Genomic DNA, 103,980 nt, shown 5'->3' with positions numbered 1-103,980 from the left:
AAGCAACATATCCTTAGACTCAAATTTTGAAGTCAAGATACCTTTAAAATATATATGTTGGTTTAATTTAGTAGCCTTTATAATTAAATGTCTTTCTGCAGTTAGCTCATTAAAAATAAAAAAATTCAAAGAAAACACAATATACATAATCCAGGCTCTCTGTGTATTTTCCATCTTTACATGGCTATTTCTTTTATATTACTTTTATTGTCTCTTTAAAGATTTTATTTTTTAAAACTTTATTTCTTTTTTTAAAGATTTATTTATTTATTATGCATACAATGTTCTGTCTGCATGTATTTCTGCAGGCCAGAAGAGGGCACCAGATCTCATTACAGATGGCTGTGAGCCACCATGTGGTTGCTGGGAATTGAACTCAGGACCTCTGGAAGAGCAGTCAGTGCTCTTAACCTCTGAGCTATCTCTCCAGCCCTATTTATTTCTTTATATAACTGCCTATACTTATTTTCCTCTCTCTTCCAAGCCTATGTACATTTTTACATACATTGTAAACCATTTAGAGGTTTATTCCATCTGAATCTGTCTTATTGTGTATCTGTAATCCTTTTCTGACCAGGATAGATTTGAAACTGCTAAGCTGGGCAGCAGCTTTGGCTGTTGACTCTACCCTATTTGGTTTCCCAACATGGCGGGAGTATTTTTACTGCTATCTCTGAGAGCTATGCTCACCTCCAACTCTGGGAAGTAGTGGTTCTATGCCTCCATCAAGCAGCGTGTAGCCCAGCCCAGAAACCTGGCTTGGAGACACCTCTCTGTACGGTGGAAATCTGCCATGCTGTGCTCATGCTCAAATGCCACAGTGTCTCTGTGCCGCTGCCTGCATGAGAGACACAAACTAGGAAGCTGCTCTTGGCTCCATTTTAGAACCCTTTTTTTAAAGCCTTCTCTGGTTTTAAGTGGAAATTCTTGCCCCATATTGGAACACCAGATGTAGCTGGAAGTTTTCCTGTGTCCCACCCGGTCCTGCAGCCGCTCAATCCCAAGTAAACACACAGAAGCTTATATTAATTACAAACTGTATGGCCTATGGCTCAGGCTCATTATTAGCTAGCTCTTATAACTTAATTCAACCCATTTCTATTAATCTATGTTTTGCCACATGGCTTCATGGCATTACCTGTTCTCTCACATCTTGCTTCCCCTGATGGTGGCTCGCAGCTTCTGACTCTACCCTTCTTTATCTCCGTCTTCAGTTTGAATGTACTGCCTAACCTTATTCTGCCTCACCATTGGCCAAAGAGCTTTGTTTATCAACCAATGGAAGCAACACATATTCACAGCATATAGAAAGACATCCCATAGCATGTAGGTGCTAACTCTCTGGAGTCAGGCCAGGTGTAGCCCAGCAGGAGTGCTGCCACAGGTATTCCTCTCCTACATCCCACATAGCAGAGAGGCAGATACCATGTCATGTCACTTAATGAGAGTTGGATAAGGCATAGACTTCCTTGGGGGTGAGTTTTGATGGATGTGTGACTTCCTAGTGGGGACCTAAACAAATGTCTGCTTAGCATCTGAAGACTTGCTCTAATTCGATGTTCTTCCATGAGCATGCATCACTGCAATAGAGCCTATCGATGGACTGCAATAGAGCCTGTAGATGGGCTGCAATAGAGCCTGTAGATGGACTGCAATAGAGCCTGTAGATGACTGCAATAGAGCCCATCGATGGACTGCAATAGAGCCTGTAGATGGACTGCAATAGAGCCTATCGATGGGCTGCAATAGAGCCTATCGATGGGCTGCAATAGAGCCTATCGATGGGCTGCAATAGAGCCTATCGATGGACTACAATAGAGCCTATCGATGGACTGCAATAGAGCCTATCGATGGACTGCAATAGAGCCTATCGATGGACTCCAATAGAGCCTGTACATGGACTGCAATAGAGCCTGTACATGGACTGCAATAGAGCCTATCAATGGACTGCAATAGAGCCTATCGATGGACTGCAATAGAGCCTGTAGATGGACTGCAATAGAGCCTGTACATGGACTGCAATAGAGCCTGTACATGGACTGTGATAGAGCCTGTAGATGGGCCATGGGCCCTGCCTATCATTGTACTTCATGGACCTCCTGTTTCCAGCCTACCTACAATCCCTAGAAAATCTGTAGGCATCTCAGACTTAATGAGTCCAAGACAGAATTCACTTTCTCCCCTGAACCTGTTCCTGTTGTTTCTTGTCTCTGGGAAGGACATCACCAGCCATGTGTTGCTTAGGCCACCTTTTCGCAATCTCACCTCAGATATCCCCTCCTCACTAAGCCATACTCTTCCACCTCTCAGGTCAAGAGCATTCACATTTGTTCTTTACTGCTGTTCTCTATAGTCACTCTGACATTACCAAAGAACCCTTTTCTGCCCCTGGGCAAGGGGAATTTATGTACCTTCATCAGCCCTTTTGACACCCATTCCTGACATTTGTGGCAGTCACAGGCTGCAGAATATAAACCCACTAGCTCAGAAGGGTTAACCTCTTATGCCCCCACTGAGAAGGCCCTAGAGACAGGTTCTAGCACTGGCTACTGATGGATGAGGATGCAAGAGGGAAGAAAGGGGAGCAGAGGAGCAGTCTGCCCACTCAGCTTGCAGTGTTTTGTAGCATGAGTCTGCAGAGGATGGGCTGAGTGATATCCCACATCTGGACAGACTGCACTTTGCCCATTCACCTACTGAAGGAGAACATTTTTTTTTTCAATTCTTTTGAGTAAATAACCATTGTGAGGTCATACAGAAATACTTTTTTAGTTTTATGAGAAATTGCCACAGTGTCTTCTATTGCAGCTGTATCATTTTGTATTTCTGCCAGCAATGAGTGTTCCTGTTGACCCACATCCTCACTCCATGTAGTATACTAGCATTTTGGACTTTGGCATTGTGGTAAGTGTATGGTGGTATCTCACTGTTGCATTTTTGCTTGTTTTTGTTTTGTTTGAAATGTTACCACTGTGTAGCCAAAAATAGCTTCCACTTGTAATGCTCCCGCCTCTCTCTCCTGTGGGATTACAGACATGTGCCACCACATTCAACTTCTCTATTAAAAAATTATTATATTATTATGTACATGATGTATGGGGGGGCATGTGCTATGTGCATGTGGAGGTCAGTGGACACAACTTTGTGGAGTTAGTTCTCTCCACCTTCATATGAGTTCCAGAAATAGAACTCAGGTTGTCAGGCTTGTACAACATCTGCTTTTACAGACTGAGCCATCTCACCGCCCTCCCCTGTTGTTTTAATTTTAATTTGTAGTTGCATAATGGCATATGATACAGGACACATTTTTAAAAGATTTGCTTTTATTTTCATATGTATGAGTGTTTTACCCACATGTATGTATGTGCAGCACATCCCTGCCTGGTGTTTGCAGTTCCAGAAGACATCAGATTCCCTGAACTGGAGATAAAGATGGTTGTGAAGCAGGGCTGTGGTGGTTTTATACCTTCAATCCCAGCACTCAGGAGGCAGAGGCAGGCAGATCTCTATGAACTCAAGGCCAATCTGGTCTACAGAGCAAGATCTAGGACAGCCAAGGCTGCATAGGGAAACCTTGTCTCAAAAAACAAAAAATAAACAAAAAAAAGATATTTGTGAGTTGCCATATAGGTGCTGTGAACTAAACTCAGGTCCTTTGCAAAATCAGGAAGTCCTTAAAAGTTCTTTTTTTATGTGCCTATATATATCCTCTTCAGAAAAGTATCAGGTCTTATGCCTATTTTTTTTTAAAAGATTTACTTATTTTAATTTGTTAATTATGAGCCTTTATATTTATGAGTGCCACCACTAGCATGTCAGGTGCTCACAAAATTACAGACAAAATTAGCTGCCATGTGGGCCCTGGGAATTAAACCTGGATCTTCTGGAAGAGCAGCCAGTGCTCTTACCCACTGAGTCATCTTCCCAGCTCCTCTTTTACCCATTTTTAACTAGGTCCATTTTGTTAATTATGACTTCTGTTCTATTTTTCTTTTCTTTTTTTTTTCCGGCAGTGCAAGGGAATAAAACTCAGGGTCTCTCTCACACATGCTGAGATTGATGGTAGGGGCAGATATTAGCCTTTTATTGGACCTTTTCATCAGATTTTTTTCAAGTCTCTCTCCCAGATTATTAACAACAATAATTGTTAACAATAATAACAAACAAATAGTAATAATAATTTTAAAAGAGCTTTTTTTAAAAAAACTTTTGCCAGGCCTGGTGGCCAACACCTTTAATCCCAGCACTTGGGAGGCAGAAGCAGGTGGATCTCTCTGAGTTCCAAACCAGTGCTACACAGTGAGATGCTCTCTCAAACCAACCAACCAATCAACCAACAAAAACTGCACTTATACTTTGGAGTTTAAAAACATTGTGGTTTGGAAGTAGAGCTCATTGGTAGAGTACTTGTCTGGCATGCACAAGTGCCTACTTCAGTCCCCAGCACTGGAGGAAAAAAAAAAGAAATCTGCTTACAGTACATCGGACATGCATATTTTTTACTGTATTTTTTCTAAATCAGTGTCTGTTGCTGCCATAGTTCCTTTTTTATTGCTGTGACAAAACACCATAGCCAAGGCAACTTATAAAGGAAAACATTTAATTTGGGCCTCATGGTTGCAGAGGGTTAGAGTCCATGACTATCATGGTGGAGAATATGGCAGCAACTAGGCAGGCATGGTGCTGGAGCAGTAGCTGAGAGCTTACATCTTTATCCACAAGTAGGTTGTAAAGAGAGCTAATGCAGAATGGCATGGGCTTTTGAAACCTCCAAGCCCACTCCCAGTGACACACCTCCAGTGAGGCCATACTTTTTAATCCTTTCCAAACAGTTCCTCCTATTCAAATCTATGAGCCCATGGGAGCCATTCTCACTCAGACCACAACAGTGATTTACCTTTTAATTTTTCTCAATGGTTTTCACTTGGTAGAACTGTTTAGTAAGGACCAAGAGATGTAGCTTTGTTGGAGGAATGTGTCCCTGGAGGGTGGGCTTTGGGGTTTCAAAAGATTCCCAATGCCCTCTGCCTTGTGATTGTGATCAAGATATGATCTCTCGGGCTGGAGAGATGGCTCAGAGGTTAAGAGCACTGACTGTTCTTCCAGAGGTCCTCAGTTCAATTCCCAGCACCCACATGGTGCCTCACAACCATCTGTAATGAGATCTGGTGCCCTCTTCTGGCCTACAGGCATACATGCAGACAGAACACTGTATACATAATAAAGGCCGGGCGGTGGTGGCGCACGCCTTTAATCCCAGCACTCGGGAGGCAGAGCCAGGCGGATCTCTGTGAGTTCGAGGCCAGCCTGGTCTCCAAAGCGAGTTCCAGGAAAGGCGCAAAGCTACACAGAGAAACCCTGTCTCGAAAAAAACCAAAAAAAAAAAAAAAAAAAAAAAAAAGATATGATCTCTCAGCTATTTCTGCACTACGTCATCATGGACTCTAACCATCTGAAACCATAAGCTAAATTAAACTCTTTTATAAATTACTTTTCTTATGGTGTTTTATTACAGCAATAGGAATAGGAAAGTAATTAAGATATAGTTCACATATGCATTTATAACTTGTACTAAAGTTATATTAATGATCTAATAATTTTGTATATACATTTTTTTCCTTAATCCAATTCTAGAATTCAGTCACACCAGTTCTTGGCCTTCTTGGCCTCTTCAGTCTAGCCTGGCCTCCGGGGACTTCTCTGAAGTGAACAGGTAGTCATTGACCATCTCTCATGAGTCTGTATGGGGGTCATTGTGATGAAGTTGAGCTCAATCTTTGTAATCAAACAGGGGGCTTTGTCCTCCCAATCCCTCATCACAGGGCTTGTGACATCCGTTTGTCTGCCTCTCGTGATGCACACTTTGACTGCTCTGTTTAAGTAGCATCCAAGCAGTCACTGTAGTGGTTTCTGAAGACCCTGAAGTCAGCACTTATTCCTGAGCTGTGATCATCACAGGAATGAAAAATAAGGAGGCCATGGAGGGATTATAGCTGATCACTGATCTTTATCAGCATTTGCTGTGTTGGGATATGGATGAAATGGGGTATCCAGGACATATCTTTTCAGCTTAGGTCTCTGAGAGAATGGATATCCTTTGCTGCTAGAATATCAGAATGGGAAGGCTGCTAGAGGAGTAAGAGGAGAGGAGTTTGGGCTAGGTACCTGTGAGACACTCAGGAAGAGAAGCTGAGGAGGCTCTTGGATCTCAGTGCCTAGTCCCAGGAGTCTAGGCTTAGAGGCCAAGTGTGATTGGCATGGGAACAGTCTGGAAGATTCTCTGGCTTTAGTACAGCTGAGAAAGGCCAGAGAACTGGATCCCTGGTGTGTAGGTGATGCCTGACCAAGTTGTCCTAGAGGCGATATGTTTTACTCCTCATTCCCCTGGAGACATCTATTCGATCCCAAAAGCAGAGGTGCAAAGGCTGAGAAAGAACAGTAAATCCCACGCTGGCTATGACTTACTCTTGATTTCTAGGGCAGATTGCTGTGAGGGGTGTGTGTGTGTGTGTGTGTGTGTGTGTGTGTGTGTGTGTGTGTGTGTGTTTATTTTTATAGTAAAAAATGCATTGCTGAACACTTTTTCTTCTTTAGTAAAGTGTCCAGAACTGAGAGACCCCTTTTCAATGGCTTCCCAGTATTCCCTGCATGAGAGGTAGGACCGCTGTTGAGATGATGAGTCCACTGTAGTGCTGTGTCTGGGGACCTGGAACTGTGTGGTGATTGACCGGAAGACTGTCATGAGTAAGCCCAACCGCCACTGTCTTGTTACTGTTCCTTGGTATGGTGCCCCTGTGATTCTAGATGTGGCTACCTAGTTATTTTCCTTCTCGGACCCAGGTGGATCTGGGCTTAGCGTGGTCTTGCTGATCCAGAATGGAGACTCAATCAGGAGGTTCTGGTCTGTGTTTTCCTCACATGAAGGTGAACATTGTCTCTATATTTGGAATAATTTCTATTTCCTGTTCTGTTTGTATAGCAAATATTGGTTCATATACTTTGCCTATTTTTCTCATAGATTGTGAAGTTTTTTATTAATTTATAATATTTATAGTTTAAAATATATATTATATTAAAGAAATTAGACTTTTATCTGTGGTAATAGTTATAATTTTTCTTTTTCAGTTTATTTGGCTTTTGCTTTATTGATACTGAGGGTTTTTTCATATACAAAATTGTTTCAGTTTTGTCTGATGAATTTATTAATGGTGTGCTGGTAGATGTTTAACAACTGGTTCTCTGAAAAGGAAAAGAATTTCATTGTGACCTTTGTGGCCTTTCAAGCCACTGATTGAGTCTCTCAACCTAAGTTGGGAGGAACCAGCTTCAACATTTCTGCTGGGGTAGGGGTGAGTCATGAAACTTGTCTCACTTCTAGGATAAGATTACTAACTGTGAACATATTCTACCTGAGGTTCTTTTAGGTTGTTGTGATTTTGTGTTAAAATCTTTCAATCACCTGCTGTAAGATATTGGTAGAGGCTAGTTCTGTTCTGTCATTTCTGCTTCAGGATAACTAGCTGCTAATAAGTAACCTGAGAGCAAGCCATCTTTTTCAGAGTGTGGATGCTGCCTCACACCACATATTAGACTTCTGCATGCATATTCTGATCAGTTTGTGGACCCTGACACAGAGATCTGCTTGTCCATCTGTAAGAAATATTAAATACGAATCTTTTCTACCAAATATAAAAGGAATTAAAATCTTTTAATCTTCCCAACCGTGTAAAACTTTCTTGCAAATGTTTTAATTCTTCCACCTAGTTAAACTTTTGTTTACACAAAGATCCCCCAGCTGCATTCCAAGAATTTGATGACCTGGAGCAGTAACAGTTCCTTACCCCCCACCACCCACCCATTATTTTCTGTGCACCAATTCTTTTCAGACTAGCCAATCGAATAAGACTAAGGTCAGACCCCTAGCCAATGAGAAAAGACACAGTCACCACCTGAATTAGAACTAAAAACAAATGTATTTCCTGTCACTGTGTGTTTCCTCTTCTCAATACACCTTCTTTCTTTCTTTCTTTTTTTTTCTTTTTTTTGTTTCTTCCAGACCGATCTCTCTGTGTAGTTCCTAGAAACTCTGGAACTCAGGGATCTGCTTGCCTCTGTTCTATTAAAGCCGTGTGCCACCACACCCAGCCCCTAACTTATTTCTAACACATCTGTGCTCATCACAACTTCACAGTTGGGAGCAGTGAGGGTTGAGTTTCTTTTTGCTAGCTGGGGGTTAGCAGCTTCAGCCCCTCCCCCACAAGCCCCACCCCTCACAGAGGAGGAGCTATCATTCAGTATTCCAACCCTCCACTCCTGTTGTGAATGACCCAAACCACAAGGAGGAAGCTGAGTCTTTTCTAATATTTGGTCATTTCTGCTGGGTACTCATATCTACCCTTTGCAGCCTGTGAGGCCAGGATTCCCGTGCCATAGTATCCTAGTTCAGGGGGCTACTCAGCCTTTAGGGTGACCAAAGTGCTTTGAGACTGGTGGCAGCATTCCCCCACTGAGCTCAGGACGTCAGGCAACTTAAATGAGAATGCTCCTTGCACCCAGCTCTTCCTGCTCTTTGGTTTGGGGCCAGAAGTTTTCTAATTCTCTGAGTTCTGGCATAATCCCAACATCTCTGTGTATCATAAGGGGTTGACTATAATCATTAGAGCCTCTAGGAACAGGTCCTGCCCCAGCACATAGTTCTCAGTTTCTTGCCTGTTCTGGCCCTGCTCCCAGGGTCCCTAGCCCTTGGCCATAGCACACAGAGTAAGTTTGTCAGGACTGTATAGGCAAGGGCACTCCCATTCCTGATAGGCATCTTTTGACCCTAAAGCCGTCTCCCCAGGGGCTCATCTCACCCTCCCCTACACAAGAGGCTACAGACATCCAACTGTGAGTAGGGGGAGGAACAGGGAAAGGGCCAGGTCAAATTCTGCAGTATTGACCCCAGGGAAACTGTGGGGGTGGGGAGTGGGGGGAAATCTTACTAGGTCCAGGGAGCTCCGCCAGGTCTGGGAGGAAGGCTATCACTTGAGGGCGGGGCGGGGGCGGGGCAGGGGGGGCAGTGAGGTAATTTCCGTGCTCTGTCGTCAGAGGTCTGAGTCGCCCCAGGGGCAGAATCGAAACTGATCGCTGCTCCAAGTCGATGCTGGTGCACTGGGTAAGTATGGGGTGGTGGCTGGGGACTGGAGGGGCTACCCGGAAAGGTGTGAGGATCATCCCCTTGCCTGCAAATGGGCAGGACCAGCTGCCCCAGACAGACTCCAGTAGCGGACAGCCCTAGGGCCCCCTCCTCTTACTTCTTCAGCTGCCGGGTATGGGGTTCTAGCTCTGACGATTTAGAAACCTCCACAGGAGTACAGAGAGGGGGACCACGGGTTTTGCCTCTTACTCATTCTTTCCTTTTAAAATACACTCTTTACCTTAACATTTCCCTAGAAAGTTCTTTTTAGAGTGTTAGGGTGTAGGTCAGTAGTAGAGTATTTGCCTGGCATGTGTAAGAAGCCTGGATTTCATCCTCAACACTGAAAAAGGAAAAAAAGGAAAATTCCCCTTAGACCTGACCTAGGTGTTTGCTGGGAGCTAGCTGCTCCCTCTCCCATCACTGCTGGGGTGGCACTAACTCAGACTCTGGGCTCTGGACATTACCTTTCCTCCTGGCATCTCTGTGAGAACTCTGAGGAGGACTATCCAACTTGGGTAGAGCAGGACAAGGCTGTGCCCTTCCCTCCTGAAGCTCCCGTTACCAAGTCTAGTAGGCTATGGTAGTCCCAGGAACTGACTAACAGCTCTCAAGAAAGGGGGTACTATTTTTAGAGAGCCAGGAGATATGAAACTTGAGGGGTGAAGGAGCCCCATAAGTACCAGACGGAGGATTCTTTAGCCTCCCAGCTGTGTTCTTCTACTAGCTGCCCCTTGAGTTCCTTATGGTAAGACTTGGAGGCCTTTCAGGAGGAGAGGTTGAGCTGGGGTTCAGGTGGAACTCCCCAACAAGGTTGGACAGAAGTTTCTGTCCTTCACCTGGCAGAGGATATGTGGGTCCTTCTTGGCCTTGGGCTAACTTGCTTCTCTTATCCTATCATCTCTTTTGCTCAGAAGCCTTATCCACAACCCTGAAGAACCTGGCCTTCATCTGAGATGGCATCTTTGGGGTGCAATCTGTGGTCTGCCAGCACGTTGGCCACCAAAGGGCCATCCTTGGCAGGACTCTATGCTCAGGTAGACCTTCACCTGGGCTGTTCCCACTGCACCCAGTGCCTCAACGAGAGCACCTACATCCTTCATGAAGTGGAGCATGACTGTCCCCGGGAGATCTTGCTGGTCCGATACAAGCAAGGTGCCAATGGCAAGGTCTGGCGTAAGGTAGGCCGCCGGCCTAGCTTCCCAAGACCTATGCGTTATGAAGTCTGTCGCTACTATAGCCCAGGATTGGGCTGTAGGCGCCACCAGAACAGGTGCACCTTTGCCAGCAGCTCGGAGGAGGCACTGGTCTGGACATTTGAGCGCAAGCACAACCTTCCCCGCCTGAAACTGAAAGCCGCTGTGCAGGGCACCAGAGCCCCGGATAGGCCGCAAACCCCAGCTGACACCATCCGAGCAGAGTTTGGTGGCCATTTCCAACTGCTCTGTGCCCTCTGCTTCAAGTGCCGTCCCTCATGCCTCCGCCCTGTGGATCCCAGGGGCCACTGCCCTAAGCACCAAACCTGTCCCACACTCCTCATCCACGTTATAACTGAGGGCCGAAAGCGGCAATTTGTGGAGGTGCGGCCACAACCACAAAAAAAACATCCTTTAAACTACTGCATGTTTGTGGGCCGTGGAGCACCATGCCGCCATGGGGCCTCACGCTGTGAGTATGCACACAGTGCTGTGGAGATGGCTGTGTGGAAGGCTGAGCAGCTGGATGGGCTCCAGAGAGGAGATCTGCTCACATGTCCTCTCCTTGGAGAGGACAAATGGAAGGCCAGCCGTGGTCAGCCCCCTGAGGTCCAACTGTACTGCCATGCCTGCTTGGTCACCTGTAATTCTCAGGAGGCATTTGAGAACCACTGTTCCTCCCTGGAGCATGCACAGATGGTAGCCTTTGACCAGGCTGTGCCCTGGAAGCACCGTGCTCCACCAATGGGGCTCTCCAAATTTGAGCTCTGCCCTAGGTAAGGGGAATTATGTGGGAGCCTAGGGTAGGAGAAGAACCCCCACCTCAGGTTAGCACCAGGGATTGTGAGGCCCACTAGGCCTGAGACCTGCCTATCATCTGCTGTGCCCTCTACATGTCAGGCTAGTATTGCAGTGGCCTCTGAAGATGGTTCCTTGTGCCAGCCCTTGCCCTGGTATAGAGCAAATGAAACCCCTATATGCCACCCCCACCCCAGAATTCATTCCTGCTCCCCATACAGGCCAGTGTTGGGCTGAGAGGGTTAGGTCCTGAGGCTGTACCTCCATGAGGTCCTGCTGACCTCCTCATCTCTCCAGGCCTGACCTCTGTGAGTATGGAGATGTCTGCATCAAGGCACACTCAAAACAGGAGTTGGAGGAGTGGGTTCAGCGGGCACAGGCCATGGAGCTGCGAGAACAGGCTGCCTGGCAGGATGGGCTGGTGTCTTACCAGGCACGACTGCTAGCTGAGTACCAGTGCAGCAGCAAAGAGGTGTTGGTGGTAAGTAGAGGCTTATGAAAATGAGGGGTGGGTCCAGGGCTGCCCTGCTGAAAGCCAGGCCTCTTTGTGCAGATGGCTGAGACTGTCGATGGAGTGTCTGTCACTTGCCACCAGCCACTCGTGCATCAGGCCCAGGAGAAGAAGACCCAACACAATTGGATGTTCACCGTCCACTCTGAGGTGAAGGTTCAACAGCTCAGATCTTATGGGTAGACCCTGCCTTGGGTGATGGGATTCCCAAGGTGTTAAGGACTACAGGTGGGCAGATATAGAAAGCCTGTGATTTGGAGCTGATGCTGCCAGTGGCTGTACTTCTGTATCTATGTGACCTAGGAAAAACCCTGTAGCCTCTCTGCCTCAGTTTCCTCCTACAGTGATAGTTGATCATGGCATCCTCACCCTATGGGGTCACTCAATGGAGTAAATTAATTAATATAAGAAACAAGTGTGCCAGTGTCTGGCACCTGGAGACTGAATGTGACTTGTAATTACAGGACCCTGAAAATCCCAGCTGCTCATCTCTTTTTTAATGTCTGCTGGGCCTTAGTCAAGGTCCATGAGCAGAGACAGAAACCAGGGCAGACTGAACAATCTGAGGGTCCCACACTCAGAAAGGGGCAAGCTGCCTTTCTCAGGAGGGTTGGGTTGACAGGGTTGAAGGAGTCACCATGGGCCCTGAAAGAGTCTGAGGGCTCATTCAACACTTCATGGCCTATCTCCTTCTCCAGGACCCCTTGCTACATGTGGCTCTACTCAAGCAAGAGCCTGGAGCAGCCTTCTCACTGGTGGCCCCCAGTCTCCCACCAGACCAGCTCTATGCACAGGGAAAGCACTTCTGTGTGCCCAACTCCCCAGCCCAATTCCAGGTAGGGGTGCATGTACAGGCTGCCTCCTTTGGCAGCTTTGAGCAATGGGTGGTCTTTGACTTCGGTCACAGGCCAGTGCTGCTCCAGAAGCTGAAGTTGCAGCTGGGCCAAGCACACAGCCTGGAGCTTGGTAGGAAGCCAGCACCCAGACACCCCCAGGAGCTGGACTGCTGGCACACAGGCAACCGCCATGTGGTGCTTGAGGTAGATTGGACACCTGAGCAGGAAGCCCTGATGGCCAAGTACAAGGTACCCTCCCTGGCCCTGGAGTTCAGTCACAGTGGTCTGGTCTGGGGCCCCATCTCTCGTACAAACTACCGGCAGAGGATGCACAAGTTTCTCTATGAGGAGGAAGCAGCTCAGCAGCAGCTGGTAGCCAAGTAAGTGGGGCAGTGGGCTGGCAGGAGTGACCCAGGTCTGGAGTTGGAGTTTTTGACTATGGCATAGAGAGCTGACCTATAACTTTCCACCAGGCTGGCCATGAAGGGCCAGGTATCCCTGAAGACGGCACTGCAGACACCAGCACTTGGCATGCTCTTTGCACCACCAGGAGCCCTCTATGCCGAGGTTCCCTTCCCCTCTTCTCTGTTGCCGGACACTGACCAAGGCTTCCTGCTGGGCCGAGCAGTCAGCACAGCCCTTGTGGCTCCTGTGCCTGCACCTGACAAAACAGTGTACCAAGTACGGCTGGAAACACGAGCCAGCTCAGAGCATGCACTATGGCTGCTGTTGCCAGCACGGTGCTGTATGGCTTTGGGGCTGCAACCACAAGACAGCCCCATCTTAGAGGTGCAATTCCAGATTGACCCTCTGACCTTCCGGTTCTGGCATCAGGCAGTAGATGCACTGCCTGAAGAGCGCCTGGTGGTTCCTGACCTGCCCACCTGCTCCCTGCCACACCCTTGGCCCATCCCACTCTCATTTCGTGGCAATCACAAACAGAAGCTGGCTGTGGGGCTCATTGCAGGCAGAAGACCTGAGGGCACAAAGCCCATTCCACCACTACTCATCTATGGCCCCTTTGGCACTGGCAAGACCTATACACTGGCCATGGCTGCCCTTGAGGTTGTCCAGCAGCCCCACACCAAGGTGCTCATCTGTACACATACCAACAGGTGAGCCCAGAGCTGCTTTCAGGTTGCTTACCACTGCCCTGACTCCCAGAGTGTCTAGCTTTCTGATTCTTATGAAGATGCTGCTGGTGGCTGGTTGCATCTTTCAAAGCCAACTGGGGTGCCCTGAATCAATGGATATACTGTGTGGGTAAGGAGATAGATGTGAGTGCCTTTCCACAACCCTGGACCAAGGAGGGAGTTGTAGTGGTGTTGTTTTAGCCTACCCCATGTTTCCTGGGCAAGGCTATTTATTTATTTATTATTCTTTTTTTTAAAAAAGATTTATTTATTTATTATGTATACAGCATGTATGACTGCAGGCCAGGAGAGGGCACCAGTTCTCATTACAGATGGCTGTGAGCCACCATGTGGTTGCTGGGAATTGAACTCAGGACCTCTGGAAGAGCAGTCAGTGCGCTTAACCTCTGAGCCATCTCTCCAGCTCCTTATTATTCATTTTACATGCCAACCACAGATCCCCCTCTCATCCTTCCTCCCACTCCCCCCCCCCTTTCACTTATTTAATAGAAACGGGCTATTCAACCAAGAAGTTCCTCTTTGACTAATGTGGTTTTTTAAGTTCCCTATTACCACATATTATTACAGGCGTAGAGTCCTTTTTTAGCCCAGAGAAGGGGGTAGAAGGAGGAGCCCAGAACAATGGCCATGTGGCCTGAGCCAATTCTTGGCTGAGCTGGAGATCTGAGAGGCAAGGCTGTTGTTTACCAGGAAGATCCTAAGCAGCACCTCCTTGGCCTCTCAACTCTCAGGCTCTACTCCTCAGGACTGGGCACCAGTTCTTGTTGCCAAAGCTTGCAGCACCCAGGAGCTGTGTTCAGGATCAGTGCCAGCCCCCAGCCACCTTGAGCTGTCTCAGGCCACAGCTGGCTCTCCCCTTGGCCTCAACTCAGAGACCACCTTCTCTAAGCTATCCCCGACCACACAGGCTCTGACCTTCCCCGTGTCTTTGCTTTTTGTTCCCTTTGAGGGCATTTGAGTCCCTAGGTAAGGCCCTGTTTGTCTGCCTTATGAGTGTTTCTGGCATCCAGGCAAGGCTGGATACATGTTTCAGCCAGCAGCCTGAGTCCTGAAGCAGCATCTCACAGTGCCTCACTCCTCCTACAGTGCTGCAGATATCTATATCCGGGAGTATTTCCACGGCTATGTCAACAGTGGCCATCCAGAGGCAGCTCCACTCAGAGTGATGTATACAGATCGCCCTCCAAGACAGACCGACTCAACCACATTGCAGTACTGCTGCTTAACTGAGGACCGCCAGGCCTTTCGCCCACCCACAGGAGCAGAATTGGTACATCACCGATTGGTGGTTACCACCACTTCCCAGGCTCGGGAGCTCCAGGTGCCAGCCGGCTTCTTCTCCCACATTTTCATTGATGAGGCAGCCCAAATGCTGGAGTGTGAGGCTCTCATCCCACTGGCCTATGCCTTGTCATTAACCCGTGTAGTACTGGCAGGGGACCACATGCAGGTCACACCTAGGCTCTTCAGTGTGCCCAGAGCCAAGGCAGCTGGGCACACACTGCTGTACCGCCTTTTCCTGTACTACCAGCAGGAGGTACACAAGATCGCTCAGCAGAGCCGCATTATCTTCCATGAGAACTACCGTTCAACTGCAGCCATCATCAACTTCGTCTCCCATCATTTCTATGTAGCCAAGGGCAACCCCATCCAGGCCAGTGGCAAAGTCCCATGTCACCCCCAAAACTACCCTCTCATGTTCTGCCATGTGGCAGGCAGCCCTGAGCAGGACATGTCCATGACATCCTGGCTTAACTCAGCTGAGGTCACCCAGGTAGTGGAGAAGGTGCAAGAGATCTACAACACCTGGCCTCACTGCTGGGGACCCCGGGAGCAGAGACACATCTGTGCTGTCTCCCATGGTGCTCAGGTGAGCTGTCTCCTCTGGCTTCCACAGCTTTACTTTCTTTATCTGTGAAGGGCTGCTTTGTTCCTTTTCCAGTCTGATCCATGTGGCCATGCTGGGGTAAGGGTGTTTAGGGATTGGCAAGAGGACCTGTTCCTTAACTGGGTGACAGGCTCTCAGAATCCTGGACTTATCTGCAGGTCAGCGCGTTGAGGCAGGAGCTAAGAAGGAGGAACCTGGGTGAGGTGTCTGTGGGCAGCTTTGAGATTCTGCCAGGTAGGTGACAGAAGTTCAGGCCAGGGGCTGGCCTAACAGGGAGGCAGCTTCCAGCCCATTCCTCAGACTTGCATATGTAGGGTGGGACTGGGTTATCCAGTCTGCTGGTCTTACCTGGCCATCTGATCCATGTGTCCTACAGGGCGTGAGTTCCGGGTGGTGATATTGAGTTCTGTCCACAACCGCAATAGTCTGCTCAGCCCTGGGGCACCAACCTCAGAATTCTTCACTGAGCCTCGTGTGCTGAACACAGTCATGACCCGTGCCCAGTCTCAGCTGGTGGCTGTGGGAGATGCCGTAGCTCTCTGTTCCTCTGGAGCCTGCAGAAAGCTCTGGAAAAGCTTCATCCGTGAGTGCATCGAGCATCACAGCATCTTCCCTGAGGACCTGTCACTGGGGCAGATCGAGCAGGGTGTGGCCCAGAGGCAGCACTGGACTTCTTTGACACTCAGAGCTGGGTGCCCAGATGAAAACCACACCATTCTGGCACAGGACCTGCAAAGGCCCGTAGCTGAAGGGACCACAGTCACAGCACAGACGAAGGCAGTGGCAGCAGAGGACACCACAAGGGGAGACTCAGCCTCTAGAGATGCAGCAGCAGGAGTGTCCACCCTGGAGGCTGGGACGTCTGAAGAACCTGAGGATTCTGAGTCTGACTTCTGGCCCTCTGACTGGGAGCTCAACGCCGATGATGCCATCCTGAAGGAACTCCTCGATGAAAGCCGGCAAGTGACTGTGACTGTGCGGGAGGATGGGCTTCTGGACACCATGGTTTGGCCTGCATCCCCACAGCAAGCCCGACAGTATACAAACCTGCCCTCGGCTATGCTGCGTAAGCTCCTGCGCTCCAACCCCAAGCAGTACCGCCGCTGCAGCTTCCTACAGGAGACCTTTGAGAGAGCATTGGCCACACCGCTGGATGACATGGCCTCTAGCCCTATCCAGGTCAGGGGTCGCCTGAACTGTGGGATGGCCTTCACAGGGGATGAGGTGCTAGTACAGGTCCTGGACCCAGCTGCTGATGACAGGGGCGTTTCAGGAAGCCTGCAGGGTCGTGTGATGGGTGTGCTGAAGAGAAGGAGACACGAACTGGCCTTTGTATGTCGAATGGATGAGTGGGACCCCCGAATCATGATCCCCATCAATGGTTCTGTGACCAAGATTTTTGTGGCAGAGATGAAGGACCCACAGCAAGTTCCCATCCACCGCCTTGTTCAAGGCCAAGTGCAGCGTGTAGGGCATGAGAGTCTCATGCCTGAGGACCGGAGCACCCGGCTTTTCCGGGTCCGTATTGTCCTTTGGCGGGAACGTTTCTACTACCCACTAGGCATTGTCCTGGAGGTGCTGCCCAAGGCCATCACCTGGGAGCAGGGCCTTCATATTCTTGCCCTAGAGCATGGCCTAAAGGCCCACACACCAGACCCAGCCTCTGTTGCCAAGGCTTTGCAGAGATACCACTCAGAGCTAAACATGGCCACTGGTCCCCGAGAGGACTGCCGCCACTTCTTGACCTTCACTGTGGACCCCCAGGGTGCCTGCAATCTTGATGATGCTCTCAGTGTCCGGGACCTAGGCCTAGTGTATGAGGTGGCTGTGCACATTGCTGATGTGGCCAGCTTGGTGCCCAAGGATGGAGCACTGGACACGGAAGCCCGCCAGCAGGGCTCTGTGTTCTATGCCCCAAGCAGAGAGCCAGTACTCATGCTGCCAGCCAGCTTGTGCCAGGATGCGCTCAGCCTTCTGCCAGGCCAGGATCGCCTTACCATCTCTCTCTTCCTCACCATGGAGAAGGGCAGTGGCCAGATCAAGAGTCTGCGATTTGCACCCTCCATAGTCTGCTCTGACCGCCAGCTGTCCTATGAGGAAGCTGAAGAACTGATCAAGGGGCACCCTGGGGCTGGCCTGGAGCTGCCAGCCCACCTGGACTCTGTGGAAGCCTGTGTCGTGGCTGCCTGCTACTTCTCCTGGATGTTGCGTCGTCAGCGCCTGCCGGCTGCCTGCTACTATGAGCCACCAGATGAGGACAGTGTGCTGGGCTTTCGCACAGCCCACATCATGGTCCAAGAGTACATGATCCAGTTTAACAGCCATGTGGCTGAGTTTCTTGTGGGCAATAAACATACGCAGACACTGACACCACTGAGGTGGCAGCCCACACCCAGCAGGCACCAGCTTGACAGCGTCCTTAAGAAGCACAGAGGACTGGTGTCCCTGTCGCTGCCCCTGTGCCACCACTTGAACACCAACTACACCCCCAGCAAGCAGCTGTATGTCCTGACTTCCCTCTGGAAACAGGTGCAGCTCGCAGCTGGTACTCAGGACTACAGCCAGATGGTGGACCTTATTGCTGCAGATGACATGCACCCTTCACTGGCTCCTGCATGCCTGGACTTCCGAAAGGCTCTAGGCCGCTCTGTTTTTGGCCGCTCCAGCCAGGGTGAGCAGCGACCTGCTGGCCACTACTCACTGCAAGTGGATTGGTACACATGGGCCACCTCACCCATCCGTAGGTATCTAGACGTGGTGCTGCAGCGGCTGATCCTGATGGCACTGGGCCACAGGGACTTTACATATTCTACCAGGGACATCGATGGGCTCTGCCAGGACTTTAGTCGCCAGTATGCATGTGCCCAGAGCTACCAACGGCGGGCTTACAGCCTGTACCTGGCCATCCAGCTCAAGGCCCAGCCTCAAGACAAGCTGGGCTTTGTGGTGGATGTCGAGATGGGTGCCCGCTGCTTCAAGTTGCTTTTCCCTGTCAACCGAGAAACCCTGCCTGACCCCTACCCTGTCCACTACCACTCCCTGCAGCTGGCTGAGCACCCCCTGGAGCTAGTGAGCCAGACAGGCCTGCGGCTTGTATGGCGGCGCCGTATCTACTCAGTGCAGGTGTCCAAGCCACGTTTACCACTGCTGGGCACATGTTTTGATCCACACACCCAGACTATAGATGCAGCCCTGTGGACTCGGCTACTGGTGCTGGTGAAGGAGCAGCGCTGGCCTGAGGCAGCTGTCCTCATCAAGGAGCAAGATAAGAAGCTCCCTCATCGAAGGGAGCAGGTACAGATAAAACAGAGTCGCTGTGGACACTTTGTAGAGGTGGCTTGTGAGCTGAGCAGAGGAGATACTCTGCAAGTACAGCTTGGTGCCAGCCTGCAGCGGGGCTTTCTGGCACCAACCTTGCAGCTGTGGACTGTGGTACCTGGCTTTAGCCTCTGTCTGGAGCACATGGAACGGCCAGGTGACTGCTTTTCAGGCCATGTGCACCAGGCTCTGCAGGACCACTACCAAAAAGTAAGCGAGTACTCAGGTGTGTGGGAGCCACTCTGTGCCCTGGAGTCACTTACCAGTGCGGTTACAGAAAATGACTCCATTGTGCTGCAGAACGTGCACATTTCTTGGGATACAGATAGGACATCCGAGGGGCAGCTGCAGGGCACCTTCCAGCTGGACGCTGATTTTCTCCGGGAGAAATGTATCAATATCCACTTCGACTGCTGCTACCTCTGCATTCGGCTTGAGGGGCTCCCTCTCCCGCCAGCCAGCCCACTCCCTAGGCCCAGCTGCCTTGGCCCCTTCCTGAGCATTGACCCTGATACATATACCTGGGTGGCCCATGGGCTGGCTGGTGACTGGGACCAGGAGAGTGTGGAAGATCGGCAGGATGTTCCCAGGCAGGTACATTTCTTCATCCACCACATGGCCATGGAGAAAGTTCCAGAAGAGGTGCTGAAACCTAGTGCTCGGTTCACTGTGGAAGTGATATCTAAGCAGCTTCCTGATCTGTGAGTGTTTTCTATCACCTGAGGCCAGGGAGAAGGTCCCTGGGCTGAGGTCCAGCGCCAGGACCTCCTTGGGCTTCCCTCTCCTGGGAGGACATGGCTCCCTCCCTAGGAGAATCCTGTTCACTTTCTGGTATCCCTTCTCATCCCAGCCGCAAGGAAGAAGCTGTGCGTGGACTGAAAAAGGCATCCCCACTGGTCATCAGCATTGCCTTGGGCCGGCCCATCCCCGAGCCCCGTCACCGGCCTCACCAACACTCTTTCTGCAGGGGTAGGTCTGCTCTTTAGCTTTCCACCTCTTCCCAATGCATGGTGCTGAAATGATCCTTGCCTTCTGCTCCACCCCCACCCCAGCACCTACCAGGCGGTTCTTGGAGCGGCAGCACGCCAGCCGGTTCTTGGAGCGGCAGCACGCCAGCCGGTTCTTGGAGCGGCAGAACTACAACATCCCTGGTGGACGTCATAAGTTGAACCCTAGCCAGAACAGAGCCATCAGGAGTGCTCTGGAGAAGCAATTCACAGTCATCCAGGGCCCACCAGGTGGGGTTCATTTGCAGGAGCCAGGGGCTGCCCTGGGCAGGCAGGTGTGGCCATAGGGACTCACACTGTCCTCTGTCCACAGGCACCGGGAAGACCATTGTGGGCCTCCACATTGTATACTGGTTTCATAGGTCAAACCAGGAGCAGGTGCCAACTGGCAGCAGCATTAATGGAGAGGAACAGCAGAGGGGCCCATGTGTCTTATATTGTGGCCCCTCCAACAAGTCCGTGGATGTCCTGGGAGGTGTGTTACAGATAAAGTGTGGGACTGTCAGAGGGTTCTGGGCATTAAGGTACAGTCTCTCACACCTGCCCTTGCCCTAGGACTGCTCCTGAGTAGGAAGACAGAGTTGAGACCCCTGCGTGTGTATGGGGAGCAGGCAGAGGCCACTGAGTTCCCAGTTCCAGGAGTGAGTAGCAGGAGTCTATGCAGCAATACCTCTCAGGAAGGGAGGCCAAATCAGAGCCTCAGGTACAACACATCGGTCAGTGCTGGGATTGAGGCAAGGGGACCTCCACTGGGCAGGGTTTCACCAAGGTTCTGCCTTCTAGGAGCATTACCCTTCACCACCGGATCCGCCAGGCCCCCAATCCACATGCAGCAGAGATCAGAAAATTTGATGCCCAACTTCGGGAAGGAAAAATACTCTCAAAGGAAGATCTTGTGGTGTAAGTGGTGGGCTCAGAGGTGGAGCTGCTGATTGGCAAGCTCACTGGATGACAGGTGTTACCTCACACAGGTACAAGAGAGTCTTGGGGAAAGCACGCAAATATGAGCTTGACCGGCACTCAGTCATTCTGTGCACATGCTCCTGTGCGGCATCAGGAAGCCTGAAAACTCTGAAGGTTCGACAGATCCTTATTGACGAGGCAGGCATGGCCACTGAGCCAGAAACCCTTATTCCCTTGGTGTCCTTCTTACAGATTGAGAAGGTGAGGTTGGAATGGAGCTAGAACTGCTGCCTGGGTTCCTGGGGGCAGCTTATGCTGGGGTGCTAAGGGTGGAATAGTGAGCATTGCTATTGGTTGAAGATGGCCAAGAAGCTGGGATGCCTCTGGCTACAAGGATTTCAAGATCATATCTAGCTGTGCTTCCAGGTGGTTCTGCTTGGAGACCACAAGCAGTTGCAGCCTGTGGTCAAGAATGAACAGCTGCGAAATCTGGGGATGGACAGGTCTCTCTTTGAGAGGTACCACAGGGATGCCATCATGCTGGACACACAGTACCGTATGCATAAGGATATCTGCTCCTTTCCCTCCATGGAGTTCTATGGGAGGAAGCTGAAGACCTGGTCTGACCTGAAGCGTCCACCCAGCATCCTGGGCCATGCTGGCAAGGAGAGCTGCTCTGTCATCTTTGGCTATGTGCAGGGCAGTGAGCAGAGGCTGCTGGTGTCCACCGAGGATGGCAATGAGAACTCCAGGGCCAATCCAGAGGAAGTAACAGAGGTGGTAAGTGTCAGAGCAACTCTTCTGGGTGCCTGGGTGGGTCAGGGAAAGCTTCAGTGGTCAGGAAGGCTGGGATCAAGTGAGGCCCCTGTGCTCAGGATGGAAGGCCTGGATTCCAGCCCCATCTGCCCTCTCCTCTATTTAGGTCCGCATCACCAAGCAGCTGACCCTGGACCGGACGGTGGATCCCAAGGACATTGCCATCCTTACACCCTACAATGCACAGGCTGCGGCAATCAGCAAGGGCCTCAGGCAAAGAGGGGTCACTGGAGTGACTGTGACTTCTATAACCAAGAGCCAGGGTGAGCCTGGCTCTAAGGAGGCCATATTTGTGTGGGGGTCAGAAGGGGGTTCGGTGGGCATAGAGCTGTGAATTCATCTACCATTCCCTCCCCGCCTCCCAGGGAGCGAGTGGCGCTATGTGCTAGTGAGCACAGTCAGAACATGCCCCAAGAGTGATGTGGACCAGCGGCCAACCAAGAGCTGGCTCAAGAAGTTTCTGGGCTTTGTTGTGGATCCCCACCAAGTAAACGTGGCCATCACCCGGGCCCAGGAGGGGCTGTGCCTCATTGGTGAGGGGTTGCGTTTCTGGGGAAGGCTAGGGCAAGGCAGTGTCAAGCATGCTTAGGGCAGAGCTAAGAGCCACCTTGATTCTCCTTGCAGGGGACCATGTCCTGCTACGCTGCTGCCCACTCTGGCACCGTCTCCTAGACTTCTGTGAGGCCCAGCACAGCCTTGTGCCTGCTGAGAAGGTGCGGGTCCAGAGAAAGTCTGCTTTATCTTCCTGAAGCGCTCTCACCTGCCCAGCCTTGGATGTGCCAGCAGCTGAGGGTATGTCCCTCATTGTTCTCTGCCAAGGCCCCGGGTATACAGTGGATTGCCGTAGCTCACAGTCCCGGCTGAACATTAGTCAACCACCTCTGCTATCTTCTTGGGAAAAGCCCTGGTATTGGCTGTAGTCTTGTAGCAGTGATAGTCTTATGGGCGGTGGCCTCTTCCTGAGCCGGAAGCAGGCTTAATAATGATGACCTTCCTGTTTGTGCCTGGACTTGAGTAGAGGGGAAAGAGCTGGAGGTGGGCCCCTTTGCTCCTGACTGTGTTGCTTTTCCTGGTGCATTTGGTGACTAGAACACCTCTTAGTGGCCACAAAGGATCCCAAGATATATCTTTGCTGTTACTGGGAGCCTAAACAGGAATGAGACTCCTCTGAGGCTGTACTTTGACACTGAAATCCATCTGTGGTTGCACTGGGCACCATGTGTTCATTTGTCATATTTTCTAGTCTTAATGACCTAAAGCTAGCATTTCTTACTGGTCCACTCAGAGTGGGCAAGGAAGCCTTCCTGGAAGAAACTTTTTCTCTTACTACTCACTGCCTTATGTCCTGAAGGGCTGACTGCTAGGATAGGAGCAGAGGGCAGAGCCAAGCCAAATGATCACAACCCTGCCTCCTGGGATGTGAAGTAGCAGCCCTGTGGTTAGGCAGCTGAGAATGAGGTACCCCAGTACCACTGGGACTATGCTTCTTCACCAAGCTTTCATGCCTATATCTAGGGCTTTAAGACAACCTAAATCTAAATCTTTTTCTGCAGAACTGAACAGGTGAAATCTCTCCCTTCATGTGTCCCTCTTATACTCCCACCTCCTGGAAGTTCCAAGCTGGAGCCAGCTCCCTCTCAGTGTGACTTCCCTCTCCTGAGGTCAGAGATGCTACAAGTGAGCTGTACAGCAGGAGAGGTGAGGCTCCTAAGGCCTGGCTGCAGAACCTCCTATGAGAATAACGTCTGGTGTCTTCTACAAATTAAATTTCTACATTCCATCTTTTAATCTTTTCTCATATATATATATACTGTATACTTTTATATAACTGGATAATTTTATTATAAAATTTGCTCTGAAAGTTCTCATGGGTGTTTTGTTGTATGGACAAGAGTAAACAGGACTGGCCTTCATCTTGCAGCCATTGAAGTGGTCAGAGGAGTTGAATACAGAACCTAGGAGATGAGTACAGAACTTGGGAGAATGGGGAGAGAAGGGAGTGGTATCCTGTCTTGTGACTGAGAAAACTGCACAGTCATAGGAAGCTAGTAGGTAATTTAGCAGAGATGGGCTGAAACTGGAGAGCTAAGTCTGCTGCTGTAGGTTTAGCGGACTCTTCTTAGTCCCCAGGCTGAAGCAGGTCCAAAGTCCTGATGACTGTGACCCCAATGACCACTTATCCAGTCTGAAGTTGTCCTCTAGCACTTTGGGCCCCACCACTCCCTCCAAGTCAGCTTGTGACCTGCATTCATTTTGCCTTTGGCTTGTAGCCAAACAAGCTTATCCTAGCACAGCTGATACGAGAATGATAGGGCCAGGAAAAGATGGTGGGAATTCCTAGAGACACTGTGAGGAAAAGAGGTCCCCATAGACTGTCTGTTGCTAGAGTTAGGGAGGAACAGCAGAGGGCACCAGCTCCACCTGCCCCCTCATCCACCTCCGTCGGCAGTTGAGTTTGGCAGGGATGTAATGTCCTGGCTGGGATCCTGCGGGCAGCTGATGGCAGAGTGCTAGGGGTGTTGTAGTTGGAGATGAGCAAGAGGTTGCTCTAGCTCAAAGAGCAGTTCAAGAGCAGCCATAAATAAGTAGTGGAGTTTAGGTGTGGATATGTACTAAAATAAGCAAGACATTCCTAGATGCAGAAGGATCTCCCCCACCTAGAGTCAGGGAGGGCTTCTTAAAGGGGCCTTGAACTTGGTGGGAAGCAGTGAGGAATGGTTTTAAGTGGGTTGTTGGAGCTCAAGAAGAGAAGAAAACCCAGATCCCATCAGGAATAAAGATGCAAGTATGGTGGAGGTGAAGCAATGAGCCTTGGGAAGGCATCGACACTAGCAGGCAGTGCACAGGCTGGGGATGAGCTCTGTGAACCAGCTCCCCAGCACCCAGTGCTTGTAGTAGCTCCACTGTGTCTCCACCTCTAGGTTACATCTCTCTGTACCTAATGGGGCACAAGGCCATAGTTGGGTACAGGAGTCTTCTGGTCCTAGTTAGTCAGCATGCCAGGCTACTAGACCTACATATGCTTCCCTTAGCCAGCCCTCATTCTAGGCCTCCCCTCTCTGGTAGAATTACCATGACCAATACCCAGTCTCCACCCATAACACACAGACCATTGTGGGTCCATCCTACATCTCTAGGATGACCCTATCCTGTGAGACACCCATAAGCAATTGACACTTTGACCACATGATGCCACAAAGAATGACTATTCTCATTCGTCCATCAGTGAATGGAGGTACCTGGCTTGCTACACAGGCTGAGCCTCAATAGGCAGAGCACTTCCCCAGTGGGAGAAATGGGGATCATTATTACTCCCCACCCCAATCCCACTTAGAAGACGACTCCTCTGCCAGTGGGGGAGGATTCCCTGTCTTTGACCACCTCTTCTGCCAGGCCTGGTAGTCTCAGAATGACTATCACCTATGGTATGTGTGGTGGAGAGGTGTGCTGTGTCAGCTCTTATTCCTTTTATCAGCTCTGCTGCTTTGCCCAGGGTACAAGGTGTTATCATTCTGGACCCAAAGGTCACCAAGCCTGCATCTACCTCTGTGTGTGTGCGCACACACGTTGATCTGGATGGAAGACATTAATGTCAAGGTGCCCTGGACAGCAGTGAGGAGTGTGGTCACCTATATGGGCTGAATACCATCAACTGGCTAGCAAGGAGAATAAGTGCTGGGGGGTGGTCACACCTTAGAAGCTAGGCACCATTGAATGTCTTAGAAAAGTTCCCAGACAGGCTTCCTTCCTGGGACCCTCACACACTTGGAGTGCCCATGAACTTCAGCTTACTTGGAAAGAATGTAAGACCTTTATTTTAAAAGTAAGACAGCATTTGGTCCTGGGCATCCCTGCTCCAAGGCGTCTGGGATGCTAACACCAAGGCTATGATGGCCCTCAGTGGTGTCCAGACAGGACCAAAACATCATCTTCCTCAGGGATCTCAAGCTAGGAGGCAGGTAAAGAAATCTGGTTATGGCTGTGAGGGTGAGGGATGTATAAGGTGCTGAGGTTGAGAGAGCTGAGTTCCCTAGGGACAGTTCTCATTATTGGAGGTGGCAGCCAGGTACTAGCAGCCAGCACTTCCTGCTCCAGTGGACAGTGGTCCTGAAATGTCCAGCCTGGGGCTCTCCTGGAAAAGACAGAAGGCACAGGGGTTCTGGGGTTTGTGGGATGCTGGGCCATCAGGGAAACACTATGCGGTTGCTGTTGTCTTAAGGCCTAAGTAGGTAGGGTTGTGTCTTTAATTTGGTGTGTGTATACTCCTCTTTATTAGTGGATAAATATTAGAAAATCATCTCTCAGAAGGTGTGGTCAAGGGCAGGCTGGGCTTGCCCAGCCGACTGGGGACAGGCCCTTCAGGGGGTCCTGGAGTGGTCTGCAAGGTGAGGCTGTCCCGCCAGGGCTCATACACCAGGGTGTAGCTTTCTGCCCTCTTGATAGTGAACTTGTAGGTACGGTTGGGCAACAGGTTGTGGACATCAAAGGTGCAGGCAGCCACAGGGACTATGCCACACTGTGTACACTCCTGTTGTGTCCGAGGCTCCAGCAGCTTGAAGCGCAGCTCATACTGCTCTGGTGCTGCTGATTGGATGGTAACAAACCAGCGCAGGCTGACCCAGTCCTGATGGGCTACTGACTCCTTCCGGTCGAACATAACTGGCATCTTCGTGCTTAGCATAAGCCGGATGTGTGGAATTTTGGTGGCTCCAATGTCAGATACCAGGCGGTGCTTGACATGCAGGTGCCCTGGTACCATCATGGCCAGGAAGTTGTCCATGACAGCCGACAGGTCTGCCAACTGTTGCTCCACAAGCCCCCAGTCAGCCAGGAAGGGCCGTGGGTCAGGGGCCTCAAGCAGGGCATCCAGTGCTGCTCGGCCATGGTCTAGCTGCTCCAGCAGGTCCCCAAGCAGCAGGAGCTGGATCTTGGTCTGGGCTGTGCCCACCTTCTTCATGCGCTGAAACTTCCAGGGGTCAATGAGCTGGAACATGGTATTAGGCAGCACCAGTGGGTTCTGGTCACCTAAGGCCAGGTGCTTAGGGAGGATCTCAATGTAGTAGGAACACTTTTTGAGCAGCTGCATGCGGGCATGGTGGCGCTTGAGCAACTGGGGGCTCAGGTCTGTGGTCAGAAACTCACGCAGCACATTGCGTCGCTCCATATAGGTCCTCCAAGCCTCTGGCTCCAGCAGCTGCTGGTCCTCTGCTTCCTCCACCTCCTCTGAGTCCAGGAAGGAATGTGGACTGTCCAGCTTAATTTTGTCCAGGGCCAGGCCTGTCACCTGGAAGTTCATTGTCTAGGAGCTGAGGGTAAGGACTAGGCATCAGCTGTGATAATCAGACTGGCTCTGTCCCCAACCTAGGCCTTCTGTCTCACATCAGCCTCTGCCCCTTAACGGCCTTTGCTCTCTCCTGGACCACAGCCTTCTAAGCAGAGACCCCTGGAGGGGAAGAATAGTGGTCTGGGTAGTAGACAAAAGTAGATGATGGCCAGAAAAGTTCTATCAAGGGGCCAATGGTCTTTTGTGGCGATGAGCTAACAAGGGTGAGAGAGTGGGTTATAGGGTCAGAGTGGCCTAGAGCGAAGCTCTGGAATATTAACCAGTTGTGAAACAGGTCATAAGCCTCAGGTTCCTCAGCTACCATGGATAATGGATGGTGCCTATGGGGCTGTGGAGAGGCTTAGGGTGACCCTTGGGGCACTGATGAATTGCCCTTGCATCCTAATACTCTCCAGAGACCTGGTACACCTCAGCACTGCTACAGTGCTTGGGGACAAGGCTAACCAAAGACAGGACTCTACATCATCCTCACGTGGAGAGGGGCTTTGTTTGCCCAAGAACAGAGCAGACCCATCCTACCTTCCCACAGACAGGGAGTCTGAGACTAAAGCTTGGTAGGTTGGTCTTCCTCCGTGGTTGCTTTTGATTTTGACATAGCATCTCACTCTGTTGCCCAGGCTGCCATCCAACTCCTATGCTCAAGCCATCTTCTCATCATACCCTCTTGAGACTTCAGGGGTGTATATTATTGTATCCAGTTCATCCCAAAGTTGGAATCACTGACCCCAGAGCCTGCCCTCCTCTCCTTGTCCCCCATACCTGGTCCTCAAATCTGGCTGTCTGTGGAGAGGCTGATGTGCCACAAAGCCCAGCAGCCAGAGCTCCCTGGAGAAGGGACCAACGTCCTGCCAGCTGTCCTTGGCACTGGGCCAGTGGCTTCACTTGGAGATTTCAGGTTGTGGAAACTGAGGTTGGATGAATGAGAAACAGAACTAAGAGACTGGATGACTAGCTCAAGGTCCGCCACACAGATCCCTACTAGTAAGGTTGATTAAAGTTGGCTTCGCTTCCCAAAGACTGATTCAAAGTGACTTGTGTGAGTCAGGAGGGCTAAAACAGGTATCAGGGACACCAGAAAATGGTTCCTGGCTGAGTGCAAGCTGAGACCAGGGCCCCAAGACTCCGGGCCAACACAGTTCCTTGCAGCTAGAAAGTTCTGTGGAACTCTCCAAAACTATTTTTCCCATCTAAGTTATTCCATTCCCCCTGTGAAGACTACCCACCCAGAGCCCCTGGGCACACCTCCCAAAACCATCTACCTACCACTTCTCTTCCGGATCACCTCAGTGAGCCCCAGCCCCCTCTGCAAGTGCCTGGCGCCCGCCTCCTCTGCGGAGCCCAGCGGGAGCCGCAGGGTGCACTGTCTGTCTGGTCAGCGCTGCCCCTGCCTCAGGCCCACCTGTTGCCATGGGAACCACTGGCCCTTGTGACGCTGTGCACCAGCCCAGGTGCAGGGAACTTTGATTCAAGGGCTGAGCTCAGATACGCGGCAGCAGCGATTTATGTATAGGGCCCCACGGACTCGAAACAAGCTCTACCTTAGCCTGTTCCACGGGCTAGTGAAACTGTTCAGCAGCTTCGTGCCTCCCAGCCATCCAGGAGTCACTATGGTGGCTGGGTCAACAGCCTGGCTTGAAGTGGGGTTCCCTGCATCGCAGGAAGCTGGTGTTTTTAAGCAGGGACAGCTTTGGCTTCTGGGGCCCAAGAAGCCCGCAGGAGCCAATGGAGTGCAGGGAAGGGGCGCCTGCTTGACATTCCAAACCAAGCTATAGCCTGCGGGTGAAGGGTGCTGGCTTTCCCAGACCTTTGGAAGCTCATGTTCTGTGCCCTCTAGTCTACATAAATGGGGTTTCCATAGCTCCAGGGATCCTCAAAGGAATCCCCAAGTATAAGTCACCCTCATACTCCAAACTGGGCTCTGGACCCCTGGATTTACTACCCAGATCCCTCCTTCCTCTTTAAGAGCCAGCCGGGGGTTACTCCTAGCAAGGGTCTCAGGGGCTCAGACACCTGAAAGGGGCTGACTCATTTCCATGCACTGGCTGTCCTTCCACAGAACTCCCAGCCCTCCTGGTTGCATCTGACAAGCCAGGGAGTAGCTTTCCTACCTGTCAACCTACATTGGCCATAGGCCTTGGAGGTCCTGTAGGAGGGTGAAGTGATGGGTGCTGGTTCTGTGCTCATCTAGGCTAGCCATGGTGACTCGTTTTGGGAGTCCCAGGGACAAGAACTAGATTTTTTTGGTGAAAGGGATGCCATCTGAAGGTCCAGAATGGAAACTGGTCCATGAGAGGTAAGAGAATGAAAAACCACAGGAAGAATACCAGCTCTCCAGCTCTTCCTCAGGAAGGAGGTGGGTAAGGCTCACTATCCTGTTCTTCTTGGGGGTTGGGCTTGTTTTGGGCTTATGAAAGCTCCTCAGTCCCACTATATCTCTCTTTTTTTTCACTCCTAATTTTTTAGATTTATTTTATTATATATATGAACATTTTATCTGCATGTATGTATGTGCACCATGTGCATGCTTGGTGCCCACAGAGGTTAGGAGAGGGCATTGGTTTCCCTGGAACTGGAGTTAGGGATGATTTTTAATCCACCGTGTAGATGCTGGTAACTGAACCAGGCAGTTTTTGATAGTAACAAAGTTCTCTTAACTTCTGAGCCATCTCTCCAGCCTCTCATTTTTTATTAAAAATTTCATTTTGAGGTGTGCAGAGCCACATGCATGCTTTGCTGTGTTTTGTTTGTTTGCTTTTCATGGGGTGTTACCCTGTAGCCCTCACTGGTTTGAAAACTCTGTAGACCAGGCTGGGCTCAAATTCACAGAGATCCACCTTCCTCTTTCTCCCAAACTCTGGGATTAAAGGCATGCACCATCACACCTGGCTCACAGCAGTTGTAAAGAATGATGATCCTACAATCCCATTTATCCTTCATCCACTTTTAGATGCAAATTCTTGAAAAGTTGAAGCACCAGATCATACCAAGGACACAGGGTAGGTCTGTGGCTACAGAGATACCCCATGGAGTCCAGCAGGGCCAGCCCTTCTCCAAGTCATCCCTTGTCTTACTTTTTATTGCTGTGACAAGATACCACAACCAAGGCAACTTATAGAAGAGTTTATTGGGACTTACAATTTCAGAGGGTGAATCCGTGATCATTATGGTAGGGAGCATGGCAGCAGGTAGCAGGCAGCAGACAGGCATGGTACTGGATCAGTAGCTGAGAGTTTGCATTCTTTTTTTTTTTTGGTTTTTCGAAACAGGGTTTCTCTGTGTAGTTTTGCGCCTTTCCTGGAACTCACTTTGTAGACCAGGCTGGCCTCGAACTCACAGAGATCCGCCTGCCTCTGCCTCCCGAGTGCTGGGATTAAAGGCGTGCGCCGCCGCCGCCGCCGCCGCCGCCGCCGCCGCCGCCGCCGCCGCCGCCGCCGCCGCCGCCGCCGCCGCCGCCGCCGCCGCCACCACCACCACCCGGCGAGAGTTTGCATTCTTATCTGCAAGATAGAGGCAGAGAAAGCTAACTGGGGATGATATGGGCTTTTGAAACCTCAGAGCCCACCCACCTCCCCATGATACACCTCCTCCTACAAGGCAAACCTAATCCTTCCCAAATAATCCAACTAACTAGGGACCAACTGTCAAATATGTGAGCCTGTGGGGGCCATTCTCATTTGAACCACCACATTCCACTTCCTGACCACCATAGGCTTGTGGTCATATCATAATGCAAAATGCATTTAGTACAGCTTCAAAAATCCTCATAGTCTTTTTAGACTCTCAGCACAGTTTAAAAGTCAGCCAAAGGACTCAAGGCAGTCTCTTAATTGTAAGCCCCTATTAAATTAAAACCAAAAAGCAAATTACATGCTTGCAACATACAATGGCACAGAATATACAATTCTGTCTGTTCTAGATGGATGGGATTCTTTCTTTTCTTTCTTTCCTTCCTTCTGTCTTTCTTTTTTTCTTTTTCGAGCTGGATCCTACAAATTCTCTCCCTGCTCTGATCTTGGGGAGGGACTGAACTCTCCTCGTCTATAGGAGGAGGAAGAAGACTCCTCTACCTTGAAGCTTTTCTGACAACAGTTCTCAGTCTCCTGTCTCTCGGCATTTCCTTGAGTTGATAAAAGGTCTGGGGACCAGGACTGGAGAACAGGTCATTGGACAGAGCAGAGTCCTCTATTCTTGGCCATCAGTCTGTCTTTGGGCTCCAGCTACACATAGAATGTGCTAAGTCCCTGAGACCAGGACCCAGTGATTTTAGGGGCAAGGGAGTGTTCAGGAGGAATCTACACTCAGTGCCCTGAGCCTGACCTCACCATGATCAATGCAGAGGGGATCTCCCTGAGCCTTCATAGCCTGAAGAAAGGAAGCTTAATTTCTTACTAGGAAGGTACCTCATTCATGTTGAAGATTCAGGTGTGAAAATCTCCATTTATACCCAGCAGTCAGGTGTGAGCATCAAGGCCCCTTCTGGCACTCCCTGAATTTTATATTTGTAATTACCTTTTCTGGACACCCACCAGGCTGTATCTCTATGACACGGAGCTTGCGCCTTAGGGTTCCTGTCCCTTCCTGGCTGCTCAAGCTGGGGATTGGGATTCTGCTATCTAGGATGCTGGAAGGCCAAAGCCAGTGAGCTCATAGGTATCTCTAGTACATCAAAACTTGCAAATTGCCCCAGGTGCTTCAGAAAAAAGTCTCTGCTTCTCTAGAGTAGATGGGGGAAGGAACCTGTTTGATATGTTGGAAGTATAAGCAGTGGAGGAAGGATCTGCAGCAATTACATATGGAAGCTTAAAAGTAACCACTCAGGAGCTAAAGTGTTGTGCTTGGGAGAGAGAAGCCAGCAAGGAGGCAGAGAGCCTGTGGGTAAGACCTCCTCCTCAGACTGAAACAGGCACATGTTCAAGAACTAAGCTTTCTGGGGCGTGGTCCCCACTTCCTGACTTGGTGAAAAATTGGGTGGCAGGCAGCTTGCTTCATTCTTCAGAAAGAGAATTCAGGGTTAGGTGAGAGCCTGTCTGAGGCTTCTCCACTTTCCTTACATGCTGACCATGTCCCCAAGCCAAAGTCCTAGATATCTAAGTCTCTTCCTCTCTGCGGTGTTATTAAGTATCTCCTGGCTATGAAGTGGTTCAGAAATCATACTCTATCCACACCTCCTATGTACCTGGCCCCTCACTGATCCCCCTACGATTGCTACCAGCATTTTAAAATACAGGAATCAGGATGCCAAGAGCTTACTGTGTGTTGAGCATATGCTCCAGAGGCCGTTGGACAGGCTGCCCATACCTACTGCCATCCGGCCCTGAATGGGGCGGTGGGGCGGTAATGTTAAAGAATTAGCTAACATTTAAAAAGCCAAATAGTATTTCAAGGACATATGGCCACTGGTGATGAGCTGCTCCCTCTGTAGACCCCACTCCCTAGGGCAGCTGCTGGTTGCACATGTCAGGCTAGCAGAGCAGAGCAGGCCCCTGTGTACCTGGGAGTGGGGAGTTAAAGGGCAGCTTGTACCAGTAAGCCCTCCTCTCCCCGCCCCTTCCCATAGGCTCCGCCCAACTCCGTCTAGCCTAGGAATCTCAAGCCCAGCTGCCTTTAACCCTAGCGGAGATCCTACTCACCAGACCACACAGCTGTGGAAGGATAGGAGGAGCAGCCTGTGTGGCCCTGGGCCGGATGTCACCCTCCGCTGACACGTGCTGTGTGCCTGATTGAGGAGCCCTCCGTAATGACCTCCGGGGTTAGGGTTAGGGTCTGTGTCACCTGTCACTTCCCTATCCCGTGCCAAATAGGGATGTGGGCAGGAAGCACGGGGTAGCTTGGCTGTCCCACCAGCCTTTCTGGTTTCTCCCTCGTACCGTGGGCTCCTTGGTGCATGGCTGTAGTGCTCAGCCTTCTCAGCGGCAGCACTGAGGGAGATTACTGACCCAAGTCGGCTCCATGCGCCTTCGTCCACAACCAGGCCCCCTAGGCATGGAGCCCTTCTTCCGGAAGCGGCTCACTTTCTTGTCCTTTTTCTGGGATAAGATCTGGCCAGCGGGTGAGTCGGAGGAAGACATCCCCCGGATCCAGGGACTCGACGACAACCCAGTGCTGGAGCAGCCTGCTGCCGTTGAGCCTTGCAGCTTTCCCGCCCCACGCGCGCGACTCTTCCGCGCGCTCTACGACTTCACTGCTCGGTGTGCAGAGGAACTGAGCGTCAGCCGCGGAGACAGACTCTACGCCCTCAAGGAGGAGGGCGACTACATCTTTGCCCAAAGGCTCTCTGGGCCGCCCAGTACGGGACTGGTTCCAGTCACCTACCTTGCCAAGGCCACCCCTGAGACGCCCTCAGACCAACCGTAAGTATCTGGGCTTGGGAGGTAGGACTGAAGGCTGCCATGCCCAGTGGAGTATGTCAGGGTTTTGAGAGTAGGAAATACCTGCTTACAGTCAGTGAGGGCTTATTGAGTGCCTGCTGGCACTGGGCTGAGCAGACAAGTGTGGCATAGCAGTACAAACAGGAAGAACTGCACTGTTGAGGGGAACCCAGTAGTGAGCAAGTCCAGGGAACCAATTGCTGGATAGACCAGGTACTCAGCATAGTCACTTCAGGACCTTGCCTCCATATAGAGGTTGTAATAGAAAGCAGTGAGTGGTTGCTGTTTCCAGGCGAGGAGCTGGGGTCTGAGATGCCTTTCCAGGTGATATAGTGTTGTACTGCTTGGAAGTGTGGGGGCCACACCTGAGCCTCCAGGTGGCTCTGCAGGGTCCCCAGTACTTCCAGGCACTCCAAACCGGGCCAGGGCCAATCTTATCTATTCATATTCACCCAACCACCTCAAACGGAGTCTAAATATGAGACAGACATAGCCCTGATTTGTTTCAGTGAGTGGGTGTGGGGGGACAGCCTGCTCTTTGCCCACAAGGCTGGGCAGTCACTGGCAGAGAGTGGCTGGTTTTGGTGTCCAACTCTTGCATACCAGCAAGGATGCAGCAGGGTCATGGCAGGAATCCATTGAAAGCTCAAGAGCTTGTCTAGGAAACTGTCTCTGGTCTTGCACTCAACTGGTCTTGGCCCGAGTCATCCACATACCAACCTCAGGCATTAGAAGTGCTCAAATCCATCTCTACCCTCCTGAGGACCCCTCAGCAGTCACAGCCTCCCATCAGGTTTTATGTGGTAGGAGAGATTGAGCCATAGAAAGGGATCCAGGCACTTGCCCCATGCCTGCTTGCTGGCCCCCAGCAGAGCGTAGACTAGGTCAAGTAGCTGTTTTGGTGGAGGGGTCCCTCAGGCACCCAGGTGTGGGAGACAGAACTTGTGAACAGTTCCTGAAGGCTGCTGGCATGACAGGCAGGGCTGGGTTCCTGGAGGTGGGGCTGCTCGTGGGAGAGCTAATGATTGCCTGGACCTGGAGATCAAAGTGCTGACCACACTTACAGTGTCATTAGTCCCAGACATCTGGCCCTGTAATCCAGGGAGAGACCCTTGAGGCATGTCCTCCAGACTTCAGGCTGTCACAGAAGCCCAGATATATCCCATAGTGGTTTGTATCCCATCATGGCTTCAAGGAAAGGCTGGGGCTATGTTGGAGAAACTCACACTTCTGGTCTTCCACAGTCTTGTTGTCCTGAGAAGGGACCTCACCCCAGGGGCTCTTCACCTGCCAGAAGATCTCAGTTTCCTGCCCACAGATCCTATAAGTAGAGACACAGGAAGCTTCAAGGGTCTAGACTTCCAGCTTCTGAAACAAGTTTGTGGACTTTCTTGAGCATGCTGCCCAGCCCAGGCTCCATCTGTATCCTTGACAGCCCCTCACATCCATTCAGCCTGCCAATACAAACTCCTGCTTCTCAGGCTTGGCCTCTATCTCCTTATTTGCTAATATCTTTCTGTCTCAGCTGTGCTCACCCCTCCTGCTCCAGCCCAGGCCCACACCCTGGCCACACCAGTTCTTCTCCCACATGTCCCTAGGAGAGGGACTGGCCCGTCTGCTCTTTTGTGGACTAACTTGAGTCGCACCGATTGTCCCCTACAACCTTGCCTCCATCTGAGGAACGGAAGGACTAAGCTCACTTGCATTGCTGTGGTCTTCAACCCACTGGGTTTCTAGAAGTTCTCAGAAATGGAAAAGCTTGGATAGGAAATTGAGCCAGCTATGGGACCTGGTTTGGACCTTGGGGACCAGAGGTGCTTACAATGGAGTAGATCTGGGAGTGACTTTATCTTTCTGAGGTTGTTTCTGGCTCCGAAGAAGGAAGGGAGTGGCTAGGCATGGTGGTATGTGTTTTTAATCCCAGCACTTGGAGGCTAAGGCAGGTGGATCTTTGAGGCCAGCCTTGTCTACATAGTGAGTCCCAAGCCAACCAAGACTATACAATGAGATCCTGTCTTTTTGTTTTTGTTTTTGTTTTTGTTTTTCGAGACAGGGTTTCTCTGTGTAGCTTTGTGCCTTTCCTGGAACTCACTTTGGAGACCAGGCTGGCCTCGAACTCACAGAGATCCGCCTGCCTCTGCCTCCCGAGTGCTGGGATTAAAGGTGTGTGCCACCACCGCCCGGCTAGATCCTGTCTTTAAAAAAAGAAAAGAAAAGAAAGAAGTGAATAGAGCCATACCTGATGCGACTTAGCTGTCAGACGCTGGCCCACCTAGGCATGGCTCTTCAGAGGGCACAAGGTACTTAGAGTAAGCCCCCCCAAACTTTTATTGTCTGCCTCTGCTAACATCCTGCCCACCCTGCCTTAGTCTCCTTCTTCTGGGACCCCCAGATCCCATGTAGCCAATCTCTCAGATGAGCCATGCCCATACAGATAACACCCCTGGTTCTTTCCCTGGTCATACTAGCAGTTCTGTGGGTGTTTCTGGGGCAGCTCCCTGGGGACCTTGGTTCCCAGTGGACCCCCACAGGGACTCAACAAATTTTCAAGTTTGGGGTTTTGGTCTTTGTCCAGGGCTGTTTGTTTTTGGCGAGGCCTGGTGATCCATAATCTGAGCAGAGCATGAGTGCTATATTAGAGTAACAGAACCAGTAGCCCAGGTTAGTGGACAGTCATACCAGTGCGAAGGAGATTCCAGTCACCTGATGGTGATGACCAGGCTCTGGGCACATTTTCTCCCTGAGAGACAGCAGGACAGCTGAGGCCTCATACCTTGCCAGGGTCACATGGCTGGGTCTGAAAGATGACTGTTGTGTCCTGGATTTACAGTTGGTACTTCAGTGGGATCAGCAGGACTCAGGCCCAGCAGTTGCTCTTGTCTCCTGCCAATGCACCAGGGGCCTTCCTCATCCGGCCCAGCGAAAGCAGCGTCAGGGGATATTCTCTGTCAGGTACTCAGACAACCCCTCAAGACTTCATATCTGGGTGGGGTATCTTGCTCAGCTCTACCAGGCCAGACCTTCTTGACCTTAGAGTGGTTGATCCCTTTACTGGTAGCCCTTCATATAGACATGCTAGTCATCAAGTTCCCTCCCTCCCTTCCTCCCTCCCTCCTTATCTCCCTCCCTCCCACTCTTCTTCCCTTCCTTCCTTCCTTCCTTCCTTCCTTCCTTCCTTCCTTCCTTCCCTCCCTTTCTCTTTCTCCCTACTTCCTCCATTCACCACCTAGTGGACTTAGTATTTCATTCAACAAGTACCTATTTAACACTCTGTCCCCAGGGCTCCCTTAGCTGTCCTGTGGCCTGTAGCTGCTCATGTTCCCTCTTGTACAGAGTATTGTCCACCTCAGTGACCCCATGGCCAATCTGAGTGAAGCCACTTGGGACACTGGGGTATGGGTATCTGAGGCAGGTGTAGCCAAGGCATTATTTTCCATCTCTGTCTCCAGTTCGGGCCCAAACCAAAGTCTGCCACTACCGCATCTGCATGGCACCTGATGGCAGCCTCTACCTGCAGGAGGGCCGGTTCTTCCCCAGCCTGGATGCATTGCTCGATTACTACAAGACCAACTGGAAGCTGATACAGAACCCTCTGTTGCAGCCCTGCATACCCCAGGTGGACCTGAGATATTCCCCATATCTGGGGAACACCGAGGACCCTGTCTTAGAGTTTCTTGGCAAACCTCTGGCCTAGACCTGGTCAGAGAATATCCAGTATCCAATGGCTTCTTTACTCTGATGGAGTTGGCCACTTTACCAGTTTTATCTCCTCCGAGGCTGTTGGAAGACTGGAGACCCCTGAGGAATACAGGATTCTCAATTCTGTAGGGCACCAGGAGGAGTCAAGGCTGGCGTGGGAAGGTTGCTCCAAGTCCTGAGGGCAGAAGCTGAGAGAGGAGATACTGTTTCCCCCAGTATCTGGTATTACTGAGTCCAGGGCAGCAATCTGGTTCCTCTGGTTCTGTAATGACAGCCTAGCCAGGGCTTGTAATGAGTATTTGTAGACGGATGTCCGGCTCTGGTAAAGGGGCCACATAAGTCCCCAAAGCAATTAGCTTCCTGCCCTGGGCTTGGCCTCCTGGAGGTCAGCTGTGGTCTTTCCTCTGTCCCTGCCTGGGCCCGGAGTAAGGGTGTGCTGGGGAGGGAGAGGCTGAGGCCTGGTGTTGGAGCTCTTCCTGAGACTCACAGGGGTCTAGGTTCAACTAGTAGCTCAGCCTTCCTGCCCACTCTGCTAGGGGAGTCTCAGGCAGCACACTGAGTGTCCCTTCCCACAGATGCCCCTGGCTCAGGACGAGTGGGAACGGCCACGCTCAGAATTTGTCCTTCGGAGAAAGCTGGGTGAAGGCTTCTTCGGGGAGGTGTGGGAAGGCCTGTGGCTGGGCTCTATGCCTGTGGCGGTGAAGGTTATCAAATCAGGTGAGGCCTTGCACCCAGGCTTGGGCAGCACTGCCCTCTGACCCTGGAGTCTGGGGCAGTGGTGGCCATGCACAGTCCTGGAGCAGCATTCTTTCCACAGCTGACATGAAACTGGCAGACCTCACCAAGGAGATTGAGGCGCTGAAGAGCTTGAGGCACGAGCGACTGATTCGGCTGCATGCCATATGCTCCCTGGGTGAACCTGTGTACATCGTTACTGAACTCATGGGCAAGGGCAACTTGCAGGTCTACCTGGGCAGTGAGTACCCTCCACTTGGGCAGTGTATACCCTCCCTGACATCACCCTGTAGCAGCCACATCTGCCAACCCTCATGATAACGTTCATGCTCTGGGTCCACAAAGAAGAATCCTTAGGCCTTTGGAAGGGATACATGTGGCCCAGGTTGCAGACACCTGGTCCTACTGGGCCTCTGATCAGGAGAGGTATTGAGGCCAAGGGTCTGGGCCAGGCCTAGATTTAGCTGAAGGATAGTCAAAGCCTGGTGGTTCTGAGGATGGGGCTGCAGTTTGTGTCACCAACCTCTGATATATTGCCTTGGACCCAGTCCAGGCTGGGTACTCTCTCCCTTGGGGGGTCCAGGCAGGTGCGGAGAAACAGCTTGCACTGAGGCCTGTGGTGAGTGCAAGACTTCCTTTTTCATTTTATGCATTGCCTACTAGGCCTTAGTAGGTGGTGCTGCTCTCACTACCTCAGAGATGGGGGAACCAAGGCTCAGAGGAAGCACATGCACATGCTTGCCAGCCATCATCCTGTGCCCTCAGGAGTACTGCCACCCGGCCTCTCTCTCTGCAGGCCCTGAGGGAAAGGCCCTGAACCTGCCTCATCTACTGGGGTTTGCCTGCCAAGTAGCTGAGGGCATGAGCTACCTGGAGGAACGGCGTGTTGTCCACCGGGACTTGGCTGCTAGGAACGTGCTGGTGGGTGATGACCTCACCTGCAAAGTAGCTGATTTCGGCCTGGCTAGGCTGCTCAAGGTCAGTGGGGCTCTAGCTCCTAACCCCATGCAGAGAGGAAGGCATTACTCTGAATTCCCCACCATTACCCCTCATCCCCAGGATGATGTCTACTCCCCAAGCAGTGGCTCCAAGATCCCTGTCAAGTGGACGGCACCTGAGGCAGCTAATTACCGTGTCTTCTCCCAAAAGTCAGATGTCTGGTCCTTTGGCATCCTGTTATATGAGGTCTTCACTTATGGCCAGTGTCCCTACGAAGGTGAGCCATCTGAGAGGAAACCATGACTCATCAGAGAAAGTTTAGTCTGATGGAGGTAGCCTGGGGTCCACCCTGAGGGAAGAGATATACACTGCCCTGGGAGTCACTGACCCCTAAAGGGACCAGGATAGGGGCTGGAGTACAAGCACAGACTGGTCACGTAGAGGCCTGGGTTGGGAGGATCTCCTTGGTGACACCCAGGCAGAATCAAGGCAGCTGCTGCCTGGCCCCTCTTGCTGGCCTCTTACCAGGAATGACCAACCATGAGACACTACAGCAAATCAGTCGTGGGTACCGGTTGCCACGCCCAGCCGCCTGCCCAGCAGAGGTCTATGTGCTTATGGTGGAGTGCTGGAAGGGCAGCCCCGAGGAGCGTCCCACCTTTGCCGCACTGAGGGAGAAGATGAATGCCATACACAGGCGGCTCCATCTGAGCCTCACGTGACCAGGTCTCCAGTCCCACAGGCAGCGGTTATGGCAACTGCTTCCAAAGGGTGTCTCCCAAGGAAACACCTGTCGCCAACACACGGGAGATGCTGCACAACTGGGAATGCCAGCAGCCTCAGAGAACCCCACACTGAGGGCCCCTTCACTGACATAGGCTGGTACTTACATGTGCACAACACCACATGGACACGTGCAGACTGGGTCTAGTCATGAGCACTTACATAGACGTGAAGGCTATGTCCTCCTCCTGGCACAGTTTGAATCCCTGGTGTCTCCAAAGAGTTGATAAAGTACAGAAGAGGAGCTGTAAGGAAGTGTACCAGCAGAGCCAGCAATTTCCTCTCTGCCTTCCCCTCACTCTGGGCTTCCTCAGCTCCCTCCTAGGATCAAGGATAAGAAGCCCAATTTCTCTCAAGTCTTACTGTGGATTTGGTTAAGTATCCAGTGCTAGGGCTCCCAAGCACATCTCACCAGTACACGCTGTGTACTCACAGGGGACGGTAGCATCCTCTGCCCACACCCACTGCCCCCACAGGTACTGGCGAACTCTAGGCACACAGAGTCAGCTTCAATAAACATGCTCCAATGGATTCACATACCAGTTCCCAGAATCGAGTGCTGGAGGCTCTAAAAGATGGGAGGAAGAGTTGAACCACACCCCAGAGCCAGAGCTGCATTACAAAGTGGTCCCCCATGACATTAATGGTGGAGACTGCTGGAGTTCCCCGGCCTGGGGATGAAGCCAGAAAGTTCTTCAGTTTCAGAAAGGGTGCATTGGTTGTTTGGTGGTCAGCACTCCCAGGCCTTTCCCAGATGCAGAAGGATGGAGTTTCAAGACTGTTTCTTTGGAAGGGCAGGGGTTAGGAGGCAGAATTTTCTGGTTGGCAGGATTAGTCAGATATAGGTAGGATGCTGACAACCAGACAACCTACTTTCTGGGCAAAGCCCCCGTGGGTCGCTTTTGTGTTTGAGTGTGACACCTCGAGAAGTTGGGCCCTGGATCATTCAACACTTTAGGGCACTAGGAGCAGTATACTGGGGATTAGGTGGCCTTTGCTCAGGGATCCAAGGTCATTTCACTCTCTTAGCAGCTGTATCCAGAAAGCTGTGGGCTCTCCCCAACTCCTCTACTTGTTGATTTAATTTAATTTTCCTCTCCCCACTGTCTAATATGAGTCTGACCTCACGTACGAAGTGACCCCTTAGGTACAGGAAAGAGTTTGGGGCTTAGCCAGTCATGGGCTTTCTTATGGGGAGGCTGGATGGAGGCAGTGAGGCGTTGTCACTACGGGACCCAATCAACCTGGCCTCAGTTCAGAACAGAATGGTCCTAGAAGCTGTGGAGGCCAGGCCAACAGAGTGTGCTAACATTGGTCTTTGTCGGTGGAAGGGGCAGTGGGATTGGACTGAGCCATGGCCCTGCATCTGCCTCAGCCTGCAGCTCTGACCTCTTGAGGGGAAGAATCTGGACCTGACAGTTGGCTGCTGTGGACTCCCTGCTTTGCTAGCACACAGAACAGCAGTATGAGCAAGGGCCTACGTGGCACAAGATGGTAGCATTCTGATGTTAAAGGGCTACCATGAGTCAAACGAGGAGACACTGGAGATAGATGGCACAGCCTAGGGAGAAAGATGGTGCTGGGACTGTGGCCAAGCCATGGAAGCAGGTTTGGCTGGGTCCTGACGCATTCCTGTGTGCTTACTCAGCCAAAGATGAGTAGGTTTGGCCCTCCTGGGAGAGGCCATGGACTTTTGAGCTACCTGATGTATCTTCCATAGAGCTGCCCACAGGTCTCATCTAGGGACATGTGGCTGTCTGGGACACAGCTTGGACTCAGCGGCTCAAGACTCGAGGGCTCTGGAGCAGACAGGGGAGGCAACCATGGAGTTCTTGAGGCTGAATTCTGCCATCCTTATTCCTTTCCTCTTCCTGTGATGCCCTTTTCCCACACCTTGTTGGGAACTGAGTTGGGCTGGGTAGGTGTGAAGCTACTAAATAATGCATGTTGCTGTTCTTAATCCTAATAGGAAGCAGGTGAGTAGTGCTATATCTCTTCAGTGAAAGAAAATTCAAGGCCTGGCACAGTTCTCACTGATAGAACATTTGTTTACATGCATGTGGACCAGGATTTGATTCTCAGCATGAATCAGCAGGAGCACCACCACACTTCCCTGCCTAAAAAAAAAAAGAAAAAATAGCAGGGCGGTGGTGGCTCACACCTTTAATCCCAGCACTCGGGAGGCAGAGGTGGGCGGATATCTGTGAGTTCGAGGTCAGCCTGGTCTACAGAGTGAGTTCCAGGACAGGCTCCAAAACTACACAGAGGAACCCTGTCTTGAAAATACAAAAAAGAAAAAAAAAAAAAAAGAAAAAAAATATTCAAATAGGTAGTCTTATACAGTGTTGTTTCCCAGGCCACTCATCCTTACAGACTTGTCAGTCCCCCTTCCCACCCCTCTTTTTGGCTATCCTTCAGACCCCTGTGTAGGAGCACCCCATAGTGGACAGCCAGAGTGAGGAAGTGGTTGGGACCGCTCTGGAGAGAGGGAATCTTTGGAGTTTTCAAGGTTTAATGGGAGGAGGGGCAAGCAGGGAGACTGGAACAGTCACAAGCTGCAAGGAGTTGAGGTAGCGTGGGAGGTGGGTTGAAAGGGTCCCCCGGGTGGGGGGACCACAGAGCAGAAGGGAAGCCTGGGAAAGACGGTGGTGGGGCTGCAGAGGCCCTGGTGGTGTGGACACTTCCTAGTTATTACCTTTTGTGGCTGCCCTCTTGTGTCCTTATCTGGGAAGACAGGGCAGTGCCTGCTTCTTGAGCTGAGGTCTATGGACTACAGGCATGTCGGAAGATACCAGGAAGCTCTCTAAACCAGCTCATAACCCACATGGATGTTTATGCTTTCATACCCTGTGGCTCTCGTTGTCTCCTCAGCTGCCAGGTTGTGGTCTAGCATGCTGTCCTGGGTGGTTTCTTCAGGATAGATGGGCATCTGAGTGTCCTCACGTCAAGGAACCGGAGTTTTGTAGCAGAAGCTCAGGCTGGGGAATGTCCTCTCGGTTCACAGGTCTCACCCAGGCCCCTCCTACTCTAGTCTCGAACGCAGGTCCTGCCTGATTCTCTTGATGCCATGCCTAGATCTAGTTCTGTCAGTGTCTGGGGGGTGGACACCTGCCCAGGGAGGCGGCTGTTAGGACTGTCAAGTCCTGCATAACTCTCAGTATTTGTGAGTGTGTGCAGGAGGGAAGCCTCCATTGGCAGAAGGCACTGGCCAGTCTAGGAGAGTTTTTTATGTAGAAAAAGTAGCACCTGGCTCTCTACTCTGTTCCTTGTGTGTTCTAGCAACCTGCCCACCATCCTTGAAACTTCCCTCCACTGCTCCCCTCTCCATCCTTGGGCTCCAAGACTCACACCGCAGGGGCTGAGGGTTCAGCTGAAACCTGTATGCTCGCCATCTAGTGGGATGTTCCATGTAACTGTGACTGGGTCTTGTCAAGGGGTGGTTTAGATGGCAGACTTCCACTGAAGATGAGTGTGAGCATTCGCATGATTTGATTCTGAGGACAAAAGAATGTAAAGGGCCAGAAGGGCCTTTGGGGTGGAGACAGGATAGTACAATGGGTACTGGGTGCGGCTGCTCTCCTTTCAGGAGGAAGTAGGTGTGACTAGCTTACCGGGAAAAGCCCTGCCTACTCCTCCCAGCAGCAAGTGTCCATACACAGCTCACAGTTGGCTCTGCCCTTGAGCCTGTCATGTCGTCGTGGGACAAGGTGCACCTGGGCCCTAAGTACATGGGCCTCTGGGACTTCAAGGCACGAACAGATGAGGAGCTGAGCTTTCAGGCGGGAGACCTCCTGCATGTTACCAGGAAGGAGGAACAGTGGTGGTGGGCCACCTTGCTGGATGCGGCAGGCAAGGCCTTGGCTGAGGGCTATGTGCCCCACAATTACCTGGCTAAGAAGGAAACTGTGGAGTCTGAGCCGTGAGTGGCCCTGGAGAGCTGGCACAGGGGAAGGGATGGACCTTGGGCTGGACTGGGGCAGCCAGAGGGTGTAAGATCCTAGCTAGACATTCAGTTGGTCATACTCTGATCCTTAACATCCTGGTACGCAGGGTTGCTGATAGGGCCATGCCTCTGCGTGACACTGGGGAATGGGGCCTCTCCTTTGGAACCCACCCATGACTACTTCCCAGTCATAAGTACTGTTTTGTTAGGACCCAGATAGGACAGGACAGAAGGGCCCAGTGTGGATTTTTAGGATGGTGTGAGAGACAAGATCTGTGTGGGAATTCAAAGCTGTTGGGAGTTTGTTCACTTTCCAAACAGCCAGAACCAGATGTGCGACCTAGTTCAGGGAGACAGAAGGCTGCTGGGGCACACCTGTCTATATCACCTGTTGGGGGTACATGTGCAAACACAGTGGTGTATTTTCGTGCCTCCTCAAGCACCTTAATCCACTGTCCTGGTCACCCACATACCTGAGCCCTTAGAGGCTTTGAGGAACTACAATAGTGCTTGGTGTGGGCATGTCCACAACCACCCAAGGACCCAAGCTATATAGGGTGCTCTGGGCTAAGGCTGGGAAAGGATTTCTTACCCAGCAGGAGGGATTTCTTGTTTTGCTCCTCAGACCCTCTCTCCCTACTCATCTCACAGTGAGCACCTAGTGTGTGTAGCTGGAAGGTTTCTCCATCCAGCCTGGCCCCTGGTCCCTCAGCTGCTTATAAAATAATCATTCAGAGGCTTAATATTAATTACAAACTGTGTGGCCTCTTGCTAGCTAGCTCTTATAACTTAACCCATTTCTATTTACCTAAAGTTGCCAGGAGCCATGGCTTACCGGTACTTTCTCCTGGTGGCAGCTGGCGTCTCTCCCACCTCCGCCTTTTCTTTCCTGTCTCGCTCCTTGGATTTCCCACCTGCCTCTAAGCTGCCTTGCCATAGGCCAAAGCAGCTTATTTATTAAGCAATGGGAACAACATATATTCACAGCATACAGAAAGATATCCCCCAGCAATTGTGCTCAATGGAAGATCGTGAGCACACAAGGAGACAAGAAACAAGAGTAATAAATGATACCTAGGACAGTTCCAGAGATAGGGGTTCATAATGGGAACAAGGTAGGCATGGGTGGTGTACATAAAAGGCTGAGAAGAGTCAGGTGGTGGCACGTTTTTAGCACTCAGGAGGTAAAGGCAGATGGATCTCTAAATTCAAGGGCAGCCTGGTCTACACAGAGAGGTCCTGTCAGAGATAGACAGAGACAGAGAGGCAGAGATAGAGAATCAGACAGAGGGAGAGAGGGAGGGAGGGAGGGAGGGAGAAAGAGAGAAAGAAAGAAAGAGAGAGAGAGAGAGAGTCACATGGCCAATATAGCAAGAGCAAAGGCCCTGAGGTCCTGAAAATCTAACCCATGAAGTCAGAGGAGGAGCAAAGCAGAGGAGACGAAGTGGTCAGGGTTAGTGGGAGAGATTCTTTAGCTTTGCAGGACTTGAGGAGGTGGGCTTCAAGGGCTTGAGCTGAATGTTAGGCTCCTATGTGGAGCCCATGTTCCAACCTTAAGGGAGTTGGAGACTCCATGGGCAGAGATCATCTATGTAATTCCACAGACTTTCACCTGTAGTTCAGTTCAGGCATGTCTGTCCTTCCTGTTGGAAACCAGTAAGTACAAATGCTTTGGAATGGAGAGTATGTGCATGTGTGCCACTGTGTCTGTGCAAGTACGTAAGGGTGTGCTTATCAGTACATGTGCATGCTTGTGTAAGTATGCAAATGTGAGTGCATGGATGGGCATGTGTGTCTGTGCACATAAGTGCGCATGCGCTAATGGCTATGTGATTATGTGAACATGTGTATGAAAGTATAAGTCAGGAAGAAGCACTGAGGAGCTGCTGTTGAGATCCCTCTCCCACCTACTTCTGGTGGGAGGGCTGATGTCTGTAGCTCTGGTCCCACAACCTGCTGAGACATCCACATGATGGGACTGCAGGCCTTTGCGGGGTGTGGGGGAGGGCTGATCCACAGGTGGTCATCATTTACCAGATAGTAGGCAGTGCTTGCCCATCCCACTTCTGGGCCACTAGGACTTTTCCTGGTGTCCAGAACCAGCCATTTAGGACTTTCAGGGTCCATGATAGGCTGAGAGGCCTCTGCAGGGTTGGGAGCAGCATGAGAGGCAGCTTGGTTGGGGTAGGGAGTGTGAGATAGGAGTCAGGGGTAGCTAGGACTCCAGATAGACAGGGAAGGGTTGGATAGTTGAGAGACAGGCTGGATGTGGGGCTGGGGTAATATACTGAGGCTGACTTTCTCCCCTGCAGGTGGTTCTTTGGTGACATCTCCCGCGTAGAGGCCACGCACAGGCTGCAGGCTGAGGACAGCTCAAAGGGTACCTTCCTGGTCAGAGTCAGCCACAAGGCAGGAGCAGACTATGTTCTCTCTGGTACTTCTTCTCAGACCTCCCGTCACCTATGCTAGCTCTGTGGCTTTCCTGACCACATGGTGATCTGCCTTTCTTCCAATTGTGAAGTCTGGGACATCTTCCTTTTCCACTGGAAGCCCTGACCCCTCCCTGTGGTCCAGACACTCTTCAGGTTGGGTTGTTTCCCTGTGCTTTCTGGCATGTCCTATGTGTGTCATGGAAGCCAAGGCTCCACAGGTGTCCCACTGTACACACGGCCCAATAACCTAGGAAACAGAACAGTCATGGCTTATGACAGGAGTGCCATGGTGGAAGCAGGGGCAGGCAGCGGGGGACATGCAAGGTGGGATGCCTGCTTACGCCTCCTTCCGCCGGCCACCCACCCCAGTGCGGGACACTCAGGCCGTGCGACATTACAGGATCTGGACAGACGATGTGGGCCGGCTGCATCTGAATGAGGCGGTGTCCTTCCCCAGCCTGACTGAGCTTGTGGACTACCACAAGATCCAGAGCCTGTCCCATGGCCTGCAACTGACTATGCCCTGCTGGAAGGTAGGCCACTGGCTCCTCTGTGACATAGTTGCTCGGGGTCAGACAGGTGGAGTATCGTGTCGGGGCAGGAGGGGCTCAGAAGATGGTATTCCTCTTGGCTGTCACTCTTATTATACTGGCTCACCAGAGCTTAGTTGTTCTCCTGCTAAGTCCTGACACCTGGTAGGCCTGGTGACAAGGGTCACTGGCCAATTGCCTGAGAGGGCTTATTGACCTTGGTGGATGAAGACAGCTGCATTTTTATGCAGGACACTGCGATACTACTATGCTGGATGTAGCTCTAAATTTAAAGATGAATAGGGCTCCTTCTGTCAGGTTCAGAGCAAACCCTTCCTGAAGACAAGCTGAGTGTCTCCCAACTCCTACCACCACCATCGCCCTTTCTGTCTCTCCAGCACAAAACTGAGCCCTTGCCCCACTGGGATGACTGGGAGAGGCCAAGGGAGGAGTTCACACTCTGTAAGAAGCTGGGGGCCGGCTACTTTGGGGAGGTCTACGAAGGGCTCTGGAAAGGCCAGGTCCGTGTGGCTGTGAAGGTGATCTCTAGAGGTGAGCAGGCCCAGGCCCAACTCAACTTGGTCACATACTACTTTCCCACTAGTCCTGCCAGTGGGCACTTCTGGTCTCTCCCCGCTGGGGGTATCCCAACATATTACTGGGCACCTACAGGATCATGGTGGGAGTAATTTCTTTCACTTGTACCCATTTTTATTGAAACAAGTCACTGGAAATTTGAGCTTTACCTAGAATCCCAGCCTCACCCTCAGGTTTATACCTGATACCTCAAGGATCAGGTAAGCCAAGACCTTGAAAACATCTAGCTGGCAAATGTGACTTTGGCAGTTGTGACCCAGTAGGGCATAGGAGGGCAGATGGACACATCAGGCTTGGGGCACCGAGGCCTTGCTTGTGGAGGGTTTAGTGTCTAGGTTGGGGGCTAGCCTTTGTCTTCCTAGGCTGACCACATTTCCTGAGCTGCTTCAGGCCTGGGCCTCCAACCTGGGCACAGGCCAAGGGCTGTATCCACTGAGACTGATGTCTCTCAGATAACCTCCTGCACCAGCACACCTTCCAGTCTGAGATCCAGGCCATGAAGAGGCTGCGGCACAAGCGCATCCTGGCACTGTACGCTGTGGCATCTGCAGGGGACCCCGTCTACATCATCACGGAGCTCATGCCCAAGGGGAGCCTGCTGCAGCTATTACGGGGTAAGTGGCAAGCTCCACACTCCTCTCCCTGAGGTGAAAGTGTTGGAGGCAGCAGGCGACACACACAAAAGAGCCAACAGATATGCAGATCCTAGTTGTCCATGCCTGACCCACACAAAACAGCCAGGAGTTCCCAGATGAGCTTGTTGCTTTCTTGTTTAAGAAGTTACTTATTTTTTTTTTAAAGTGGTGGTTGGTGGGGTGGGAGCTGGAGAGATGGCTCAACAGTTAAGGTCACTTATTGTTCTTGTAAAGGACCGGGGTTCAGTTCCCAGCACCCACATGGTGGCTCACAACCATCCATAACTCTAATTCAAGGGGATCTGACATTCTCTTCTGGCCTCTGTAGGCACCAGGCATGCATGTGGTACACAGACATATATGCAGGCAAAATAATCAGACACATAAAATAACTAATGTAAAGCTAATCATAGAAGCATGCATCTGTTATCCCAAGGCTCCAACAATGAGATGGGAGGAAATGGAGAATCCTTATCTGGCTCTGCAGCAAACAACAAAAACACTCCTTGACATGTCAATAGTGAAGACTAACACCCAAGGTTGTCCTCTGACCTCCACACACATGTACACATACACATTATGCATACACAGCAAAGAAAAAAAAGCAAATGACTTAAAATATGACAAATCTACCAATTGCTGATCATAAAATTTGAAAAGGTACAGATAAGTACAGAGAAGAGCACCCATCCACAATTCCTATACCCATAGTTAACTGAGGTCACTTTACTATAGGTTCTATGTAGCTTGCTAGTGACCTGCTTCAGCCTACCAGCTTCTCTCTCTTCCTGAGACCTGATGTTCAGTCATGCCTATACATACTTATATCCAAACACATGTAAAACACTGACATACACAAATACAGACATTCACACATGGCACAGACACACCCTCACACATGTAGGCACAACTCATCTCACCCACAAGAGGACACAACTGTCTGTTTTCTTCAACACAAAACCAGACCATCTCCACCAGCTGAGATGCTGTGCAAAGATGCCACCAGCTTCATACAACAGGGAAAGGGAATGTGGCAGTGTAGGACAGTCAAGCCTGGGGGTATATGTATTAACATATCACTAGCTTTTAGAAGAGTAAAGTTGTATAGTCTACGTGCTTCATAAGCAGTTTCTGCAGGAAGTAGGCTTCAGAGATGAAATGCACGCCCCCTGTAGGTGGAGCACTTACTGGATGTACAACCTCTAGAGAGTTTACTATACCAAGAATATCTTGCAGCAACATCTCTGCCCTTAGATTGCTTTATAATTTCCAGAAGGGGTGTGGGACAAAGAGTATGTGTGTGCTGTTTGTCTCTAGGTACTGCAGAAGGTCTAGGACTGTCCACTTTCCAAATAAGCCAGACCAGCTGCCCTTTGCTAGAGTCTTCATAGTCTCAGCAAATGAGGATTGAGTTCTGGCCAACTGACTCTGGCCTCTGATCACCCTGCAGACTCTGATGAGAAAGTCCTGCCTATGTCGGAGCTGGTGGACTTTGCATCACAGGTTGCTGAGGGCATGTGCTACCTGGAATCTCAGAATTACATCCACCGTGACCTGGCTGCTAGAAATGTTCTCGTTGCAGAGAACAATCTCTGCAAAGTGGGGGACTTTGGGCTGGCCAGGCTTGTCAAGGTAGGACCCTCAGAGGTAGAAGCCAGAAGCAGGATATGGGGTTTTATCTCCCAAGCCTTGAGCTGAACCCAGCCATGGGCAAGATGAGCTCTTGATAGGGTGGCGTTATCAGGCAAGGAATGGCTTCATTCATCCGGCCACAGCCTTGTTTATGCCCACATTGGGCCAGCTCTGGGTACCTTGTACACAGCCATGTACAGTGAGCTTTTCCTGTCCTCACACATTGCAGCTCCCCCCTTGTCATGCCCCCTCCCTGCCAGAATCCCGGTGAATTGGCACTTTTGATACACAGGGCCTAGCCATGATTCTAGCAACATTGGTGGCAGTTATCTCTGGTAGCAGTGGGGTGGTGTCAGTGGGTCAGATGATAAGGCAGGGTGTTTACACGTGCCCATTAGGACTTTGGCATCCATGCCTGTCCATGTTACACAGGAAGGGTACAGGGGCATCTTCCTCTAGTGTCAGGGCCCCACCATAAGCCATCTTATCACAGGAGGACATCTACCTTTCCCACGACCACAACATCCCCTACAAATGGACAGCACCTGAGGCACTCTCCCGAGGGCATTACTCCATCAAATCTGACGTCTGGTCTTTTGGGGTTCTCCTCCATGAAATTTTCAGCAGGGGGCAGATGCCCTACCCAGGTATTGCCCCAAGAATGTCCCCAACTATGGATTGCCAGTGAGGTGGAGTGGGGGCAGGTTTTGGATGGCTGACAGAGATGACAGGAGGTACTTTCCAGAGCCTCAACCAGACCCCACCCCTGTTCCATTCCTTGAGCATCCAGGAGCACGCTGCTGAGACCACCTCCTGGAGACACTGTCCTCAGGGAAGTGTCTGACACACAACCACAGACAGTGTGCTAGAAAATGTCCAGAGCACGGTGGTGGTCATTCTTGTTGGAGACAACATCCAGGGAGGGACCAAAGGCAGCTGGGTGTGGCTTCCAGGGATTGGAGGGTGGACATTAGCCTCTTAGCTCTCATTTCTCTTCTCCCATGGGCCACAGGCATGTCCAATCATGAGGCCTTCCTGAGGGTAGATGCCGGCTACCGCATGCCATGCCCCCTGGAATGCCCACCCAACGTGTACAAGCTGATGCTCAGCTGTTGGAGCCAGGATCCCAAGCAGAGACCTTGCTTCAAAGAACTGTGTGAGAAACTCTCAGGCATCACCAGGTATGAGAACCTGGTCTGAGCTCCTTGGACGTGGCCAGGACCCACAGAAGAGAGGCTTCATGATTATCCTGGACCTCCATTGAAGGTGTGCACCATACTTCAGCCTACTGAGGGGATAGGAAACACACCAAACATACCTCAGATACTGCATGCTATCAAGAAAAGAGTGAAGAGGGTGCCATACTACCTTCCCACCTATACCCTTCCAGGAGGCAGTCCACAAAATCCAGGCAGCCATCCTGTCTTCTTCCTCCCTTCTCCTGTGAAGACTTCATGTGACAGAGAAGCCAAGAGTCTAAGCAACAGGCCTGTGGAATTCTTAACAGCATATCACTTTCAGAGCATACCTGTCCTTGGTCACTCCTCTGCTCAATTGCGCGCGCGCGCGTGCGCGCGCGCGCACGCACACACACACACACACACACACACACACACACACACACACCTTGGCACCTTAATTCTACAGGCTCTTATGCCACAGAACAAGTTTTGAGCTTCAGGTCCTTTCCCTTCAGAGACAGCTGTTTCTGTCCTGAGCTCCTGAGACAGAACACTCTAGAAAACTACTGACCTCATGCTCTGCCTCATCCTCCAATACAGTTCTCAGGGATATAACTGTCACTAGATAGGGAGAACACAGAAAAACATTTGGAAACAGGGCAAATTAAAACTCTTAGAACTAAGTCTTTTGCATAGACATTAGTCCATCCTCCTTCCTGTTGGGATCTAAATCTTCCCAGATGGCTCTGGTCCAAGGCTGCTTTCCTCATGTGTCTCCAGGGTTCTTGAACCCATGCTTGACTAAGTCCAGCCAGACTATCTGCTCTCTCTGTCAGCTCCTTATATACTTGGACATTAGGGCCCCAGTTCTGATGGGGTGAGAGTACCCCAAAAGTATCTATCAGAGGCTGCCTTACTGGAAGTGGGCATAACCCTCTCAGCACATATCTACCACCAGTTTTCAGACTGACCTCTCAACCTCTCAAGACAGGTGAACATACCCCAACCTCCCTTGAGGAAATGTCCTCTCTGTGTCCAAGAGATGACACTGTCTGTACTGCTTCCTGTAAAGTCAAGCTATCTTTTAAAAATACAGTTCTCAGGGATATAACTGTCACTAGATAGGGAGAACGCAGAAAAACATTTGGAAACAGGGCAAATTAAAACTCTTAGAACTAAGTCTTTTGCATAGACATTAGTCAACAATTTTCTAAGTAACTGAACCTTTCATTTTTGCCAAGAACAGAATTTGGGCCAGGCTTGGTGGCACATACCTTTAATCCTAGCACTTCAAAGACAGAGGCAGGCAGATCTCTGAGTTAGAGGCCAGCCTGGTCTACATAATGAGTTCCAGGACAGCCAGAGCTACATAGAGGCCCTGTCTCAAACAAAACAAAACAAAACCCAATAAAAACAAAACAAACAACAACAACAAAAAACTCTTATAATTCTGTTTAGACTGGTCTAGAGATGAGTGTTCATTAAATATTTCTAAAACCACTCAGAAATACCAGAACAAGGTCAAACGTTCTTAAAGATCATGATTTAGAATAATCTTTAAGAGTGTTGGTAAGATAAAAAACAGGTATGTTTTCAGCTATGTCAACACTGAATACAATATAGCTAGACCAGTGGTTCTCAACCTTCCTAATGCTGCAACCCTTTAATACAGTTATTCATGTTGTGGTGAGCCCAACCATAAAATTATTTTTGTTGTTACTTTATAACTTTGTTATGGATCATAATGTAAGTATTTTTGGAGATAGAGGTTTGACAAAGGGGTCATAACCCACAGGTTCAGAAACACTGAACTAGGCCTCCCCCTGCTCCCAGGGTTTAAACAAGTTTGTTAATTCTACTGAGTATTTAAAATGCTGAGACTAGGAACGGAAATCAACAGTAGCATACAAAGGAAAGACACGAGGAGTGGATGGTCTTTGCTTCGGTGGTGTTGGTGACATTTGCTTGATTTGTTAACAAGAGCAATTTTGTGTTGACACCTCGTGAAACCTTCACGACCATAACTGTTGAATGAACAGGAATGTAAGTTGGGTGAAAGTTTAAATAAACGTTTCAATAATAAAAGTCATCTTAAAACCTTAAGTTTGTTAAGGCTTGGGAAATTTTAGTTATTAATTCAACTTTGGGGTAATTCCTAAGGAAACATAAACTTAAGCTGATCTTCTTGTGGCCTCTTGATCTTACACACGACGGATGAGCTAGGTGTGCTCGGGTCTGTAGTGAGTATGAGAAGCTGTATAATTTGAAGGACATGCTGCTCCAGTGCCTGCAGGGGTTTTCTTCAGTGGCATGCTGGCACTGAGGCATGGGGGTTTACTTCCTAGTTGCACTAGAACTAGGGAACGTAAGATTAGGAATAATACATGTAACTAGAACCACCAGAAACAGCAGGGAAAGTCACCTATGTGCAAAGCAGACAGGGAAAACTCCACTTGTGGTAAGGTTGTCGTTTAGAGAGGACGATAATCATTGAGTGTTCCAGAGTATGAAAAAGAAAAATAGGGAGAAAAAGCTGACGGATCTCCTCCCCCGCTTCTTTTCGAGACAGGGTTCTCAAGTGTAGCCATGGTTGTCCTGGAATTCACTCTATAGACCATGCTGGCCTAGATACACCTGCCTCGGAGTGCTGGGATTAAAGGCATGCACCACCACATCCAGCTTGTTGATACTTTTCAGATACTCAAAGGCCTGGTGGAATGGAACCTTATCTCATGTAGTCAAAGCTAAGGACTGAAAGGATTTATTTAGAGTTCTTTTAGATTAGCTTAGGGGTTGAGGCCGTAGCTCAGTTGGTAGAGCCTAATAAACATAAAGTCTTGGGTTCCATTCACAGCACTGGATAACCAGGTATGGTGGTGCACACCTGAAATCTTCGGATCTGAGAGATGAAAGCAGGAGACCAACTTGGGCTACGCAAGACCTTGTCTTAAACACACACACCCTTAAAAAAAAGGAATCCGCCGGGCGGTGGTGGCGCACGCCTTTAATCCCAGCACTCGGGAGGCAGAGCCAGGCGGATCTCTGTGAGTTCGAGACCAGCCTGGGCTACCAAGTGAGTTCCAGGAAAGGCGCAAATCTACACAGAGAAATCCTGTCTCGAAAAACCAAAAAAAAAAAAAAAAAAGGAATCATTTTAATAATAATATAGATATAAAACTAGTTTAGCATTATGAGAGATGTCTTTACAAGTTCCAAAATCTTGCAGTCTTAAGCTAGTTTAACTCAGGTAATCAGCCTAGGGTTTGTGTTCAATCTCATGCTTCCTTCATGTTGTATGTGACTCAGTCTTTGATTATTGAAGGACAAGTTTTGCTCACAACCACATAACCTAGATTTCCTTTAAATATCTTACTACTTTGCTTAAATAGATAACTAAGGTCATACCTAATCAAGTGTTTGACAATTCCGAAACCAAGCTCTAGATCCAATTCTTCTAACTTTAAACGAACTTTTAAGTTTCCAGAAGGGGCCTTGCAGTCTCAGGATCTCTCTTTTATAAAAAAGAGAGCAATTAAACTAGGCTTACTTGATGTTCTGAGAAGCCTTGTCAAATACTAAAATATGAAACCTTTAAGTTGTATTTGTTACAGGTGTTATTCATATGAGCTGTAGAAGATTCCTGAAAGTCTGGTGTATTCAGGTATGTCATCAGTCATAATCGTATTATACTTAAACACGTGCCGCAGTGAATTAACAGCACCTTAGCGCGGCTTTCTTTCAAATGTTTACTTTGACTCTTGGAGATGAAAGGTATCTATCAACTCAGTCTCAAACTACTTCTTCCAGGATGTTTACATTATACAGGTATCCACACAGTCTCAGAATCACTGTCATGGTGCTTCTACGCTTATCACCAAATGGGTAGGCTCACTGCCATCCCCAGATAAGTCAGAACAAGAACTCAGTATGAGTGAACTGGTATTTTATATTTTTTTAAACCACTTTAAATTTTGCTGTTTTTTTTTTTTTTAAGGAAATCTTTTCCCTTTCTCCAGCTTACTTTGTGAAAGGTGAAAATATGTATCTTTCTCCTTCCTGATTTTTCAAGAATCTATAATGGTACTCTGCATTTGCATGTGAAGGCCAGAGGTTCCTCAGGTATCACTTTAAAATAAAAGGATCTCTCACCAATTAGACTAGGGTAGATAGCTAACCCCAAGAATCCACATCCCCAGCACTGAGATAACAAGCACTACTACATCCACCTTTTACAGGAATTCCAAAGGTGGAGTTCAAGTATTCACATTTGCAGGGTAAGCCTTTATCAACTGAGCCATTTCCTCAGCTCCAGGCAGACTGAATAACTTTAGTAAGGAAGGGTGACTCCATGGTAGCAAGGTCTCGTGGGAAGAACTGGCCTGGCTCCTTGAATATATGGGTGGCTGCCTCACTATGAGAAAGTAAGACTTTAGAAGCCACAGGACTTTTTGAAGAGGGAGCTAACCAAACCCACAGGTGCTGCTGGCAAAAATCTGTGGTACAACTTGGATGTGGCTGCCTGGTCTGAATATACTTTCAAAGTCTAACCTGAGATTCTGAGAACAAAGTCCTGGTGTCACACAGACAGGAGCCTATCAGTACTGTTCTGCTGCACGGTGTAAACCCAACAGACCACTGGTAAACAGATCTGCCCTACTTTGTCTGAAATTGTAGGGTTTTTTTTCAGAAGCTACAGTGTACTCAGCACCAGGCCTATTTGTTCTGAGGTTTAGTACCCAAGATCCAGAGTGGATCCAAATTCTTTCCTTTATTCTCTTAGGATCACTTTTTATCTGGTACCCCCAACTGTTTTCTAACCCTTCTGAAGTCACTAAGCCATTTCTTAGCTCTGCCTGCTGCAGCTGCACGTGACGAGACTTCCGAGAAAACAAACCTCACAGATGGGAAACCCTTGTGACTTCAGTCCAAAGACCAAAAGTCTACGGGGAGGGACCTATGGGAGGAGTAGATGGGAAGACGAACCATGCTACATGCCATCCAGAGCTGTTGGCTGTCCCCAGCTTCCAGCTCTGACAATGAGCAGATGCAATCAGCAGCTCTGTGGGCATTGTCTGGACATTTCAGCCTACTCTGAGTAGGACACAATCCCTGTTCTGAGTCCATCAAAGCTGGGAAGAGCCTCCTCCTCCTACAATTTGTTCAGGAGTAAGGGCAGCATCCCACAAGCCACCCTGAGGGCAGGCAGGAGGGAGGCTCAGCTGTCAGAAGCACAGGCCTCAGTTCCCTAGGCAGAGTGCTTTGTTTATGACAGGACTGCTGTGCCACACCTAAGACTCCTTAGCTTGCTGGCTTCAGCAGCCCTCCATGGTCCCTATGCCCTCTTACCCTGAGGCTAGACTACTTGTGGCTAGAATCCTCTCTCAGTCTGTGCTAGTATCCCCAACCTTTGGGGACCATTCATGCAGCAAGGCCATCTACCAGGTTCCTGCGTAGGTACAGGGTCTCTATAGCTGGGAGCTCCCAAGCTAAGCTAGAGGCCCAGCCTCCCCTGTACTGTCTACCTAGTGGCTAACTGCTACCCTCCGCTCTCCAGAAATAGAGGTATCCCAGCTTCTTGGGCCGGGCCCACTTGAGAGGTCATCATCTCACCAGATCTGGGGATATGACTGGGAAGGGTCTCAAAAAAGCTGGCAGAAAGACCTGGGAGCCATAGAGCACCCAGCAAGAAGAAAGGCTGGATTCAGTAATATCTCAAACACACCATGGGGAGGACGGCTGCTGGGAGTTTATTTTCTGCTTGGTGCAAGGCACAGTTGTGGGGTTAGGAAAGCTCAGTGCTGTGAACCAAGAGGGGGGGCTCTCTCCAGCTCCTGCTGGTGTCTGTTATGGCCGCAGCCTTCTTAGTTTACATGGTGGGGCGGGTGGGGGGGCGGGGAGGCTCTGGCCTAGCACCACTTAAGTGAGTTTGCTGTGGTTCTGCTAGGTCAGGACGGGGCCCTCGTGTTGGGCTGGCCAGGATGGACGACTGGCTGCTGCTTCACGGTTTCAGGAGCCAGGTCACGGGTGATCGGGCTTCTGGAGGCCTGGGGGGATTCTGCCGAGCTGCAGGGAGAGCATAAGTCATGGGTCAGAAGCTGGTTTAACTGGGACCACCCCTACAACCTTATGGAAAATGGACTCACAGATCAGGAGACTCCAACACTGTGGCCATGAATGGGAGGGTAGACTTCCCGAAAAAGAAGCTGGCCCACCAGTGGCCAGGGTCGGCCTTGGGGAGACCTGAGAGGAGCAAAGGAGGGTCAGAATGTTGCCATGCCAGTGGGGTGCTGTCCCTCTCCACGCTTCCCCGCCTCAGGATGTGAACTTTGCCCTTATGCCGGATGGTTCTGCACTCACCCGGGGGGTGGGGCACGGCGTCCCTGGGGTACTCTGCACTTCCGCAGGAGCTGTTGCTGGACGAGGAGCCCAGGCGTCCTGGGGAGGGGAGGCGGGTCAGCCACAGGGATCTGGCCCAGCTCTGGGCGGGGCCGGCGAGGGTCTACTTACGCCGATAGTAGTCATGGGTAGCCACGAGCGAGCCGCTAGAAGGGATGGCTGCCATACTTCAGGACCCGCGCGCGGTGGAGACCTGAGCAAAATGTAGGCCTGGTTACCGCACACCCGAGTGGACTCCGAATCCTCCGGCCCTGTCAGCCGCCGGGCTTCCGGGTGGTTCCAACCAGCCCAGACCGGCTGCGCGGTGAGACAAAGCCGCTTTGTACGCACCCGGCCCCTAGAAGGCGCACGCCTCCCCCACCGGCGGCCACCACCTCCATAACTACCGCCGCCCTCACCTCGGCGGCAACCCCTCCTCGAGGACCTCGGTGCACGATCACGGTGGTAATGCGTGGGGCACTACGCTGCGGAACCCATTTGCAGGGATAACCCACCGGAGACCGCGACTACACGAACCGCGCGCGATGCGCACGCGCATACTTACTCGCTGGCTTGTGCAGGCAACAGACGCATCACGGTGGGGCGGAGCGAGCGTCGAGGCCCCGCCTCCATCACGGCGGCCCTATCCTTGAGATCTTTGAGCCCTCCTGACCCCTATTAGATCCGCCCTAGCACGATAAGGTCCCGCCCTTCTTTCTTTTATACTCCACCCCGAGGCGAGCGAAGATCCGCCCCACGTTCTGCAATGCAGCTTCCACCTTGGCCCAAACCGCCTTGACCAAACATCAGCGATCCACCTGTAGGCAAAGTCCAGCTCTGCTGCTTTTCCCTCTTTGTTCGGACTGGGAGCACCTGGCCTCAGATAAAAGTGGTTAAAGAATCTCCTGCGGGACCTGTGCCACCCCCTCGGACGTGGCCTCACGTAGCCTAGCCTTTCTAGTGTTCTTTTCCCCTTACTTGCTGTTGTTCGCTGCTTGCGCCCGTCCCGGCAGGCTTTGTTTTCCAAGTGCCTCACTCCGACTCTTGGCTGAGTGGGTCTGTCTAACTCACACAAGTAAGCACAAAGGGCAACTCCCCCCCCCCCCCCCCCCCCCCCCCCCCCCGCATCGCAATCTCCGTATTCTGGCGCACTGGATAGTGTCTGGAGCCCCCAAGCGGCCCTACAGGGACTAACCTGCTCTTGGGAAGCTGAGGAGTCACCCGTGTCCCTTCCAAGTCGTGGTTCTTACTATTCATTAGTCCCAGCCTGTGTTCTGTTGCCTGGAGAAGAGTGATGGAAGCTAAGGTTGCCTGGGGGCGGGGAGAGCGGCGAACAGAGGCAGTCTCTAGTAGCTAGCATCAGGCAGAGTCCTGCACTATTGCACTATTGGTCAGACCTGTGTTTGGGGGAATAATCGAGTGCTTGGAGCTCTAGGGCTGGCCAGCATACCCTGGCCTCCCCTCCTTTCCCAGGCAGTGTTCTGCCAGACCCCCACGGGGACTGGGAGGACCATGAGCCAGCTTTTGCAGCATGCTTCTCCTATAACCAAAGATGCTAGACTTGCTTTCATGGGGGTGCAGGGAGAACCTAGATTAGTAGGACCCAAGGAGTGCTCTCGGTCCCCGAGGTCTCAAGGAGGCTTTGGCTGAGACCCTTTGCTTGGATTTGTTGAGACCTACTCTGCAAACATTGAGCCAGGCATGGGAAACCAGACAAGAAGCGACCCAGTAGGGGTGCTGGTTTAGAGGCAATAAGGGAGAGGGGTAAGGTATAATGAAAGAGAGGTGGGGCAGTTGACATGACAGCAGCAAAAGTGGATAAGGCCACTGATAAGGCGGATTGGCCAGTCCAGGTGACACCAGGAAGATGAGACTTCTGCCCGTACCAGGCTTGCTTCACAGCTTCAGGCTCTGTGACTTACCCTGGACTGCCCTGACCAAGTGTGTGGGCATCTCCAATGGTTATTAGCTGTTTCTTCTAGTGAAGCATTCCTCTGGAAAGGAAGTAAGGAATCTCTCAAGAAAACAAGAGAGTTTCTGGGGGTGGGGTGGTGGTTGTGGTGCACACCTTTAATCCCAGCACTCAGGGGGCAGAGGCAGGTGGACCTCTGTGAGTTCCAAGCCAACCTGGTCTACAGAGCTAGTTCCAGGACAGCCAGGGCTACACAAAGAAACTCTGTCTTGAAAAATCAAAACCAAGGGCTGGAGAGATGGCCCAGAGGTTAAGAGCCCTCTTCTGGCATGCAGACAGCACACTGTATCCATAATAAACAAATAAACAATAAATTTAAAAAAAAAACAGAGAATACAAGAGCACTGTTACAGGAACTCACAAGACATTTACCAACTCCCTCCAGGTTACATAAAGAGAAAACATTTGCTGGAGACGGGATGCTTCAGCAGAGTTGCCTACAAGTAGGGAACCCAAGTCATGCAGCTTTCATGACTTGTCACCCAGACTGATGTGAGCCTTTGGCGATGCAGCTGCCTGAGTCACCTACACTTTTGTAAGTCACCCTTCATCATTTTAATAGTTTATTTTCTTGTTGTTATGACAAATTACGTGACAGAGGGGACTTGAAGTGCGCAGTCATGGGACACCATGGCAGCAGGAATGCAGACAGCTTGGTCACTTTATGTGTGCAGTTAGGAAACAGAAAGAGAAATGCTCAGCTTACTCCCCCCGCCTTTTTTTTGTTTATTCAAGAACACAGCCCATGGAATAGTACTGTCCACATTTAGGAGATGTCTTCTCACCTCAGTTCTCCCTCACAGACATGCTCAAAGGTTTGTTTCCATGGTGATTGGAAATTCCATCAAGTTAACAGTTAAGATTAACCATCACACCCATGCTTTTGCCAGTAATTCTAATAAACTCACTGGTTCACAAGCTAGACTTGGGATTTTCTCTTTGCTCTGTCATTGATGTCCTATCTGGGGTGAACAGATGTTTGTTCACGTTCCCCAGGAAAAGCCATGCAACACCTGTGTGGTTCAGGCCAAGGCTAGAGAGACCAGGCTGAGGGAAGGGACTGTCAGGACCCAACTGCAAAGAACTTTGGAAGAAGGCGTCCTACACCTTGCCCAGACCTGAGATAAGGTCAGGAATTGGGACTCACACTGTCTATTTATCTGCCCTGATTCAGGGCATGGTGGTTACTCAGCAGGGACACAGATGGGTCAGATGTGAGTGTGCCACCTTTAGGAGTCCAGGCAACATACATAGTGCTGTCCCAGAGTGGAGTGGAGGTAGAGGACAGTCGGGGGAGAACAGGGCTGATCTATCTATTCATCAAATAGGTCCTGATGTGTGCTGTACACAGTGGGAGGTCAGAATGCAGAGATTCATTCACTGAAGAAGCAGCTGCTGCCCTTGGCACCTCAGAAAGTGGAAGTTGAGTAAGAAGACCAGTCTCAGCACCTGCACAGCATATGCCAAAGTCCTGAGACTGGCAGAGACTCTAGTACATTGGTCCATTAAGGAGGTTGGAGCCAGGTCCCACCTCCTGTTCTGCCTTGACTACTTCCCACAGAAAACAGGGGATGTGTGTAGCTTGTGGTCACTTACTGAGCCTCACAGCCTGTGTTGTCCTGTCCTGGGGATGTACAGCTTCTCTGAATCTGCCCAGTGGGACTAAGGTCGTGTCCCACCTGGGGCCTTTCTGGATGTCTCAGGGCTGGGCAGTTTGGAGGTGCAGTCTTCTCCTGGGGTTGGACAGGTTAAAACTGTAGACATGCTATGCCCACTTTCTACTAGGAAGGAGCTCCCCTATAGGATCCTCTTGGGAACAGAGTTTGTGGTCCAAGGTGTAGATTGTGGGTCAGCACCTGGGAAAAAAGGAAAGAAAAAGGACCATGAGAATTTCCCACATTGGGCCAAGCTAGCTGCTCACTTGGATGGATGTGGCTGGCGGGGGCCTTCAGTGGGAACCATCTGCTGATTATCCTCCGCTGGGCAATAAGGCCTTCTTTATCTCCCAGGCTACCCTTGGCTGTGCTCTGGGCCTGCCTAATCATCCCACCTCATTCTCAGCCTCACCTATCAGCATCTGTAGTAGAGTCTGAAGTGAGTCTCTTTCATCTGTCTGTCTCTCTGTATGTGTCTGTCCCTTTCATTCCATCACCCTTTCCCTCCATTTTCCCTTCCTTCCCAACCTCCCTTCTTTCCTATCCAAGATGAGGTCTCACTCTGCTATCCAGGCTGGCTTCAGACCTTCGGGCTTAAGTGATCCTCCTGCTTCAGCCTCCCAAGTGCAGAGGTCCCAGGCGTGTGCTACTGTGTCAGCTTTAGGATATTCTTTATTTTTTTTCTTGTAAATATGGAATGCTTCATGAATTTGCATGGCATCCTTGTGTAGGGGCCATGTTAGTCTCTATATCGTGCCAATTTCAGTATATGTGCTGCCAAAGGGAAAATGGGATATTCTTTCTTTAAAATGAAAAAATACAATCTGGTGAGATTTTTGGAAGCCATATAAAGGTGGATGGAGAGAACTGACTCTATGAAATTGTCTTCTGACCTCTACACATGCTAGTCAGTGTGGGGAAAGGAACTATAGGACTTGGTCCTCAGCTAGTCCCAAGCCTCTGTGCAGACAGCTTGCTATGACCTCAGAGTAGACACTTAGCCCTTTCTTATCTCCTCTGAGGTGCCTAGTGAGGCTGGCTACATCACTGTCAAACTCCAGCTGCTGACCTGTCCCTGGATCATGGCTCATGTTGGAAAGCTAAGGTTAGGAACTCTGAAGTGTGGCCTTTCACTGGCTGCTTGATCTGGCCCGCAGCCAACTTGCGACTCAGCTTCTCCTATGAATTATCACAGGCAGAGTGAATGCCATCCAAGTAAAAAGGATGAGGTCAGAGAATACCAGCTTTTCTCTGCGTGGTAGATTTTGAAGGCTTCAGCATCTGCAAGGTTTGAGCACTGGGTCAGGATATAGGAAATGGAAAGGTTATGAATTTTGGTCTCTAGCTACAGGAAACAAGGGCAGAAAACTATGTGTAAGTGAGTCCACCATTGGCTTGCTGCACAGAGACTGGTTGGGTCCAGATTGCTGCTTTGATGCTGTCTCTGTATAGATGACACTGATGGGAACATATCAGATGGCCCAAGTGGATGATGACCAAGATCTCACACTGAGTAGAAAGGAAAGGCTGGTGCTCAGAGTCTGCATTATAATGCCTACCTGCCACCTGCCACTCCTGAACCTTATCCCTCTCTCACAGATGGGTATATAGGATTGACTACTCTTGCACAATGGGCATAGGGCCTGTGTTCATTGCATGTACTCTACTCCAACCACAGGCATCTGGGGTAGAAGTGGGTGCTGTTTTTGCAGTGGCCCAACTCCAAACTCTTTGCTGATGGCAGGACCTGGTACCATCTAGATGATGTCACTACTGCAGAAGAAAATAAATTGACTAATGTTTAATGAAGCCTTACAGTATAGATGGTATCAACTTTTTATTCCCTCAACTTCCTTTCTGTAAAATGCAAAAGTATCTTATTCATGAGATGGACTATCTTGAGATTAGGAAGTTTCCTATAAATGCTAAGATCTTTGGCACATGGTGGTATGTGCTCAATAAAAGCTAGATATTGGGTGGGGAAGTGGCTCAATGTAGGAGTGCTTGCCCATCGCCCAAGGTTTAATCTCTAGAAATGCACACACACACACACACACACACACACACACACACACAAGCATATACTTATAATCATAGCACTTAGGAAGTTGAGGTAGGAAGATCAAAAGGTCCAGAATATGTAGTGAGATCCTGTCTTAAAGAACAGAACAAGGCAAATACTATGATATTATCATGGTTCACAATATTTTGTCTTTATTTTTTATTTGCTGGTTAAGTGAAGTATACAGGAAAATGCACCTGTCCATCACTGGGATCCTAGCAGCTAAGTAGAATCTGTCATGTAGTAGACCTTAAGTAGAATAGAATACAGGAGGCAACCACAGGTACCACCCCATTACTGAACAGTGGCCAACCCTGTGAACTCAAACGCCTTTTACAAGCCACCACCATCAACTGTTTGTGAGGAAGAGACAAGGCTCATGAGTGGCAGGTGGCAAGCAGATATTACAGTGCAAACTTAGAGCCTTTCCTTTCCACCCTTCGTGAAACCTTAGTCATCGTCCACTTGGGCCATGTAGATAAATGCATAAAATAGATCCAATACTGAAATCATAAAATTTAATGTAAACTCCACAACTTCCCTTCCGGATGCATTTTATTTTCTTATTATTTTTAATTTTTCTAGACAGGGTTTCACTGTGTATCTCTGGATATCCTGGAACTTGATCTATAGACCAGGCTTGCCTTGAACTCAGAGATCTACCTGCCTCTGCCTCCTGACTGCTGGGATTAAAGGTGTGTGTCACCACCGCCCAGCCAAATGTACCTTCTAACTGTATAGAAATTCACTGAGTTGAATCTGATTAATTTTGGTGTGTGATGCTTTAATTTATTTGCAAGGTTTTTCAACAAAAAAGTTTATAAAATAAAAATAAACATTACAGAGTGATATTAAAGAATTTCAGGGACTGAGGAGATGGCTCAGTGAATAAAGTACTTGCAACATAAGCCTGAGGACCAGAGTTTGGATCTCTAGGACTCACATAATGCAGGTGAGTGTGATAGCCTACTTGTAATCACAGGATGTGGAAACAGTATCCTTAGAACAAGCTGGCTAGCTATACTACCTTGAATGGGCAAGCTCTGGTTTTAAGTGAAAAACCCTGCTTCAGAACATAAGGTGGGAATGAGCAAGGAAGACATCTACATCAACCTCTGGACTTGCAGGCACATCCATTGCTAGCGTGTACACACACACACACACACACACACACACACACACACACACACACACAACCTGAACCCATACAATGCTAATTTGTATTTGTGTGTGTGTGTGTGTGTCTTAGTTAGAGTTTCTATTGCTGTGAAGTGACATCATGACTACAGCAACTCTTATAAAGGAAAACATTGAATTGTGGTGGTTGGCTTACAGTTCAGAGGTTTAGTCCATTATTGTCACGGAGGGAAGCAAGGTAGCATGCAGGCAGACATGGTGCTAGAGAAGGAGCTGAGAGTTCCTACTTCTTGACTCACAGGCAACAGGAAGTGGTCTGAAACACTGGGTGTGGCTTGAGCATATATGAGACCTTAAAGCCCACTTCCACAGTGACACACTTCCTCCAACAAGGCTACACCCACTGCAATAAAGCCACACCTCCTAATAGTGCCATTCCCTTTGGGGACCATTTTCTTTCAAGCCACCACAGTGTGTGGTGTATGTGACATACACACACACACCACCAACACATACACTTGCAAAAAATATTTCTAGTAATAAAGGCTGGGAAATCTACAAACTATGTGCCCTAAATACAATGGCTAACCTGCGCAAGACTGTCCCAAGCATCCACTTCAGTGTTCTAGATTCTTTCTTTCTTTTCTTTCTTCTTTTGAGACAGGAACTCATGTAGCCCAGGCTAGCCTCTAACTTGTTCTAAAGCCAAGGATGACCTTGAACTCCTGTTCTTTCTACCTCTACCTCTGAGTGCTAGGATTATAGGCATGTGCCACCACATATAGCCTAGTGTTCTGGATTTCAACCAAAGATGTTTATTCATCAAAAATGCTGAACTACAGGATAAAATCTTTGGATTTTATCCTGCTAACTCAGCAGAAAGGAACCAGGAAAATTCCAGTTCACACAGGAAGTGACAAGCAGCCAACACTAGCTCTGAGACTACACAGATGTTGCAATTATCTCACAAAGACTGTAAAGCAATGATTGTCAAAAAATGCATCAACAAGCAACTATGAACACTTATAAAATAATGGAGAGTCCGGGCTGGATGAAATCCAATGTCAATTTGTGACAAATACTCTCCACAAAGTAGAACCAGAAAGGAACATCTTCAGTCTAGTAAGGAGTGTGGATAAAGTTTTGACAGCCAGACTTGCATTGGCCTGGTTGCAGGATGGGACTCTTCACTCACACCACAATTACTCCATACCCACAAGAAGTCTACAAAAGTGATTGTTTTCGTAGAGGGGCTCAAGGAATCTATGAAGAAGATAATTGGACGAATATGTGAGGGCAGCAAGATTGCAAGACACAAAGTCAATACCCAAAGATCAATGTGCGGGGGCCGGAGAGATGGCTCAGTGGTTAAGAGCACTGGCTGTTCTTCCAGAGGTCCTGAGTTCAATTCCAAGCAACCACATGGTGGCTCACAACTATCTGTAATGAGATCTGGTGCCCTCTTCTGGCCTGTAAGCATACATGTAGGCAGAATATTGTATACATAATAAATAAATAAATCTTAAAAAAAAAAAGATCAATGTGCTTAGAGATACCAGCAACATCTAGTTAGAAGCAGAAAAAAAAGTATGTATGTGTGTAGGTCAGAGATCAACCTCAGATGTCATTCTTCAGAACTTGTCCACTGTTTTCAAAGAGAAAAGTTGGCCAGCCAGTGGTGGTGCGTACCTTTAATCTCAGCACTCGGGAGGCAGAGGCAGGCAGATTTCTATGAGTTCAAGACTAGCCTGGTGCACCGAGTGAGTTCCAGGACAGTCAGGGCTGTTACACAGAGACACTCTGTCTAACACACACACACACACACACACACACACACACACACACACACACACAGAGAGAGAGAGAGAGAGAGAGAGAGAGAGAGAGAGAGAGAGAGAGAGAGAGAGAGCCCTACCTAGAGACAGTGTCTCACTGAGACTTGGGTTTCGCTGATTAGGCTAGGCTAGCTGGTCAGCCAGCACCAGGGATCTACCTGTCACTGCAACCCCAACATAGAGATCACAAGTGTGTGATGCCAACCTTTCCAAGCTGATTTACAGGTTCCATGCACTCCCAATGAAAATCAGTCAGGTATTTTAAAGACAGAAACAAGCAGATGCTCAAGTCAAGTTGGAAAGACAAATTAAAATCACTAAAAATCGGCCGGGCGGTGGTGGCGCACGCCTTTAATCCCAGCACTCGGGAGGCAGAGCCAGGCGGATCTCTGTGAGTTCGAGGCCAGCCTGGACTACCAAGTGAGTTCCAGGAAAGGCGCAAAGCTACACAGAGAAACCCTGTCTCGAAAAACCAAAAAAAAAAAAAAAAAAAAAAAAATCACTAAAAATCACTAAAGTATAATATAGAGAACTGTGCTGCTCCAATTTTAAATACTGAGGTCAAATTTTACATAGGTTAAAACCAATTATTTTATTTTCAAGTAGTTTTTATGTATATGTCTGTGTTTGCATGTGCATCTGGAGCTGAGCTGGTCAATTCTGGCTATTCTAGTTAACCAGCTTGCTTCAGGGATCTTTTGTTTCTGACTCTTGAGTGCTGGGCTAAGTGACTACCATGCCTGCCCAGCTTTTATTAAGTTCTGGGGATGCAAACAATGGAAGACTTATAATTTTCTTACTGTCATTTCTTAGCATGTACATATCAAATTGGCGCATTTATGGATTGTATTGCATTAGAATGCTTGACTTTAAAAACAGCTGTTAGGGATAGTTGGGGGCAGGATAGAGACAGGAAAGACTCTATGAGAACACAGGAAGGGAAAGAAGCCCCTCACCCTGGAATCCTTCAAGCAGTTTCAACACAACTGGTAAACTCAAAATTGCAGAAATAATGCCTGTTCTAGAGACATCTCAAAGAAGATGTCAAAACAACAAACTGTGTTTACACGGGGTCAGAATGTGTGTGCCCTTCAGGTTAACTACTAAAGCTCTACTAGTTCCTAAATCTAAGCAGCATGCCTCATAAAACTACCTTACAATCTCAGCAAACAAATAAACAACACAATTCTTGGGCTGGAGAGGTGATTCAGCAGAACTGATTTCTGTTCTTTTCGAGGACCAGAGTTTGGTTCCCAGCACCCATGTTGGGCAGCCCACAACTGCGTATAATTCCTGATCCAGGAGATCCAAATACTCTCTGGCCTCTAAACTGTTAGGTTATTAAAAGACAGCTCTAGAGAAATGGAAGGCAGACAGAGAGGTTTGGTCTAACCTGAGGTAGGATCATGCATATTCACATTGAGTATTATAGCTGCTTTCTGCTAAGGAGGGCCTTTGTCAGAGAGGGTAGTTCTGGGCCCAAGTTTTAGGATAGCCAGGGCTATATAGAGAAACCATATCTCGAAAACCTGCCCTCACAAAAAAAGAATTTTTTTTAAACAAAAAGAGATAAAGTTTTAGACATGTTAGCATTCCCACTGTTTGTAATCTGTACTGAAATCCACATTGCAGGAAAGGCAGTAGACTCATGCCTTTGAGTCATAGTGAAAGCTTGGGAACCCAAAAATGATTTTGGGTTAAAAGCATGAACACTCTTTCCAGAGGGTTGGATATATAGATTGGACAGAGTGTGAGAATCAAAGTTACATTTTAAGTTTTAATTACTATGCCTAAGAGATGCCTCTGATCTGTAAGCCCCTTGACGGAGAACAGATAGTTCCTGAAATGCTGGAGGTTGTTGTTTATGCGAGATAACAGTCAATTATTTTCACTCCCCTAAACAAGCTTGTTTGAACCCTCTGCACTGGATGTGCTTGATCACATGCGGGATGGAGGGTCATGGGCAGGAAATACATCAGGATGCACACTTGCCCCTGATTGGACCTGAGGGGAAATGTGAATTGTGGGTTTCGCCTTTTAAGCCCCTGAAAACAATGACTCAGGGCCACTTTCTGGAAACTCAGAGATGGACCTGGCCAGAGCTCATCCACCTGGCCAGTTTTTAATTAAAGCTTGCTTCAAATTTGACTTTAAATGGTGGTAGTGGCCTTATTCTCGACTGGTGGGATTAACAAGAGATATAATGAGAAGCAATTTTTAAATCTATACTTAGAAGGCAATCAAAGGAAATTTGAAATTTTGAACTTGTAACTGTGATAATATTAACAGTACTTTACCAGAGCTAGATTAATAGTTTATCAGAACTTTATTGATTATTAAAATTCTGAACTTCTGAGCCGGGCGGTGGTGGCGCATGCCTTTAATCCCAGCACTTGGGAGGCAGAGCCAGGCGGATCTCTGTGAGTTCGAGGCCAGCCTGGGCTACCAAGTGAGTTCCAGGAAAGGCGCAAAGCTACACAGAGAAACCCTGTCTTGAAAAACAAAAAAAAAAAAAAATTCTGAACTTCTGAAGTCTTAATATAACAATAACATAGAGAGGGAAAAAATCTGAAGCATTTTTCATTTTTTTAAATATACCTTAAAACACTTTCTTAGACCTTCAGAACTGACAGAGATCTAGTAGCTCTGGGGAAGTGAGGCTTGAGACCTGATTTTTAAATACGAAGGGAACTGAGAAGCAGCCTTGAGGGAGGAGCTGGTGTTCTTGCTGCTGTTAAACTGACAAAGCTGTCATTAGCCTAGTTGTCAGCACCATCAGAGACCTGAGAAGGAGAAATTTCACCAGAGGAAGCAGGAAACATAGACCAAGCAGCTCTTGAATCTGTTAAAAATGACACTTACTGGCTACCTAGACAGCCACCCTAGGTTCCTCCGTGGTAATCTTGATTTTGTTGTGGGCAGAGGTCCCAGGGCAGCGTCCGTCTTCAGCCACCAGGTCCAGAAGATCTGTCAGACTTTTCCTGTGGAGGAGGGACTTGGGGGACTGGCCTACCTTGTCTAGACAGAATGGGGCAATCAACTCCCCAGTGTCTTGCTTGTCCACAGTTTGGACAGGGTCCTGGGGATGGGCAAGGTGAAGGGCAGTTTTTCACCCAGTGGCCACCTTTGCCACATTTAAAGCAAGCTCCAGGTGGAGTTCTTCTGTGTCTCATCATCTTCTTTGGAGGAGATCTTAGGGCTGCTACCAGGAGCTGGCACTTCTATCTATCACAGGAAGCTTTTTCTATCTTTTCTTACTCCTCCCTTCCATTAAAAGCCTTAAATATCATATTCATCAGATCTCTGAAAAGTTTTGAGGACCATTATCTATTAAGTATATCTAAACAAACTTTGCTTGTTTTTAGTTACTTATTTTAGCCTTAACTTTGAGAACATATATAGAAGGCTAAATAAATCTTATTCCTATAATTAGTTACATTAGTACTTAGCATGACTACAAGTATAGTTCTGAACACATTAAAGAATTTGATCATTTATAAGGTGATTGACTATTAACTTGCATGTCTTAATTATCTTTAACAGTTTATAATAAGTTAGTAGGTTTTATAAGATTAGGACTTTACATTTTATCCCTGTTAGGTTTAGCCTTAAAAAATATTTTATTGAATATTGAATTGAAGCTCTTTTAGTTTAAAAAAACCTTTTAATTGTAATGCACCATCACAGACTATCACAGGGTTTTTTGTATGACTTAGTTTATCCAAATAGATAAAGCTTAATAAAATGAGCAAAGACAAAGAAGCTAGACTCTGAACCTGAGTAGACCTTAGGAATTTATAAATTTTACTTATCAGATTATATGTTATTTATCAAAATATTTTGTTAACTTATCTAAATTTTCCAAAAGCTTGGTGTTAAATAGTTAGTAAAGACATAAGTAGTTAGACATACATCTTAAATCAGATTTTGTTAATCTGAGTAGACTTTACAACCTTAAATTTTTATCATCATACAAAAATCCATACCAATCCAAATTATTTTGGAGACTTGTTGTTGCTTTCTTATTCTAAAGAGATACAATGACAACTAAGGGCTCAGTAGGATTGAGAAGTGTTATAATTGTTGCTTTATACCATGTGGTCATCTTAAGATGGTGAACTCACAAGGCATATGCTCTTTAACCTTAGTAAAGATGGCTGCTAGTCACATGGTTACTTCTGTCTTGATGAGGTCATCAGCCAAGATGGAGGTAAGTCACATCGTTGCTGTTTAAAACATGTTCTCCTAGTAGATCTATTTTTTAACAAGAGTTGAATACATTTTGTATATACATGTACAGTATCTATCTATCATCTATCTATCTATCTATCTATCTATCTATCTATCTATCTATATTTTTTTGTTTTGTTCTGTTTTATTTTGTTTTTCAAGACAGAGTTTCTCTGTATAATAGTCCTGGCTGTGCTGGAAGTTGCTTTGTAGACCAGGTTGACCTTGAACTCACAGAGATCTGCCTGCCTCTGCCTCCTGAGTGCTGGGATAAAAGACGTGTGCCACTACCACCCAGCCATATACAATATATTGTAGCTAGAGTTTCCTGCCTGGCCCACAGTCAGGACAAATCTCTCTCACCTGCCAGTCCCACAGCCGCTCAGACCCAACCAAGTAAACACAGAGACTTATATTGCTTACAAACTGTATGGCCGTGGCCGTGGCCGTTAGCTTCTTGCTAACTGTTCTTACATCTTAAATTAATCCATTTCCATAAATCTATACCTTGCCACGTGGCTCGTGGCTTACCGGCATCTTCACATGCTGCTTGTCATGGTGGCGGCTGGCAGTGTCTCCCTCCGCCTTCCTGTTCTCTGTTCTCCTCTCTGTTAGTCCCGCCTATACTTCCTGACTGGCCACTGGCCAATCAGTGTTTTATTTATTGACCAATCAGAGCACACATTTGACATACAGACCATCCCACAGCAATATATTCTAAACCAGAGTTGAATCACATATATAGGATATTGTAACAAATTAAAATTCCTATGTATAGGCTTTAACTATAAGCCTTTTGTTATAATTTTTTTTTTTGAGACAGGGTTTCTCTGTAACAGCACTGGCTGTCCTGAAACTCACTTTGTAGACCAGGAAGTCCTTGAACTCACAGAGATTTGCCTGCTTCTGCCTCCTGAGTGCTGAGACTAAAGGTGTGCACCACCACCACCACCTGGTTTGTTAAAAGTTTTAAGCTAAATTTTATTACAGATTTTATCGATTCTTTAACCACACCCAACGATTTTACAAATTCTGAGGTAAAGACTGTTTACACAATAATTTTAAATGATTTCTTGAGTTCAGAGCACAGAGAAATCACAGAGATAAAAGATTTAAGAGTGGAAAGTTGTAAACCTTACAATAAGAGGCTTTGGAATCATTTGCTTGTGAAGTGGTAGAAGTTGTTACAGTCTGTGAGAATTTGGAACTCAAGTGCGCCATCTTTGGCCATCGAGCTCTACTGAAGCCAAGCTGTTTTCAGTAAGACAGTGACCTTTAAGAAAATCTCTGAGTCTGAGAAAGGAATTGAGTCCAAGGAGAAAAGGAGGAAGGGTCACTAAAAGAACTCTGCCATAGAAAGGGTTATGCAGCTAAGAGACAGAGCATAGTGTAGCCATAAGGGACAAGGAGGAACAAGTAAGAACTTCACCTGAGGGAGAGTGATAATATGTCAGAAGTCATGAGGGCATAGAGAAAGTGCAGGACTTCCAGGAGGGAGCTGAGGCCCAGAAAGACTTAAGGAAGCTGTGGGACTTATTAGGCAGCTTCTAGGGGGAGGCAAGGAAACTCACAATGCACAGGTCCAGGAGGGCACAAGGAGAGATAGAGCAGGTAGCTCTCAGAGAATGGGGCAAGGAAAGGGTTGCAGAACCAGGAGCATGCAGAAAAGCTGTGGAACTTAGTATGCAGCTCCTGCGGGGAGATGAGGAAATTCCAGGAAGGAGCTGAGAGAAGCCATGAAGGAACAGAGGGGATAACTTAGTAACAAGAATTTCCATCTTGGATGTCTCCAAGAAGACTGAGAGACTTGTCAGATAGAAATGTCCAAAATCACAGAGGAGAGGCATCCCTTTTCACATGATAGGGGCCTGGTAAGGTGAGGAAGCTTCCTTGCACACCAGTGCGGCTTTCATAGTAAAAGTAGACAAAGCAGGGAACTCCATAGTGACACTCACCCAGTAGAAGGGTAGAGAGAAGTAGTTAGAGCAAGTTGTAGGGAGTTTTCCTGTGCTGCAGCCACTCCCAAATAATCACTCAGAAACTTAATATTAATTGTAAATGCTCAACTGATAGCTCAGGCTTATTACTAACTAGCTCTTACAACTTAAATTAACCCATTTTTATTAATCTGTGTATTTCCACGTGGCTCATGGCTTTACCTGTCCTCCAGCATGTCTTGCTCCCTCTGTGTCTCCTGGAAACTCCACTGACTCTTCCCTTCTTCCTCCCAGCATTCTCAGTTTGGCTGTCCTGCCTATACTTCCTGCCTGGTTACCAGCCAGTCTGTTCTTTATTAACCAATGAGTGTTGCTGGAGTTTTCTCCAGGCCTGTCCAGCCCCATGGACCCCACAACCACTCATAAAATAATCACTCAGAAACTTCTATTAATTAAACTGCTCAGCCATTAGCTCAGGCCTACCATTGTCTAGCTCTTACACTTATATTCAGCCCATTTTTATTAATCTATATGTTGCCACGTGTTCCATGGCTTTACCTGCTGCCTTTATATGCTGCTCCCTGAACGGCAGGCTGGCATCTCCCCCAGACTTCCACCTCCCAGCCTCCCTTCTCTGTTTGTCCCACCTATCATATACTTCCTGCCTGGCTACAGGCCAATCAGCATTTTATTTATCAATTAATCATAGCAACATATATTTACAACATACATCCCATAGCAAATGAGGGTAATATACATTCACAGTGTACAGAAGAATTATTACACAGCAGCAGGTAGAGGAGAAAACAGCTGGAGAGGTGCACTGGGAGAGGTTTTTGGAAAAGTGAGGGTTCCAATAGAGAGAGAGATGTAGGCAGAATTTTCCTGTTCCAGCAGGAAATAACTACACAGAGGCTTGATATTAATTGTAATGTCCAGCTAACTCAGTTGGTAGAGCATGAGACTCTTAATCTTAAGGTAGTGGGTTCACATGGGTTAATTTAAATGTAAGAGTTAGCTAGTAACACACCTGAGCTATTGACTGAGCATTTATAATTACTATTAAGCCTCTGAGTGGTTCCTTGGGAGAGGCTGGGGAGGGGACAGAAACTTCCACCTACAGAGAGGAGCAAGTGTCTTAGTAAGTAGTATTGCCCATGTGGTGGGGCCCCAAAGGGCTTAGCAAGAGTTCTGTGCTTGCTCAGTTAGGAATAGATAGAAGTTTGCAGGCCCAGCAGAAATGGTGGGCAGTCTTGCTCTGGGTGTGGTTGTAAGCCAGAGCCTTAAGAAAGATTTAAGTGAGCTGGGAGTTTTATGGGGCTTCAGACCATGCCACCATTCCATCTTATGGTATTATTTAAATTGGTTTAGATATTATGCCGGGTGGTGGTGGCGCACGTCTTTAATCCCAGCACTCGGGAGGCAGAGCCAGGCGGATCTCTGTGAGTTCGAGGCCAGCCTGGTCTACAAAGTGAGTTCCAGGAAAGGCACAAAACTACAGAGAAACCCTGTCTCGAAAAACAAAAAAAAATTGGTTTAGATATTAAAAATTGAAAGTTCTGAACTTGGGCCTGCAGTGGCCATTCATCTAATGTATATTGAGGCCAGATTTTCATTGAAATGTGAACGAGAGTTGCTGGTTTCAATTTTACAGAATTTTTGAGCAGATGAGGGACGAAGGCAAAAACAGGGATCAATCTTCAGTTGCTTAGAGTGTCCTCTAAGTCTAGAAATGACCAAATATACCTGAAAAGTAAGGGGGTATCCCCAACTGTTAAAATTCTAGGGCTAAGAAACCACAGGGCCAGTGGAAATAGTTCCTGCAGCCAGTGGCAAGTCCCTGTGCCTTCAACTGATCAGGTCTTAAGATAGAAGAAAGCTCCACCGAGCTCCCAGACCTAATTAGGGTGCCTCTGAATTAGGTCCAACAGATTGCCTTTTCCCAATGTCTTACTATTGCATGCATAGTCTGGTCAAATATAACATGGCCTTCCATGTAAGTCAGACTGTCAAGGCAGGACAGTAAGGAGAGAAAGTACAGAAAGGGAGGGAGGGAGGGAAGAAGGGAGGGAAGGAGGGAGGGAGGGAGGGAGGGGGAGAGAGAGAGAGAGAGAGAGAGAGAGAGAGAGAGAGAGAGAGAGAGAGGAAAAGGCTGCCTGAGAGAAACTGGTAGCCCTGTCTGGACCTCTTAGACCCAGGTCTAAGGAGCATATGACAGCCAGGGAGGTTTGTCCATGAGTGGGCTTAAGGCACTAGTATGCTGGGGATGCTGTGAATGTGTTGCTCTGATTGATTGGTAAATAAAGTGCTGATTGGCCAATAGTCAGGCAGGAAGTATAGGCGGGACAAGGAGAGAGGAGAATTCTGGGAAGTGGAAGGCTGAGTCAGGAGTCACCAGCCAGACACAGAGGAAGCATGATGTAAGATACTGGTAAGCCACGAGCCATGTGGCAAGGTATATATATATGGGTTTATTTAAGATATAAAAACTAGATAGCAAGAAGCCTGCCACAGCCATACAGTTTATAAGTAATATAAGTCTCTGTGTGTTGAGGTGGTATTGTGTTCCCCGAAATATTGTGCACCCTAATAAACTTATCTGGGGTCAGAGACAGAACAGCTACAATACTAAACATAGAGGATAGGCAATGGTAGCACACGCCTTTAATCCTAGCATTCCAGAGGCAGAAATCTATGTGTTCAAGGATACAGCCAAGCATGGTGACTCACGCCTTTAATCCCAGGGAGTGAGGCAGAAAGCAGGAAGATATATAAGGCATGAGGACCAGAAACTAGAAGCATTTGGCTGGCTAAGCTTTCAGGCTTCTAGCAGCAGTTCAGCTGAGATTCTTTCTGGATGAGGACTCAGAGGCTTCCAGTGTGAGGAAACAGGATCAGCTGAGGAACTGGTGAGGCAAGGTGAGGTGGCTGTGGCCTGTTCTGTCTCTGTGATCTTCCAGTGTTTACCCCAATAACTGGCCTCAGGTTTGATTTTATTAATAAGAACTTTTAAGATTTATGCTACAGTGTGTTTACTTGGCTGCGGGACTGGCAGGTGAGAGAGATTTGTCCTGACTGTGGGCCAGGCAGGACCAGGAAAACTTCAGCTACACTAGTAGGCTTAAATTTCCCATCTCAAGTTTCAACACCATTGTCTTAGATTATTAAAAGGCAATTGTAAAAAGATGGAAGGTGGGAAGAAAGAGAGACTTGGTCTGACCTTAGACAGGACTATGTTTATTCATGGTGAAGGAGTATCTTTGTCATGTGTTTGGATGACCAAAATTCCTACAGAAGAAGATGGGATGCAGCCAGTAGTCTGCAAGGGAAGCTGGGAAGTGTAGTCCTTCAGGAGGGAACTATCACAAGCACAGGTTCATACACACACATACAGAAATAAAAATAAATGTTTAAACAATTCTTTAGAAGGCAGAGAGATGCTCAGTGGATATAGGTGCTTGGTGCCACACATGACAAGCTGAATCCTATCCTCAGATAACACATGGTGGGAGAGGACCAACTCCTGAAAGTTGTCCTCTGACCTCCACAAGCAGTCCATGACACTCATGAGCACACACATTTGCACGTATGCACACTACATAAATATAAAAAGTTTTTTAAGAGAAATAAACTAGCTTATATATATGTTTTTTATTACATTAATTTATTAATTTATTTTTGTATGTGTACACACTTGTGTCACAGTCAGAAGACAGAAAACAACTTTGGCAGCCAACTCTCTCTTTCTGCCATGTGGAAATCAAAGTCAGGTCCTGCTTCATTTACCAACAATCTCTGAAATACACTTCTATCATTTGTGCCATGCATTTATGTGGAGCGCCATGCTAAGCAAAGCACTACAGATTATAAAATCAAAATGTTGATCAGTTCTGAAAAATGTTGAAGATGCTGTGTCCTGCAGTATCAAATATTTGGCAGAGATTTAATTCTTTATGTAAAAACAAACAAGCACACTCATCTCATAAGTAGTAAAATTTGCTTTTTCCTTAATAAATTATAAAATTATATGTTATATAATAAATGGTAAAGTTACATAAACTTCTGATTTTTTATTATTTATTATCAATGAACATTTGATTTATATACTTATTTCATATACTTATATCCCAAGGGATATGTAAAATTTCTCAGACGAAAAGGGGTCACAAGCCGGGCACTGGTGTCACATGCCTTTAATCCCAGCACTTGGGAGGCAGAGCCAGGCGGATCTCTGTGAGTTCAAGAGAGCTCTGGTCTAGAGAGCGAGTTCTAGGACAGCCAGGGCTGCATAGAGAAACCCTGTCTCAAAACAAAACAGAAAAAGGATCGAAAGTGGAAAAAGATTAAGATACTGTGAGGAGGAAGATGCTAGACTTTTGGACACTTCTCCTGGTGTCCCAGCATAATCTTGGAATTGATACAGACCCAGTCTTTGATTTGCATGAAGGAATGTTGTGATTGATGCACACACCCTGGCCAGACCCCTTACGAGGCTCTAGGTGCAGATTGTCTGCTCATTTTGTAGGCTGGCAGGGAGATGCCCTCTTTTGCTGCCCCCTGGTGTTACAACACAGGGCCCAATCAAATGCTTCTCTCTGGTGATTTTTCTGACCTACTTTTGATCACCATTGGTGGAGAGAGCTGAGCTGGAAACAGTGCAAAGGCAGTGTCAGTGGCCGAAGTGGCTGTACCCGAGGGCTGGTGACGACATTTACTGTGATGAGTGTTAGCTGAAGAGTTCAAGGGAACGATTAGGGTAGAAACAATGAGGACGAGGTGGTAGAGACTGTGAAAGACGCTGAAAGTAAAAGGTAGTTAAGAGAGGGTAGGAACTGAGGATGAACAGGACAGAAAGGAGAGAAACGGCATGCCTGGGTGGCTGCAGGCATTCCAGAAAATCTTCAGGGCCCAGGGTCTCAGATACCCTAGACCAAAAGCTAGACCCTATACTGACACCCTAGGCTAGGGGTGTAATGCTTGCGGTGGAGCTACGAGTCCAATACTCAAGGCCTGTGTGACAGCTGTCACACTAGAAGATGCCACCTAGTGCCACTTTATTGCTACCTGCTGCAGCCATTTAACTTCTGGAAGCAGAGGGTTACAAAGCTACCAAGCACCAGGCTAATGGTGAGTAAAGCCCAGAGCCATAAACCTCCAAACTGAGAGCCTAGAACTGTAAGTCTCTGGTTTCTACATGGGTTGTGTCTATAGGCCTCTGGATTCTAGCTCTGAGCACTTGTTCAGAATTGCCTAAACAAGAGAAGTCTCTCCAAACCTGCCCACTGTCATATCTGGAAAGAGAAAAAGGGCCCCAGACAGAGGGTTTTAATACCCCAGCCTCCAAACTGCTCTGTCTGGATATTTCAGACACAGTGTGACTTTTGTGTCTCAGCAAAATGTTTCCAAGATTCATCTACATTGTAGCGAGTGTCAGAAATTCATTTCTTTTAATGGCTATATATATTTAACTGTATATAAATACAGCTCAATCTGTTGATGGATATTCAAGTCGTTTTGTCTTCTGGCTGTTAGGAATACTGCTGCCATGAACATGGTGCATACGTGGAGTTGGTTCTACCTTAGGGAGGGTTCCAAAGATCGAACCCAGGCCATCAGACTTGCATTGTCAAGTTCCAAGTGTTGTACCTGCTGAGTCATCCCATTGGCTCCTCTATGATTTTTATATATGGTGTGCATAAGGGTCCGTTCTTGTACACAGTGTTCTTCCAAATACTACCTTGTTAGCAAGATAGTGAAGGTGTTGGTGAGAACAAAAATCTATCAGTCAATGAAACCAGATGGAGAGTTTAGAAAATCCTGACAAATGTCTTTAAGTGTGCTCTAAGAAACCACAGGAGCAATTCAATGGAGAAAATAGAATCTTTTCCCCCCTCTTTTTTGAGATAGGGTTTATGATGCAATTCAGACTAGCCTCAGACTTGCTATCCTCTTGCCCGTAGTCTGAGTTACGGGATCATAGGGGTGTGCTATCTGACTAGGTAAGTGTCATCTTTTCAGCAAATGGTGCTGGGAGGAGTGGCCATCCAAAAGAAAACAAAAACAAAGCAAGCAAGCAGACAAACCCCCCAAACTAAAAAATCCAGAAAACTTTGATCTACACCTCATATAAAAATCAACTACAGACCAGGCATGGTAGCATACTCCTTTAATAGGAGGCAGAGATAGGCAGATTTCTGTGAGTTCAAGGTCAGCCAGGACCACACAGTGAGACCCTATCTCAACAAACAAACAAATCAACCACACAACTAAGGCTGGATAGGACATGGACCCTAGGGTGAAACACACTACTATTATTCTGCTAAATGAACACAGCAATAAGATGACTCCCAGTGACATATGACATGCCCATACATCAGTGCCTTGCTCAACCCTCATCAGAGAAGCTTCTTCTTGCAGTAGATGGCAATTATCACAGAGACCCACAACTGGTCATCATACAGAGAATCAGAGATTTTAGAATGCTCAACCTTAAAGGGGATGTTTGTGTCACACCTCTCCCGACAAGGCTCAGGGATCCATGTGGAGGTAGGGGCAGAAAGATTGTAAGAGCAAGAGGTGGTGGATGACTTCAAGGAAACAATGTTTTCAAAACACAATTGGACAGTTACACATATGAACTCACAAAGACTGTGACAGCCTTCAAAGACTGTCATAGTTTCCAGGTCACAGACCTGTGTAAATTCAAGCCAGGCAAAATTCAAGTATGGGGGATGAGAGGTTGGCACGAAGTCCACCCTTGGTAAGCACTATTAACATTTGGTTGTTGCTAGGAGAATGAAAGTCAGTTTTTTCAATGAAGTGATACCTTGACTATAGACCACACTCCAGACACTCCAGAGCCTGGGAGTAGTTGGCCAATACAAACTAGACTCAGGTTTTGTTGTTGTTAGAGAGAGAGAGAGAGAGAGAGAGAGAGAGAGAGAGAACATAAGAGTTCATTAAGTTGGGTGGATAGAGAAGAGGGGAAGAATCTAGAAGGAGTTGAGGCAGAGGGGTAAATATGATCAAAATATATTGTATAAAGTTTTCAAAGAATAAGCCAGGCATAGTGTCATACACCTTTAATTCCAGCACTTGAGAGGCAGAGGCAGGCAGATCTCTGTGAATTCCAGGCTAGCCTGGTCTACATAGTGAGTCCCAGTACTACTCTAGTAGCCTAGAGTGAGATTGTCTCAAAAAGCCAATAAAATTTTTCTCAAAGAATAAATAAAAACATTGCTAGAGGGTTGGGGATTTAGCTCAGTGGTAGAGCCCTGGGTTCTGTCCTCAGCTCCAGAAAAAAAAATTGCTAAAAATCAGATATACAAATGGGTAACAGGCAAGTATGACTGTGACTGGGACCAGCCAATGTAAAAACAGCATGCCGTTCCAGATGAATATGTACACACTGGGTTACATCACAGGTAAAAACTTAGTTTATATTATTAATGTTACTTTTTAAGAGACTGGGTCAAGGGAGTCTCACATAGTCAGTCTTGGAGCTGCTGGGGCTGCAGGTGTCCTCCACCATGCTGGAAAAACACGGTGAACAATAATGTTAAGAGATTTAAAAACAACCTATAAACTAGAAGAAAAAACTTTCAAATCACGCATCTGTAAAGGACTGGTGCTCACAATCTATAAAGAACTTTCAAAACTTGACACAAAAAGATAAATAGCTCAAATTAAACTGGGTCAAGGACTTGACTAGACCTTTCTCCAGAGATCTACAAAAGCCAATCATTACGAGAAAAGATGTTCAGTGTCTCTGGTCACTAGGGAAACTTAACTCTTCTTGTTGGCTGGCAGCCTGGAAGCCCCTTAGTAATGCACATGCCCTCCTGGTTTCCTCCCACCCAGCAGGAGCATCTGCCATGTAGGCTACAAGATAGAGCCTGGAGGTAACCATTGCTCTCATATCCCAGCAGCTCAGCCTCAGGGTCCTGTGAACCAAGAAAGAGAAGTATTCAAGGGTGTGCATCATTGGACTTCACCCAGGCTGAGGCCACCACATGGCTGAATAGAGAGAAAATTCTAGAAAATAAGCAGCACCGAGCAGCAATGGATCCAGCCAGCATGTGTGGGCCTCCTCGTTTATTTATTTACTTGAGGAAGGACTTCAATTTATAGTAAGCTTGCCCTAGATACATCCAGCCCAGGTTCAATATAAGCTCATTGGAAGCCTTGCAGGGGAGATGGAGGCGGAAGGCTGAATGGCACTCAGGAGGAGTCACATGCGTGGCTCTAACATCTTGGAAAGCAGTCTGCATAAGTCTGGTGACTGAACGTCAATTGAACAAAGGTCAGCCATCTTCAGAGGAGATCATAGAACCCAGAGCCACTTCCCAAAGTTCTGTACACAGTGAAGGGACACCAGATACATGAAGAATGAGAGCAGTGCCATCCACAGTGAGGGAAGTCAGTCAGTCACCAAGTCACCAAGGGCTTCCAGCTGCTCCTGACTGGTCCCTGTTGCCTGGAGAATAGATTCTGTTTGGGTCCAATGATGATATTGATATACATCCTGCGTACCATCACAGGGGTTGAATTTAGAGTCAAGAGGCAGTACACCAAAGTCTTTGACCCTCTGTTTCAGAACTATAACACTGTTTCAGAACTATAACACATGATGTGTACACACCTGTTTATGGCAGGTTTGCTTGTAGCAGGTTAAAGTTGTGTGGAATAATATTCAGCCACAAAAACAAATTATAGGATCTGGCACAGTGTGGCTGAATCTCACAGCCAGGATGATGTACACTGTAGTGTGGCTGTTAAATACTTTCAAAGGCCCATGTGTTTGTAGGCTTGGACCCTAAGGTGGGACTGTTGGGAGATAGTGGTTTTTTTAGAGCAGAGGCCTAGGAGAAGGTCTTTAGGATAGTGGAATGTGCCCTTGAGGAGGATTAGGAGACCTGGCCTCTCTCTCTTTTTGCTTCCTGGATAGGAGGTGAGTAATTTTGTTCTCTGACACAGTGTGCTGCCTTGGCATGGGGCCATTTTGCCATGGAACCCCAAAGCTGAAGGCAGATGATACTTTCGCTTTATTAGCAGCTCATATCAGGTGTCTGTTATGTTGACAGGAAGCTGATGAGCAGGGAGGGGAGTCAGATAGAGGATGAAGACTGGAGGCTCCAGTTTATACTGTTTAAAACAGCTCTAACAAATCTATGTCAGGGGTCCTCATAGGGGTGGCCACTGAGAGGTGGCCATTATCAGGAGGGGCACAAGGGAGCGATCTGGATGTTGATTCCAAGGATGTGTTTACTCTTTGGACACTAAAAAATATGGTCTTCCCTGTGCAAATCTGAGTCTGTTCACCTTCTTTTAAAAGGATCTACATGGGACTAGAGAGATAGCTCAGTAGTTAAGAACATGTGCTGCTCTTCAGGAGGACTATTTCCAACACCAACATTGGGTAGCTTACAACTATCTATAACTCCAGTTCCAGGGGGTTCAATGAGTTGCACTTACATGTATAGATACACACTCAGACAAGTAATTTAAAATAAATCTTTTTTTTTTTTTTTTTAAAGGACTTTACCCTCTCCATGTTGTACCTCCTCTGCGTTCCTTTGCCCTCAGGTGTCACTCTTTGTGGCATGGATGATGGCCTCCCAGGGATTCTCCTGGATCATGTAGACCATGTTTACTTCTAAGGTTGGCTGTTCCCTGCAGGGTTCCTGCCTACTGTAAGGCAATTTTTTTCAAGGGGTGAGAGTTCCTACAGGCACTTGTGAGCACTGTTCCCTGGGCAGTCAGGCCCTAAAGAACATGTGTCAAGAGCCGGGCGGTGGTGGCGCATGCCTTTAATCCCAGCACTTGGGAGGCAGAGGCAGGCGGATCTCTGTGAGTTCGAGGTCAGCCTGGGCTACAGAGTGAGTTCCAGGAAAGGCGCAAAGCTACACAGAGAAACCCTGTCTCAACAAAACAAAACAAACAAACAAAAAGAACATGTTTCAAATACACAGGTGCTGTGGTGCCCTTTCCTCAACTAAAGATAGGGCCACTGAAGTGAGCTTTGCTTCCAGTGAGTCCTGAGAAGACCTAACCACATACCCAGGACCCCCTCCATCCTATTGCTGGACTTGGCTGTGGTGAGTGACTTGGCTGATGTACTTTCCTCTTAATGAAATGACTGTGGCCTGAAGATGCTTCTGGTCTTCCCTTCTGTTTCTGGATGTTACTGGGTGTAGCACCCTGCCCTTACTCGAGAAATGGGTCTGCTGTGTGGCATCGGTGGAATGTGATTTGTGTTCCACAGTGTCTGTCATACTCTTACTGGTTTCCAGAGGGTGAACAGTTCTCTGCTGTTTGGATGATGTAGGGCTGGGCTCCCCGGAGGAGGAAGGAGGGGCCTCCTGCCTGCTGAGCTGCTACTCACCATGGCAACAGCTCCCTGTGGCTCTGGGCTCCCTGACAGCTCAGGATGTCTCAGACCTTACAGGCCCCATGCCTTGGAGGATAGTATATTTGGGGTCCTGGCTAGCCTGAAATCCAGTTGTTTTCCAGGTCTGCAGTTCACCTGCCACCTGCCCAACCGCTCTAACTCAGGAAGGTACTGAATGTTTGTCAAAGATTGGCCCCAGAGCCCAGGACTCCCCTCATCATGTAGACAGTTTATTTGCTGCCTCAGGAGCTCACTCTGTCTCCTGGTACCTGCCTGGTAGCTGATCTCAAGGGAGGGCCTTGTTTCAGTGGCTGCCCAGGACTCAGGCTCAGGTAAATGAGTAGTGAAGGGCTCCATGCCCAAGGACTGTGCTTTGGGACCAGAAGGCATCTGGCAGTCCAAACCAGGTGGAGCTCCCTGGAAACTCTCTGACTAGAAGATGTCCCCAGACCCTCACCCTGTCCCCAAGACCCTGTATAAGCCACCTTGGGCCAAGTGACACACATCTGTTGGACATTGACTCCAGGAGGCTGGCCTGGCCATGGCTCACAGAAGGCACCCACACAGGTGGTTAGCTGGGCACTGCAGCTATTATTAACCTGACAGTGACATCACCAGCAGCCAATGGGAGGCAGGTTTATTTGCAGGGCTGGCAGCTTGATAACGGTTAATTTTAGCTGGATCTTCATTCCCAACATTTGTGAAACCCCCACCAGCCAAAGAGGGGGATGCTGTCTCCCCAAACAGCTTGAAGATGGCATCTGAGGGCTTCTGGAGGAGCTGAGGAGGGACAGAGCCGGTATCCTATCCTCCACACTGCCCCTAGGAAGAATCTCGTTTTCCTGTAGCCTCTCCTTGCTTGCCCTGCCCCACCTCTGGCAGCTTCTCAGGGTCACTGTGATCAGTAACTGAGAAGCAGGCCACAGGTGAGACCCAGGCTTCAATCTGGAAGTCATACTGTCCATGGTTCTAATGTTTTAAGTCACCTACTTGCTGTGTGATCTCAGGCAGTGGACTTAGCTTTTCTTTGCCCAGTTTCCTCATAGGTTTTGGGGTCCCCAGGCCTACTTATAGGACCTTCTTTTATTTAGTATTGCTAACTTCTTAGTTGTTTAAGTACTACTAACTCTGTAGTTGAAGAGGCTAGAAAAAAGCCCAAAATTCTGGCAAGATGCTCACCAGGCCCTACAGTGGAAAGTGGAAGGCAGGAGACTCCTCCATAGGCAATTTTTATGGTAGCATTTAATCCACGGATAAGGCCAGAGCCCTCAGGACCTAAATGCCCCCTAGAAAGCCCCATCCCAGCACTATTGCCTTGGGATTCAGTCCTAACACTGAACTTGGGGGATACATGCAGATGGAAACAATAGCTTCTCAGTTGCAGGAGCTATTGAGTATCTGGCAATTGCTTAATGCTGCTGGGTTAGGAGCCTCTTAGGACTGCTGGCCTCAAGGCTGCTCAGTGGGGTTAGTGTGTTATTGCTCAGCACTATTACCTCTTGAAGGTTTGTTTTTCTGCACATTCCCAGGGTCTTCCATGCCAACAGAGGCTTCAGGGATTTGTACTGGTAGGGAAAGTATGTCCTAATGACAGGGAGGTACTTTTGGCCTGCCTCCCCTAGGTCAATGTATAGGTGTTTCAGGCAGGATATGACCTCTTGCCATCAGTGGTCAGTTCTCTAGGTGGGCAAGCTTCTGGCCTTGGGTCAGATGTACACAGAGGAAGACTATGTAGGGAAGGGGTGTCTGATGAAACTTCAAAGCTGAAGGACTGGTGGCTATTCCTAAGCATCCTGAACTCTGGACCCTTCTATTGAGTCCACCCAGCCTCCTGAATCCCAAACCAGGCCTGATCTCCATGTCAGAAGGAAGGCATTCAGTGGAGAGATGAGTTGGGCAAGCGGGTGGGGTAAATGCTAATGTCTTGCCAGGCATTTATTTTTAATTCCTGGCTCCCAGTTGACAGTATCAGCAGTCTTCAGAAGTGCTAGGTCATCTGAGAGGCCTGCCTAAGTCTCTGGCAGCCCTCTGCCAGACAGACCCTCAGGCTTCACCTTTACTCCTTCTTCATACTTGCTAGCTGCCTGTCCTACTGGGCAACCAATCCAGGGGCTCCTTCTGGGCACTGCCTCAGTAGAAGGTGCTGGGCCCTGATGTGGGCCTTCTATGTGGAAGGGACAGGCATAGGCCTGCTGTTATTCAGCACAAACACCCAAGGAACCTTTGCTTCCTGCCATACCCTGCAGTGACAAAGACTGGTGGCAGCACTGGAAAATAGGAATATCTGCATGAGATGACAAGATAGGGGTCTCTGAAGAAGCCTCTGGTGACACACAGCGGTCACAACTCCCTTAAGGCCTATTTTGGTTATCCTCATCTTCTTAGAATCCTCAAGGGCTCCCTACTGCCTACCCACGGGTCCTGAAGGAGGCTGGTGTTCAACCCTGGGCTAGTGGGGGTGGGGGTGTCTTAACTCTGTTTGGATGTGCTTGATGGTCTTAGCTAAGACGGTCCGACCAGGAATACAATCAGGAGCGTCCCTGAGCTCTAATGGGCTCCATGTATCCTCCACACCTAAGGGAACAGGTAGAAAAAGCCTCTTTCCAGGGCTTCAGAACAAGGCTGGGTCGGGGCTGGACTTGCTGATAGCTTCAAGTGCCTGCCATGTTGGGCTCCTGTGAACAAGCGTAGGGGCACTGTTCCGGGGGATCAGAACATGGAAAGCCTCTGGAAATGGAACTTCATGTTCACTGAGACTCAGCCATGAACAGGGACAGCACATCAGGACTTGCAGGGACCTTCACCTGGGCCTGGGCCTCTTCCCCCCTCCCCCCTGCCCCCGTTCCCCCACCCCCGCCCCTGGCCATTCCCACTGGCTCCCTGTCTTGTGTTCCACCTTCCTGGGGACATCTTTATGTTGGATGTGCCTTTTTTTCTGCTCTCCAGCAACCACTGTCTCTGCTATCCCAGCTCTTCTCTCAGCTGCTTCTTTCCCTTCTCTCCATCCCTGCCCCTCCCTTCCTGGCTCTGTTCCCTGCCCCCACCTCTGCGCGCTCCCCGCCCTTTTGCCTGTTTTTCTCTCCTGGTCTGCGCTCTAGCTGGCTGATTCTCTCGCTTGCTCCGGTGCATCTTTGCAGCTGCGTCCTCTCGGATCCTTGTTACGCCGGCCCGCGCCCGTGGGTGCGCGGTCCCTGCGTCCGTGCATCGCTCGCACCCCATCCGCCAGCCTCCCGGAGCCCGCCTCCCCCCGCCGGTACCGCATTGCCGTACTGCAGGGGCGCAGTGCATTGCGCCGGCACCGTCAATAGGTGGACCCCCTCCTGGAGAGATAAAACCGCCGTCGCTGCCGTCGCCAGTCCCTCTGACTGAGACTTCGGCTCTGGGTAAGGACGCACATCCCTGTCTGCCACCCTAGCTTAGGTTTCCACCGAGGGTTCGCCTCCCTGGGAACCCAACCCGAGGAAGAGGGGGACACGCGGCACCTAGCTGAGCTACACCCCTGGGTTGGGGTCTCTCGGTGGCACACTGGGCATGGTGGGTCCCGTGGCAGTCGGGCGGTGTGTCCCCTAAGTGATTGTTTACTTGGTGACAGTGGCAGGGGGCCTTCTGCTGAAACCTGCGATCACGCTGTCACCGTGACCTTGGGGCTCTCCCAGGCGCTACGGGGCTGGACAGTCTGGTCGGTGCAGGTGCTGGCGTGGTTCGGGGGCTCTGGGGGTGTCAGTGATTTGTCAGAGAAGGGCAGGGGAGGTGATGAAACCTGAGGACCCCTACCCCGCCCTACATGGCTTCCACCTTAGGATGCCCGCCTCCCCCCCCCCCCCCCCCCCCCCCCCCCCCCCCGTCGCGGGCCCCAGCTTCTCCGTTGACCTCTGCCATGCGCAGACACTGAGATCCAAGGCCTGGACCAGATGGTAAGAGCGAGGGTGAGGGCATCTCTGAGGGCACTTTCTGAGGCTGGGTCAGGGTGAGATTTTTATTCCTCTGGCTAGAACAGGACACTCACCTCTCAGCCCTGACGGCTGTCCCCCTGCTTGAGTATGGGGAGGGCCTGAGCTATTCTGGGCCCTTGCCTGGGCACCATCCAGCTGTCTCCCCTGCCAGCCTGTGGGCAGAGAGAGGAAGATGGCGCCCTCGCTTGAGGAAGGGCTGAGGAGTGCTGGCCTTTCTTCATGGTGGCAGCAGATGGGGGTAGGGCAGTGTCCCTTCCTGGGCTGTGTGTGTGTGTGGGGGGGGTGGGGTGGCGGCATGGAGGACAGGGAGGACAAGGCACTGGAGAGCTGGGCACAGTGACTCATCACAGGGCTCCTGACTGCTCCAGAGGATCTCTTGGCCTGCTGCTCTGTGATATCCCGACAGGATTAACCCTTCCTTAAGGAACTTTCCTCCAAATCAACTCTCCAAACATTTACACTCCAACGAACCATTTGGGCTAAGGTAGAGGAACAGGTGGCTTATGAGTGCAACCTGGCTGGACTGGGCTAGGACCAGGGGGCAATCATTCTTCCTCATCCAACCTCAGGTGACTGGGTGGGGGCAAGCTCTGAAACAATGCAAGAATGGTGTGGGTGTCTCTGCTGGGCCTCCTAATCACCTGTCTCCCTTGTCACTGGCCCCACAGAGTTCCTCCCCAGCATACCCTCAACCCCGAGCCAGAGCCCCCAAAGTGCCAGCCCCTCCCTTAACCAGCCAGAATGGGCAAGGAGAAGACACACATCAACATTGTGGTCATTGGCCATGTGGACTCAGGCAAGTCCACCACGACAGGCCATCTCATCTACAAATGCGGGGGCATCGACAAGCGGACCATCGAGAAGTTTGAGAAGGAGGCGGCAGAGGTGAGCACCGTGGGCCTGGTGCTTGCATTTCTCGGTTTTCTTCCCTCAGTGCATAGGATGTGGGTGTCTGGGGATGGAGGTGAAGAGGGCAGCCTCCCTCTGAGATTGGCTTCATACTGAGGAAGGGAGAATTTGTGTCCTGCCCAGGTCCACCAGAGGGCTCTCAGCCTCAGTGGGCCAGAGTGCCCTCAAGTCTTATCCTTTTGCTCCCCAGGGCTGAAGCTGTGCTGGATGTGGTGCTGCCCTCACTTGTCTTGCAACAGCTAGGGCTCAAGGATGCTATTAATAGCTGATTGATGGGCAGCAGTCTTGCCAGCTCCACTTTCTCCAGATATGCTGAGGAAGGTTGCTGGTTCAGGATGGTGCCTGGAAGTGGGGGTGGAGGGGTGGGGGGGGGGGGTCTTGGCAGTCTGTTCCTGGTTGAGACCTCTGCCCTCAGAAGAGCTGGCTCTCAGATAAGGCCAGGCCTGAGGGCAGCAACTCTGTGCTGAGCTCCTGCTCCAGTGTGTATATGGGTTTTGAGCCACAACTCTCTGTGTGTATGGGCCTGAAGCTTTTACCCTTTAGGGAGTGTTCTGAGGGGAGGTGGTAGGAGGAGCTGAGGGACTGAAGGTCACCTGGGTCAGGTCCTAGCTGGGTTTTGTCTGGTTCTGTCTGGACAGCTCCTTCAGACTGGGCAGCATCCCTGGAGTGCAGAAGGCTGTCCTGTGAGATTCTGGTAGGGAGTTGTGTTCAGCTGAGCAATGGCCACAGTTGTGGTCCAGGCTGTAGGAGTCTCACCAGGAGTCTCACTCTGGCACAAGTTGGCAGAAAGCAGCCAGCCTGCTCTTAGTGGGGGTGTTCTTCTCCTGTTTTGGTGCAAAGGGGGAAGGTGATGCCTCAGCTGTTTGGAAGTATGCATCAGCTACAGAAAGAGCTGGAAGGCAAGAGTTTTCTCAAAACCTTGACCAATTTATTTATTTTTAAAGTTTTCCTTTTTTGAAATAATAACTCAGTTTTTAAAAAAATTTAATAGTCCCATGTCCAATGAGATAATTGACCCATAATTGACTAGGGTGTGGAATCTTAGCCTCAGGTAGTGAGGAACCCTTTGCCAGAGACAGGAGTTTAATGAGGTCTGGCAACTTCCAGACGCTCATGCCCCCTGCTGGGGGACTTGTGTGTCCACAACCATTAGGAGGGGAATGGGGCTGGCTGATCTAGGTGGCTTCATTTTGTGGCAGAGCAGGGTTTGGGTGTCAGCACCAGAGAAATGGTACAGAGGTCCCTGATTCAAGGTGCTTTAGCCCAGCCCTAAATGGCTGTTTAGGGTTGTTTCCCATGGCTGTTTCCATGGCCCAGGGCAGGCCCGGCACGTGGATGTGACCCCTGAGTCCTGTGTCCTATCCTGAGTTGTGCCCCTACCCTTTCAGATGGGAAAGGGCTCCTTTAAATATGCCTGGGTGCTGGACAAGCTGAAGGCAGAGCGGGAGCGCGGCATCACCATTGACATCTCCCTCTGGAAGTTTGAGACCACCAAGTACTACATTACCATCATTGATGCCCCAGGCCACCGGGACTTCATCAAGAACATGATCACCGGCACATCCCAGGTGTGCGGGGAGGGCACCTGGCCCAAGAGCTCTCCCGTAGTCTGTCTCTTGTACTTCCTGCCAGGACAGAGCCCCACCCAGGTCATCTCCAAACTGCTTGACACAGAGTCCCTCAAGAACTGAGTCAGGGCTGATATCTCAGGTAGATGGGGTGCCTGCAGGGTTACCCCACCACTGTTAGGGCCAGCAGACAGACAGAGGGGGAAATTGTGGACATGTCCTTTACAGACAAATTCTCGTAGAAGAGGCCACATAACAATGAGACGTGGGTAGAAAATCAGTCAGACCGAACAATCACAGAATAGAACCAAAGGCCAAATGACTCACCCAAGGGCACATAGCCTGTTGGTGGTGAAGCTGATGGCCAGTTCTGGGCCTCCTTGACTCAGAGCCTGGTGGAGGAGTCCCCTGCTACCTTTGAGGCAGAGATCCTGAGTCTCTCCCCAGGATAACTGCCCAGGCCCCATTTTGTGGGTGGTAGGGCTACGTAAAAGGCTGGGCCAGGGGCTTACTGTGTCTGACCTGTTGGATAGGCGGACTGTGCGGTGCTGATCGTGGCAGCAGGTGTGGGCGAGTTTGAGGCAGGCATCTCCAAGAACGGGCAAACCCGGGAACATGCACTCCTGGCCTACACTCTGGGCGTGAAGCAGCTCATTGTGGGTGTCAACAAGATGGACTCCACAGAACCAGCCTACAGTGAGAAGCGCTATGACGAGATTGTCAAGGAGGTCAGCGCCTACATCAAGAAGATTGGCTACAACCCAGCCACAGTGCCCTTCGTGCCCATCTCAGGCTGGCATGGCGACAACATGCTGGAGCCTTCACCCAATGTGAGTGAAGATAGGTATGGTAAGGGCAGTGCTGACCTTCCCAAGAGCCCAGGGCTCCAGAACCCTAAGGCAGGGTGGGCCAAGCTTCCTTTGGTCTAGCTGAATTTCTGTGAGCACTGTAGTGATAAGTATCAGCCTTCTGGGGATACCTCCAAGTAAGGGATCTACACTTGGGCTTCTCCAGCTCAGCCTCCCCATGAGGTGAAAAGAGGAAGATGAGGCTTCTTCTCTGGCTACTGCCTGTTGGGCCCTGGATCTTACTATGGGGGAAGATCAGTTTTTTATATTCTCCCAAGCCACTGTCCTGGCTTTGGATACTGTGTATAACCAACAAAGGCCCTCCTCAGTTGACTCCCCTGAGGTCTGAAGCATGTCCCTGGGCTGGCCTGGAGAGTGGAGGAATGTCTCTTGGCTGGTCATCTGGGAAGCTTGAAGCTTCTGCAGCTCTGGGCCTCTGAGTTGGGGGTGAAGAGAAGTACATTTTTCAGAGAGAGCTTGGGACCTAGATCTTGGTCTACCCAGAGGAGACCCCTGTCCTAGAAAGGTTGGCACTCAGCTTTAGTCAGGCTCTCTGGAGACAGCTGGGGGACCAGTGCCCAGTGGTATGTGGACAGAGTCGGGCAGGCAGGGGATACTCCATCTTGCTCTTGCTGATGTGTGATTACCAGGACCTTAGAATCCCCTGGAGACCTTTGATCAGCAGGTCCTTTCCTGCCCCCTCAGCTCCCTACTGCTCTATTGTGCTCTGGGGCTCTGCTGACCTGAGGTGCCTAAGACTTTGACCTAAAGACAAAGGCAGGGGGACACACAGCCCCTTGGGTGGATTTACTTCTTGTCTGTGACAGGTAGACCATGAGGAGTTCTGTGTCAGGAGGGCTTAAAGTCATCCTCCAGAGAGGCCCTTGTGGTGGTGGTGGTGGTAGACCCTGATCTTGGAGACAGCAGAGGCTCTGGGGCTGGGGCAGAGGCTGGACTTTATCCTTGACATGACCATTGGCCAGACTTGAGCTCCTGCTCCCCTGGTTCTTACCCTGTCTAGGGCTGTGATTGACCAGGTCCCTGAGGGATTAGGGCATCAGGCCAGGTTGAGGGGCCTCATTTGTAAGTGTTGGGGACATGACAGCACAGTCTGGGGAGGTGTTTCTGTTTGTTGCTCCTTCCCTCTTTTCTAAGTTGTGTTTGTTCAGGGTCCCTGTGAGGGTGCGAAGGGGAAAAGGGGATGAAGAGCAAGACATTCAGCTTGGACAATGAATCTCCCTCCCCAGGGTGCCCCTTAGGCAGGTGCCACCTCCAGAATCTTGGAGATCTGAGGCTGAGGGTGTGGTCAGACGGGTTGCCCTATAATTGGTACCTTTTTTTTTCCTTCCCAGATGCCATGGTTCAAGGGCTGGAAAGTAGAGCGCAAGGAAGGAAATGCAAGTGGTGTGTCCCTGCTAGAAGCCCTGGACACAATCCTGCCCCAACCCGCCCCACTGACAAGCCCCTTCGCCTTCCGCTGCAGGATGTGTACAAGATTGGTGGTGAGTGAGGTCTCAGTACTGGAGCTCATTGTTCCTGCAGGCTCTGTCTCCAGCCTTGACCAGGACATCAACAAGGAACCCTCAGGCTGGTTGTCTCGACCTCTCTCAGTCACCCCTCCCACCCACCTCCACCCTTCCATCAATTCACCCAGCATCCAGTAGGATTCCTTTCCCACTCCCCACTTCCACAAGCGCTCAGCCAGGAGCTAGAGACATTAGATGGGCGTACTGAACCGACACCTCACCTGCAGGTGAGGTGTGCCTGTCTCATGGGAGCAGTTCTAGTCCAGGAGTGAGAAATGCAAGTCATTAGTCAATAGGCACCAAAGCCAAATATGAGACAAGCAAAGGGGGAAGAATGAGAATATCATGCTGATGCTTACTCCAAACAGAGGACAACTGCTGCCCTTTCTCCGTCACCCCATAATGCCACCACCTCCAAGCTTCCAGGAGATGGTAGAGGGCTGTGCTCTCTCTCCCAGCCACTTGCTCTTCAAGGTATCCCTGTGGTAGCCACACTGTCAGTGTGGGCAGGCCTGTCAGAAATGCTGGGGCTAGATGCCTCTTCAGTAGTAGAACCACAGTGCTACAGCAGGACCTGGGAGTCCTGTGTGAGCAAAAGCAATCCCAGTGAGTTGGCCCTTGCCTGGCTGAGATCCTCAGAGACAGGAGGAATGCTTGTGGTGCTCCCCCCCCCCGCCCCCCGAGGGAGACAACCCCATCTTCCTTTCACTGCCTGTCCCTTATCCTTCAATCCTGGGAACTCTGATTTAGTCTCTTTAGGGGAGACGCTCCTGCTATCACCTCACTCTCTGCCCCTGTCTCCTTTCTCCCTCCATGAGTCTATTTTCCTTGACCCCCTTCAGAGAGAAGCAAGTCCTGAGCTCTGTCTGCTTCCAGGCTCTCTGCTTTTTGCTTTGCCCTGCCCTTCTCTGGCCTGCCCTCTCACAGTACCCTCTCTTGGCCTAGGCATTGGGACTGTGCCTGTGGGCCGAGTGGAGACTGGTATCCTTCGGCCTGGTATGGTGGTGACCTTTGCGCCAGTAAATATCACCACAGAGGTGAAGTCTGTGGAGATGCACCATGAGGCACTCAGCGAGGCCCTCCCTGGTGATAATGTCGGCTTCAATGTGAAAAACGTGTCCGTCAAGGATATTCGCCGGGGCAATGTCTGTGGGGACAGCAAATCTGATCCACCTCAGGAGGCTGCCCAGTTCACCTCCCAGGTTGGTGGCTGTACTAGTGTATGGACATTCCTTCTCAGAACAGGAGGAGAGGTGGGCTGAGGCATCAGACAGTGGCTTCTGGCCCTTCCCCTGGCACTGAAGGGAAAGGCCTTCCGTTTCACCCTCATGCCACTCAGTGTTCAAAGGCTAAATGGGTGCTCAGAGTTACAGCGGGTAAGCAGAGCCTCAAGGCAGTCCTACTCTGGGGTATTTGCCCTTTAAAAATGCTTTTATTAACTTGCTGCCTGGGGTATCACTGTAGCACTTTATTTTCTTAACTGAAAAACAAAACAAAACAATCTACTTATTTTAGTGTGTGTGTGTGTGTGTGTGTGTGTGTGTGTGTGTACATGCCACAGTACATGTGTGGAGGTCGAGCGCAACTTGGAATCAGTTAGTTCTCTACTCCATCATGTGGCTTGCAGGGATTGAACTCAGGTCTTCAAGACCTGACAGCAAGCACCTTGGTCCTAGAGTGATTTTGCTGACCTCCTCTCTACATTCTCATTGCACACTCTCAATTTTAGAACAGTTTTATTGAAATGTAATAGAAGTACTATAATTATGGTTCAATTTCGTCCTGGCTTCCTTGGTTCTGGTCAGGGTTAATCTGTGCTGTCCTGGTCCTTTCAAACAGTGCAGCTATCTGTTGATTGACTCATGGTTTGCACATGCTTAGCAAGATGTTGGGGTATGAGCCCAGAAGAGGGGTCCCTGTGGCCTGAGCATTCCTTGCACAAAATCATAGGGATCGGGAGGTGACCCTGTGACTAAACCACTCCCTCTAACACTGGCCCTGTCCCAGGAGACCCAACTCATGGCTGTCTTCAACTCTGCTCTCAGGTCATCATCCTGAACCACCCTGGGCAAATCAGCGCTGGCTACTCCCCAGTCATCGACTGTCACACAGCCCACATTGCCTGCAAGTTTGCTGAGCTGAAGGAGAAGATTGACCGGCGTTCTGGCAAGAAGCTGGAGGACAATCCCAAGTCCCTGAAGTCTGGTGATGCTGCCATTGTTGAGATGGTCCCCGGAAAACCCATGTGTGTGGAGAGCTTCTCACAGTACCCACCCCTCGGTGAGCGGGGTGATCCAAGGTGTAACCCAAGATGGTGGTTGATCCAAGCGGGGTCAATACATTGCTGGCAGGCAGGGTCAGGGGTTCCTTTACTGTGGCAAACTACTGAGCAAAGTGCAGCATTTCATTACACACACAGACACAGACACACACATTGACAGACAGACAGACAGACAGACACACACGCACGCACGCACACCACCGCCCCTCTCTGCTTGACAGACAGATCTGGGATAGTGCTTCTTTTATGAGGAAGAACCCCTAAGGGATTTCCCTGGCACCAACAGCAAGTCGAGTGATTTCCCCCCTTACACCCCTTAAGCGGCGTTAAGATGTTCTGCGGGTGCACAATGCACCTGCGCATTGCATCCTGGGCGCCCCCACAGTTTACGCATCTCTCCCGACAGGCCGCTTCGCCGTGCGCGACATGCGGCAGACTGTGGCCGTGGGTGTCATCAAGAACGTGGAGAAGAAGAGCGGCGGCGCCGGCAAGGTCACCAAGTCCGCACAGAAGGCGCAGAAAGCGGGCAAGTGAAGCGCGGGCGCCCGCGGCGTGGCCCTCCCCGACGGCGCCGCGCCGCGCCCCCAGCCCCGCCCCCGGCACTGGCCCCGTCCCCTCACCCGCCCCAGGCGCGGCCCCTCCCCCCCGGCTCCCCGCCAGGCGCATGTCTGCACCTCCGCTTGTAAGAGGCTTTACGTCAGCGACTGGATGCTCGCCATCAAGGTCCAGTGGAAATTCTTCAAGAGGAAAAGCGCCCCCGCCCCAGGCTTCCGCACCAGCGCTCACCACGCACGCTCAGTGCCGGTTTTCCCAATAAACTGAGCGACCCCAGAGCCGTGTGTGCCTACTGCTGGGGCCCTGTTTATCAAAGTCCCGTTACCCAAGGTGTTCAATCTGGCACATTTCAGGTGACACACTGCCAGGTGACCTAGCCAACTGCCCTCCTAAGCTTCGTGGGTAGGCGGTGGGGCCCACTGCGTGGGTGCTGGAAACCCCCAGCTAGGTGAGGATGGAAATGACCCATTTTGTGTGCCTTGGTGGGATGTGCAAGACAAATCATAGAACCAAAACTGTGGCTGGGTGTCCTGAAGGGCCCCCTAAGGAGCCGTGAGACCTGAGAACTCCTCCCCATGAGTGTGGGCACACACTCCTTTCCCTAGGTTTCCGGGGGAAGGTTCTGACAGAAACCCATCTTGCTCACACTCCTGCCTGCTGAGCCAGCTCCATGTCCGTGCTGCCCCTTATCCCAGATTTTCACTCCTTAAACTGCAGCAACGCCTGCTCCAGAAGCCAGGAGGCCAATGGCTTATGTCAGGTGGGCTGGGATTGGTCCATTTGTCCTAGAACATGCCATGACTTTGATGGCCAGGCAAGGCAGATGGTAGGACTATGCTCCACTCACTGCTGTCCCAGGAAGCTGTCCTCTCCACTCCCCCCACCTCTCAAGGTCTGTTCTTGTTATTGCAGGTAGAAGTTGGGTAGGGTGAGCAGATTCCCTCCACAGGGCCAAAGTAAAGCTTTCTGGAGCCTCAGGCAAGGGTTCTGGTCCTTAGTATTCCCACAAGGTCCCATTGTGTCAATCTCCTAGGGCTACTGTAACAAATGGCCACACATAGTGTGAGTTTGGAGCCAGATAGTGGTGCAATCAGCACCACTGGGCAGAGGTGAAATGTTGTAGTGCTCTCCTCTCCTGGCTTCATTGGCATGTTTGGGCTAATGACCCAACCACTGCAGTCTGCATCTCTCTCCTATAAGGATACCTGTGGCTGTACTCAGAGTATATCTGGAGAACCCGGATAAGCTTCCACCTTCTCAATTGCATCTTCAAAATCCTTCCTGACACATATTTGCTGTTCCAGGTTTCAGGTGTCAGGTTCCTGATACCTTCAATACATTCAGCCTCTATGCTAGATGAAGACAGAGATAATGCAGCTGTGATGGGCAATTCTGACATCCAGCGAAATGGGCACACAGTCCGAGTTCTCACCTCAGCATCCATGAAGGCAGGATAGGAAGGGAGAAGACCTGCATGGCTGGGAAATGATGTGTTTGGGAAAGTGGTTCCTCAGGCTGCTGATTGCCTGCAGACCCACACAGGGTGGGTTTGAACTAATGAATGCCAGGCCTCTGAGGGAAGGCTGTTGGATACAGACATCCAGGTGAATCTGAACTTCAGATGGATATCAGATACTTATCAGATACTAACCTATCAGATACTTTTTTTTTTTTTTTTTGAGACAAGGTTTCTCTGTGTAATGGCTCTAGCTGTCCTGGAATTTACTCTGTAGACCAGGCTGGTCTCAAACTCACAGAGATCCACCTGCCTCTGCCTCCCAAGTGCTGGGATTAAAGGTGTGCGATACTACCACCTGGCAGATACTTTTTAATATAAAAGATTTGAGACATTTATAGTAAAAAGGAGTGCATTGTTTATCTGGAATTCTGATTTGGGTGTCCTGTATTTTGTCTGATGGCTCTATCCAAGGACACTAGGTATCTCCTGGACATCTGGGTCACCATTATTGGCAGGGGGGATCAGGTAGAGTGTGTTAGCACAGGAAGTTTTTTTTTTTAAAGGAAGCTGTTTTAACACTTAGTCCTCTTAGAATTGGGGTCAAATTAAGAAAATTCATTAGCCCAAGACAGGACAAATGTAAGAAACAGCCCCTGGCTAGAATTAAAGGAAGCCCTCTAGGCAGACCCTACCTCATCCTCCTGTCCCTGGTTGCTGTAGCAAACTTTGGTGTCCTCTGGGAACCCTGGCTATGCAAACACTACAGGTTGTCCCAGTTCTGCCCAGCTAGCTGGTCACAGTGGCATGTGTTGGGCTACACTGTCCTTCACTAGGCACACACATTCCAAGGATTCCCTGGGTTGCACTCCTGGTTCCCACTGGAGTCATTGGTAAATGAGTGTCTACTGACTCTGGTGGCCCAGAAGGTGGAACCTCTGGGGAAGGTCTTTAAGCCTTGGGCCCCTCTTCAAGGGTGCAGTGATGATGAAGGCAGGCACAAATTCCTGGGTCTGAGGCCTGAAGGGTTCTGGACCTTACTGTAGTCTCTATTCCAGTTCAGGGCAGAACTCTATGGTAGACTGGAGAAGACAGAAATTTGGACTGAGTTCCTGGTGTCTGTAGTCAGTGGGGTCAACACATAGAGTCACCTCTGAGACCACCAGGACATTCCCTTTGTCCTCTGAGTTAGGGCTCCTTACGCCCATCCTACCTATATCTCTTCAGAAGGCAAGGACTGATTCTCCACTTCCTACTGGGTTTCTGGGGAATTCCAGGAGCTACCCACACTTAGGCCAGGAGGGACATCAGAGGACAGTAGCCACTGACCACATATCAGAGCTGAAAGATAAAGGGGTAAGAGATGCATCTGCTTGCCTGAGGAATGCTCAGCACTAGTTTGAAGTATGAGCACACAGTGACCATTGTACACGCCTTTACTGTTGCCTGAGCCAGAGCTGAGATGGAGGGGAACTTAGAGCAGAGAGAACTCAGGGCAAGTGGGAGCTGAGGAAAGGCGGCACACACAGGAGACTGAAGGCTGGCCCCTGGACATTGGCTTGGGGTACGTAGTAGGCAGCTAGACAGGAAGGTTGTGGGATAATGATGTATCACCATAGCTGAGAATGCCCAGGGGCCTGACAGGGGTAACAGTATCAAGGTTGGGGTTGTTGTTTGGCTGAAGGGGATCCCAGGCCCCTTCAGGTGTCCATGATGGCAGCCTCCAGGGTAGGGGACACAGTCCTGAGGCACATTTCTGAAGGCAGTGTATAGGGTGGGGAGAGGGTCAGGGAGTGCCACGCTATGCTGGGTTAGTGAATAATTTACAGCAGGCTCCACCAGTGCTGACCAGCAGCCTCCATACATACTTTGAAGGCCTTTGAAAGATTCATGAGGCATCCAGAGTGGGACGTCAGGGTTGTTGAGCTGGCCAAATATGATTTGTCTCTTGCCTGGCCTTCCCAGGGGTGCTGCACCCTCCTGTAACATTTGTAGAGGGAACTTTATTTCCTTCCCTGGGATCCTGAGGGTGACAATATGTCATATAATGGTGGCTTCTGAGCCCCACTTTAAGGACTGAGCCTTGTGGCAGCTTTGGAAGCCTGGAGCTTTCCACATTCTGTGTTATAGTAATGACCTTCTTTGAGGATAGCTGTGGGTACCCATAGGAGCTTCTGAATGGGATTGTGGGTGTGAGGATTAGTGTTTGCCAATGTGTGCTTATGTGGGCCTGGGACTGTGTGGGTGTAGCCTGGGTGTGGAACTGCACATATGTGGGGCTGTGTAGCAGAGAACCTGAAGGAATGTCTCAGAGATGTTAGAGGTAGCTTATATATGCACATGTATATGCTTGTGTGAACGTGCTTGCTTACCAGTATATGCTTTGTATATATGTGTGTGTGCATACACACAGAGACTGGTTTCATGCCTGTGTTTTAGCTCTACCTCTGCTGCTGGCTTGCTGCTGGGTTGGGGCTGACTGTCCAGGAGGGGCCTTTTGGGTGGCTGGACCAAAACAGCCCTGGGGAAGCTCTTTCTGTTATGTATGGAGCTAGTGTTAATCATGAGGACTGTACTGGCACATGCACGGGACTGGTGTCCACTTCTAGACTCTGTTTATTGGTGTGAGGGGAGTCTCTTCCCTAGAGATGGTGAATGAGGACCCTAAATGAGATCTGGAGAGCTTGAGGTGCGGGCTCAGTTCTGGCTTCCTTTGCTGTGTCTGATGTTTCATTTGGGGTTGGTTGGCAGAAGAGGGCCATGGGCAGCAACAAGGCCATTGAGGCTGCATGAGGCTGAGAGCTGCTCAGGTGTGGCATTGGTCATGGCTCCTGCTGGTGTGTTGGTCAACTTAGTCCCACCAAATCAGAGTCAGAATTTGGATGGAGGGTCTGAGTGACAGGAGGCACAGAAACTGGGATAGTGTGAGAGAATGTGGGGCCCTACTTATTCCTTCTTTGTCTCCAAGCATCTCGAAAGAGGGCAGGTGATGAGGCCTTTGTCCTGGCTACAGTGTAGGGGTGGGCCACTATCTGGCCACAGTCCGCTCCCTACTCTTCCTGGCACTGGCTCATTTTGTTCTTTGGAAGATGCTACAACACAGGTTCAGTGTAACCTGGGGCAAATGGCAGGACCTGAGGGTGGAGCAAGAACTAGGGTGCATAGGGAGTTGGGGGCTGTAGTAGAAACTGGGGGTGTAGCAGGAGGAGGATACAGCACAGCTGGGGACTATAGTAGGAGATGGAGGTATAGCAGAGGCGGGGGTACAGAAGGAACTGGGGGTGCAGCAGGATCTTGGGGTGTGGCTGGAGCTGGAGATGCAGATATAGGCAGAGCTTGTATAATGAGTCTGGGGAGGGATTTGTGGAGCAGGGAGAAGTTCACATTCTCTGGTTATCTCCCTGAAGATGCCAAAAAAGGCTGCCACCCTGCCTTGCTCTAGGTGTCAACATCCTGAGTGGGAGGGAATCTTCCAGCCCAGGCCTGTGCAGGGTGTGGCGTGGGTCATAGGCATGAGGCCTCTTCCTTGTAGTCCCACCTCCTAGTAGGTTGAGGCTGCTTCCAACTGGTCCTTTGGCTGTCTTTGGTACCCTCTCACTGCTTCCCTGATGCATCCCTGATGGCCTCAGTTTTTGTCTTGATTGCTGAGGAAGGCAGAGCCTGGCAGAGACGAGCCTGGCAGAGATGTGCCTGGCAGAGATGCACCTAGCCCGCTAGAGCCGGCTCATTTATTTTTACCTTAACACTTATATAACACTGTGCAGCATCGTTTCAATGCTCCACAAATCCCATTCCACTGTCATCGAATCCTGCAGTGTGATTGTCTTCTTCCCATTATAGATAAAGAAACAAAGGCATAGACTCAGATACCTCCCCACTCCTGGAAGTTAAGCTTACAGCTGAGACACAGGCAGTGACCCCCCTGTCCTGCAGCACTCTCAAAGGAGCATTATCCTACCATCTGAGAACAGAAACACCAAAGTTGCTTCACTGAAGCTGGACGCTGGGCTCATGCCAACATGCCAGTGCTCTGGATGTCCTAAAGCCCTTCCTAGGGATGGGCAGGCTTCTTTCATGTGCCTCCACTCTGCCCTCCTTTCTCAAGAACGTTATCACCTCTTGGCTTTGGTGTACTCAGGGCAGTGTTGAGAGGGGCGCTGAGAGGTCTGTTTCGTGCTAGGTCACAAATGGTTACAACAAATGGTTACATACCACAAACAATGCATCTAAAGAAAGGATGTGTTTCTGACATTTCTAGGAGATACAGTCTCATGGAAAACCCCGCGATCCTCTGGTTCCTACAATCTTTCCACCCTCTTTTCCACCATGTTGCCTGACCCTTAGGTGCAGGAATGTTTTCTAGAACTCTCCTCTGAGACTGGGGTTTGAACTCTTCATTTTGATTGGTTGTGGTTTTCCATAATGGTGTCCATCTGCTACAAAGAGATGTTTCCTTGATGAAGTGTGAGAACTACACTTATCCTTGGGGATAAGGACAAATATTTAGAATGTAGCTAGGGATTATGGTGCTTGAGTAAAATGATTGCTGTAGGTTCTCCTCCAAGACCCATGACTTCACTAGCCCTGGGTAACTGGCTAGGTTTCCAACACCAAGCACGATTCCCTTCTTGTTGAATGGGCTGTAAGTCCAATAAGAGAGCTGTTGGTTACCGCCAAGGCATGCATGGCACTATCACAACTGCACCCTTCGGGTTACTGCACCGTGTCGGTCATTGTTGGGTTTCATGGCATCATAGCTAGGTAGGACTAACTGTTGGCTGCTTCCTTCCTTTGGAAGCTGCCATGGTGCTCTCTAGAACCATGAAAGCTACCATTTGAAAGAGAGCAAGAAGGGCTATAAGAGAGGCTTTGGAGGGAGGAAAAGGAGAGGGAAATGATGTAATTATATTACAATCCCAAAAATAAAGAAAAAAACCAAAACAACAGAAAAAGGAAGGATATGGTTAACCCAAATTTCTTAACTTTAGCACCAATGACATTTGGGCTGGATAATTGTCTTGTGGGGGTAGTGTGTTTACACTGTGGCACCATATTAAGTGTGTTACACTAGTTTTGGGGACAGGTAGCCTCTCTGTAGTGCACATTTTACTGTCTTGCTCCTTAGAGCCAGCCTTGGGTTATATAGCATTCCCTCTTCTACTGTAGCCATGGGAAGGTCTGTGTTGGAGCCATGGAAGAGGTGGGTACTTGGGTCACTGTGGCCACTCTCCTGTTATTAAGCAGCTGGACACAGCTAGGAAGGTCAGGCTGTGTTGCCATTTGTCCTGTTCTAAGAGGAGGCTATGATTCTCCTTCTGCCAGAGGAAGATTGGGGGCTTTGTTAGCAGCTGTGGCAGAAGCACCCAAAGCCTAGACTTAAACAGAGAAGTCTATTTTCCAGTTTTGGAGGCACAAGTCCAGGACTGAGGTGTATGGGGAGGATCTGCCTCTGGGCCTGCAACCTTCTCTGTGGCCTCATGTGGGAGGGAGCAGAGAAGGTGCTTAGGCCTCCGCTCTCTCCCTAGCCTTGGACTGGAGCATGGGGCTCCATCCTCACCATTTGCTCTTCCCCAGATGCCCTGAACATACACCATCACTTTGGGATAGGACCCCAACAAATGAATTTGGGAGACACAAGCAAATTGAGTCTAGTCCAGGATTTGCTCAAACAAATTGAGTCTAGGCCTTAGACTGCTCAAGGTCATCCAACTTGCAAGAGCTACAGGGGCCCCTGGGGGCCACACTCTGTAACAGGCATGGCCCTGCCCTTAACATCACCTTGGCTTTGACAAAAGAGGAAGGTGAGTTTGATAGATGCTGGGATGTAGCCACAGGGGTCACAGGAAAAGGCTGAAGCTCCTGTTGAGTATTCCCAAGTCATCTGCTGGTGGAGCATTTGCTAACTTTGTCTAAGGGTAAGAGTCAGTTGCAGAAGAAACCTCAAAGGCCTATGGGCCCTTCCCCAGGCTGGAAAGCACTATTTAAGCCTACTGGTCAAGCAAGGCACCCTAGCAAGCCTGGGCTGGCTGTAGGCAGGAGCCAGCAGCAGATAACTTGTGCGTGGGCAGGTGCTGACCACTCTGCCAGCAGGAGCATCTCTGGAGAACAGAGTTCCAGCCACCCACACCCTCCCAGGGTACACTCCAAGGGCTCCAAGCCATGCAATTCCTGGGCTGCCCTCCAGGGCTCATGTGGCTGGAGGCTCAAAGTGACATCAGCCCTAGGCCAAAGTGACCATTCACTGATGAAAGTGGACAAGTCCCTCCTGTGGATTAGGCTGTGGACTATGAGGGGCCATAAGGCACCTAGCCAAGCTTACTGCACAAGGGAAGACGAGCATGTGATAGGCAAATTTCAGACTGACAAGGAACTAGGGTTGGGAGAGAAGGCAGTGGAATGGGGATATCTGACTTCAAGGCTTTTCTGACACACTGTCCATCTAATACCAGGACAGGGAACAGCATTCTAGACTGAGAGTACAGGGCCGAAGTTGTGTTACAGTACAGGGGTGCTGTGCTTGGCTAGTGTCTGAGGACAGAGGTTGGAAGGTTCTGAGAGGGAGTGGCAGGGCTGGTCTCACAGATGAGTGGCCATGAGTTGGAAAATACTCAGCACAAATGTGCTCTGGCAGTGTATCATGGACTGCTCCACAGTGGAGCCTGTATCAGGCCATCACTGGGTCAAGGGGCCTCTGCATTTCTCACCTTTTATCTTCAATGGAACAGGGAAAAATTGCCACAGCTTCTTTGCTTGTCTAGGGTGTGATAAGGGGTGTGTAGGTGGTACCTAGAAAACTGTGGTCCAGAAATGAAGAAGGAGGGATACAAAGACATAAGGCTGCCATAGAAGAGGGCAATCGGAGCTTTCCAGAAGCCTGGAAAGCTTGTCTTGGGGCCTCGTTGGACACTTCTAGGGCTGCCACCATTCCCTGGCCATCTCTATCTGTCACCACAGTGGGGACAGCTGCAGTGAAATTATTATCAGTGGCTGGGAAGTACAAGTTCAGTTCCTCATGTAATTAGCTGCTTTGCCAGGGGCTAGGGCAGCTTGTTGAGAGCTCTGGTCCTTTAAAAAATGCAACAACTATAAATTAAATTCCTATTGACTTCAACCAGTAAGTGTTCCTGTCAGATTAAAAAAAAACAACAACAAAAACAAAAACAAAAGCACAACACTTTCGTATCTTTTCTTTTCCTCACTCCATTGCTCTCCATGATCTAACCAACAGTACTTCTTCTTAATAGTGGAAAATTCCTTTGAGGGGGGCCTTTCTGCTTGGGTAGGCACTTCCTGTTGTCCAAATTATAGGATTAAAACAACCACAGCTCTGCCCAGCCAGAGTGACTGAGAACCTGTCTCTTCTCATTTCCCCAAATTGAGTCTGTTTCCCGGCTGGCAGCATTTTCCCTTCTGGTCCTCAGCAGCTGCTCTCTCTTCCTGAGATCTTGCTTGGAAGTAGGTCTCTGTTGGAAGACTGCAGTGGGGAGCATCCTCATGTACTGTTGACTGTGATCACTGACCCTTAGAAGGAGGGTGACTAAACTCCTGGGTGTGAATGCTATTACGTAACAGTCAGGTGTGCTGAAAAGTATGAAGCTGGGCTTCCTAGCAGGGGTTTCAGATGGTGGCAACTGTGTGCACATATTCTCTGTGGCTTTGCTGGAGGCTTCTGACAGTCTGGCCAGCACAGACTATGGAAGCTGAATATTCTTCCCACTCACATTCCCTGTGCTTGGCATCTGTGAGACCAGAATCCCAACCTCAGCTGGAGGGGTTTCCATCCAGAAAGCACTGGGATTCCTCTGACCTGTATTGCTGTGTGTAGCTCTCCAGAGAGGTGATATGCTGGTGGATTTCCATCATGAGTAGCCACAATACCCATGCCTTATAGACCCTCACCCGTGCCAGGCTCTGGGACAGCAGGACAAAGATGCAAGCTCAGGAAGACCCAGACAGAAAATATGTGGCCATGGCCTCTTGGATTTTATTCCGTGTTTCTTTTTCTTTCTTTCTTTCTTTCTTTCTTTCTTTCTTTCTTTCTTCCTTCCTTCCTTCCTTCCTTCCTTCCTTCCTTCCTTCCTTCCTTCCTTTCTTTTTTGCTCATTTAAGATTTTATATATATCTCCAGCTCCATTTATTGCTTGTTTCTTGAGACAGTCTTCTGGCCTTAACCTTTTGATGCTCCTCCTGTCTTAGCTCCCAGGCGCTGGAATTACAAGTGTGAGCCACTATGCCTGGCTAAATACATTAATTTTAAAAAGGTTCTGGGGATGGAACCCAGGACTTTGTGCATGCTAAGCAAGCACTTTACCCCCAACTCCTGTCCCCAGCCGTTTGTTTTGTATGGGAAGGAGTGTGAAGGGGAACTTCAAGGGCAATGGGGATTGGCAAGAACTTCAAACTGCTCTTTGATATAGCAGGAGCCAATGTGATGCCGTGTTTTGATGGTCCAACAGTCTCTGCCTGCTTCATGTAGCTCACTGATAGCAGAGCAGGGGAAAGCCACGCCCCTTAGCCTTGCTGTCCTGAGGAGCAGGAGAGAACAGGCTGAGCAGGCAGGTTGTGAAGGAGGTGCTGAAGGGACAGCGCCTGGCTGAAGGATGACATTGCTGGTGCCTGCACCCTGGACCAGAGCTCTCCTCAGCTGGAGCTGGGTATCATGTGCATCTGAATTTTTCCATCCACCACCCCCCCCCCCCCCCCCCCGCACTCTAGAATCCTGTCGATGCAGTCTTGGCAAAGATGGCCTGAGCCTGTAAGCTTTTCCCATCTACTTTTAAATCAAATGAAATTCCTGTTGTTTGTCTGACTGGGTGCTCATGACTCACTTTCTTGGGTCTTGGGGAGGCCAGTGGCATGCTGGTAACCAAG

The 103,980-nt window shown here is 49.5% G+C and overlaps 6 protein-coding genes and 1 pseudogene across 10 annotated transcripts; 4 read left to right on the top strand and 3 right to left on the bottom strand.

The window, feature by feature from the left end:
• The first annotated feature begins 9,063 nt into the window (after nucleotides 1–9,063).
• Nucleotides 9,064–33,088, top strand: Helz2 (helicase with zinc finger 2). 2 transcript variants are annotated; one of them, XM_052723452.1, is made up of 20 exons: nucleotides 9,064–9,154; nucleotides 10,090–11,147; nucleotides 11,467–11,650; nucleotides 11,723–11,830; nucleotides 12,379–12,896; nucleotides 12,990–13,631; nucleotides 14,757–15,540; nucleotides 15,717–15,792; nucleotides 15,935–19,577; nucleotides 19,727–19,845; nucleotides 19,929–20,114; nucleotides 20,197–20,358; nucleotides 20,439–20,586; nucleotides 20,667–20,783; nucleotides 20,855–21,047; nucleotides 21,213–21,566; nucleotides 21,709–21,865; nucleotides 21,968–22,135; nucleotides 22,227–22,394; nucleotides 32,983–33,088. In XM_052723452.1, exons 2-19 carry the CDS (start codon nucleotides 10,132–10,134, stop codon nucleotides 22,349–22,351), a joined length of 8,700 nt encoding a protein of 2,899 aa, XP_052579412.1. In that variant the 5' UTR covers nucleotides 9,064–9,154; nucleotides 10,090–10,131; the 3' UTR covers nucleotides 22,352–22,394; nucleotides 32,983–33,088. The 2 variants fall into 2 exon arrangements, with proteins under 2 accessions (XP_052579412.1, XP_052579411.1); XM_052723451.1 differs by lacking the exon at nucleotides 32,983–33,088 and adding an exon at nucleotides 23,156–23,467.
• Srms (src-related kinase lacking C-terminal regulatory tyrosine and N-terminal myristylation sites) lies at nucleotides 23,195–39,414 on the top strand. Of its 2 annotated transcripts, none has more exons than XM_052723453.1 (8): nucleotides 23,195–23,300; nucleotides 32,983–33,296; nucleotides 36,145–36,266; nucleotides 36,764–36,930; nucleotides 37,589–37,730; nucleotides 37,831–37,989; nucleotides 38,545–38,964; nucleotides 39,216–39,414. In XM_052723453.1, the coding sequence occupies exons 1-8, from the start codon at nucleotides 23,271–23,273 to the stop codon at nucleotides 39,407–39,409; spliced, it is 1,548 nt and encodes a 515-aa protein (XP_052579413.1). In that variant the 5' UTR covers nucleotides 23,195–23,270; the 3' UTR covers nucleotides 39,410–39,414. The 2 variants fall into 2 exon arrangements, with proteins under 2 accessions (XP_052579413.1, XP_052579414.1); XM_052723454.1 differs by lacking the exon at nucleotides 23,195–23,300 and having other exon boundaries at nucleotides 32,316–33,296; nucleotides 38,545–38,726; nucleotides 38,808–38,964.
• Fndc11 (fibronectin type III domain containing 11) lies at nucleotides 25,897–26,898 on the bottom strand. Its single transcript, XM_052723457.1, has one exon. The coding sequence runs from the start codon at nucleotides 26,896–26,898 to the stop codon at nucleotides 25,897–25,899; it is 1,002 nt and encodes a 333-aa protein (XP_052579417.1).
• A 1,967-nt stretch (nucleotides 39,415–41,381) lies between the features above and the next one.
• Nucleotides 41,382–56,029, top strand: Ptk6 (protein tyrosine kinase 6). Of its 2 annotated transcripts, XM_052723455.1 has the most exons (8): nucleotides 41,382–43,389; nucleotides 45,726–45,847; nucleotides 46,215–46,378; nucleotides 46,774–46,927; nucleotides 47,425–47,586; nucleotides 49,058–49,239; nucleotides 49,733–49,886; nucleotides 50,252–56,029. In XM_052723455.1, exons 1-8 carry the CDS (start codon nucleotides 43,160–43,162, stop codon nucleotides 50,437–50,439), a joined length of 1,356 nt encoding a protein of 451 aa, XP_052579415.1. In that variant the 5' UTR covers nucleotides 41,382–43,159; the 3' UTR covers nucleotides 50,440–56,029. The 2 variants fall into 2 exon arrangements, with proteins under 2 accessions (XP_052579415.1, XP_052579416.1); XM_052723456.1 differs by having other exon boundaries at nucleotides 43,274–45,847; nucleotides 46,246–46,378.
• Nucleotides 56,030–56,151: 122 nt separating this feature from the next.
• Nucleotides 56,152–57,479, bottom strand: Ppdpf (pancreatic progenitor cell differentiation and proliferation factor). 2 transcript variants are annotated; one of them, XM_052723459.1, is made up of 5 exons: nucleotides 57,361–57,479; nucleotides 56,928–57,009; nucleotides 56,778–56,855; nucleotides 56,564–56,660; nucleotides 56,152–56,483 (listed from the first exon to the last, which is right to left on the bottom strand). In XM_052723459.1, the coding sequence occupies exons 2-5, from the start codon at nucleotides 56,980–56,982 to the stop codon at nucleotides 56,366–56,368; spliced, it is 348 nt and encodes a 115-aa protein (XP_052579419.1). In that variant the 5' UTR covers nucleotides 56,983–57,009; nucleotides 57,361–57,479; the 3' UTR covers nucleotides 56,152–56,365. The 2 variants fall into 2 exon arrangements, with proteins under 2 accessions (XP_052579419.1, XP_052579418.1); XM_052723458.1 differs by lacking the exon at nucleotides 57,361–57,479 and adding an exon at nucleotides 57,215–57,354.
• A 3,629-nt stretch (nucleotides 57,480–61,108) lies between these two features.
• On the bottom strand, nucleotides 61,109–61,209 carry LOC128102715 (uncharacterized; annotated as a pseudogene).
• Nucleotides 61,210–84,991: 23,782 nt separating this feature from the next.
• Nucleotides 84,992–93,929, top strand: Eef1a2 (eukaryotic translation elongation factor 1 alpha 2). The gene is given in 9 exon segments (XM_052723577.1): nucleotides 84,992–85,396; nucleotides 86,635–86,851; nucleotides 88,264–88,443; nucleotides 88,977–89,273; nucleotides 90,644–90,728; nucleotides 90,731–90,793; nucleotides 91,763–92,019; nucleotides 92,863–93,097; nucleotides 93,505–93,929. Coding segments are annotated over 8 exon segments (1,389 nt in total). The 5' UTR covers nucleotides 84,992–85,396; nucleotides 86,635–86,707; the 3' UTR covers nucleotides 93,633–93,929.
• The last annotated feature ends 10,051 nt before the right edge of the window (nucleotides 93,930–103,980 follow it).

Source organism: Peromyscus californicus, unplaced genomic scaffold (genome assembly GCF_007827085.1).
Source record: "Peromyscus californicus insignis strain IS unplaced genomic scaffold, ASM782708v3 Scaffold_7__1_contigs__length_154581171, whole genome shotgun sequence".
Taxonomy (NCBI): domain Eukaryota; kingdom Metazoa; phylum Chordata; class Mammalia; order Rodentia; family Cricetidae; genus Peromyscus; species Peromyscus californicus.
This window is presented reverse-complemented; position numbering and strand designations above follow the sequence as displayed.

Coding starts and splice junctions, on each gene's coding strand:
- Ppdpf (XM_052723459.1), bottom strand. CDS start 56,982: ATGGCAGCCATCCCTTCTAGCGGCTCGCTCGTGGCTACCCATGACTAC. Junction 56,856..56,927: donor TACCCATGACTACTATCGGC/GTAAGTAGACCC, acceptor TCCCCTCCCCAG/GACGCCTGGGCTCCTCGTCC. Junction 56,484..56,563: donor GTGTTGGAGTCTCCTGATCT/GTGAGTCCATTT, acceptor CTCTCCCTGCAG/CTCGGCAGAATCCCCCCAGG.
- Ptk6 (XM_052723455.1), top strand. CDS start 43,160: ATGTCGTCGTGGGACAAGGTGCACCTGGGCCCTAAGTACATGGGCCTC. Junction 43,390..45,725: donor GAAACTGTGGAGTCTGAGCC/GTGAGTGGCCCT, acceptor TCTCCCCTGCAG/GTGGTTCTTTGGTGACATCT. Junction 47,587..49,057: donor CCTGCTGCAGCTATTACGGG/GTAAGTGGCAAG, acceptor ATCACCCTGCAG/ACTCTGATGAGAAAGTCCTG.
- Srms (XM_052723453.1), top strand. CDS start 23,271: ATGCTACAAGTGAGCTGTACAGCAGGAGAG. Junction 36,267..36,763: donor CAGGGGATATTCTCTGTCAG/GTACTCAGACAA, acceptor CTCTGTCTCCAG/TTCGGGCCCAAACCAAAGTC. Junction 36,931..37,588: donor TGCAGCCCTGCATACCCCAG/GTGGACCTGAGA, acceptor CCCTTCCCACAG/ATGCCCCTGGCTCAGGACGA.
- Fndc11 (XM_052723457.1), bottom strand. CDS start 26,898: ATGAACTTCCAGGTGACAGGCCTGGCCCTGGACAAAATTAAGCTGGAC.
- Helz2 (XM_052723452.1), top strand. CDS start 10,132: ATGGCATCTTTGGGGTGCAATCTGTGGTCTGCCAGCACGTTGGCCACC. Junction 20,359..20,438: donor GTCCGTGGATGTCCTGGGAG/GTGTGTTACAGA, acceptor CCCTTGCCCTAG/GACTGCTCCTGAGTAGGAAG. Junction 20,587..20,666: donor AGGCCAAATCAGAGCCTCAG/GTACAACACATC, acceptor TCTGCCTTCTAG/GAGCATTACCCTTCACCACC.